This window comes from Littorina saxatilis, linkage group LG14, assembly GCF_037325665.1.
Source record: "Littorina saxatilis isolate snail1 linkage group LG14, US_GU_Lsax_2.0, whole genome shotgun sequence".
In the NCBI taxonomy this organism is placed as follows: Eukaryota; Metazoa; Mollusca; class Gastropoda; order Littorinimorpha; family Littorinidae; genus Littorina; species Littorina saxatilis.
This window is the reverse complement of record NC_090258.1, coordinates 37683832-37818346: the sequence shown is the minus strand read 5'-3', so window position 1 is coordinate 37818346 and position 134515 is coordinate 37683832. Positions and strand designations below refer to the sequence as shown.

General features: G+C 42.2%; 3 protein-coding genes and 1 long non-coding RNA gene across 4 annotated transcripts; 2 read left to right on the top strand and 2 right to left on the bottom strand.

Annotated features, from left to right (window-relative positions):
* Nucleotides 1-2782: 2782 nt before the first annotated feature.
* LOC138947712 (toll-like receptor 2 type-2) lies at nucleotides 2783-4252 on the bottom strand. Its single transcript, XM_070319252.1, has 2 exons — nucleotides 3959-4252; nucleotides 2783-3548 (listed from the first exon to the last, which is right to left on the bottom strand). Exons 1-2 carry the CDS (start codon nucleotides 4010-4012, stop codon nucleotides 2952-2954), a joined length of 651 nt encoding a protein of 216 aa, XP_070175353.1. The 5' UTR covers nucleotides 4013-4252; the 3' UTR covers nucleotides 2783-2951.
* An 8645-nt stretch (nucleotides 4253-12897) lies between these two features.
* LOC138947711 (uncharacterized) lies at nucleotides 12898-15746 on the top strand. The gene is made up of 3 exons (XR_011449766.1): nucleotides 12898-13031; nucleotides 13652-13698; nucleotides 14569-15746. It is a non-coding gene; the product is annotated as an uncharacterized lncRNA (long non-coding RNA).
* Nucleotides 15747-23728: 7982 nt separating this feature from the next.
* Nucleotides 23729-27214, top strand: LOC138946692 (toll-like receptor 13). The gene is made up of 3 exons (XM_070318104.1): nucleotides 23729-25425; nucleotides 26015-26180; nucleotides 26530-27214. The coding sequence occupies exons 1-3, from the start codon at nucleotides 23969-23971 to the stop codon at nucleotides 27136-27138; spliced, it is 2232 nt and encodes a 743-aa protein (XP_070174205.1). The 5' UTR covers nucleotides 23729-23968; the 3' UTR covers nucleotides 27139-27214.
* Nucleotides 27215-29896: 2682 nt separating this feature from the next.
* Nucleotides 29897-88702, bottom strand: LOC138947710 (uncharacterized). Its single transcript, XM_070319251.1, has 31 exons — nucleotides 88526-88702; nucleotides 77493-77672; nucleotides 75460-75678; nucleotides 74387-74641; nucleotides 71717-71938; nucleotides 70084-70200; nucleotides 64556-64735; nucleotides 62686-62922; nucleotides 59461-59757; nucleotides 55536-55655; nucleotides 53873-54042; nucleotides 51619-51823; nucleotides 50191-50454; nucleotides 46905-47012; nucleotides 44937-45137; nucleotides 43378-43635; nucleotides 42709-42972; nucleotides 42014-42136; nucleotides 41308-41541; nucleotides 40107-40271; nucleotides 39461-39724; nucleotides 38835-38969; nucleotides 38300-38390; nucleotides 37303-37418; nucleotides 36190-36278; nucleotides 35749-35899; nucleotides 34848-34985; nucleotides 34372-34509; nucleotides 33898-34107; nucleotides 32924-33106; nucleotides 29897-32507 (listed from the first exon to the last, which is right to left on the bottom strand). Exons 1-31 carry the CDS (start codon nucleotides 88671-88673, stop codon nucleotides 32236-32238), a joined length of 5754 nt encoding a protein of 1917 aa, XP_070175352.1. The 5' UTR covers nucleotides 88674-88702; the 3' UTR covers nucleotides 29897-32235.
* Nucleotides 88703-134515: the final 45813 nt, after the last annotated feature.

The window sequence follows — 134515 nt, the reverse complement described above, 5'->3', positions numbered from 1 at the left end:
TCCATACATGGAGGGGGAGGGGGTGAACGAATCTTGCTTTTTCTACTTCTCTAACCCATGCATTACATGTGAGGGGGGGGGGGGGGGTGAACAAATCTTTCTTTTTCTACTTCTCTAACCCATGGCATAGGCCATACATGTGGGGGGGTTCTATTACCTGAAAACAGCATCCACACACACGCGCACACGTTCCATTGGACGTACATTTATTGTGTGTTTGTCTGTGTGTGTGTGTGTACATGAGTGTATATGCATGGATGCGTGCACTCGATTGTATGTGTGTGTGTGTGTGTGTGTTTGAACCATGTATATATTTTCTGTTGTCATTTACTTATGTTATACTATGCGTTTGAATCATTATATATTTTAGACGTCATACTTTTTGTTCGTATCTTCACGATGGCTTTTACCTTTAATGCTTCCAACTTTCAAAGCGCTGCAAGGCTGGGGAGAGATGCGCACTTTCATCACTGTGTGTGTGATCATTTGGGGGTGGGGGGGGGCTGGATTTTTACACCAATGAGCAAACGTATAAAGAGAAAATTTTGTTCATGTAGACGTAATCATGCAAACGTCATTCCTGCCAAAACAAATCATTTTTCAGTGTTGCATACTCCTGTGTATAAGGTATATATTTTTTTTTCATTTTCTTCAGATATGGCGTCCCAACGACCAACTCACTGCGACCTCACTTCAAGACGGTGACCACAACTTGGCCTGTGAAGCGGTACCCCGACTTCGACAAAAACAAAAGCAATCTTTCCAGACCATCATCAACCAATTGTCAGATGCAAAAACCAAAGCAAGCAAAGACTTCACACAACTAACCAATCTTAGGCGTGAAAATCAACGCCTCCAGTCGGCCACCTCATCTTCATCTGCACTACGTTCATCTACACCCACCGCTGCACCAAACAACCCTGCGGCAATAGCCAGCTCATCTTCATCTGCACTACGTTCATCTACACCCACTGCTGCACCAAACAACCCTGCAGCAATAGCCAGCTCATCTTCATCTGCACTACGTTCATCTACACCCACTGCTGCACCAAACAACCCTGCAGCAATAGCCAGCTAATCTTCATCTGCACTACGTTCATCTACACCCACTGCTGCACCAAACAACCCTGCAGCAATAGCCAGCTCATCTTCACCTGCACTACGTTCATCTACACCCACCGCTGCACCAAACAACCCTGCAGCAATAGCCAGCTCATCTTCATCTGCACTACGTTCATCTACACCCACTGCTGCACCAAACAACCCTGCAGCAATAGCCAGCTAATCTTCATCTGCACTACGTTCATCTACACCCACTGCTGCACCAAACAACCCTGCAGCAATAGCCAGCTAATCTTCATCTGCACTACGTTCACCTACACCCACCGCTGCACCAAACAACCCTGCAGCAACAAGCACTCCTACAAACACATCAAACCACCTCGACAATGTCGACGTCCTAACGCTCAGTCAAATCATGGATGACGACATGATTGACGCAACACAAAATTCAACACAATCCACAGACATGTTTGACGCAACACAAAACGCAACCCAGTCCACTTCAGATGACGCAGTCACATCGGGAGAAGCTCTCCAAGCATTGTCTCAGGAATAAACATTCACATTCAACCCATTTTTTCACAACCTTTTCAGAGTCAGTAGTTGCGGGTAAAATCTGATCCCTGTTTTGAATTTTGTGGAATCATTTTGCGACATATCGATAAAGTCACGAGACAAAGAACATCAACAAAGACCATATGGGCAATCATGTAAATTTTTGCGGGGGTGTAACGGAGATCGACTTTGTCTTTATAAGAATAGGAATCACATCATCTTAAACTCTACACACGGTGACAACTGCAACGCGTGTGGCACACAGCATGACAAACAAACAAGTCGCGTAAGGCGAAAATACAATATTTAGTCAAGTAGCTGCCATTTTTCAGCAAGACCGTATACTCGTAGCATCGTCAGTCCACCGCTCATGGCAAAGGCAGTGAAATTGACAAGAAGAGCGGGGTAGTAGTTGCGCTAAGAAGGATAGCACGCTTTTCTGTACCTCTCTTTGTTTTAACTTTCTGAGCGTGTTTTTAATCCAAACATATCATATCTATATGTTTTTGGAATCAGGAACCGACAAGGAATACGATGAAAGTGTTTTTAAATTGATTTCGACAATTTAATTTTGATAATAATTTTTATATATTTAATTTTCAGAGCTTGTTTTTAATCCGAATATAACATATTTATATGTTTTTGGAATCAGCAAATGATGGAAAATAAGATAAACGTAAATTTGGATCGTTTTATAAATTTTTAATTTTTTTTACAATTTTCAGATTTTTAATGACCAAAGTCATTAACTAATTTTTAAGCCACCAAACTGAAATGCAATACCGAAGTCCGGGCTTCGTCGAAGATTACTTGACCAAAATTTCAACCAATTTGGTTGAAAAATGAGGGCGTGACAGTGCCGCCTCAACTTTCACGAAAAGCCGGATATGACGTCATCAAAGACATTTATCAAAAAAATGAAAAAAACGTTCGGGGATTTCATACCCAGGAACTCTCATGTCAAATTTCATAAAGATCGGTCCAGTAGTTTAGTCTGAATCGCTCTACACACACACACACACAGACAGACACACACACACACACACACACACACACACGCACATACACCACGACCCTCGTTTCGATTCCCCCTCGATGTTAAAATATTTAGTCAAAACTTGACTAAATATAAAAAGAGCATAGACAGCAAGAGTGAAATGGGGATCAGAAACTGAGGCGTAGAACCAGAATCGGTACACAGAGACAGACATGAACACAGAGACTGAGGCTGAGAAACAGAGTCAGGAAACAGAGAGAGGAAAGAGTCAAGAGGACAAGATGCAGAGACAGAGATCGAGGGAGAATGTCATACTGTTGGTAAGAAAAAGAAACCCTCAGTCATCCAGTGCCAAACGCAGGCGTGCCCAGAAAGACTGCCTGGCGTCCTGCCCGTCCTCCCACTCAATGTAGGTGGTAGTCTGCAGCACTGCCAACATGGCGCCCGTCATGTCACGTGACGGCGTCTCCCGCAGCTCCACCAGCACCATGACGTCATCACGCTCCATGACGTTGACCTGACAGTACTTGAGCTCAAACTGACACCACTCGCTGCGAGCAAAGTGCGGCGAGAAGACCAGCAGAACTCGCTCGCTGTCCCTGACGCAGTCGGAGATGTTGTCCACGATGTGTTTTCCCAGCACAAAGTCCCGTTGATGGATACAGAGTCTCAGCCCCCACTCCCTTTCCAACACAGGCAGTAACTCTCGCTGCACCCAGGCCACATCTTCAGCGGCATATGCGACGAACACGTCATAACGGTATCGGCGCCCTGCATGACGTCTGTCTCGGCGACTCCCTCGGCAAGCCTCGTAGAGCCAGAGACGCATGCGCCAGCGGAAGCGGAAAGCGATGACAAAGAGGAGCAGGAAGGACAAAAGGACACACGTGACGGCGATGGTGAAGGAGGCAGCGTCAGATCCCAACAGGCACGCCTGCAATCATCGACATTTGCTGTAGTCCGTTTTGCAGGGAGACCAAACAGCAAACATGGACGCACTCAAAACACAAGAGTGACCAAGACTTTCTAGCATTTTTGGGACACACCTATTGCACTACAAAAGAATGTTTCTGCAAACGAACACGGCATCTTCTACACTTCAAATACAAGTATCGCTTATGTCTTTGGTATTTTCTGTAACTTACTTCTGTATCTCTGGGATAATCCCTGTCCCTTTTCTGTCTGACTGTTATCTTATCTTATCTTATCTTATCTTATCTTATCTCAGTACGTGCAACACACTTTGCTATGTCACGCTATATCTCTGGTTAGCGCTCTAAAAGCGTGGAGGATATCACTGTCAAACTTTGCCTGTTACAGTGTTAATCGTGATTTCCTTCCCACCTGCTTGTTCAGCACGAAGTCCAGCAGCCCGACGTTTGGGACATTGGCACACATGTATTGGTCACGGTCACGAAACGTGTGTGGGGATGATTCTATCCAGTGTTTAAACCACAAAATGTCACAAGTACATTGGTATGGGTTGCTGTGGAGTCCTAACACTCTCAGTCTGCAAAACACAAATAGTAGGTCTCTAAATATGAGCAAACCATCTAGTCTCAGCAAACAAACTGAGACTTTTACTCAATCTTATTCTAACGATTATACTTACCATGCCTTATAAACTCCGGGGACACAATAATGTATTGATTGAACATTGGATTTCCCTTCTTTGAGTCATGTGACGTCAGAGGCCTACAATATACGTTATTTGTATTTTTGATCAAAATATTATATTTTACACAGATCGAGACAGACAGTGTTCCCTCGAGACCGCGCTAGCGATCGAGGTGAACAATGACTGTCGAGATCTGTGTAAAATGTCATATTTTGGTCAAAAATACAAATAACATTTCATGTATCGATCGATTCTGGATAGAATTCCTTTTAGTTTTAACGATTGAACGCACACAAACATGCACTATTTTGTAGTCTCGGCTGGCCGCCTAAATATGAATTTTTGTCGACCTCTGACGTCACATGGTCCAAAGAAGGGAAATCCAATGTAACATTATGTTCAATCGATACATTATGAGTTATTTCTGATATGCTGACTGTTAGCAAATGATAACAGACATGTCGAGAAAAAAGATATCAAGCATGAGCCTTTTAGGCGAATGCTGATATCGTTCGTGAGACATGTTTGTTATCATTTGCTAACAGTCAGCATATTAGAAATAACGGTTTTATTACCGTTTAATTCGACCAAAAGAAATTTCGAAGCCACCCCGCGAATTAGACAGAACAGCCGCAATGGGAACTTGAGCGCTCCTACCTGAATATGCCTGTCAGTCAAAGAATTCTCGTGACCTAGGTCAGCCAATCAGAGTAACACACCTGACGTGATGAATATTCACAGGTCAAATGCGTTTGACACACAACAATCTCACAAGATGAACATGCGTTTCGGTTGCTTCGCTTTTTTCTTGTTGAACAGAGAGCGACAGATTTAGAACCGACTCCAGGCGGATGAGAAATGACGTAAAGATACATTTGACGTAACGCGAGTGACGCAATTTCACTTGATTTTTCCGAACTTAGATAATTTAGATTTCAAGTGAGCCGGTCGGCATTGCACACTCGATGGGCGGTGTCTTGCTGTTCCGTAAAGCACCCACCGACAAAACTCGCTTTTCGGTATTTTTTAGATAAAGAGAGTATTATCTGACAGCGTTTGAAGTGTCATTTTTTAGAATAAATCACGCTGATATTGTTGATTTAAATTTTTACTTTGTCTTGTTAATTTTTAGCTTGATAAACAAAAAGGGTCCCTGCCTGAACGTTATAACATTTAGAGGGTCAGCTAGAATCCGTCCTGATTGGTCAAAAAGCCATATGGGGCACTGAATTGGTAATAAAACGTCATAATTATTTGGGCGTTTCAGGTTTCCGAGACTTCAAAGGAACTACTTACTTCATATTATTTTGGGACACGCGGATTAACCCACAGATAAAAACAAACGTCTGCCAAACTGCCAAGCGCTGTATTTCAGCAATAACCGATTGGATTGCCTGGACACTTTTTGGATCAAGAGAATAAAACGCCTTTATTGCAGCACACACACACACACACACACACACACACACACACATGCACACACACACACATGCACACACATACACACACACACATGCACACACACACACACACTCACACACACACACTCACACACACACACACACACACACACTCACACACACACACTCACACACACACACACTCACACACACACACACACACACACACACACACACACACACACACACTTATAGTTTTGACACTTACCGTTTAACAGCCTTCTCGCCGAAAGTAAATGGAGAAATGGTTTGTATTCGGTTGTTGTCAATGTGTAGATTGGTCAGATTAAGCATCGGATCAAAGGCACCATCCGGGATGTACGTCAAAGCATTTCCGTAAAGGTAAAGCCATTTCAAATCTGTGAAGTTAGCAAATGTTTCTGAGTAAATTACGCCAACTTTACTCTTTGCTATATCCAGATGTCTAAGTTTGGTGAGGCAACCAAAGAGACGTGAAAATTTTGCTTCAGAAACGGACTCGAAATTGTTCATTTCCAACTGTAAATGTAAGAGCCCTGCGCAGCCTGCAAACGCATCATCATCAACTGTGCTGTTGAAATCTAATTCGTTCTGCCCCAGATCAAGTCTTACTAGCGCTGAATGGTTGAATGCGTATCGTGTTATGTTATGCATCTTGATTTTCATTTGATTAAGATAAAGATTTTTCAACGAGGGGAAATTTTGTATAGTGAAAGTCATACTCCCAAAATACTGGAAAAAGTTGTAACTGAGATCTAAACTTTGAACCTTAGGAAGGCAAACTTGATCAATACAAGAAATCAAATTGAAATCAAGCGTCAGATTGACGAGCTCGGGAAAGAAGGACCCATTCGTGCTGTTACAAGTTTCTGGAAAGTCGAACAGTCTGTTTTTCCCAAGGTTAAGATGGCGTAGATTTGGCATTGGGGCAGTAGTCAGGTCATACAGTTTATTGTCCCGCAAGAACAGATCAGACACATTAGGCGTGACATTAAAAGTCGCCAAATCCAAGTTTTTAATGTTGTTCCAGCCCATGTACAGGATCCTAACACCGAAATGTGCTTCACTTGATGGGCCTATCACCTGCAAGCCATTGCAGTCGGTGTCAAGGACGATTACGTTGCCTAAGAAGTTCACGCTGAATACATCCTTGAACATAAGTCTGTTTCCTCCAAGCTGTAGCCATTCCAGTTTTGGGTAGCCGTCAAAAGCTCCATCGACGATATGGACCAAGCCATTGTTGTACAAGTCCACAACTTGCACAGCTTTCGACATGTTAACAAAGAAGTCTGTGCGTGAAATTTGGACAAGGTCATTGTTGGAGAAGTTGAGGATGGAAAAGCTGCCTTCAACGTAGGGAACGTAGGTGAGGTTCCCGTGGTTGGAGGAACAGTCCAGAGTGGTGTTGCTGCATCGACAGAGGTCGTTGTCACGACAGACAGTTTTATTTGGATGACCCCATGGCACTCGTACGCTCAAACATTTTGGGGACCGGACACAACGAGACGCTGACTTGCACATTGCAGTACTGTAAATCAGCCAGAAAAGTCCTATCACAAGTAAACTTGACAAGGCGTGTTGGAACAGCAACATGTTTTCAGCGGTTCTGCACAAGACAGTTAGATGCTTTGCATCACTACACAATGACTTTCTTCTTTATATCTCACTGATCCGACACTAGCCCTATATGAACAATTAACAGGTTTAGCCTGTGAACTTTCGGCATCCAGAAACGTGAGTGTAACTTATGATGAACATGTCGTTTGGCTCCTCCGTTTCTCACAATTAAAACAGAAATGTAATGAGATTCCTTATTACCAAACTCGATCAAAGCTGCCGTTCAATAATTTCCATCTACTTCTCAAAGAAGCAGTAGAACAGTGTGTTCCGTCATGTACATCGAAAACGTGCCTACTTTTGAGAGTCAGAGAATCCTTTATGCAAACAAAATTAAAGTCAGTTTCAACAAAAAGCGTGTTTAGAATCAAGTCCACTGAAGCCGCGCAGTTCAACAAAACAAGCTCCAGCAAGAAATGTTGAATGCACTGAAAGAGTGTGGCAAACTAAAAACCCGGAACTTCAACAGCAGGAAACAATTGTAAAGACGGCTGAAGTGTTTTGTTTTTTTCCTTCTCTCTTCAATCTGCATTTAATCATCGTTTAAAAAGAAAACGCGCTCACTTGCTAAATTAGGGCAAGTTAGATCACAATTAGGAGACAGTCTTCAACATGAGGACATTCTAACCATGAAGACATGCTCGTGCAAAAAGTGAATAACAGAGAATACATGGAATAGTGTTTGCCAGCACACACAAAAAACAATGACTCTTTGATTTATGGATTAATGAATGGCCGGTTGCTTACCTTATTTATTCATCAATAGGTTTGTTTCTAACAAAACTCATATTTCGATACAATTGCTTGTCGTTCATTGAGTGGATGTATTGGCAACTTGATCAATAAGACCGGGGACTGAAGATCCATTCTGTTATTTGTCGATCTTGCTTGACCAGCTGTTTGGCGGGGCAATTTTCGTTTGCTTTTGTTTTGTGCATGAAAAATATGGATTGGTTAAATGGTTATTTACCCAAAACAAAACTATTTTCGACTTTTATAAAGTTATAATTTTGGGGGTTTACTCTTGGATCGGACTGTAAATTGCCAGTCAGACTATTAATTACTCTGTCTGCATGCTCTTTTATTAGCTCGTTTACATGTGAGAGTTATCGTTTCAACTCGCGGAATGTATGCGGGGACAGAACGAACTTAGGTTTAAATTAAGTTACATTTTCCAGCAACATCAGAAACCAGGTCGTGACGAGGAGAGTGCATTTTATATTATCAACTGTGACTCTGGCGCTCAGGCTACATGAGAGATGGGAGCAAGAGAAAAGGAAAGAGTGACAAGGGAGTTTAACACTACTAACAGAAACAGCTAGATCGTTTATCTGCAGGAATAAGAAAATGAGATTGTCATGCATTTGGGCCATGTCTTAGCATGACTCTCCATTTCAGATTCTTCACAATTCGGAACTAAACAATGGTGGAAATTGGTCAAGTCTTTTAGAAGTAAGAAAGGTATGAAGGCTGCGGAATTTCTACCAATCCACTCAGAAGGTCACATATATTATTTCAACCACGATAAAGCGAAACTTTTCACCAATCCCTTTATTCAGAATTCATCCCTTGAGAATCCAGATGATGAACCTCCCAAAGTACAAAGCCTTGACTGTTTTATGAAAATTTAGTTTTGTCAGTTAATGAAGTAAAGGATGTTATAAAAAAAGTTTGAAGAAAACAAAAGCTGCAGGCAAGAAGTTCACGCTGAATACATCCTTGAAAATAATTCTGTTCCCTCCAAGCTGTAGCCACTCCAGTTTTGGGTAGCCATCCAAAGCCTCATCGACGATATGGACCAAGCAATGATTGTACAAGTCCACAACTTGCACAGCTTTCGACATGTTGAAGTCTTTGCGGGAAATTTGGACAAGATTATCCCAGCGAAGCTGGAGGTATCCCACGAACGCTATTCACGACTTTTTTCCGTGACCTTTCGGATTTCATGGGGGCTGCCATTTTGATTTTGATGCGCTTCCTTTTCCGGTTTACGTATTTTCCGGTTTAACATAGCATTTGCGTGTTTTTGTCAGAAGAGTGATATTTGGTTATGAAGGAAGTCAAGTCCGCCATTACCTGCAACCTCAGTTGAGTGTTTACTTTGAACTTAAACTTGAACCGTAACAGTGTGTAGCCAGTTCGCAAGACCTGTTCATCTTCCTACCAGTTCCAACTGTTGTTATCAATGGGTCGCGCAGCTGGAGGAAGTGTTTATTTCCATTCGGAGCCCAACTTCAGTTCAAACCCAGTCAAAAACTGGCCTTGACATTCGTTTGGAACTTAGTTCAACGAGTATTTTCTCGAACGTAACTTTTGACCCAGCTGTCAGGTTGGCATCATGAATTAGACGTACACCGGCAGTTATAAATCATGTTGTGCAAAAGACTGTAAAGAAGTAGAAAATTGTGGAAAATCGGGAATGCTTTCTCAGTTTGTGCACCCTGGCAACATTCATCAGGAAAAAAACTGCATATGCCTTCCTCTGCAAAACAAAGGTCGCGCGAAGAATGCTGAACGGGCAGCGACGACTAGCTGTTCTTCTTCAAAGTAATAAACTAACCCCCAAACCCTGCAGGTTTGTGCGATTTACTTTGTGGACATGAAGCCAGCAGAGGACTCAGGAATGCCCACTTAATTCCTTGATTTTACTTCCGTCACAAGAACTAAAAGAACATTCAATGTTCGTTAAATCTGTGGATCAAGTGACTCACGAAGCGGAGGAAAAGAAAATCACCGGTAGATCTGTACAAGATGTTGAATTCTGCCAGGGAAACGAAGCCGCTGTCACGGCAGAGAAGTCTCCGCCTACGAAAGTCGGTAGATCTAGAGCAAGGTAAACATACGTTTTTCAACGCTTGTTCACAAACACACACACACACACACACACACACACACACACACACACACACACACACACACACGTACACAAACACGCTCAGACCATCACACACACACTTATGAAAGAGATGGAATAGCTGATCGAGTGATGACAATGTTGATTGATAAGTATTTTTTGGTGCGGTGAACTTGAGGCAATATTGTTCTATCAATCCATCGATATATTTTACACTTTCAGTTTCACCCCAGAAATGAAGCACGTGTACACATATTGAACAAAAGAACCATTTTAAGCTTCCATTGGTATTGTTTCCTCTTTTTTTTTTGCAGACATGTTGGCAGGAAGTGAGTGTTTCACCCCACTCTTGCAAGGTAGGTTGATCACTGATGACAAGTTCTGATTGTTTTTCCTTTTTAATATTAAACGGATGACAATCCGTACTCTGCAGATGGATCTAACCGAGATGGATCTAACCGATACACGGAAGCAACATTGGGAACACACTGTTATTCAGTCTGTGAATAGTTCATGTGTGAGGGGTATTACTGCAAGTACGTTCACTAATGTAGAGAAATAATTTTGGACTCAAACTTCAAGTTAAATTGTTTCTGCTGTCAGAGCCATCTTTCTGAAGGAACAATATTTTACATGCCACTGGATTGTTGTATATTCCTTATTTTGCAATGACAGGCTCAGCTTTCATTTGATTGTGTTCTGCGCGAACTTAGAATCCGGTTTCATTCTAGAATGGACCGGGTCCAGGTTGGAATTCTAACCCTGCGCAAGTACAGGGGTGCCATTCTAGAATGAAACCCTTGAATAAAGGGGGCCGTAATGTTTGTAGGTAAGACAGAGTTGTCTTCCCTTGAATTATCTCCACCTGCACCTTCCCTTTGATAAAATGGGGCTGATTTGTCTACCCCTGAAAAAAATCCTTTGGCGATCTTGCGATGTCATGTCATGTCAAGAAAGTTGACACTCCCGAGTACGCAATAAACAAAGGCAGACCATAGCAAGGGGGACTACCAGGGCGGTATTGTTTGCAGGGCAGTTGTTTTTGTGATGAGAGCCGGTTGCGGCCGCTTGCAATGTCAGCGCTGTCTCCCTCTCGGAAATGTCCGGTTTTTTGAAAAATTTTTTGACAGACAGACAGACAGACGGTCAGACCGACTAACCGACAGACAGACCAACAGAAGGACAGAGTGAGTTATAGAGCTGTTGTCACAGGTTTAAAAAAAAGTTGACATTATATCTTCACAAATCAGAAGACCAACTTCATGTATATGAATAAGATTAAAAGTTACAAGCGAGATCGGCAAAACACTGTCAGTCCGGAAATTTCCGTTCGTAGCGATCAGTGCTGAGTGTCTCTCAAAATCGTAATCACTTTCAGAACATCACAATCCCAATTCACGATGTCTTTGAGTAAAGTGTAAAAAACCCGAAAAAAACACCCAACCAAACACACAAAAAACAAAAACAAACAGAAAATCCACATTTGTGGCTTTGGCTGTGTGATAGTCTAACTGAAATGACTATTCCAACTTGGACCCAAATTCCAACCTTGCGCACGGCCGATTCTAGAATGGACCAGCAACAAGGGTTTCATTCTAGAATGGCACCCCTGTACTTGCGCAGGGTTAGAATTCCAACCTGGACCCGGTCCATTCTAGAATGAAACCGGATTCTAAGTTCGCGCAGAATGAAACCGGATTCTAAGTGTTTCTTATTTGAAGCTTTGTATCATAAAAGCTCTGTAGAAGTGTTGCACTTGTTATGCAGACTGCATTAGGCATGGTAGCTATTGCACCTCCCCCCCCCCCCCCCCGCCTATTTATCTAACACACCCACCCACACACATACACATGGTGCTGACAAAGGATTTTTTTCCATTCTCCTTCAGGCCATCGCTTAATTTCTTGCAGACTGAGGAGCAGAGGACGTTTGAGCCGCTCCTAAACATGGGGCACACAATGCAAGCCACAAGGTAAATAAGGTATCAGTTTATAAACAAATGTTTTCACTTTGATTTTTATCGCATCATTTTTTCATTAAACTCTGTAAATTGTGGCAATTACACATTATGCCAATAACATTATTATGAAGAATGAAGATGTTCAACTTACCATTGAAGAAATGAAATCAAGCATTTTTGTTCATTCTGTATTTGATTATTATTTTCCAGTCTTTGGGTTGGCATAGTGGGTGAAATAAGGGTGAGGAGTGTCGGTTGGTGTTATTTTTTCGGTCTTGGTGATGTAATATTTTTCCCACGGTATTCATGGTTATTTTTGACTTTAGTGCAGATTCCAGAACAGAAAAGCTACAAGGTCAACACTATAAACAGGTTACTGGTGTCTCAGGCATTGATGTTTTTAAAAAGATTTGCACAGCAATTTATGTGTTTGTAAACAGATAATGAAAATAAAGCATAACAACTTTTATATTTTGTAAGTGGAATTAAATGTTTTCATTTTTTATTTTGAAGTGTTTTTGTATTCAGGTTTTATTGGATGGGTGGGGGGTGGTTTTGGTGGTTCTGACTTTTTATGATGTAAGGATTTTTTTCCTTAATTAGTTATTTAATTAGTTTATGAAGGGGGGGCCGAGGGGGGGGGGATTTAAAGTGTATTTCTGGCTTTCGGAGAGGTGCTAAATCTGTTAAAATGGAAATGAAATAAAACAATTGGTGGTGAGGGTTATTACAAAAAAGTAAGGATTATTTCTCATACCTTTTGATTTTTTACCCAAAAATTATGTTATTTACAATATCATTTGACAGTCCGACCCTGAAGACTGCAGACTTCATGGCAGCCACTGACCTGACGATATGACAGCCATGAATTGAATATCGAACGCAGAAGAAGAAAAAGAAGAAGACAGTCTAACAGGAAAATAATTCTGGTATGCTCATAATTTCTATGCCAGTTTGAAAAAAGTCATGAATTGAAGTTTACCCAGGTTAGACATTAGCATGTCGTAATTGTGACAATGAATGTATCCGTAAACGCACCAAGAGACTTACTTTGAAAAATTGAAGTCATGCATCGTCAATATGACTACAATCACAAACTGAATAAGGGGAAATCATGTCAATTTGGTGGTTTGGATCATCAGCTGTTGCTCATTCGCTATAATGGTCTACTTGACAAAGCCCGTCTTCATGTGCTTCTTTGTTTCTTTATACCTAGTGTAGACAACATGTAGGCGTTTGCAGACTGTTTATTGTATTGCTGTTGTTTGTTTGTGAGTAAAACTATGGTGTGACCTCAATTGTTTGAAATTTGTTGTGTATGTTCTACTTTGTGTAAGGTGTTTCTCCATGCCCCCAGAAGAACCGACATTATATTAAAACCTTCATACCCTGAAAATACTTGCATACTAGATGTTGTTTCTTATTGTAATGATTGGGGACAGGCAAGCTCTTAAATTGTGCAAGCCTTCAGAAAACTGTCAAGTCTGATTTGCTAGAACAAGCGATATTAACACGTTATTAAGATACATATTTGATTAAATATGTGCAGGAACTACTTCAGCAGATTCATATGGCCAGTCTCACAATGCAAAGAAGGTGAGTAAATTGAATTATGTCTCTCCCACCTGTTCTGTGTTGTGTCAGCCGTGATTGCCTGATGAGAATTTGAAAACATGTTGCTATGGTTGGGTTCATGTTAGTTAGCAACATGTTTTCACATAGAAAATCGTGGGCACCTGAACAAATATCTGCACATTACAATGAAGTCTTACTTTGTAATCTGATGGTTTAATAACAACCCCCCACCCTCCCCCACCCCCACCCCCCCCCCCCCACCACCCCCCCCCACCACCCCACCCCACCACCCCACCCCACCCCCAAGAAGAAGCTCACATAACTACCAACTACACAATTTCATTACATAATCAAACAATGGGAAGAATCAGGATTCAGCAGTGCTAGGTCGTTGGGGGGGATAGCTATCACTAGGCACTCAGCAATGAATAGTTGAGGTTTTCACGGACATTAACAAAATCCGGTAACCTACGGACAGTAAATTTCACAGGGAAGGGAACAAGAACGTCAAAAATGGAAAAGTATGTTTTTTCTTTCAAATCATTGATAGAGCTCTGAAGCTTCACACAAGTTTTGCAGAGAGAGCAATCGGCCTCTTCATTTTTGGCACTAAAACATGCGCACACACAAAAAGAAAGTTTTTAAAAAGTGGCGCCGATGTATTCTCACACTCAGAGCCTTAGAATATTGCAGTTTGTATGTTACCAAATTGAGGCATGATTTTACTCCATGCAATTACCTGACCAAATCTGCGACAGTCGGGCAAACTTCTTACAAGTCGGATTGGGCCTTCAATCAAATACTCAGAAACCAGCAGCTACTTTAAGTAATACTAGTTTTGTTGTTATTTTTTACAGCTTGTACTGAATGTGTTTTCTTTTATCTCCTCAGAATCGAGTCAGCCAGAGAAAGACCATTGAGAGGGAGAGCGCACAGTAAAGCATATATGGCATGCACTTCGGTGGACCAGTGCCATCATCTTCATAACAAGAGATGCAGATCATATTTTCTTATGTTTAAAGTATAGCTGTTAGCAAAAGTATTTGACGATTCTTGGGTACGACTTTCGTGTTTAATCCTATTAGCTTGTGTACAGCCCCAAAATCTGTTTTATTTTGATTTATCATTTATAGTTTGAATTTTTTTTTTATGGAATTAGTCCAAATGTTAATACATCTAAGGTTGCAATATTGTTTTCTTGTATATACCCTTAAAACTACCTCTTCGTGTAAACAAAATTTAATTGTAAAAAGAAGTGTTTGTTCAAGGGAGATAATTTGAAGCGAATTTTTTTTTAAATCAGTAAAACTGCGTAGTGACATCCTCAATTAAATAAAAAGAATAAGGAATAAAGGTATACACACAGGTTGTACCCATTTTCTTGATTGCACTGCTTTTAAATAGAAAGCTTTTTTTCTCAGAATTATTTTACAAAAAAAATTAAAGGGAGGCAATTGATATGATAAAAAGGAAGAATTTTTTTTTCTTAGAATACTGTACACATTTAGTAAAGTATAATTTACAAGACAAAACACAGGGTTTTTTGGTTTTTTTTTACTTGACAAGAGAACCACGAGATTTGTGCAGATTATTTAAAATTTTCTGTACAGTATATTTTACAAAGACAGATCCATACAATATATATAATTTTGTAATAGATGTTTTCAATTTGTAGGTATGTTTTTTTTTAAATCAACAGTTCGGATAGCCACAACAAGTGTGTATGTCTTGTGATTTGAGAGCTTTAGCACTGGATGCTTAGAATCCTCTTGATCATTTACTTCAGTAGGTAAAGCCACCTTCTCCAAAATCTTCTCTCCTATTCTGTGCTTACTACAGTGGGTTTGACAAGAGAACCACGAGATTTGTTTTTGTACATATGTTGCTTTTATTCTGTACACTTTAATGATTTAATTCTATGTGCACATTTTTTTTTTAACTGTGTTTTTGTTTTTGTTTTCCTGTATTCAAAGTGTGTATGGAAACCACAACCTGTCACAGCAGTATTATTAATCTGGATCTCCCTGCTAAGAACGTAATTAACAGAACGTGTGCATGTAGCTAAAGAACTTAAAAAGAATTTCTGCTACTTCACTCAAAATACGTCCATCCTCAGTGGCTCACACTCATATTTTCTTAAAATAATATTTCTTCATACAAACATGTTTGCGAATTATTCAATTTTGCGTAAAATATTCAATTACGATTTCTTTGTGTGTTGCAAAATTATGTAATAAAATTATGCAAGATCAAATTCAAAACAGCAATAAAGCTGCTGACGGCAGAATACCTCTGTTGACTTCTCTATCTGTTGGGTCAAACTATGCCACAGGCATGTTTCTTCTAGTAGCTCAATATTACGTGATACAGTCTCAAAGACAGAACAACGCAATAACATTTTTTTGTGTAGATTCGATTGACTTTTTCCTGAAATAAAATATTCATTAAGCGGGTTCTGACTGAGTTAATATATTTCTGGAAAGCTGAACAACGCAATGCGTCTGTGACTGGTGAAGAAGCAGAGCTGGAGCTTTTTGTATTGTTTGTCGTTGGTTTTATTACACACGCACTCACATACGGTCAACAAAATGTTGCATGTTCCTGCTTGACAAACAAATGCCTGCACATACATGTGTGCACGTTCAAACGTACGAACATTCATACCTGTGCAAACAATCTGCCACTTCAAGTTCAACACCCAAACCCCACACATTCCTCCAAAAGGAGTCTGACATATAATACTGGCATTTGTGGTATTGAACGAGGACCTCAACTTCCATTGTCTAGTGCATGTGGGTCTCATGTTGTACGTGTGAAACCACTTACTTAAAAAAGAAAAAATCGTGTAAGCTTATCAACAAAAAAACGAACAATTATATTCTTAAACAAACTGGTTAGAATAACAGATTTAGGAGAATGCAATGCAAGGAACATCTTTATCTAATTCGGTCGATGCTTAGATCTAGAAAAGCACCCACTTATTCCAGTATAATAGAGAAAAAAATCCAATTGAAAAAGTTCCAGATCTAGACAAGGCAGCACTAGCAGCAATTTTAGCTAGCAAAATCGAACTTGCCCTGCAGTCATGCAAGGTCGAATCACTTTCCCTGCCTAGTGGGGGTTTGGCGGGTAGAGGGCCGGTGCTGGCACACTCGGAGTGAAACGACATGTCACCTACTTCGATAGCTTCTCCGGATTTACGTGTACAAACAGCGTCCGGTTTTACCGCTTCGATTCTAAACCCTAGTTTCTCATGTTGGTAACAAACTGGCTATTTGTTTATCAGATGTGTCGTTGTTCCACATTAAATGATGCTAGAATGCAAGGTCGCAATCATTTGGTTATCAAACCAGGTTGTGTTCTTTTTTTCATCACCTTTTTCGCGCAAACAGTTTTGCGCCATTTCTTTTGCGCAGACTGGGCGGGACAGGAAGCGGAAGCGCATCAAAATTTCTGATTGGACAATGATGCCGACGCCCACTTGACCCCCACTACAATGTCAAGGTCGGAAAGTCGTGAATACTGTAATCGATTTGAGAAATGTGCACACCGAATAATACATGATAAAGAAGGATTCGTTGTGCCCGGCTACGTGCTACAGTTGGAGATGGAAGTTCACCAAAAATGGGGACCATACTAACAAAAATACGGTGGGTAAAATAGGCGCCCCCATTTTTTCAGCAAACGCCACCCCAGGCCGCTTTGGACGGGTAGAAATTCCGTAGTTTCCAAGTCTATGGATAAAGCTCGCGTAAGAAGAATACGTCACGGTCGAAAGTCTTTGACGTCAATTAATGCATCATGACGTCATGCCTCCCTGTAGTCTTTCTCTCTCGCGCAGTGTGTGTGTTTGTGTTCATTTTGTGCACATGTGTTAGTGTTAATGTGTGTGTGTGTGTGTGTGTGTGTGTGTATTTGTGTGTGTGTGTGTGTGTACGCACGCGTGCATGAGTCTGTACTCGTATGTGTGTGGTGTGTGTGTAGGCCTATTTGTGTGTGTGTGTGTGTGTGTGTGTGTGCGTGCGCACGCGTGCATGAGTCTGTACTCGTGTGTGTGTAAGTGTGTGTGTGGGCATAAGTGTATGTGTGTGCGTGTATGTGTGTTTGTTTGTAAAGGTGTGCATGTCCGTCTGTCCATATGTGCGTATGGGTGTGTGTTTTGTGTGTATGAAGTTTTTTGTTAGAGAGTGAGTGAGTGCGTGTGAGTGAGTGTGTGTGTGTGTGTGACTATGTGTGTGTGTGTGTGTGTTTGAGAGAGAGAGAGAGAGTGTGTGTGTGGGTGTGTATGTGTGAATGTGTGTGTGAATGAGTTTGTGTGTATGTTTGTGTGTGTATGAGTGTGTATATGTGTTTGTTTGTAAAGGTGTGTGTGTCCGACTGTCTATGTGCGTATTTGTTTGTTTGTTTGCTCAACGCCCAGCCGACCACGAAGGGCCATATCAGGGCGGTGCTGCTTTGACATATAACGTGCGCCACACACAAGACAGAAGTCGCAGCACAGGCTTCATGTCTCACCCAGTCACATTATTCTGACACCGAACGAACCAGTCCTAGCACTAACCCCATAATGCCAGACGCCAGGCGGAGCACCCACTAGATTGCCAATTTTAAAGTCTTAGGTATGACCCGGCCGGGGTTCGAACCCACGACCTCCCGATCACGGGGCGGACGCCTTACCACTAGGCCAACCGTGCCGGTCTATGTGCGTGTAAGTGTGTGTTATGTGTGTATGAGATTTGTGTCAGTCAATGTGTGTGTGTGTGTGTGTGTGTGTGTGCGTGCGTATGTACAGTGTGTGTGTGTGTGTGGCCGGGTGTTTGTTTGTTTGTTTGCTTAACGCCCAGACGACCACGAAGGGCCATATCAGGGCGGTGCTGCTTTGACATATAACGTGCGCCACACACAAGACAGAAGTCGCAGCACAGGCTTCATGTCTCACCCAGTCACATTATTCTGACACCGGACCAACCGGTGTGTAACTTGGGTGTGTGTGTGTGTGTGTGTGTGAATGTGTGTGTGCATGAGTTTGTGTGTATGTTTGTGTGTGTATGAGTGTGTATATGTGTTTGTTTGTAAAGGTGTGTGTGTCCGTCTGTCTATGTGCGTATTTGTTTGTTTGTTTCCATAATTATCAGGGCGGTGCTGCTTTGAGATATAACGTGCGCCACACAAAAGGCAGAAGTCGCAGCACAGGCTTCATGTCTCACCCAGTCACATTATTCTGACACCGGACCAACCAGTCCTAGCATGCACTAACCCCATAATGCCAGCCGCCAGGCGGAGCACCCACTAGATTGCCAATTTTAAAGTCTTAGGTATGACCCGGCCTGGGTTCTAACCCACGACCTCGCGATCACGGGGCGGACGCCTTACCATTAGGCCAACCGTGTATGTGCGTATGAGTATGTGTATTGTGTGTATGAGATTTGTGTGAGTCAATGTGTGTGTGTGTGTGTGTGTGTGTATCTGTGGGTGTGTGCGTGCGTACATGCGTGCGTATGTACATGTGTGTGTGTGTTTGTGTGTGTTTGTGTGGGTGTGTGTCTGTATAAGAGATAAAGAGAGAGAGAAAGAGAGAGAGAGAGAGAGAGAGAGAGAGAGAGAGAGAGTGGGTGGGTGGGTTTGTGCGTGTGCGTAAGTGTATGTGTGTGTGTATGTGTGTTTGTTTGTAAAGGTGTGTATGTCCGTCTGTCTATATGTGCGTATGGGGGTGTGTTTTGTGTGTACAGTGAAGTGTGTGTGAGAGAGTGAGTGAGTGCGTGTGAGTGAGTGTGTATGTGTGTACGTGTGTACGTGTGTAACTTGGGTGTGTGTGTGTGTGTGTGTGTGTGTGTGTGTGTGTGTGTGTGTGTGTTTGAGAGAGAGAGAGAGAGAGAGAGAGAGAGAGAGAGAGAGAGAGAGAGAGAGAGAGGTTTGTTTGTCTTTCGCTGGGGTATGCAGTGCCTTGGCATTGCACATCTACTTAATTGTTATTAGAAATTGAGGATTGAAAAGCTGCCTTCAATGGTGCATCGGCAGAGGTTGTTGTCACGACAGACATGATCGTGTTTAGGTGGATGATTCCATGGCACTCGTGCTCTCTGGCATTTCGGTGACCGGACACACGTTGAAGCTGACTTGCACCCCGCAGTACCGTAAGTCAGCCAGATCATTCCTGTCAGATGTATCCCTAACAGGATGTGTGAAAGCAGCCACATGGTGTTAACGGTTTCGTGCAAGATAGTTGCTTTGCTTCACGCCAAGATGACTCTGTAAACAAATTCAAACACAGTTTTGGAAAAAACACGTGGTTAGAAAAGAGTCTACTAAAACCGCGCACTCCAACACAGAACACTCCAACGAGATTGTTCAACGCACGGAAAGACTTTTCGAACTTGAACTCAAGGGAAACCTTGACAAAGACGGCTGAAGTGTTTTTGTTTTTGATTCTTTCCTCGTTGTGTTTTAGGGCAACGTCTAAAGAGAAAACGCGTTAACTGCAGAATTAGGATGAAATCTGCTCATAGACGGTCTTCAATATGCAGATATTCAAAGCGATAAGGGATGGTGACAAAACTAAAACTAGCAAAGAAGGCGGTAACATGAATGAATATACACACAAATATGAAAATAAACAGTCAACTCGTTGCTACCGAAATAATACCTCGAATAGATACTGTCCACTTAGACAGCGATTTTTAAATAATTTCTTTTGGTTTGTAACTGACGCACATTTTTAAAAAAGAAAGTCCACCTTACTGCGAGAACATGTCTTTTTCTTTTGTAACTTGCTTTAAACATCGTTTTATTCAATCATCCATGTGTAGAAAACACGAATTTATACAACTTCCTTAAGATCTCGGTTTGACCTTGAAATGTACATCTGGCGTACCATAGGTATACCATAATTAAGTGAGAGTCATTAGAGTCCATAAAGTTAGCCAGTTTCAATGCTACATCTACGAGAACATCTAAGAACACTTTTTTTGTGTGAGGAGAATCCACATTGGCCACGGTTTTGTGTCCAAACAGCCGGCTTGCAGCCCGGTCGTATATTTAAACACAACTCAGAAATCTGCCTATCCGGTTACTAAGGTGAGTCAAAACATGTATTTTTCACTTTTGAACTTTAAAGGGCTACCGTAACGTTAAACCAGAAATAATGATTCAAGGCTATACTTAAATTCGAGTTGAGCCATTTTGCACTTGTTCACAAGCATGACTAGTTAACTAAAAACAAGTTTGCACGAAGGTGTGTGCTTTTCAAAAAGTGTCCTGTGTATTCAGAAAATAATAACATGGATTTCTTTACATCACTTCAACGTGAAGCAGCAAATTTCAGCTCCTCGACAAACCTCTTTTCCATCGTTGATTTGCATACAGAGTACACTATGCTTGAACTGGTTTTCCTTGAACTTCAAGTACCTGAAGCTCAACAAATATTCAGAAAATCAAATTGCTTAAAAAAATAGTGCAGGGTTCAAAGTTCTCTGAGCTGCAATGCGATCCTATAGTCCGGACTACGTCAAAGGTTGCTTGACCAAAATATGAACCAATTTGGTTAACATATATGAGAGCGTGACAGTGCCGCCTCAACTGTCACAAAAAGGCGGATATGACGTCATCAAAGACATTTATAAAATATAAAAAAAAGATTGAAAACAGAGGTCTGGGGATATCATACTCACGAACTCTCATGTACAGTTTCATGAAGATAGGTTCAGTAGTTTCCTCTGAATCGCTCTACACACACACACACACACACACACACACACACACACACACACACACACACACACACACATAAACACAACCACAAACAAACACACAGACACACACACACACTCTCACACATATGTACATACATACAAACATACAAATCAGAGGATTTTATTCACTGATTGAACAATGTGTCAGGCAACATAATCAGCGAATATAGCTTAGAAAGAGTGACATGCACACACCACTTTCATAAACACGACTAATGGACCAATCGACCACATACATACACCACACCCTCGTCTCGATTCCCCGTCTATGTTAAAACATTTAGTCAAAACTTGACCAAATGTAACAAGTGGTGTGACGCGAAATTAATACATCTAGTCAATCTGTCGAACTCACCGAATGAAGCTGAACGCACCACATTGTTTCACTTGGACAACAACCAAGAGCGTTGTCAGTTAGTAAGTTACATAGCCCACGGCCTGGGGTGCTTGAACTCCCCTCCTCTTCCCCTCTCCCACACACCAATTTGACCGAAAACATACTTTGATTATCTTTTTTTTTCTCTCTTTTCTTTTTTTTCTTTTTTTCTCTTTTTGAGGAGTTGTTTTTTTTTTTTTTTTTTTTGTGGTTTTTTTTTTACATGTATATGCTGTACATTACAGGACATCACCTAAACAAGGGGACAAAAAACATAAAACAGAACACACTTGGACAATTTCAACACACATGGGGTGGGTGGGTTTTCGGGATCAGCTCGTTACTCCCCCGTATCGCTACTCCCCCGGCTCGCTACTCCCCCGGCTCGTTACTCCCCCGTATCGATCGCTACTCCCCCGGCTCGTTACTCCCCCGTACACAGAAAATGACTGGATAACCCTGTGATAGTAAGTTGGCATGACATATTGTTCCCCCACCCCCACCCACCCCCCGCCCCCTGTCCAGCTGTTTTATTTGTTTCTTTGTTTGTTTATCTAGAAAATTTCTCCGGAAAAACAATATTTCATGCCAACTTACTATTACAGGGTTATCCAGTCATTTTCTGTGTACGGGGGAGTAACGAGCCGGGGGAGTAGCGATACGGGGGAGTAACCGTATCGTTATTCCCCCGGCTCGTTACTCCCCCGGCTCGTTACTCCCCCGTATCGCTACTCCCCCGGCTCGTTACTCCCCCGGCTCGTTACTCCCCCGGCTCGTTACTCCCCCGTATCGCTATTCCCCCGTCATGCATTCTGAAATAGTATCTCTTCTGCTTAAAATATATACTTTTTTTTCAAAGATGTACTGTACACGAATGTACAGGCAGATCTGGCAGTTGTAAGTTCTTTAAACATGCTCTCTCTCTCTCTCTCTTGAAAATTCAATTAAGTAATAACTGCATTACTTAAGTGTAATAAAAAGGCACGGGGGAGTAACGAGCCGGGGGAGTAGCGATACGGGGGAGTAACGAGCCGGGGGAGTAACGAGCCGGGGGAGTAGCGATACGGGGGAGTAACGAGCCGGGGGAGTAACGAGACGGGGGCGTAACGATACGGGGGAGTAACGAGATGCTCCCTTTTTACCCCTGAGAGAAAGTAAATAAATGTGGCATGAAACATTTAACATGTGTTTATGCTGGTTCAAGGATCACTAAGTGGGCATTATAAAGATAAGGGCGTTGGGCGCCTATTCATAAATAGTGTTTGAAACTTGAATTTGGGGTGTCAAACTTTTGCACAAGAATCAGGACTGAATAATTAGTCAAACTGAAAAGAAAAAATACGATTTTCGAGCTTAAATGTACGATTTTGTATTTCCATCATTTTCTTACCAATTCTGTTATCTTTCTTCTTTCAGTAAATTTTAATTGGGCGAGTATATACCTTTGTCAATTTTAATTGGGCGAGTATATACCTTTGTCAATTTTAATTGGGCGAGTATATACCTTTGTCAATTTTAATTGGGCGAGTATATACCTTTGTCAATTTTAATTGGGCGAGTATATACCTTTGTCAATTTTACTTTATGGCTAGACTTCAGCCTTTCGTGCAACAGGGATTAAAGACAGTAATGTTAGGTTCTCTGTATTTTTGTAATGCTTGTTTAAACTACTTTAATAAATAGTATCGCATTATGCCCAAAGCTTTCCACCTGCCGCGTGCTGTTGTTGAACTTAAGTGTCTTTTTTTTTTAAGACGTGTTTGATTCTTTTCAACACTTGCTGATTATTCAAGTGTTTTGGTCCTGTTCGGCAAGAGCGAGGTTTCTACATGCTCTAGCCTGTCACAATGGTTCAGACGCGGTGTTAGCTTGCTGTCTGACTGTGCTCTTTAGGAGTGTGGATCTTATTCGTTGTCGTTAAGTGCGGGACTGAGTGTTGAAAAATCGTTTTTCCTTACATCAAGTATGTTATAAAAAGTTTGAAGAAAAGAAAAGCTGCATGCAGTTATGTTTGTACTGATCCGAGGAGGAAAAAACAGACACAAACGACTCGACACGCTGCAGCTACTTTGAAATAGCTCTATAGTTACAAGTCTTATTCGGAATATGAACTGGTAAAGCATAAAACGCCATATATATCTGCAATGATTTCAGCTGGTATTGTTGAATGCAAGAAAAATCGACCTTAGTCACAAAGACCTTGTTTTGTTGTAAACCAAACGCCATGTACAAAGCCTATCAATACCTGCCTGTATCCCTCCTCCTCATGTTGAGTTCACATATGGTTCTAGTCCTGTTGTGGCTGATTCCTGGCGCATCGGGATGTGAAGTTTCAAGTTGTGTTCGGCCTATACGATGCTGGAGCACACGGGTACCAGGAAGTCATCCACCCAGACATCAGTGTCCTGACAACGACCTTTGTCGCTGCAGCAACACCACCCTGGACTGCTCTTCACACCACGGTGATCTCCCCTACGTCCCCCACGTTGAAGGCAGCTTTCAGATCCTCAACTTTTCCAACAACGACCTTCGTCGGATTTCAAGCACAGACTTCTTCGCTAATGTGTCCAACACCGTGCGAGTCGTAGATTTGTACAAAAACAACTTGGTCCATATCGTCCCAGGAGTGTTTGATCGTCTGTCCAAGCTCAAATGGGTACAGCTTGGAGGGAACAGACTTTCGTTCAAAGATGTCTTCGCCGTGAACTTACCAGCAACGGTCTATAGCCTTGATTTCCAATGCATGGGATACCAAGAAGTAGCTCCTCCTCATAAAGGTGTCAACTTTAGTAGGTCCTGTGTTGGATACATCAACATGGACTTGAATAGCCTTGAATCTTTAGATCTGTCAGCTTTCAATGTCACACCCAAACTGTCTTACCTGTTTCTGCGGGCCAACAAACTGTATAACCTGACTACAGCCCTTATGCCAAATCTATGGAAAATTAACCTTGGAAAAAACAGACTGTTCGACTTTCCAAGAACTTGCACAAACACCAATGATTCCTTGTTTCCTGAACTCGTCAACTTGACTCTTGATTTCAATATGATTTCTTGTATTGGTCACGTTTGCCTACCAAAGGTTCGACGCCTAGAGCTCACTTACAACTTTTTCCAATATATTATGAGTGACACTTTCTCTGCCAAAAAATTTCCCTCCCTCAAAGAGCTACATCTTGCTCAAATGAGAATCCAGGTGCGAAAAATTGCGAAATACGCATTTAATCACTCAGTGCTAGAAAGACTCGTTCTGGCAAAAAACGCATTGGATTTCGCCAGTCCAGTTGTTGACCGTGATGCGTTTGCAGGATGCACGGGGTTGTTAAATCTCCAATTAGGTTCCAGCAATTTTGAATCAGTGTCAAAGGCAATATTTTCGCGTCTTTTTGGTTCGCTTACAAAACTGAAAAATCTGGATATTACAGACAGTAGAGTTGGAGTCATTTACTCAGAAACATTTGCCAGCTTCACAGGCCTGACCTCGCTTTACCTTTACCGAAATGCTTTGACGTACATCCCGGATGGTGCCTTTGATCGGATGCAGAATCTGACACACCTCGACGTGGGCTTCAATCGAATACAAACCATTTCTCAATTTACATTCGGCAAGATGGCTGCTAAACGGTAAGAGTGGAAGCTACAAGAGAGAGAATCCGAAAGAGAGAGTGTGTGTGTGTGTGTGTGTGTGTGTGTGTGTGTGTGTGTGTGTGTGTGTGTGTGTGTGTGTGTGTGTGTGTGTGTGTGTGTGCGTGCGTGAGTGTGTGTTTGCGTGTGTGTGTGTGCGTGAGTGTGTGTGCGTGTGTGTGTGTGTGTGTGTGTATGTGTGTGTGTGTGTGTGCGTGTGTGTGTGTGTTTGCGGGTGTGTGTGCGTGTGTGTGTGTGTGTGTGTGTGTGTGTGTGTGTGTGTGTGTATGTGTGAAAGGGAGAGGGGCTTCACTGGGCATGTTACACATTTTCCAAGAACCACATACACAGTAAAGGTAGGTTTTGTATCAAATTTCCCCTTACTGTAATAAGGTCAGACAAAAGAAATTGATCGATGGCTCGTATGTTAACCGGTGCCATAAGCTATCAACCAACTAACTGATTGCCGCAACTCTTCTGCATTTCTGCTCACGTCAGAGTGTTGGAGCGTTGGAACAAATTAAAATCTGTTTGGCCGCTAAGAGAGGTAGCTCGCCCCTCAAAAGATGACAGTATTTTCATTTTGCAGGTTTAAAATTTTAAACCTTGGCGGCAACCCATTCCAGTGTAACTGTGACATCTTGTGGTTCAAGAAGTGGTTGGAGTCAAGTCTACATATTTTTGACAGGCGTTATCATTATGTCTGTGCCAATCTCCCAAACGTCACCCTCCAAGACTACGTTCTGAACGAACAGGTGAGTCTGACAAATGCAGTCTTTTTGTTGTACAGAGCAACGACGTGTCCTTCATCTCTGTATGTATATTTTGTGTTACAAGATACAGTCAGAAAAGTGACAGGGATAATCACAAAGAGACAGAAGTAGGCTACAGAAAATACCAAAGATATAGGCGATACATCTATGGGAAGTAGGTGATGCAGTGTTTTTGTAAAAAAAAACTTTCTTTGATAGTGTAATAGGTGTGCCCCGTAAAGGTCCGCGATCCCACGCACACAAGAAGCCCTTTTCTCGCGTAAATCTCGTTCGCTCTTGTGTTTTGAGAGCTTCTATGTTCAGTTTGGGCTACAGCAAATGTTGATTGCAGGCGTGCCTGTTGGGATCTGACGCTGCCTCATTCACCATCGCCGTCACGTGTGTCCTTCTGTCCTTCCTGCTCCTATTCGTTATCATCTTCCGCTTCCGTTGGCGCATGCGCCTCTGGTTGTACGAGGCTTGCCGAGCCAGTCGTCAAGACAGACGGCGTCAGATGGTGGCTGAAGGGCGCCGTTACCGTTTTGACGTGTTCGTCGCTTATGCCGCCGAAGATCTGGCTTGGGTGCAGCGAGAGTTACTGCCCGTGTTGGAGGGGGAGTGGGGGCTGAGACTGTGCGTCCATCAGCGGGACTTTGAGGCAGGCAAGCACATCGTGGACAACATCTCCGACTGCGTCAGCGACAGCGAGCGAGTTCTGCTGGTCTTCTCGCCGCACTTTGCTCACAGCGAGTGGTGTCAGTTCGAGCTCAAGTACTGCCAGGTCAACGTCATGGAGCGTGATGACGTCATGGTGCTGGTGGAGCTGCGGGAGACCCCGTCACGTGACATGACGGGCGCCATGTTGGCAGTGCTGCAGACTACCACCTACATTGAGTGGGAGGACGGGCAAGACGCCAGGCAGTCTTTCTGGGCACGCCTTCGTTTGGCACTGGATGAATAACCGTCTCTGTCTATATCTGTCTGTCTCTACATGTCTCTCTCTGACTCTACATGTCTCTCTCTCTCTCTCTCTCTCTGACTCTACATGTCTCTCTCTGACTCTACATGTCTCTCTCTGACTCTACATGTCTCTCTCTGACTCTACATGTCTCTCTCTGACTCTACATGTCTCTCTCTGACTCTACATGTCTCTCTCTGACTCTACATGTCTCTCTCTGACTCTACATGTCTCTCTCTCTCTCTCTCTCTCTCTCTCTCTCTCTCTCTCTCTCTCTATATATATATATATATATATATATATATATATATATATTTCTGTCTTCATGTACACTTCCGAGTCCAAAAAAACATTTCTGTTGATAATGAGAAAGCGTTTGATTTTGCAATCGGAGCAAAGACAGACAATTTTAAATGTTAAAGTGAACTAATGCTCTTTGGTAGTTACATTTAAGCAACAGCCAAATGCAAAACCATCCTTTAAAGTTTCTGATCAATGTTTGGTTTATATTATGAATGTTATATTGGCGTTTGACAAGGTCAAAATCTGTCACCTTTGCTGTTTGCAGTCCATTTTGATTTATTTAGTTTGGAAGATTATTTGCCTCAAAGGACAAACTGTTAAGGGGAGACTCAGCTCGGCATTGTGAAATGTTTGGTTGAAATCGAGCGGATGCTCCAGGAAATGTGATCATGCGATTTGACGAAATTGATTTTAGCCTACAATAACGTCACGTAATTACGCTATTTTCAGCTATATCGGAAAGGCACGTTACAATAACTGAAATAAAAACACATCATTACAACACTTGTGAACTAGGGATTATACCACCTCCAAAATAGGTCATGTGGTGTGGTTGTAACTGGTTGTGCAGAAACCCTCGTTTATCTGAATCTTGGCATGTCATCATTTTCAAGATTCTGTAACAGAAAGTCTGTCCGATTGATTTCTCTCATTTTTGTCACACTTGTTTCAGCACATTCTGAAATTATTGCGGACAAAATATTAGCGAAGTCGATTTTCGGGGTCAATCGCTGTCGTATGCTTTTAATACCCTGTCCACATATACATGGTTTAGTTTTGATCACTGTCATGGAACATTTTGAATGAAGCATGCCTTTTGAAGTCTTAACTCTCGCGGCGCAAACTGGGTTTTAATTGCGCAGTAAACGTGTGTCATTGTGTACTTTCTTGTTCTTTTGCCAGCGAGAATGTATATGCTTTTGCTTTTGTTATTGTCAAGTTACATGAACACTTTAAAAATTCCGCGTGTCTCTCAATTTGTCATCACCTGTGTCCTGTGTCTTTTGTGTGTGTGTGTGTGTATGTGTGTGTGTGTGTGTGTGTGTGTGTGTGTGTGTGTGTGTGTGTGTGTGTGTGTGTGTGTGTGTGTGTCTGTCCCCCGCGGGTTAGGGGGAAGAATTTACCCGATGCTCCCCAGCATGTCGTAAGGCCTAAAAAAAAAATAGGTGTGGTTACGGTAACCCGACCTACCCTATTTTTAGGGGCCGACCCTATAATTTTTTTTTACATTTGTCACAACAACAACAACAAACAAAAAAAATAATTTAAAAAAAACCAAGAAAACGAGTGCAGAAAACGCAATGAAAGCGAAAGCGTTCGAGTCGCACACTTATTTCCCTGTCAAGTAGGTTTAATTTGTACACATTAGAAAAAAAAAGTTTAAAAAAAAAAGTGATTGCCAACTTTCCTACCCTATTTTTTTTGGCTATGTTAACTTTAACCACACCTATTTTGTTTTTTTTTTCCTGAAGAGGCGACTAACGGATTCTGTTTCTCCTTTTACCCTTGTTAAGTGTTTCTTGTATAGAATATAGTCAATTTTTGTAAAGATTTTAGTCAAGCAGTATGTAAGAAATGTTAAGTCCTTTGTACTGGAAACTTGCATTCTCCCAGTAAGGTAATACATTGTACTACGTTGCAAGCCCCTGGAGCAATTTTTTTATTAGTGCTTTTGTGAACAAGAAACAATTGACAAGTGGCTCTATCCCATCTCCCCCCTTTCCCCGTCGCGATATAACCTTCGTGGTTGAAAACGACGTTAAACACCAAATAAAGAAAGAGTCTGTCTGTCTGTCTGTCTGTCTGTCTGTCTGCCTGCCTGTCAATATATCTCTTAATAAACACTCTGTTGCAAATTAAAGAACCGCTGATAGTATATCTTTCACCATGTAGATGCGTTGTACGGTAAGTGAGACTAGAAAAACAAACTACGTTTTCAGAGATCAGGTGACAGAAGTCTGTTTCTGTTTTTTTCAAATTGCACTCTCCACCCTGACATGTACTATATACAATCAGACAGGGCGTAATCCCAACTAAACAGATTTAAAACGTGCACACACTTATTAAGTTTCTACACCTCGTGCTTTATGTACTGTGCACTATTTAAACGCTCCTAACAGTCTAATTATACATTTAATACACCGTTCTTAGTAACATGCAAAGACAACCCAACACCCCAAAACAATTACCTTTCACAAGAGAAATGTTGAACGGATAGATGAACCGACATCTTGAAAATTTTCTTATCCACAGAAGTCTCCAGTATCGAGATTTCCGCTCCGTTAATCTGCAAAGCTCATCAGCTAAATCAACAAAGCCGACAAAAATCGTACACAAATCATTCATATAAGTGTCTTTTCAGTTCATTGTCTTTGGGACAATATTAATGCAAGTTCATACACGTACATAATTGTAGTGGAGGAGTGGAAGGTGGTAGAATCGAAACCAAGTCCAAGCGTCTTGTTTCAACTTTTTATTCAAGAAAACATTGCAAGTAAGCGAAGAGGCCGAAGGCGAAACCCGTAGCCAGCGAAGCAAGTGTAGTGTCGTGTTCAGCTGCTAGGAGCGAATGCATCCTTATGCCGGTGTTCGGTCTATACTTATAGCCCCGGCGCGGAACGCATCGAAAGCGCCGTCCGGCGAGAATAAAAATCGCCTGAATACGGCCAGAAACACGGAATCTGTGTTTCTTACACATGCTTTACCCTACGTTATTTAAACAAATACATAACCAATCATAACAAACAATACATCAAATTACAGCTACGACCTTTAGCTTTCCGTTACAATAAATAACATTTCGTAAAAACTTATATTTATTTAGTAGGATACAAAAACAATGGTCCTAGTGAAGGCACTGAACCAACTTCAGTGCGTAAAATTACAAAATTCTCTAAACTGGAATAATGGACAAACTCATAAATCATACAGATAAAAAGAAGAACCCTAGACAAACATCATGATATGCGTTACTTGGGGGAAAATTATGCAGTGACTTAGTACGAAGCGGCAAAGTCCGAAAGTAAATGGAATCGGCTAAATTCCGGCGCGAGTACCTGTCTGCATAAATTAGGAATCTTTGCAGAGAAACCAAGCATCACTCATTACAACCAAATCCTTATAAACAAACTAAAATCATATATGCAACATAGGTACGGGATAGTGTAATAGTGATACAAAAATGACAAAACAATGATTGAAAAGACAAAGATGAGTTTGTGAGAATCAATTTCTCTCGACGATACATGAAAACCGGTCAAGGTCAAAGTGACGCTTTGGTCAGTTCGAAGCATTATCGTAAATAACACAATAATATGCAGCCATCCAGCCTAATCAGTGACTTCTATGCAAACCTAAATATAATTAGGACAATATCAAAGATAAAAGGGACTTTGAAAGATAGAAGTTAAGGAGATATATAAAGAAAGGTAAGTTTTATTAGAATTTGCGCCGGCAAGGTGCGCGCGCATCATCGTATCGTCTGCTATGGGGTGGGTTGTCCCGTTTGTACTGTACACAAGGCTGTTTCGCTATGCGATGATTAGAGTGTTTAGGGTAGCGAAGTGCACTTGGCTACATAATTATTGCACATCAACTTATAGTAGTACGCATGCAGCTCTTACTGTATACTAGTACTACTAGTGATACAAAGTGCAAAGGTACACTCTTTCCTGTGTAAAACGTTCGGCCTACCGTCTCACGTATGGCCAGGCTTTAACATGGGATAAGACCATCCCTCCATGATCAAATAATGTTCCACGAGATAGAGTATTACTTTTAATATTTTTTTTTTTACGTGTATGGTACCATTGTTAAACTACAGTTTTTTTAGTAAGGCTCATGTAGCCTTAACAGAACCTCCCTATCTGACTGAAAATGTGTTAACGGTGTTTGGGAATAACGTCACGGATCGTTAATTTATTTTGGCCAGTTTATCACGGCGTCACGCTAGCAAAGAGCTGATCAGAACCTCTTAGTATGATGAATGAACTATGCATGAAAACTAGTAAAATTGACACACGTGTGCTCACAAAGAATTGGTGAGATGGAAAATAATAAAATCATTTAATCGTAGGTGTTGTAAACTATACAAGTAAAATGCCTGACAGTATGTTAGTGAGCATTGGCTCTGACAATGTCTACAATGCCTTATTTCTCAGATGTCTGAATGTTGAAGCACTTTACCATATTATGCCATGATGGAGATAATCTAGCATCATAAACTGAATCAGACTCTTATAGTCACGCTAATTTTACACTTGAGTTGTGATGACAGGACAGCCGAATACCGACAATGAAACACACATCTGATACATATTCCTGACACTGACTGCCAGGGTCCATGCAGACTTACAAGTAGTAGGTCACTTGAGTTCTCTCTAATAAAGCCTTAATAATGTAAACGTGTGCACAACAAACTCAAATTACGTTTGGCGGCGAAGCCGTTGAAACAAGAGTGATTTTGGGCTAAATAAATATCCCTCTAAAAGTCTGCTTTGCTAAACACAAATGTTCACAAGAGCATACCAGGAGACAACAGCAGTCAGACCTAATCACACACAGCTCCCCAAATCAACATGTGTCTCACAGTCATTAAACTTTACAGCTGTGAATAGTTCAGTGCTCAAAGGCAGACGACTCTGCAGAACAGCTGATATCACAAGTGGGACTACTCCGCCACCCACCCTGTCACACCAATTCTCGACATCATTTTAGTTTGGTGAACATCTCCCTGAAATCTACTGCAACTAAACTCTTGACGAGACTGATTTAAACGAACTTGATCCACAACTAGTCTTAACAGTCGCCAAGCTCGAACACATCCCAACCCGAGGCGGAAACAAGCGTCGCTCCTCTACGGTGGCTGAGGTGAAGCATGCAGTTGTCTGCCCCTGCCGGAAGTGCCGCCATGTTGGTGGCGAAGCTGTAGAGGGCGCAGAAGTCGTGGTTCATGCAGTGCAGGGCGCAGTCCATCCCGCTTCTGGTCTGCATGGCCGTCGCGGAGCTACCCGAGATCTGCTGACCCGGGGTGGACTTGCACACGGTTCTTTGGCGTGTCGGCTTGGCGCCTGCAAAGAAAGATCCAACAGCTGTAGAGCACAGTTAAGGAAGTGAATGTGAGAGAGAGGAGATCGCCCCAGGTGCATTTGATCTATAGTACGCTGATAGAAGTGATGGTACGTTTTATACAAAGAAAGAAGTACAACTTCAAGAATCTGTGATTTCAATCCGCTCAGGGTGTGGTTCAGTTTCCTTTCTCGTTATGTGTCATCTGACACTGTTGTCACATTGTACTGCTTTTGGAATGGCTCTGGCGTGCTAATACTGCTATATTTTTCTTTAAATCCCACATTTAAGCCAAACAGAAGATGGGCATTCTGTTTTTTACCCTGTTACTATCCTTTAGACCCATTCGATGCCCGCAAAGTACCACTTCTTCTCGAGGAGAGTTCAGACACTTTGAGTGCTGTTAAATGACACTTACTTGAACATACAGGAGTTGGTGGATCCCAAGCTTTGGTCTCCGAGCAATACGTCATCACCACGCTGCGACCGTCTGACATCTCGTATCGTCCGTTGCATGTGTAAGTCGCCAGTGCTCCGTACGTGACGTCACTGTGAACCACGTACCCGTTACTGATGATGTCAGGGTTTCCGCAAGATACGACTGTCAAGAAGAACACAAAGGCTATTTTAAAGACACTTTCAAATATTACTATTCTTGCTTCGGACTTATATCTGTAAGCTGGTGTTCCTTTCCCTTCTCTTCAAGCAAGATTAAAAAAAGCGCAGCTGACTACTTTCATCCCGCCAAAAATCAAAAGCATCGTACACTAAGACAGAGGAAGAAGTTTCACGAATGCGGTTCAAGGATATGTCTCTCTCTGTACCTTTTTCTCTATCTCCCTCTCTGTCTTTGTCTTTGTCTCTCTTCCTTTGTCTCCCTCTTTCTTGTGTCTCTCTGTCCAACTCTGTCTCTCTGTCTGTCTCTGTCTCTGTCTCTATCTCTCTCTCTATGCTGCAGTTATCCTAAAATCCTGATTATTGATTGTGCCTTGCTTATATGTGTATTTTTTTCTCCATTATTATGTACTTTTCGGTGTATCATCATCATCATCATCATCATCATCATCATCATCATCATCATCATCTCCAACATGTGTATATTTGTGTTTGAAATTTAACTTCTATAGTGTTCTGTTTTAGTGTACATCTTGTTTTGTTCTGGTGTGTTTGTCGTCCCATGGATCTCTCTCTCTCTCTCTCTCTCTTCCCCCCTCCCCCCTCTCTCTCGCTCGCTCTCTCTCTCTCTCACTCTCTCTCTCTCTCTCTCTTCCCCCCCTCCCCCCTCTCTCTCGCTCGCTCTCTCTCTCTCTCTCTCTCTCTCTCTCTCACTCTCTCTCTCTCTCTCTCTCTCTCTCTCTCTCTCTCTCCTCTCTCTGGGCCCTCAAGACGTACTTTGACACGAGGAGGCCGGGGTGTCTGACCACGTGTTGTCCTGTTGGCACGTGATATTGACGCTGTTGCTGATGTTGGAAAACTCGTAGCCTGTGACGCACGAATACGTCACGTTGTCACCAGTGCCGAACACGTCATAAGGGCTGGGCACCAATGGCGTCACGCTACGTGTTGTATTCGTCAGTTCCGGCGGTTCTCCGCACTTTTTTTCTGATAAAAAAATGGCAATACTTCACTGGATATTCCTTTCTGCTCAGAAAAGGTCACTAGAACACTAGCTCAAGAGTTCTTTTATTTGAAAAGGTTTAATAAAAGGCACATTACATTTTTGCACTCTCCATTATATATTGTGAATGCGAGCTAAATCAAGCGACTCTATTTTTTCTGACATGCAGACGGACAGACAGACAGACGGACAAAGGCCGTTTGATAATATAAACTACGGAATTTACATTGTGTAAAAGTAGTCAATACCATAGGTTCTGTAGAAAGACACAGACATGGTGACGTCACTTCCGCAAGTTGAGCCGGCACAGGTTGCGTTGCAGGACGTGGCGTCAAGTTCTCCGTACTCGCCTGTTGAGTTGCTGCACCCACAGGTCTCTGTACCCTCTGTGCAACACAGTTTCGGTATTTAATGCACAGATAATGTTATAGTGGGGCTTTTGTCACGCTGTTCTCCCTCTTTATTCAAACCCTTAAATGCCGAAACTTTTAGAACATAAGCTTAACCAAATTAATCATCTCTGAAGAATGCATCGAAGTATTATCGAACTGAAAGCATCTTGTGACCGATTAAAAAAAAAGGCAAAGACTGTCCACGTACTTTTTACTACCACTTTCAGCAAGGCAGCAAAGTAAGACGAATTATAGCAACATCTCTGAACAATACATCGAACTATTGATGAGATAAAAGCAACATACGACAAATGAAGAAGGAAAAAACTGACCTTGTACTTGGAGACCGAAGAGCGGGTAGCCGAGCAAACTGCAGTGGTCTTTACATTTGTCCAATGACGTGGAAGATATGACGTCATCTATGGCTGAGACCAATGGATCCGCGAAGCATCCTATGTAAAAGTCTAGGTCTATGCGGAGGAAGAAAAAACAGTGGGAACAAAAGTTATTACACTGCATGTAGTCTCTAATTCATTTCAATACATACTCATTCGTGTATTCGTTTATCTGACACATGCGCCAGCCTCTATACTAGAAAGGCATACATTCAAAACAACCTGCATAGGTAAACTGACAGGTCTTTCTTCTTTTAATATTTTATTTTTTAGGACTGGACCTAGTGTACGCAAGAGGGGTCCTTTTGAAATGAGGCTGGGATACAAGGGCCGCCTAGGATTTAGCATTTGAAAGTGGTATTTTGAATCTCTTAAAGGGGATGGGGGGACCGGATTCAAGGAACCCCACCACCGCCCAAATCCCCAACACCCCACCCGTTACCCCCTTACTAGTCCAGCCTTGGCTTTGAACCGGAAGTTTTTGCCGGGTTGATTTGGGAGTACAATCATTCAAGAAATTGTCACGTGACTTCTCTGACAGAGAAGCTGAAACGTAGGCTAAATTAACCCCCCAAAAAACTGTCTTTTCAAGCAGAGCAAAATAATAAACACGCATATTTTCTTTTCTTTTTTGTTTTCTTAAACAAAATGTGGAGCATCTTTATTTTGCCGAGTATATTCCAATGAAATTCTCCAATTAATTAAAACAATTTGTGTATTTTATAATATTGTATTGTATTGTATTGTATTGCATTGCATTGCATTGCATTGCATTGCATTGTATGGTATAATTATAACTACTCAAAGTCCATCTGAAGACAAGCCCGACCCGACTCACGATTGAAGAAGGCATAAGGTTCGCCGATTAGAGTGAAGGAGAGTGCAGGGGCGATGTTCCATTTATCAGGGCGAAGTTTCACAACCTTTGCAACCACCGGGGCTGCAAGGTACTGCACTGATAGCTCCGTTCTGTGGCTGGGGCCGTATAACTGATGAAACAAAACAAAAAAATATTTTAAGAGCTAAACAGAGTACTCCAGTAAAGTATCTTCGAAAACAGAAAATCGTTCCAAATAGTTAAGGTTAGTAGAAAGCACACACACACACACACACACACACACACACACACACACACGCACACGCACACACACACACACACACACACAAGCTTGGAGAGATATGTGAGGGTAAGCATGATCATGGACGGGGTTGGGACAATATCTTTAAGCTATCTTACAGCTGAAAGTTAGAGGCAATGCGCAACAGTAGTGCAACTTACGGGCGTGAAGTAGTCACTCAAACTAGACGCTGAAAACCCATAATCCATAAATAGCTCTGTCACGTGACCCCCATTCGTGCTTGCGCTGCCTGAAAACAAACAACAGTAGTGTATAATTATCGAGCAAATAATGTTATTTTGTACCGAGACTTTATTCTACCTAGACTCCAAACTGCTGAATGAAAGACTGACTGGGTAGCGCGTGTCAGTTGCTGCACGATATCCCCAGGGATAGCAGCCTTCATGTTCTTCGGGGTCGATGAAACATGGCAAGAAGGGCGCAATGGCTAGGTGGTACGACGCCGGCCTCCAAAGCGGAAGGTCGTGGGTTCGAATCCCGGCCGCGCCTGGTGGGGTAAGGTGGAGATGTTTCCGATCTCCCAGGTCAACTTATGTGCAGACCTGCTAGTGCCTTATCCCCCTTCGTGTGTACACGCAAGCACAAGACCAAGTGCGCACAGAAAATATCCTGTAATCCATGTCAGAGTTCGGTAGGTTATAGAAACACGAAAATACCTAGCATGCTTCCTCCGAAAGCGGCGTATGGCTGCCTAAATGGCGGGGTTAAAACGGTCATACACGTAAAAATCCACTCGTGCAAAAACACGAGTGTACGTGGGAGTTTCAGCCCACGAACGCAGAAGAAGAAGAAGATGAAACATGGGTCATGTCTTGAGGTCATCAAACCCTGTCAATGTGAGAATGTTCAAACACAAGCTTAAAAAATCGTTCAAGAAAATGTTCCATTTGTTTTATCTAATCATGATCCAGCTTTGACCTTGACATGTTTAAGGTTTCAATTGGAAAGTTTAAAAGCCTCACCTTCAAACACGTTCAAGAAATGGATCTTATTTCCATTTCATAACCAGCCATGAGCTTGAAATTTGATGACCGGGGAAAATGACTAGGGTAAAGAAGACCTGTGTGTTGTCTGGAGCTCGAGGTCATGAGGCTTTCGCTTCAGTAACATCCGAGAAAACCTCAAGGTCGATGGTGTGTTGGGTTGGGTTTTTTCGACTACATGACTAAAACTACTTATGACAAAGATTAACTTAATCGTTCAGGTAGGTAATACAAAACACAAAAGGCCGGTCGCATCGTTGACCAGGTTACCTGTTATGACAACAGCCTTGATGATGTAATCTTCTGACAACGTCACTTGTAACCAGGGTTCTACGTCATCATTGCGGGGCTGCCAACTGCTCCATGACGTGCTCTGCATGCCCAGTCTGAAACACAGACAGACAGACACTGAGACAGACAGCCACACACACACAGCCACACACACACACACACACACACACACACACACACACACACACACACACACACACACACACACACACACACACACACATGCACACACATGCACACACACACACATATATATATACACGCACGCACGCATGTACGCACGCACGCCCGCACGCACGCACACAAACACACACACACTCACACACCCACACACTTAAGAATTGTTTTGGAAATCTTCAAACAAAAAGATTCATTCCACGTGTTGATCATAGATTTAGGCCAGAATCATACATGGTACTAACAGATCCGAAAGAACATTCAAGTTAGCCACGATTTGCATAGCTCGAGTACACAGCACTATTCGAACACTAATCTTTTCAAAACATCAATTCACGACTCAAGACTCGAGAATGCAATGTGTGTCATCTTTGTCCTAACTTTTATGGAAAACGACAATAAATGAGGCGATGCTTCATGAGCCAAAAAAGCCATGTTGTTGCTAAAAACCCAGTCACACATAGACGCCGCTTCTTCTACCATAGAAAAGTGTCCGAGGGCGTGGCCAATCGTGGGCCAAACGTGGGAGGATCTCGAAGAGCGTGGTTTGGTTGGGGTGGGATCTGCTAGGTCGGGAAGCTGCACGCTCTCCCTACGCTAATTTTGAACTGCACAAAACAAGCGTAGCCGGGTCGAGGCGCATTACAATCGTGATGTAGGATTGTTTTTAATTTGCCATGTGCTGGATTTTGACGGCGATATGCCCCGATTTGATAACTTTTTCAGATCGGAGTGATCGGCATGGTGACCGTAAGGACGTAAAGCTGTGTGACGGGGGCCTAAAGTGACCCAAACGTACCGCGCCTCTGCTGCAGTTCCAGCAAACTCCGTGGAGGCTTCGTACTGCGCTTGTGACCCCTCTTGGCTCAAAATATCATCGTGACCCTCACCTGCAACACAAACACGAATTCATACAATATTCATAAAATGTATCACCATGAGAACGAGATAAACTTCTTTGACTATAAGAAAAGGTCATCCGTAAGTTATATGAACAGGATCATTTTTAGAACACTTCCACATAGTATTAAACCTAGTTGTAGAAAGTTGCTCATTGTTCATTGTTTCATGAACACTCAAAGGATTTGAATGATCATCAGCCGCAATATGTTGCACACCATATGATTACAGGTCTTTGCCATGGGATTTAATTTTAAGAGCATGTTATGCTGGTGTACACATTTCTTTTCTCTCAAGGTGGCCGATTCAAACTGTTGCATGTTTTGTCGCATGAAAAACAAGTGGACCATCGCGCATTAACTGGCATTAATCTAATTTTGTATGAGCTTAGAGGCAAAAAATAAAAGAATAAGACATTTGAAAAAAAGACAAACCGTAGGATCCACATGAGACACGCATTGTGGTGGCGCCATCTGCCAGATAGTTGTAGTAGTCTCCCTTGGCTGTGATCTGCAGTTGCCGGTAGTGGGAACATGACATTGCTGCCTTCTCCTTCAGCGTATAGGCGTCTGGAGAACAAATAAACAATGGCATTAACCCTCTCTCAGCAAACAGATTAAATAAAAGCTTAATTGGGAAAAGTAATGTTATTGTCAAGTTATATGGTGGCCAAACATCTGTCTTATCTTAACAAAAAACACCACAATATTAATAATAATAATAAAAAGAAAATTTCCCAGACAGAAGTACTAGACAGGTTTCGTTGCATAGCTGGAAACACAGTTGAACATTGTCATATGTTTTTGTTATCAAAAACTGTATGTTAAGGGTGCCCTTCATAAAGAGGTTCTGTGCACTGCTCTTGTGAATCGCAATCACAAGTAAGTTATGACTTTTGAGTGTACGGCATGCTTGTGAGATTGTGTGTGCGTGTGTGTAGAGACGGGGAAGGGGGTTCATGTGTGCATGTGGAACTGGAGGCTATGAAAATGTGATAGATATGTGTGTGTTTTTGCATTATTGCGTTAATGCATAAAACAGTTTGTGTTATAAAACGTACCCACGTCGTAAGCAGCATAAATACTGGCAGATTCAGTACCACACGCCTGAGTGTAATAGTCTCGACAGCCTTCTGTGCAGGTCGCTGCGTCACTACCGTCGATGACGTCATAGCTGACGCAAGAGCACGTGGTTGTGGTGACAAGTGCGTAGCGTTGATCCTGACCAAAGCACAGAGCGACGCATTGTTGTACCGTCACAGAAGTGGTGGATACGTCAAACGTGGTTTCGAGGCCAAAAGGAATGCTTTTGCAGCCCAGATATACTAAAGAAAAGACAAGTCGCGTGAAGCGATGTCAAAATATTTAGTCCATCTGTTGGCCTGAAACTAAAACAACACTATTGTACGCACGAACACAGAAACACAGACAAACACGCACGCCTTCACGCACAAACGCAACGCACAGACAAAGACACACACAGACACCCAAACACACACACACACACACACACACACACACACACATGCACTCACGACGCGGAACGCACACACACACACACACACACACACACACACACACACACACACAGACACTCACACACATACACACACACACACACACACTCACACACATACACATACACACACACACACACACACACTCACACACATACACACACACACAAACACACACACAAACACAGACCTGGTCCAGTCTGGCAGACAAAGGGCAGTGTGGTCAGACAATTGTCCCTGGCAACGGTCCCGCTCGCCACGTCCAGTGCTGTGCACGTCGTAGTGCCCGCCATCGTCGTCATGTTCCACATCTCAGACACCAACACTGACCCGTCCGACGACACCACTGTCTGACCTGTAAATGACAAACGTCATTGACTCAACCAACGAAATCCACCCGAAAATCGGTTCCTGTGACGCATGCCCCACGACCAACATCCTTTCAGCATCCAAATCTAGATCCAGAAGACGTCTCTTCTTAACCCTTTCTTCCGAAAGGACATTTTTGACGTCACATGCCAAGCAAAGTTCGAGAAGATGCCATAATGCAAATAATGGCGTATCACGTAAAAAATTTTTTAAAAAAGTGACGAAGAATTTCGAGAACAATGTTTGCCTCGGTTGCCTCTTCATATCATCAGCAGAAAATTAATTTTAGTGTCACCGCCGTAATACTGCGCATGTTTTTGTTCCGTATATCACTAACAGGTGCAACTTTTTTTGTGTCAGGTAATTCACCTGTAAACTTACAGAATTTCAGAAATGCCACCCACGTGTACAATGAGTAAGTACTCCAACATAAAGATTTGGACTCGAATTATTTCTCTCCTGTGCTATTTTTCTTTTTAAGACAAGCTTCATCTCGAAAATTAACAACCCAAAACAAAAAATAGTCATGCCGCTTCGTTTAGGCTTACCTTGAGATGTGTACCTCAATGATTAGGTTTGATAGAAAAATGAAACATGATACGTCAAAAGCGAAACAAAGTGCGAATAATGACGTCACGTAAAATTATGTCATTTCTGCATGTCTCTGCAGGAATTGACAAAGAAATTTCGAGAACAAACTTTGTCTCTGTGGCTTTACCATATTATATCAGCAGTAGAACTGAATTACTTGTAAGCAGCCCGAATTTCCATGAGGGTAACCTCACAGGACTATAAAATCTTATCTTATCTTATCTTATCTTATCTATTGGTATCGTATGTAATGAAAATAGACAAAATGAAGACACAAGAATAAAGCACAAAATCTGCATTGCATCATATCCATGACACAAAGTCGCAACTGAGAAATATTTGCTAGGTCACCGCTGGGCTGTGCATATATCGGTATCGGATGTCATTAAAAGGGACAAAATAAAGACACACGCATTAAGCACAAAAACTACCTTGCATCATGTCCATGACACCAAGTCGCCAGTGAGAAAATGTCGACAGACTTGGGACGCTCTTGGTTGTCGTGATCAGGAAGGTCAGCTCCTCAAGGTCACGAGGCGTTGCTAGGTAACCGCCGACAGAAAAACACTGCTTTGCGGCTTGCTCCGTGTCGAGGTAGGTCCAGGGAAAGAAACGATAGCACTTGCCTTTGTTGCCAAAGTAACCCGCCGTGCACGATGTAGTATCTGTCAAAATCACATTGCATTGGAGTAGGAAAAAACTAAAAGAGTCGGATGAAAAGTTAACCACAAAACCAACTTGTTATGAGTGACAACAGTCTTTCCCATCTGATCGGAATTGTTCTGTTGAGTTTTTTCATTGACAGAAATCATTTTTCTTTTTTTTTTTTACTAAACTTTGAGGAAGTAGTGAACTAAGCACTGAAAACAACAAGCTAGTTCTCTCTGTTTCTGTATCCGTCACTCTCGCTGTCCGCACTAGTTTCCGTCGACTGTAAACATTTACAGTGGAACCCTCATTTAAGACTCCCCAATTGGAGACCTCCCCCTTTTAAGACCTTGTTTTTTTAAACTTTCAGTTCATAACGCGTGTAAATTTACCCCTAACTTTTACAGTTTCTCCTCTTACAGACTACATGTTTTTGAAGTTTTTGGAGAGGTCTGAAATGAAGATTAAGAGTTTCACTGAAGTAGTTACCAGCAAATCCACACGTGGCAGCCACGGGAGAGCCAGTGACGTTGTCTTTGATGACGTAGGTGTTGTTGAGCACGATGAAATTGGCGTGCAGTACGTCACAGCTTTCTGCTATGTCTCTGTCATCTGCACATCACCAGTCACCACGGCGTGTCAACTGATTCCCGCTATATCGTTCGTACGCAGAATGTTTCCGTTCATACAGCGTCATTTTTATCACTTGGTCGGAATCAGTTGACACCACGTGGTCATATCTGTCCATGACAAATGCAAACCGGGAGAAGTGTCCTACAGAATGAGAGAATTGAATTGGATTGAACTTTATTTTTCGAAGGTGACAGAATAAGCAATGCAAACATGCTTTTTTTTTCATCCAGCTCTCGCCCATTGAGGGTAACTCAATGACAAGAAGAAATAAAAGTTAAGTTAACTACAGTAAAATTAACATAATTAACATGTCCAACAATCAAAAAGACGTTTAATATGCATTTTGAATATCAAGCAATAATGGAGAGAGAGAGAGAGAGAGAGAGAGAGAGAGAGAGAGAGAGAGAGAGAGAGAGAGGGGGAGAGAGAAAGAGAGAGAAAGAGAGAGAGAGAGAGAGAGAGAGATATATATATATACAGAACACACACACACACACACACACACACACACACACACACACACACACACACAAGCACACGCACACGCTAACCTATAGTATAAGCTCGCAGGAATCCCGTATCAGCGCATCTCTGAAGACTGTTGCCAGGACACGACACGTCACACCCGACTACGCTGTCATTGGCAATAAGCAGATCGCCAGGGTCAAGGCTACAAAAGCATGACCCCGTGTCCAGCAAAGCAACATTAGCCCTCTGTGCACGGCAAGTCTGTTTGCAGAGCGCTATACTCATAGAACTGTAGTTGCTGATCACAGCAGTCAGGTTGAGGGGATTGATGACGCAGCCAAGGTCATCTGAAGGTCAAAGAAGCCATTTCAGTAAGTCACTTGAGAAACCATAGCCGATGTTAATCGACCAGAATGAGATCATTTCATAGTCATATGCAGTACTCATGAAAATAGAAAAATACTTTAAAAAATAATGATACGAGTAGGTAAGTGTGTGTGGTTGTGTGTGTAACTATGTTTTGTCTTGTAAGCCCAGTTTGCTTATAGTGCTTTGGTTGTTGTTGTTTATCTCAGTTATTTGTATGCTTTGTATGCTCGTTTAATTTGTGCTGGTTTGTTTTGAATGAATGTGTAAAGCGCCTGGAGCCAATTGATGGGACTCGCGCAATAGAAAAGTTAGTAGCAGTAGTAGTAGTAGTAGTAGTAGTAGTAGTAGTACACGTACACGTACACGCGTAAAAGATCACCTACCTGGCGCCTCTCTACACAGAAGTTTCCTGTTTTTGGCCTCCAAGTTTCGATTGGTCAGACTGCCCAGCTGGTTGATGAATATGAACTGACCGGGCGCACTCTCACCGTCGTCCCCGTAGTTAAGGTTAGGGTATTGGTTCATCCAGGAACTGGATGGTGACGTCATCAACCAACCGTCCGCCCAGGTGAAGGTCCCCATCAGGAACTGGTCCTCGCCCCCGATGTGGATGTTGTCCAAGAGGTAGGCGTCCTTCAGCACTGTTACATACGTCACGGAGTAAAGCATGTCATTATTTTGACGTCACAGGCACAGTTGCTGTGTCCTTCAGTGCTGTGCGCACGTCACTCATGAACGTGCGTCATTATTTTGTTGCCACAGGCACAACAATTGTTGCATAGTCCGTCAGCGCTGTGCACATGTCACAGAAGTAAAGCCCGTCCTTACTTTTTCGTCACATGCACAGCCATTGTCATAGTCCTTCAGCGCTGTGTATACGTCTCAGAGTCTCTGGGGCGGGGACATAGCTCAGTTGGTAGCGCGCTGGATTTGTATTCAGTTGGCCGCTGTCAGCGTGAGTTCAAACCCACGTTCGGCGGAAATTTATTTCTCAGGGTCAACTTTGTGTGCAGACTCTCTTCGGTGTCCGAACACACCCCCCCCCCCCCCCCCCCCCCCGTGTACACTACATTGGGGTGTGCACGTTAAAGATCCCACGATTGACAAAAGGGTCTTTCCTGGCAAAATTGCTTAGGCACAGTTAATAATTGTCTACCTATACCCGTGTGACTTGGAATAATAGGCCGTGAAAGGTAAATATGCGCCGAAATGGCTGCAATCTACTGGCCGTATAAAATTTCATCTCACACGGCATCATTGCAGAGCGCCTAGAACTGTACCCACGGAATATGCGCGATATAAGCGTCCTATTGATTGATTGATAAAGCACGTCATTACTTTGTCGTCACAGGGACAACTACTGGATAAAAGTCCATCAGCGTTTTGCACGCGTCACTGAGTAAAGCAAGTAAATTTGAGTCGTCACAGCAATAGCTATTGTTTAATAGTCCCTCACTTGTCAAAGGCACAACTACTGTATCATAGACTTCGCTCACTGTTATACTCGTACGTCTTCGCTGAAGCAGTACACAAACGCAAAACAAACAGAAGTCGCTCACTGTTACAATCCGACGACTTCCCTGACACAATGCACAAAGGCAAAACACAAAGATGTTGCTCACTTTTAATCCTACGGCTTGCCCGAAGCAATGCACAGAAGCAATACAGAAAATCGTTGCTCTCTTGAAATCCCACAACTTCCCTGAAGCAGTACATAAAAGCAATACATAAGGAAGTTGCTCACTATTATAATACTACAACTTCCCTACACACAAAGAAGTTTCTCACTGTGTTAAATCTCCCTGACACAATGCACAAATGCAAAACACAAAGAAGATGATGACTTTTAATCCTACGACTTTTCTCTAAGGCAATGCAACACACCCCCCCCCCCCCCCCACCTCACACACACACACAAAATATATATACACAAAACGCTCACTGTAATACATGCTGTCGAGAAAGGCCAGTTCCTGGTCTGTGTGGACTGACGCCGGCAGGTGGCGCACCTGACTGCTCGCATCCTGGCACTTTGCAACTGACTGATGTACGGAGTGTGCGATCAGCGACCACTTGAAGCAGGCGCCTCCCTCCCCCACCCCCTCCCACCGGGTGATGTTGGGCTCAGAGCAGGTGGAGTTGTCTGGTGAAAAAGTGTACGTTTAATGTTTAACCCAGGTACAGTTTCATTTCACATCTACTGACTACTTTTTTTATGGGACTAATGCTCCTTTGTCCTTTGTCTGAAGAAAACAGACATAGTTTCATAAACTGGCAAGTACCATTTCACAGTACAAAGTCGTTATTGTCAGCGTTTAAACACACACACAGACACACACACACACACACACACACACACACACACACACACACACACACACACACACACACAACGACACACACACATAACGACACACACACACAACGACACACACACACACACACACACACACTGACACACACACACACACACACACATACACACACACACACACTCACACACACACACCCATACACACACACACACAATTAGTGTGTTATAAAATCGATGTTTATTGTGCAGTAAAAGACTAGATTCTGGATTCGGCAAACACCCAACAGGACAGAAAACATAAAGCACCAGAAAACCTCTTACGCTGTTTTTCCTGCCTGTTGTGTGATGAAGAGTCTTAAAAAGCACAGATTAATTCAACTGTTTGTGATTACAAGTTAAAGGCTTTGATCATGCAATTGATCATACTTCCTGATGTTATCACGTGCCGTCATTCCCTTCTTTCCATACCATCCCGAAGAAGGCAGTTACAGGCCGAAATATTGATTTAAACTTACCTAACCTGGTTACTGGTGTGTTTTCTTTTTATTTAAAAGTTTTCAGTTTCTATCAAAGATCCCACCAACGCTATTTACGTTATAAACGGTTTTATTTTTTTTATTCCTCTTTGTAATTAGTAGTAGGCCTACACTGACCAAGGCCTAGTACAAGGTGATTCCCACTCCCCCAAGTGCTAACAACTTCTACATGTTTTGGCGGAATTATTTCATGTTTATTGTACATTAATTTCAGTTTATGCGTGACCATTCCACAAAATGGCAATGGTTTGACTTTTGTGCAATTTCCAAAAAAGTTTCCGAAATCGGGGATCGACTCAAAAGTGCCAGTGACCTACAGTGACCTTGAAACTTGTCATGCATAAACTGAAATTAATGTACAGCAACTATGACGTAATTCGGCCAACAGATGGGGAAGTTATTACCATCGTTGTGGGTTGCACCTTTTGGTGGATCCCCCTGCAGAATATACCAAGACTGGCGTAAGTACAGGGTGACCCAAAAAAAGAGTACCCAAACAAAACGTCATACATTGAACAAAAATAAAGCAATCTTCATACAATTTATTTACACACACAAGGAGCCTCTGCATGATTTGCACAGAAAATGTTAGCGTTCTAGCTTGTCTTTCAGGAAAGTTATGCTCATTCTACAGAACATGCTCCAAATGGCCTCTGCACCGCTGCAGGCAAACTTGAACTCGCCGCGCAAAGTTATCAATCACCCGCACACACTCCTGTTGCGAGATTCCGCGAATGGTTATTGTGATGGCTCTCTTGAGTTCTGTGATTGTCTATGGGTTGTTCCTGTAGTCGTTGTCTTTCAGGAACCCCCAAAGATAGAAATCTGGGGGATTTAAATCCGAGGGAGGCCATTTGGAGCATGTTCTGTAGAATGAGCATAACTTTCCTGAAAGACAAGCTAGAACGCTAAACTTTTCTGTGCAAATCATGCAGAGGCTATTTGTGTGTGTAAATAAATTTTATGAAGATTGCTTTATTTTTGTTCAATTTATGACGTTTTGTTTGGGTACTCTTTTTTTTGGGTCACCCTGTAGATCAGGGTTTTAATCTAGTCCTACCTTTCATGTAGCAATATTCTGCGGTTCCATTGATAATGTAGATGCCAGGCACCTGCACATCCGTCTCAAAAAGGTCTGCACAGCTGTTCGCAAACACTGGAAAATAATCTGCAATGGATATGAACAAGTAGTTATTGTACCATGCATAGAGACGAAGCAGCAACAGGGGAGGGCGAGGGAACGAAGAATAGATCAATTCCGAAATGTCTTAATTAAAACAGATCTACACAGCTGTTTGCGAATACAGCAGAATAATCTGCAATAAAGATGCAAATTGATGAATAGAACAGAGCCTTAATATGACAAACAAAGCAGCAGTATCAGGCGAGGCCGGGGGAACGAAGAACAGATGAATTCTGGAGGGGAAAACAATTCGAGGCGGGGGGCGATGGAGAGGGAAAGAAGACCAGGGGTGGGGTTGACGGGGGGGGGGGGGGGGTGTCGCAAGGATAAGGACTAGGGGGGGGGGGGGTAAATTGGCTATGGAAGAGTTGCGCATACTTCGTCCCTGTGGGGCAAAGAAACGCCATTGGCAGGTGCACTCAAGTAATAATTATTGCCGGAATAGTGAGCTCAGCTGGGCTTCTTTTTTTTTTGTTTGAAGGCAAATGGCGTCGTATCGTGCGGATAGTGCATGAAACCCTCCAAATATAATCATGTTTGGAACATCTTTGGTGTAAGAAATGAACAAACCTGTTTCCTGCCTTACGTGATGTAGGGGAAAGTCCCCAAATACCGAACGGTGCCTAATACCGAACAGCTGATTTCTCGAAAACAAGAGGTGACTACTCAAATTGGACTGCACGAGGTGATAGAGTACCGTCCCTGATTATCCTGCACCAAAAATCATGGCGGATAAAGGCGGCAAAAAAAAACGGTGAGTGATTTTATGATTTTATGACTCTCAATGCTATTTCGACCCACAGCAGACTAGGATCATAGTATGAATTTCAGTTGCTTTTTGTGAAAAGTTATGGTTGAAATTAACAGTGTGATCTATCTGCTTGCCAAATATGTCTGTTTGAAAGCATTCGTCTTAGATCTTGCCTGAGCGCCCCGTGGTTTTAAAATAGTTAGGTAGATTTCAATTACCGAACACTCCATGTTTCAAATACCGAACAGTGTTCGGTATTTGAACTTGTGTGTTCGGATTTTGACTCTCTCTCTCTCTCTCTCTCTCTCTCTCTCTCTCTCTCTCTCTCTCTCTCTCTCTCTCTCTCTCTCTCTCTCTCTCTCTCTCTCTCTCTCTCTCTCTTCTCTTCTCTTTTTATTTTCTGTGCATGTGTATGCCAGAAGTAGATCTAGTTAGTACAGAGTGATGAGCGTTGTTAATACTTGGTGTACCGGTATATTGTGCAGGGCTACATGGTCAACGCAGTCACTGGCAACAGCCATGGCAGCTGTCATAGACAAGAGGCTTGGGCTTCGAGCAGCTGCAAGATCGTATGGAATCCCACCCACAACACTTAAAGATCATCTTGATGGAAAATACGAACATGCCATGGGTGATACAAAACATTTGGGGAGGCCGTCCATTCTTCCCCCAGCAATAGAAAAAGAATTGGTTGACCATATCATTAAATGTGAGAGGATGTTTTTTGGCCTGACCAGAAAAGACGTTATGTCACTTGCACACGAAATAGCGAGCAGAAATGTAATTCAACATATTTTCAATGAAGACAAAAAATCCTCCGAGCCGGCCAGCAGGTTCCTCATCTGAAGAAGCAGGACCCCCCTCTGAACCACCAAGACCCTCCGCTGAGCCTGTAGAACCCCCCCCCTCTGAACCAATAGGACCCCCCTCTGAACCAATAGGACCCCCCTCTGAACAAGCAGGACCCCCCTCTGAACCAGCAAGACCCCTCTCTGGGCGAACTGGACATCCAGTAGACCCACTTTCTGAGCCACCTAGCCCATGCTCTGAGTAAGACATAGGCCTATTTTTGGCACTTCCAAACAAAACAGTTATCCAAACCAATCCCGATGGACGCTGCTTTTTTAGATCCATTGTCATCGGCAACACTCCTGCGTTCCAAACTGCAGAAAGGGACGGTAATGGGTTACCTTCAGAGTGTCACACGAAAATACAAGAACAGATCCAAGCTGATGACCAGTCACATGCTCAGCAACATTGAAGGCTTCCGCGAAGTGTCAGCTACAATAAACTTTGACATGCCATCATCTTTCGCTTTTTTCTCCCTAGAAGAAAAGATTCTTCACATGGCTCATTCAACTGCTTCAGTGGGAGACATGGACATTTCTGCTACAAGTGAGGTGTTGCAGCAGCCCATCCACATCATCAATGCAGAGTCTGGGAACGTTCTCAAATACAACGATGACTCTTTGGCTCAACCAGTGACTCTCCTTTACTCACCTCATTTGTTTGTATATTTCGCTGCGAGTCCAGTATATTAGGTATTACTCTTAGTTTATCATCTCGCATGCAGTCACTCCCTGTTTACTCCACCTCATGGGGACAATGCAGGACACTATGACTGCGTCCTTGAGTCAGCTGTTTCAGTGGCGCTGATTTCTCACAATCCCAGTGTTTCACAACAGAAATTAGCGGCGAAACGAAAATCCAGAAAAACAGAAGCTGAACTTATCACGTCAAGTCCATACAAACGTAAACTTGAAGAGTGGCAGGCAAAACAAAAACCAACAAAGAAAACAAGCAAATCAAAGCCAAACACAGAGAACACAGAGAAACAGAAAGCTTGAAACAAGAAAACAAGCGTCAGTCATCAGCAGGAAGCTAGCTGGTTCTGTTTTTTTGTGCCGAGAATGCACCTGTGAGGACATGATCCAGTGTTTGATGTGCTCAGAATGGGTACATGTGGATTGCGCTGGAACAACAAAAAGCCAAAGAGAGTACTTTTGCGATGTTTGTCAGTCAAAGTGACATTGGTTTTTGCTGTTCGGATTTTGAACCTCTGTGTTCGGAGTTAGGGAACAGGTGTTGTAATTCCGAACATATTCTAAAAAAAATGAATTTAAGATAACTTTCTTTTATGTTGATTTCTGTCCACAAAAAGTGGTATGAATGTTGCTGATCAATTACTTTATTAAAATTCACATTCAAAAACGGTCTGTCTTCTGTTGTTTTTGAGATGATGGCAGATTTGCTTAAGTGTTCGGTATTTGGGGACTTTCCCCTACCCAGCTATTATTTTATCTAAGTGAAATAACATATTATTTCTTTCTCCTACAAAGACCACTGAGTCGACGCACCATAGTGAATGTAAGCTTTCTTGGTTTTGTTGTGCTTATTTCATAAGATGCTCACCCACTTGATAGACGGATGTGATATTAGACTGAAAACCACCGCATGGCTGGCCGTGGGCATTAAAACAGAACTGCGAGCAGGCTGCCCCCGGCAAGCTATCTGGCTCCTGAACGGTACAGTAGCAGCGGTAGGGGTTGTTGCCAAGCAACGCGTACGTGTCGCCCCGGCCTCTGCATAACTCAACGCACTGGGTGACGCTCATCTCGGGATAGTCATTGAGAACGAGCGTGTCGTTCTCTGATTGGATGCCGCATCCAACATAATCTGCATAAAGAGAATAACAAGTCGCGTAAGGCGAAAATACAACATTTAGTCAAGTAGCTGTCGAACTCACAGAATGAAACTGAACGCAACGCAACGCAGCAAGACCGTATACTCGCAGCATCGTCACTCCACCGCCCGTGGCAAAGGCAGTGCCAGTGGAATTGACAAGAAGAGCGGGGTATTCGTTGCGCTGAGAAGGATAGCACGCTTTTCTGTACCTCTCTTCGTTTTAACTTTCTGAGCGTGTTTTTAATCCAAACATATCATATCTATATGTTTTTGGAATCAGGAACCGACAAGGAATAAGATAAAAGTGTTTTTAAATTGATTTGGAAAATTTAATTTTGATAATAATTTTTATATATTTAATTTTCAGAGCTTGTTTTTAATCCGAATATAACATATTTATATGTTTTTGGAATCAGCAAATAATGGAGAATAAGATAAACGTAAATTTGGATCGTTTTATAAATTTTTTTTTTTTTTTACAATTTTCAGATTTTTAATGACCAAATTCATTAATTAATTTTTAAGCCACCAAGCTGAAATGCAATACCAAAGTCCGGGCTTCGTCGAAGATTACTTGACCAAAATTTCAACCAATTTGGTTGAAAAATGAGGGCGTGACAGTGCCGCCTCAACTTTCACGAAAAGCCGGATATGACGTCATCAAAGACATTTATCAAAAAAATGAAAAAAACGTTCGGGGATTTCATACCCAGGAACTCTCATGTCAAATGTCATAAAGATCGGTCCAGTAGTTTAGTCTGAATCGCTCTACACACACACACACACAGACAGACACACGCACATACACCACGACCCTCGTCTCGATTCCCCCCTCTACGTTAAAACATTTAATCAAAACTTGACTAAATGTAAAAAGATGTTTTTAAGAAATAATGTAACGTGAAAACAATACACACACAAACACATACGAGAATACTCATATAGGCAACCACACACACACACACACACACACACAAACACACACACACACCCCACACTCACACACACACACACACACACACAAACACACACAAACACACACACACAAACACACACAAACACACACACACACGCACACACACACCCCACCCCTCCCCCTCAAACAAACACACACAAACCATTTTAAATAAAAACACGTCACCAAGAAGCACCCACCGTCCCCCTTTTCGCAGACGAAAGGCAGCTCTCCGCAAACGACCTGCTCCATCTCACGCGTGTCAACCTGGTAGCGAACACAGGTGCCTACGGAGGTAAAAGATCTTGGCACGCTCAAGCCCTGCATCGCTCGGCCGTTGCTGCTGCGGTAGAAGCCACCTTTGGCTCCGTGTGTGAAAAGGCCGATCAGCCAGCTGGTCTGACCCTGAACAGATAGCAGAACTATCGGTGACTGCGCGTGAGAGTGAGAAATAAAAAGACCAAAACATAAATTACTCACGTGTTAACGGAAACGATACAAATCACAGAGTTCGACGTTTGGACCTTAGGGTCTTCCTCAGGAACACAAAACACGAAATAACAGATGGGAAAATTATTTAGAACAAAAAAACAATAAACCTAATTCTTTCTGCAGAACGGATAAGCCTTTAAAAGACGGTGTTGGTCTCGTGCAGATCACCAAACACGAAGAGGAAGTATTCATCCTTTCTGCTGGACCACCACCGCAACCTCCTCCTCCTCCTCCTCCTCCTCCTCCTCCTCCTCCTCATCATCATCATCATCAGCAGCAGCAGCAGCAGCAGCAGCAGCAGTAGCAGCAGTACTTGAAGGACCAACGATGTTTGTCATCTTAAAAGACCGAGAAGTCATCGTGATAATCAATACTACCACCACCGGAACAGACGATGGACGAAAGACACTATTGATTTCCTGCTTGTCTTCAAGCGTCACGAGGTATGCGTCATCATTTTCATAACCACGACCATCACCATATTTTGGCTATTGCTCATCTTCATCATCGTCGTCATCGTCGTCATCGTCGAAGTAATCATCGTCGTCGTTGTCGTCGTCGTCTTCATCATCGTCGCCGCTGCTGCCGTCATCATCATCATCAGCAGCAGCAGCAGCAGCAGCAGCAGCAGCAGCAGCAGCAGCAGCAGCAGCAGCAGCAGCAGCAGCATCGTCGTCGTCGTCGTCGTCATCTTCATCATCATCATCATCATCATCATCATCGTCATCATCATCATCATCATCTTCATCATCATCATGAACACCATCAGCATCAGCATCACAACATCATCATCACAACACCATCATCACAACACCATCATCACAGCACCATCATCACAACACCATCATCACAACACCATCATCACAACACCACCATCATCACAACACCATCATCACAACACCACCATCATCACAACACCACCATCATCACAACACCATCATCACAACACCATCATCACAACACCACCATCATCACAACATCACCATCATCACAACACCATCATCACAACACCACCATCATCACAACACCACCATCATCACAACAACACCATCGTCACAACACCACCATCATCACAACACCACCATCACACCACCATCATCACACCACCATCATCACAACACCACCATCATCACAACACCACCACCATCACAACACCACCATCATCACAACACCACCATCATCACAACACCACCATCATCACAACACCACCATCATCACAACACCACCATCATCACAACACCACCATCATCAAAACACCACCATCACACCACCATCATCACAACACCATCATCACAACACCATCATCACAACACCATCATCACAACACCATCACAACACCACCATCATCACAACACCATCACACCACCATCATCACAACACCACCATCATCACAACACCATCATCACAACACCATCATCCCAACACCACCATCATCACAACACCACCATCATCACAACAACACCATCATCACAACAACACCATCATCACAACAACAACATCATCACAACAACACCATCATCACAACACCACCATCATCACAACAACATCATCATAACAACAACACCATCATCACAACAACACCATCATCACAACACCACCATCATCACAACAACACCATCATCACAACACCACCATCACAGCAACACCTTCATCACAACAACACCATCATCACAACACCACCATCATCACAACACCACCATCATCACAACACCACCATCATCACAACACCACTATCATCACAACACCACTATCATCACAACACCACCATCATCACAACACCACCATCATCACAACACCACCATCATCACAACACCGCCATCATCACAACAACGCCATCATCACAACAACGCCATCATCACAACAACACCATCATCACAACAACACCATCATCACAACAACACCATCATCACAACACCATCATCACCGCCATAACCCCACCATCATTATGATAATCAGTGTTACCTTCAGGACGGACGAGTCGTTGAAGACGGTGTTGATCTCCTGCGGGTCGTCGAGGACCACGAGGTAGGCGTTCATGTCGCGGCACACGGCGGCGGGCTGGGGGCTGGTCCTCGTGAAGAACTTGTAGCAGCGACCCCCCAGAAAGGCGTAGGAATAGGGGCACGTCACGCCTGACAATGGGACGTGAAAGACCTCGGTCATTCTGCCATAAGTGCAGATGGCTAATACCACCTAAATACGCATACACTTGTATATCTCATCAAAAGCCGTGAGGGCGTAAGACTCGAATCATATAAACCATATATGGTCCTTACAAGGCGAAATATTTAGCCTGTATACGTAGGATATGAAGCATTCTCTCTTTCTGTCAATGGACACGTGTAAACACATACATCTGTCACAGGAATCAACCTCGTCTCGATTCCCACTCTGCCGGACAACATTAAGTCATAACTTGCTAAATGGAAAAAGTAAAAAAGCCTAACAGTGTTGTGGTTTGTGCGTCCCCCGGCAGTTTTGGCATGTGCAAGTTATCACCTGAGGGCTCTTGTATCGCTATTCTCTCAGAACAGGAGGGAGATCCTATTTTGAGCCGGTCCATATTAGGGGGCCCTTCCCCTATGCACCTGTACTAACATTGTAACTTTGTTACTTTATGATAATAAAAACCCAGCTTAAACTGATGTTTCAGGGGAGGAGTCAGTCCACGCCTTCTATATATATATACGACTAGTGTCTGTCTGTCTGTCTGTCTGTCTGTCTGTCTGTCTGTCTGTCTGTCTGTTCGCGATGCACGGCCAAAGTTCTCGGTGGATCTTTTTCAAATTTGGACACCATATTCAGCTACACCCCGGACACAACCTCATCGATGAGATATTTCAACACGTGCTCTCAGCGCGCAGCGCTGTGCGCGCTGAACCGATTTTTTTGTTGTTGTTGTCGGGATCCACTACCAGTAACTCTTCCTTATCTTCTCCAGTGTTTTCAGCCGCGATTATCTCCCTTCCTCCGTGTGGCGTCAATCCATATTCCCGTTACTACGTTACTATTTTTAGAAGGTCACCGCACGTTACTATTTTTAGAAGGTCTCCAGTGTTTTGCGCGTTTATCTCCTTTCCTTCGTGCGCCGGCGAAGCCGGCGTTTGCCGGGTCCCAGGCGCAGCCTGGTATTCGGCTCTACTTCTTCCCGGCGAAGCCGGTACCCGGCGAAGCGGGTAATCATCTAGTCTTTGCATATTCGGTGGAGCGGCGAACAATCAAGGCACAGTACAAGTGTGTGTGGAGGCTTGGGTCGGAGTCTTTGTAGGATTGAAAAGAGATACGCTGGATGTCACGAAGGATGTGTGTTTGTGTGTGTTTACGTGTCTGTGTCTGCGTGTATGTGTGTATGTGTGTGTGTGTGTGTGTGTGTGTGTGTGAGTGTGTGTGTGTGTGTGTGAGTGTGTGTGTGTGGGTGTGTCTACGTGCGTGCGTTCGTTCGTGCCTGAATGCGTGTGTGGCGGGAGGGGGGTATGAGTGTGCGTGCGTGTGTGTGTGGGCGGGTGGGCCGACGGGCGCGTGTGTTTGAAACTCAACAACACAGTAAGCCACATATCTCGCACACTTTTACTTGTCCAGCTCAATGTTTTCCCCCGCACGCCAATCCATGCGTGTCCGTCATTACCTCCAGAGTTGGTGCAGTCGACGGTGGTGATGATGCCGTTATCGTTGATGACCAGCTGGTCACCTGTGATGCCCTGCAGTTCCAGACCCGTACAGCTGTCCGCGTAGAGCTGACCGTCCTCTGCAATAGAACGAGTTATTTTCTGAATTCGTATATTATCGCCAATGTTTCATTCTCTGGTCGCCAATTTTGTGACGGAGCAGCCAGCAACAATCTTTAAATCAAGATCAATTGATCTTTGGAACATTTGACATTTTTAACAAAACAAGACATTTGCTTATTTTGCATTGTTTTCTCAAAAATTAAATGTTCCTAATCGTAACCTTTCTTGTTTTTACATTTTGTCAGGTTTTGACTACATTGTTTAAGGGGAGGTGGGCCAGTGCACTACCTTTTTTTCAATTTTGAATGTTTTATTGTGTCTGAATGTTATTTTATGAAAGAAATGAACAAATGATGACAAAGAATAGTCACTTTTTGTATTTTCGGTTGCTGGTTTTTGTTTTACGCGACAAAAACAGTCAAAATACAGACAAAAGTGGAGTACAGGAGATACACGGATTTTCATCAGATGTGATTGTCACACTTCTAATTATTGTTTTATTTTATCCTTCTGGGTATGCTCTAGGGGATTACGAAGCAGATTTTGTTTATTATATTTATATTTGGAGTTAGGAACACTTCTTTGTTACAACTGTCAAACTTTAGGGTAACGCTTGCAAAATTATTTTTTGAAATAATCTGGATATGACTATAATAAAATTTCAGCAAAATCCCTTCGTAATCCCCCAGAATGTTATATTCTGCACAAACTACAAAAGAAAATATTGCTCTAGCTAAATTACAGCCAGAGAAATCGCGTAACCCGAGACGTAACCGTAGGCAAAATGGCTGAACTGAGAAAAACGACATTGAAGATTGAACACCACAGAAACACTATTGAAACAGACACACAAGGACAAAACTGTGTTATGAATGAACAGCTTAGTTTATTTGAATTGCAAACTACTTAGCCTTTAGCACGTCAGCAGAGAATTTATGCGTCCATCCCTTCTTTCCCTCTGTCAACCAGCATGGGGATACTGCCCCAGCGCTAAACGTGTATCAATGACCCGATTCTCGTTTGTATTTGCATGCGAGAATAACGGTATTTTTAACGGTAACTTACTTGAGCCAGAACGAGACTTATTTCCTTCCGTTATCTCGTCGATTTGTTGGTTTCCTCGAAGTTTTCTGCTTTTGTTTTTACATCGATACAGTACTTTGGTGCTTCGACAAGCAAGATGGAGGATGATGAGTTTGAAACTTTCGTTTGAGTTGTTTTTTGACAACAAATCGTACGTGGAATCTGAACGATTTACTGAGGAAGCTCTTCGCAATGAACTGTGTATCGCGGTGAAGAAAATGACACAGTTCGTCAAGACAGTGACGGAATTTACGAAAGTGCAGATTGATACAAACAGTTGCTGATCCAGTTTCGTTCGGGAAATGGCAGGCCCAGCAAACATTACCGATAATCTGACTGATGTTGGATACTTTCTCCTGTTTTTTTTTGTTTTTTTGCGTAGCAAATGCTCAACTTGCTTGTCGAGGAGATACTGCACAGAAACTGACTCAAATTCAGCGCAAAGCAAGCCAGTGCCGAGACGTAAAAAGTGTGCTGCATGGCGTGTTCGGAAATGGCGACCTGTGGATCTGCGTGGAGATCAAAGCTTTCCTCTGTATCGGAAACACCGACAGAATCCAAACTTTGGCCTAGTACCAGCGGAACTACTTGTTGTTGCTAACCGAACTAATAAAGACATTGTCCTCTTTCTTATTTCGAGCCATTGTTATCGTATCAAAGGTTGTTTCTCAAGGAAAAATTCGCTTTCGGTTGTCACCGATCGTTTGATGTGTAACCAGGATGTTGTAAAACCGAGTGAACTTCGGGTGTTCCCGTCATGGCCGAGAGTCTCTTCGGTAGTTTCCGTATGCAAAATTCGTAAGCTGAGCATGCGCACTCACAAAGTAAACTGGTTCCCGATTTCGGTTTATGAAACGAACCAATGGATGTCGAGTACCTTCCAAATAAGGACATTTCCGTTCGATTACGATTGCTGCCTTTGCAACGGACAAGTGGCTGAGTGAATGGAACATTCATCAAAACACTGATGTCATGTTATAGGTCAAGAGCTGCTGCGCAGTTTCGTATGTCGTGAATGCACTGTTTTGCTGAGGACAAAGCCGTAACTAGCCTTTGAAATGAGACATTTTTTGGCGGGGGAATATCGACTACAGAAGACAATCAATGCCACACATGTTCACATTTTGTCTTTATTGACAGATAAATAGGACACTTTTGACAAAAACACCGACACACATGGATGATAGGTATGTTATGGAAACATAATCTGCTAAAATACCCAAAACAGTGTTTTGAACGATTTGGTCAATTTTGCACTGGCCCACCTGCCCTTAACATAGACGGGGAATCGAGGGAGGGTCGTGGTGTATGTGTGTGTGTGTGTGTGTGTGTGTGTGTGTGTGTGTGTGTGTGTGTGAGTGTGTGTGTGTGTGTGTGTGTGTGTGTGTGTGTGTGTGTGTGTGTGTGTGTGTGTGTGTGTGTAGAGCGATTCCGAGAAAACTACTGGACATATATTCATGACACTTTACATGAGTATGATATTCCCAGAACTATTTTTCATTTCTTCGATACATGTCTTTGATGACGTCATATCCGGCTGTTTGTGAAAGTTGAGGCGGCACTGTCACACCTTCATTTTTCGATCAAATTCCTTGTAATTTTGGTAAAACAATCGGGGCGGGGATGTAGCTCAGTCGGTAGCGCGCTGGATTTGTATCCAGTTGGCCGCTGTCAGCGTGAGTTCGTCCCAACGTTCGGCGAGCTAGAGATTTATTTCTCAGAGTCAACTTTGTGTGCAGACTCTCCTCGGTGTCCGAACACCCCCGTGTGTACACGCAAGCACAAGACCAAGTGCGCACAAAAAAGATCCTGTAATCCATGTCAGAGTTCGGTGGGTTATAGAAACACAAAAATACCCAGCATGCTTCCTCCGAAAACGGCGTATGGCTGCCTAAATAGCGGGGTAAAAAAACGGTCATACACGTAAAATTCCACTCGTGCAAAAAAACACGAGTGTACGTGGGAGTTTCAGCCCACGAACGCAGAAGAAGAAGAAGAAGGTAAAACAATCTTCCCCGAAGCTCGGACTTTGGGATTGCATTTCAACTTGGAAGCTTGAAAACTAAAATAATAGAGTTTGGTTATTACAAATCTGAAAATTCTAATTGAAATTAAGATTTCAGTAATCGATCCAAAGTGTCATCTTATTCTCTATCATTTCTTAATTCCAAAAGCATAAAGATATGTTATGTTTGGATTAAAAACAAGCTCAGGAATGTGAAAAGAATAGAGTAAAGCGCTCTCCTGTGCAGCGCTTTACGCTACTGTGCTATACTAGCTTGTCGCTTTCTGTGCGTAAACCGAGGTACTTTACATGCCGCTGTGGTGACACGGGGGTGGGACATACAGATATCGTCTCTGAGTATGCACTTAAAGTTCACCCGTGTCCGTTCCGGCATGAATTCAAACCCGTTACCCTATGATCCAGTCCAGTGCTCTGCCAGTTGAGCTACCCGCCCCCCCCCCCCCCCCCCCCCCCAGAACGTCACACATTCAGGTTAGTACGCATAGACACACACAGACAGGCACAGACAGACAGACCAGACGGACACACACACACACACACACACACACACACACACACACACACACACACACCACAACTAACACTACCAGCAACCCTCAACATACCCCCCTCTCGCATACACACAAACACACACACACACACACACACACACACACACACACACACACACACGCACGCACACGTACACACATATATGTACACACATCACTCACCTTGAATAACAAAAGCGTGCACAGTCTCCTCGCCAGCCAAACCCACAGTAACATTGGGATCTCCACACAGCTGGTATCGGTTGCCAGGACAAGTCATGTTACATTCCACCCATGGAACGATATCGTGGGTCGGAAGTGACGTCATGCACTGACACGTGCTTCCGATGACGGCTGCAAAGGCTACACCTCTGGCGCGACACGTCTCGAAACACAGGGTCAAGGTCATCAGGCCATCGTCTTCAAACGTGTGGACAGTGGTGTTGCTGATAGCTGGCACGGTGACGCACCCGTACACACCTGCAAAATGCCGAATAAAAATGATAAAATGACATATTTCTTGTACAGCTTGTCCAATTCGGTAAGAAGTCTTTTATTATAAAAAAATATTTTTAAAAATGTAGGATATAGGCCTATGTTTATTTTTGTTCTAATCTGTATTACCATAAGGATGTTCTACTAATCATTTTTCATAGTTCACCAGTTGTGAATGATAAAACAAGAATGGACACTTCTATGTATTGATGGTTGCATGTTAACTTCAGAAATTAGTTTTTCTCCTAAAATTGTAATACAGCGTTGCAAGTTGTAGCAGTAATAATGATTTATGTTAAAATTCATTTCATTATATTTAGTCAAGTTTTGACTAAATATTTTAACATCGAGGGGGAATCGAAACGAGGGTCGTGGTGTATGTGTGTGTGTATGTGTGTGTGTATGTGTGTGTGTGTGGGTGTGTGTGCGTGCGTGCGTGTAGAGCGATTCAGACCAAACTACTGGACCGATCTTTATGAAATTTGACATGAGAGTTCCTGGGATTGATATCCCCATACGTTTTTTTCATTTTTTTGATAAATGTCTTTGATGACGTCATATCCGGCTTTTCGTGAAAGTTGAGGCGGCACTGTCACGCCCTCATTTTTCAACCAAATTGGTTGAAATTTTGGTCAAGTAATCTTCGACGAAGCCCGGGGTTCGGTATTGCATTTCAGCTTGGTGGCTTAAAAATTAATTAATGACTTTGGTCATTAAAAATCTGAAAATTGTAAAAAAAAATAAACATTTATAAAACGATCCAAATTTACGTTTATCTTATTCTCCATCATTTGCTGATTCCAAAAACATATAAATATGTTATATTCGGATTAAAAACAAGCTCTGAAAATTAAATATATAAAAATTATTATCAAAATTAAATTGTCCAAATCAATTTAAAAACACTTTCATCTTATTCCTGGTCGGTTCCTGATTCCAAAAACATATAGATATGATATGTTTGGATTAAAAACACGCTCAGAAAGTTAAAACAAAGAGAGGTACAGAAAAGCGTGCTATCCTTCTTAGCGCAACTACTACCCCGCTCTTCTTGTCAATTTCACTGCCTTTGCCATGAGCGGTGGACTGACGATGCTACGAGTATACGGTCTTGCTGAAAAATGGCAGCTACTTGACTAAATATTGTATTTTCGCCTTACGCGACTTGTTTTGATTACTTTATTATCTCACTGCTGGGAAATTCGGGTAGCTTCCTCCCGGTGGAAAGCTAGCAGCAACAAGAGTAGCGCTACCCAGGTGTGTGCGTGTTCAGGGGTTATCAGCCGCCTGCACTTCCGGAAGAATGACCGAGGTCTTTTACTTGCCACAGTTGTGACATGAGGCACCGTCTCTCTGAGTCTGCACATAAAGTTTACCCGTGGGCCGTCGCGGCCTGGATTCGAATCCGCGACCCGAGGTTCGCCAGTTTAGTGCTCAACCAACTACCACCACCCCTAGCACCACCCCACCGCCTAATATATAAATGAACAAACTATAAATCACATTGTTTTGAGAATGAGACGCTCAGAAGACAGACGACAATTACAACAAACGAACAGCAAAGTATTGGCCTCTGATACCCAGAGTGAAACAAGCAAGGAAACAGTTTTTGTTCAATATTTTTCTTCTAAAAGTGGTTCGGCAAATCTCTGGAAGGTTAAGTTTTGTGTTGACATACATACCTACATGGGACAGACAACCAACCTGTTTTTCCGTTTTGGGAGTCGCTTTGAATGGTTTTTTGCGAACATTAATAGCAAACCATTTAAAGGATTGAACAGTATTAAATCGGAATTTTGGTCCGCTGTGTTGAAGGCATGGCTTGATAATAATCAAGTCGATAATGGTAATTCTGTATCGGGTTTGTTGTGGAACAACAAAGATATAATTTGTCAAGGTAACCCACTCTTTTTTGCGGATTGGATTAAAAGTGGTATAATGTATGTGAGCGATGTGTGTGAGAATGGACGTTTTGCTACCTATAAAGAAGTGTGTGAAAGAACTGGCTACACTGCAAATAGATTGCTTGAGTAAAATGTTGTTCGTACAGCTGTACATCTCCTTTTAAGAAATGTAGCTATAGACGATGTAAATTGTTCAGTCTGTGACATTCCGACTTTTTGTGGAAAAAAAGTGAGATCAGCAAAAGAAATTCGAAAGATTCTCGTAGGAAAAAAATACAGAAGGATTTTGGAGAAGAAAGTTAGGATTTGAAATCGACGAAAAGAATTGGAACTTAGCAGCCACTGTCACTAGTGAAGTTCGATTACGTGTACTGCATTGGAAAATATTGCAAAACATTTATCCAACTAATATTTTATTGTGTAAAATGAAAGTGAAGGCTGATAAAAACTGTACATATTGTGAGGATGAACTTGATGTATTGGAGCATTTTTTCTTTGAATGCCCAACCGTGCTCAGGTTTTGGAAATATATTGAAATGTACATTTTAGTAAACATTGGCGAAAGAATTAGGTTGAATGTTACAGATGTGCTTTTTGGTATTAAAAGTAACAGCAAAAATATGAAGAAGATTAATCATATTATTTTAATCGCAAAGATGTGCGTAAGCATTATTAAAAAAAACGATTCACGATTAACACTGGAAATTATTTTTGGAAATCATGTTGTTTTGAGATTTCGTTAGTCTGACGTTTTATTAATTAGAAACAAATTGTTTATTGTCTCTGATTTAAGGTAAAGCATGTAAATGAGAAATTATGTGTACAAACAGAAAACACACAGTTACCATGTTTGTTATCACGTGTTTATTGATTGATTAAAATTTTGGAGAAAAAAAAGAGAAAAAAAAGACAACCAACCTTTGCCATTACATGGACCAGCGTGTATACAAACGTCAGTCACAAACCTGCAGTGAAATGTATCATACCAAAATAGATGTACCCCACTCACCAGGAGAGCGTTCACAGACGAAGCTGCGAGTAGAGTCGCACTGGGAGTCATACCACTGTAACGCCCCACCATTGAGACGTTTGAACATTACACAATTGTCTTCCGCCACGTTGGGCTCTCTGCTTTCAAAACCGGTGTAGTTAAGCAGTGAGCCATCATGCCACTGGTGAGCGAATGAATGGAAGTGGTCAAACAGACCCAGGTGCCACGACTCCCATCTTCCGAAGTCAAAAACACCTGCACACCCAGAGATTGAATGGTGAGCAAATGACTAGAAGTGATAGAACAGACCAAGGTGCCACGACTTCCACCTTCTGAAGTCAAATATGCCTGCACATATAAAGACTGAATGGTGAGCAAATGCATGGATGTGTGGGCGGATGAGCGAATGCCTGGAAGTCATCCAAGAGACTCAGGTGCCACGAGCCCCACTTACTGAAGTCAAATACACCTGCACGCGCAGAGATTGAATGGTGAGCAAATGACTAGAAGTGATAGAACAGACCAAGGTGCCAGAACTCACACCTTCTGGTGTCTTGATACCCGCATACATGGAGAGAGAATTGTGAAAAAAAAAGCCCGGAAGTGCTCGTACAGACCTAGAGATTGAATGGTGAGCAAATGGCTGGGTAAGAAGGCTGGTGAGCCAATGCCTGGACGGGATGGTAGAGGCCCACGTGCCACAACTGACATTATTTTCAGTCAAACATACATGCATGCACACACATAGACTGGCTGGTAAGCAAATCACTGTTGAGTCAATGCCTGAACGCGAAGGCTGGTGGGCAAACGTGTTGCAGTCATGGCACCCTTAAAGTATGTGACGTTTCAAACCCCTTAGCGTTAAAGACACAATCCGCCTAGAGAAACCCGTTTGACTTGCCGTCTCAGATCTAGCCAGGCTTTTATATGGGATAAGACCATCCCTCCACTTGGCCACATACCAAAAATGAAAATCCAAGGTGCTGCCTGTGCACAGTAGTGGGGGGGGGGGGGGGTTAAGAATTACTTTCGTAAAAGACACTGTTGCCTTTTTTGGAAATCATTTCATAAGAAAATGTCAACTCAATCAGAGTATTGATTGTTGGTATGTGACCAAGTGGAAGGTATGTGACCAAGTGGAAGGTATGTGACCAAGTGGAAGGTATGTGACCAAGTGGAAGGTATGTGACCAAGTGGAAGGTATGTGACCAAGTGGAAGGTATGTGACCAAGTGGAAGGTATGTGACCAAGTGGAAGGTATGTGACCAAGTGGAAGGATGGTCTTATCCCATGTAATAGCCTGGCAAGATCTGAGACAGTGCGGTGAACTTTTCTCGTGAGATATCAACAAAAATGTACTCACCAGAAACATGGAAAATAAAACATACGAACATTGTCCATGTGTCCGGTGAGTACATTCTTATTGTTATCTTGTTCTACGGTTCTTCTCACCTGCAGTCTCTTGTTTCTGATTCTGTTTTCATGAGGTTATGGTGGGACAGCCGGATCACTTTACACAGCTGTATTGGAATTAGAGTTAAATATTAGAAGTAAGTTTATGTGTTGTTTATAAGTTGCAAATTTCATATAAATAAATACGAATGCAGAAGGATTCTCCTCGCCTGAAAAGAAACAACAAGAAAAAGAGGAAAAAAAAAGAAGAAAAAAAGAAATGTATCAGACCAAAAAGATGGGTTGAAGTAACCTGCATGCAACAGGTCTAAAAAAAATCTGTTCTGTTTTTATATGAAATTTGCAACTTTACATACAACAACACATAAACGTACTTCTAATAATTAACTTTCATTCTGATAAAGTTGTAAATTTTTTTTTTTAACTTATACAGCTGAATCCTTTTGAATGCTCAGGAGAGTAAAATTGCACTTACTCCTGGCTGCTCTCTCCAAGAATGTTTCCTCCTGCTCAGTGTTGATGGTGAGGAGGTGCGAGTCCTGCAGCAGACACACGTCCCACGCCTCGCTGTACGTCACGTTGCCTGTGTACGTGCTGAAGTAGTAACAGTGTTGCTCGTAGGCCACCCAGTCCTGCCCGCACTCTGCGCTTCCGTCTGAGGACACACACGAAGAACAAAATAAATGTTACAAATATAAAATGAAAAGAATATGTTTTATGCTGCGTAAGAACTAGAAAATGTGCTGAAGTAGTAACAGTGCAGCTCGTACACCACCCAGTCCTGCTCGCACTCTGCACTCCCGTCTGAGGACACACACGAAGAATATAGAAATATTTATATACTGTAGACGGAACGATACATTTGTGTTGTGTTTTGTAAGAATTTGTGTTGAAGTACAGGGTGAACCCAAAAAATGTGCCACCCAATAAAATGCTAATAACTCCAAAATCTGGTCAGCGAATTAGTTCATATTTAGTGTACATTAGCTTGAGATGTGGGTTTAAAAGTATACAAAACGTGTGTATGTTAAAGTGGTTTAATTTTTACGCTTTTAAAAATCTATTTTTCAAATTCAGTTTCAGCTCATAGATTGTCTGGGGGTGGTTTTAGTATGCAAGGCCCTTCAGTAAAACCAACAGGTAAGAATCTGGAGGGCTGAAATCGGGTTAACTTGGCTACCGATCAGTGCCAAATCTCGTAATTTTGAGGCAATCCCCGATTTTGGATTTGTTCCCGAAAAAGCATTAAAGTCAGAAAATTCAACGCAAATATTTGAAACAGTGTGAACTCATCATCCAATATCTGAAGCCAATGTACACCAAATATAAAGTAAATTGCTAACGGAATTTAGGAGTTATTAGCATTTTAATGGTTGGATTTTTGTTGGGGGGTCACCCTGTAGTAACAGTGTTGCTCGAACGCTACCCAGTCCTCCCCGCGCACGACGCTCCCGTCTGAGGACACAGGCGAAGAACAAATTACATTTTTACAAATAAAATAAAAAGACTATGTTTTGAAGGATAAGGTGTTATGCACATGTTATGCTGTGTAAAGACGAGAAATTGTGCTGAAGTGTTGAAAGTGATGTTCGAATGCCACCTTTCCAGACGCTGCGCTGTCGGTTGAAAGCAACAAAAACTGCAGGGAATGTATAACATTTCAGGAGTATACTGCGGAAGCTGTTCCCTCTACAAGAACTGATGCCAAAGTCGTACGGTACGTTACATTTTTCGTCGTGCACTAACCAGTCCATCTGAGGACACTGAAAGCGTAGGGAATTTTATATTCTCAACATCTTATAGATGGGTAAGGGACTCAGGCCCTTCAATCAGGGGTGGGTTTATGATATGCTGGGTGATCTTAGAATAACCCTTTTTAGCGGATGAGCGTATGATACGAAGAGCGGGGCACGAGGTGAGTGTCTGCAGAAAAAATGTAATAACTCCTAAAATACTAATTATCCTGCAACCATATTACAGTTGTCAAAACCCGAAATGTAGCGCTACTTATTCACGTTGCTCTTTTTACAAAAAAATGCGTATCTATTGAATAACTATCCAAAACACAAGGCAGGTCGCTGATTTGTGGTCGGGTGCTCTTATGAAATACCCCCCTGTGCGCTTATGATAGCTTGATTTTTCGGATCGGATGCGCTTATGACTGGTTTTTCGCTGCGCTGCTTAGTTCCCACTTTCTTGCTACCTTGTTGCTACTAAAACGTATACATAGAGAATACTACATGGCTTGCTGTGTCGTACCAGATTTACACGAGTTGTTTTTTAAATATTGAACTGCGAGCGAAAGCGAGCTGTTCACTATTTGAAAAAGCAACGCCGGAGTGTAAATCTGGTTTGACACAGCACGCCATGTAGTATTCTGTTTATCCTACATACTGTACTTACGTGCATTTTACTGAAAATGTCCTGCATTCGAGGCAGCTAAATTGAAGACGCTTGTTTTGGAACCTCGATCTCTTCCAAAGCCTCGTGCAATCTATTACGTCAAAGCAAAGAAACGTCACTCTGAAAGTGTGGCGTGACGTGTTAGTTCTAAAGATTCATCGAGGGTAATTAGCGAGCGCAATTTGTGTTTCTATAATGACGTTTGTCTCGGTGACTTTGGCATCATAAGCAGTTGAAAAACAGGTCCCTGCCAGACTTGCTTGACATGATCTCATTTACATGATATACACACGTGTGATTTGAACGATTATTATCTCACGGGTGTCTCTATCACGTATGTAGGATAAACATTATTATCCTACATACGTGAGAGAGACACCCGTGAGATAATAATCGTTTAAATCACACGTGTGTATATCATGTAAATGAGGTCATGTCAAGCAAGTCTGGCAGGGACCTGTTTTTCAACTGCTTATGATGCCAAAGTCACCGAGACAAACGTCATTATAGAAACACAAATTGCGCTCGCTAATTACCCTCGATGAATCTTTAGAACAAACACGTCACGCCACACTTTCAGAGTGACGTTTCTTTGCTTTGACGTAATAGATTGCACGAGGCTTTAGAAGAGATCGAGGTTCCAAAACAAGCGTCTTCAATTTAGCTCCCTCGAATGCAGGACATTTTCAGTAAAATACACGTAAGTACAGTATGTAGGATAAACAGAATACTACATGGCTTGCTGTGTCGTACCAGATTTACACTCGCTGCTTTTTCAAATAGTGAACAGCTCGCTTTCGCTCGCAGTTCAATATTTTAAAAAACAACTCGTGTAAATCTGGTACGACACAGCAAGCCATGTAGTATTCTCTATTTTTATTTAGCCCTTTGCCGCGACAAGGTTTGCCGATACCAGCACTTGTCTAGACAGTGACGTCATTCATAGATGATGCCAATCATAAATGACGTTTGTCAAGGGAACTTATGCTTTCAAGTGTTGCTGCTTCCAGTGACAGGAAGGTATAGAGATATAGTTCTCTGCTTCACCAAATGTACGACCAATAGTGAGATGTTTTGTGTCTTTTTATACTTCCTACTAATACTGCCGACAAACTAGCCAGAATTGCACTATTGCGCCTAGACAGAAAAAGGGTTAGACAAAAATGCAGCCTCAATGACATCTCTCAATTATTTCACGCTCTTTATCCTAGCTAAAAAACACACCACTGTTGATTTGAAAACAAAAACACTAATAGGGTTTGAGATGCGTTCTGTTTGTAGATGGAGTATTCTGGGATCATGGACGGCAGTGGTATTGACCTGGGCATATCTCAGGAGATTCAAGTGGAAACTACCCAGGCTGACCCAGGACCACCCCCAGCCAGCAGCACGCCTGCGAAGAAGGACAGGGGGAAGACTCACCTGTGTACCGCTTGTGGAAACACCTACAAGCACTTGCCAAATCTCAGGCGACATATCAGGGCTACTCACGAAGAGGGTTTCCAGTGTTTCATCTGTAAAAAGGCGCTGGTTAGTCAAGTCGCGCTGGAGTCTCACTTGAACGGCCATGAAAAGAAGAAGCCATTCAGCTGTGCTGCCTGTAAGAAGACTTACCAGAGCAGGACCAGTCTTGCACAGCACTCCTGCAGCAGCAAACCACAGAGCTTTCCGTGCGATGAATGCCCCAAAGTGTGCCCATCGAAGAAGGCTTTAACTCAGCACAGGCTGAAGCATGCACCAATGCCAGAGTTTCGGTGCCAGTTTTGTGGCGTGGAGTTCAAGTTCAGACAGGGAAGAGGTTATTCACAAAATAGTTAACCGCACTAGGAGTGTGCTCTTGGGGATGTTTATCGTCATTCTGAGACACTGGCGTAGGCTCTTGAGCCTCTTGATTGCCATTCTGAGATGCTGGAGTAAGCCCAATGTAATTTGGAATTTTATCCACTATCATTTTGTTTTGATCGGTTACAACTATTTTGCAGCCTTTCTCAGCGCACTCTTTTGGTGAAAAATCGAATGTTTTTGTGCATAGCCTCCGCTTGCCTGTCTCCGTGTTAAGCTGAACAAAACAATACCGAAGCTTATGTGCTTCATGTTTATCAACTGTGTGGGTTATGATTTCTTTGAAGATGGAGAACCCTTCTCCACAATGGTAAGGCAAAAAAAAAAATAGTCTGTTTACGGTAACCCGACCGACCCTATTTTTTTCGCGCGACCCTAGACTTTTTTTTGGCATTTGGGGAAGAAGAAAAAAAGTAAAAAGTAAAAATATGGTTTTTTGGAGGTAACCCGACCGACCCTATTTTTTTCCCGCGACCCTAGACTTTTTTTGGGGCATTTGGGTAAAAAAAAAAAGAAGTAAAAATATGGTTTTTTGGAGAAAAAAAATAAAAAAAATCCCGACCTACCGACCCTATTATTCTGGCCTATGTTACCGTAAACAGACCTCTTTTTTTTGGCCTAACATCTATAATCCATGATCTGTAAAATGAGAACATTTAATTAAGATCATTCAGGTCATCAAGCAAAACACTAGGCAGCGCAGCGAAAAACCAGTCATAAGCGCATCCGATCCGAAAAATTCAAGCTATCATAAGCGCACAGGGGGTATTTCATAAGAGCACCCGACCACAAATCAGCGACCTGCCTTGTGTTTTGGATAGTTATTCAATAGATACGCATTTTTTTGTAAAAAGAGCAACGTGAATAAGTAGCGCTACATTTCGGGTTTTGACAACTGTAATATGGTTGCAGGATAATTAGTATTTTAGGAGTTATTACATTTTTTCTGCAGACACTTACCTCGTGCCCCGCTCTACGTATCATACGCTCATCCGCTAAAAAGGGTTATTCTAAGATCACCCAGCATATCATAAGCCCACTCCTGATTGAAGGGCCTGGGACTAACGGCCAACAATGGCAAGCGGCAGATGAAGCTCTTCTTTCTCGTGCTGGCAACGCTAGATTTAGCTCTGTGGCTTTCTACTAAAACTAGACTTGGTCTCCTGGAGACGGATGTTCGGCTTGAAGCACGTGCTGCGTGTCTTTGTAAGAGTCTGTGCAGAAGGAGTTACAGTGTTAGACGCACTCCGCCAGGTTAATGACTGCCCACTGCGCTACCGTCTGAAGCCACCACAAATAGGATGTGTGTATATCCATTGTGTATTTAGCTGCCTCAAACAACTACAGTTACTCCATACTCACTTTATTATGCATTCAGCGAGTTGATTTTTTACGAATAAAAAATAAACAGAAGGCAGGCAAAAAGACGTAAAGAGTAGACATAGATAGTCCAAACAGGAACGGGACAAAGAGAAGACAGGAACAGAAAAAGTAGCACAGGCAACGACAAACTTGACCCGATTGACTGACCGTAACAATGTCACGTGGTGGTGATGTTGATGCCGGGCAAAGAAAAGAGACACAAAGAGAAAGAGAGAGAAAAAAACAATAGCACAGATAATAATAAAATAATAATGGAACATTTATATAGCGCTTCCCCCCAGCTCGAAGCGCTTTACAAGTTCAATCAAACAACAACACGATATAAACAATTAATACAATTTGTAGAAAATGATAACATTGACACGAATGGCTGACCATAGAAGTTGCAAGTGGTGACGACGTTGCTTCCACCAAGGTAGTAGTCGCCATGCACGTGAACACCTTCCTCAAACAGATCCTCGCACGTGCTCACCGCAGGGGGTGTCACCTTCACTGTGCAACGGACACCAACACGGGTATTAGATGACCGACAGAAAAACAGTCAAATGTGTTATTGGGCCCCCTCTCCCCCCACACCACTGACATTATAAGATGTTTGGTGGCTTGTTGACAGACCAGCTTTGTTGTTGGTCCAAGGGGACCATATCGTCTTTTCTTTCATCTTTATCGACCAAGGCCGAAGGCCGCGGTTGATAAATATGAGACAAAAGGCGATATGCTCCCCGAGGACCAACAACAAAATGCTGGTCTGACGACAAGCCACCAAACATCGTTTTTGTCATCATTTTGGTTGTACAACAAAATGCACAATAACCCACAGGGAGACGAATGTTTAGAATCCAACTTCGGGCCACAAAGCATCGTCACAGTAGCTCGAGATAACACGTCAACCTCGTATGTGACGTCAAACGTAGCTTGTTGACGCTTTTCTTCCAGTCTGAAAATTTACAGAGCTGCGATCATACGTGTGAGTTCAGTAAGTGTTGAGCATATTTCTATTCTTTTTAAGTGTTTATGACTTTTCGTTGTGGATTTTGCGATTACAGAGATAAGTTGCAAATTGACCATGAGTCGCTGCGGTAATTATCAACACTGATTGGGTCTTTGAGAGTGAATGCTTACAATCGTTGTCCTCGGAAACACAAATCCAAAGCCGCGATGGTTCCACACATCAAACAATCAACCTGATTGGCTTTTACTTTGACAGTCCACGTTTCACCTGAAAGCTCAAACCCATTCACCACCTCGATTTATTGCACGGGGAACATGAGATTTATTTCCCAGGTGTTTGTGAATGAAAACTCGTGAAAATGATGACAATACCTAATGAAGTAAAGGAGAATGGGAATGAGGCGGAACACAACGTTCTTCGTGAATTTCAAGAAACACAGACTAACCTCTACTGTCGATTGGATTCGTTGTGCATTGCATGACTGATGTTATAGGCTCAGTCCTCCCCGCGTAAGTAAACGATTCGCCTAAACCGTCTGAGATTTGACCAGGCTTTACATGTGAGGAAGCCATTACGCCAATACGCCATATACCAAATATTAACAGCCTGTGTATCATGGAGGAGGAATTATTTTTAAATGAAGTTCCAAAAAGACACTGGCGTCAATCTGCAAAAGGTGTTTATAACGAAAAATTCAACTCTGAACGAAAAGAAGTGACGATGTTGATTTAGAGTATGTGTTCAAGTGGAGGGGTGTTTTATCCCATGATAAGCCCGTGCAGATCTGGGATTGTCAGCTGAACTATTTTTAAAAAGAATACAGGAAAGCGCGCTTTAATTCCCATTAAGCGTTGTACGCTACTGCGCTATACTGTCTTGTCACTTCAAGCGTTGTACGCTACTGCGCTATACTGTCTTGTCACTTCAAACCACTACGTTTTACACGTAAATGTCAGCGCGTTCAATCTCGGGCGTGGATTATCTTCTTTTTTCAGTATTTGCCTTAAAAGTTGTACATAGTCACAAAAAGTGCACTGACGATGTCAAAACACTTACCCAAGAAGAGAACTGTGGCAAGGCCGGAGGACTGGGGACCGTCACAATCAGATGATGACAGTCGTAAAGCGCTGGGCTGAGTGGTGTTGTAGCACACACAGCGTTGCCCCACTGTGAAATACGCGGCGTACGTGCTGTCCTGACCTCGACACCGCTCTGTGCAGGTCAGCTCGTTTAACGACTTGAACTGGCCTTCTGTGTCCAGTTGGGAGAAACATCCCTCTGCAAATAGGGCAAAATATTTCTGTCAAACCACGGTCGATTAAGGCTTTTGTACAAACCAACAACCGAAGATAGTGAATGTCCATCTTTGTATCGTTATCATTTGTCTGTTTTGTTCGTCCACTTTAAGGAGAAAAATATAAGAAACGACCGTAATGCGGTTTGTCAGTTTGCATCTCCGGCCAAAATGTAGTTAACATATCTCGTGATCACGTTCTAGTGCTTAAAGCCACCCTCCGTCTCACGTAAACCTACTGTTTCGGATCACTGAGCTCCCCGAGCCTTTTTTATACAGTGCAAACATACTTCCATTTGAACTCTCACCGAACAAAAACATCCTGGCTGCTTACCGTTTAGAGTGAGACATTTTCAAAGAATTTGTTCGTGCAGTTAGAAAGAAAGTACATTAAAACAAATCGTAAGCCTCGTTTTGGCGCTAGATCTATCTTTTAAAATCTAAATAATAAGTTGACACGGTTTGATACACAAACATTGTTAAAACACCAAAGAATTATTATATCATCAAAACGATTAAGTCAGTACAGTTCGAAGTTTTAAAAGTTAGAAAAGATGTATATCAAGCAAACCGGGTGTATGAGTCGAGTGGTGTGTGCAACTTGCAGCTCTTTTGAATTGATGACGGGGAAGAGGGCTACCGAAAACGATACAACTTTGGGTGTTTTTAAATGCTGGTCGACTGAGATTTCAACCATTTGATACTGTTTGTTGCTGTGCCTATGTAGATTGAGTATTGCTCGCATACAAACGTACTTCCGCGACAGGGCGACTATCACATCAAATAAGCTTACCATTGCAAAAGCAGACGAATTTTCGAACCGCTACAGTTTCTTTGAAGATGCCGCCACTCTGTTTTGTGTCACTATCAGTAATTTGTTATAGGGCGCCCTTGTTATAACGTTGTGCTTGAATTGTATTTCAGATTCAGAGGTGCACAATAACAGGCTTTTGCAGATATAGAGTAGGATTAAAAGCGCAAACGACAAAATTGATCATGTATGAAAAAGTGGGTCACACGGGGCCCCGATGGCTCGGGGGTTTAATAAACCACGAAAACTGGTCTGTGGTTTACGCGTGCTAAATACCAATTCAAGGGATCTGTAAGTGTCATTTAATGTTGTTGAATGTTATTGTGAGTGTGTCCCATAATGTTAGTACTGCTGTCCTAGTGAAAGATGTCATCGTTCTGTAAACCACTTGTGAGGCGGAGTGGGGCTTTGAGGCTGTCTGTGTGCGGTAATGCCAAAATGGACCCAAATAAGATGTTTTACAATTTGCTTACGTAATTAAACACTAGTGGTAAGGCGTCCGCCCCGTGATCGGGAGGTCGTGGGTTCGAACCCCGGCCGGGTCATACCTAAGACTTTAAAATTGGCAATCTAGTGGCTGCTCCGCCTGGCGTCTGGCATTATGGGGTTAGTGCTAGGACTGGTTGGTCCGGTGTCAGAATAATGTGACTGGGTGAGACATGAAGCCTGTGCTGCTACTTCTGTCTTGTATGTGGCGCACGTTATATGTCAAAGCAGCACCGCCCTGATATGGCCCTTCATGGTCGGCTGGGCGTTAAGCAAACAAACAAACAAACAAACAAATTAAACACAATGTCTTGACTAAACTACCCCAGATTGTAAGTACTCTTTTTTTTTCTCGGGAATACTCGACTTCTAGGCTTTTGACGTAATTAGTTCACGTGCGGGGCCTGATCCTCGCGCTGTCATGCCCGGATAATGATGATAATTAATCCGTTGAAAAAATTGCAATGAAGGACAATGAAAAGTGGAATAATGTCAAATGAATAGATGCCTGAGGCATGTCTGAAAGCCCTATGGCCTCCACGCACCTGGAAAAGACAAGCACAGAAGCTTTAAAGCTAACTTACGAACTAAGTTACGAACTAACTATCTACCTAACGCTAAAGGGGTCTATGTCGACGAAAAGTAGGTGTATTCCCTGTGGGTGCTTTTCCAGCAGGCGTTTTTCCTGTATAAATACACCCGGGTGGATTCCCAATAGGAAATTACAATACCGCTCAATCTCGCGCCAAGCGCGTGACTGCCGTAAACCGATTTCAATTACCTTAGCGTTACTTCCCCTTCCAAAATGGTGGTTCGACGGGAGAATCTGATAGAATTCCTGAATGCGTGTTCGGCATTCAGCCAACCGAATGGAATTTCTAAGAAATACCAAAAAAAGATTGAAAAACATCAAATTCTCCAGATGTCGCTAAGCATCACATGACTTTCAGTTAGATCGGCGAAACGCTACAGGAAATACACCCGGGTTGATTCCCTGTAGGTGCATTTCCTGCAAGGCGTTTTCCCTGTTTTAATGCATCCACAGGAAATACACTCACTTTTGGTCGACATAGACCCTTTCTGCCTAACTAACTATCAAACTAAAAGAATAATAAATATGTAAAGGAGCACTCACGGAAGGTGGAGAAGACGGACCAAAGGTCAGGGTCACCACCACACAGTTTGTTCTCGTTCTGACAACGCGTGATGCACTGAGCGTTGTCGGCAGAAACGGAAGGCGTAGCATCAGCGCATGCGCACTGGCTGCCTTTCAGCATGGCATAGGCATTGTTGAGCTGGAGACAAGTATCTCTGCATCCGGCCTCTCCGTAGTTACCAGCCAGGACGACGCTGTCGTTGCTTTGGAAACAGCCTTCGTAGCTGTCCGCGGCTGTGAGTGATACAAAATTTAACTTTTTGTGTCGATTTAATTGATGCAAAGATCAAATCACTTGAGAAACATTAAAACACCACACAAGCTTCACAAAGTCTGTGAAGGAATAGTATTTGGGTGAACTGAACGGGATCTTACGACAGAAAAACTAAAAATAAAACACACAAACAAACAAACAAACAAACAAAACAACAACAAAACTAACAAACAAGAACAAAAACAAACAAACAAACAAACAATCAAGCAAACAAATAAACAAAAGACTGAGCTCTGACAAGAGACCGAGTACGCAAAGATTGTACTGCCACGTACACAAAGATTTCGAGGAACGAACAGTGGACAGCCCTCAAATTCAAAGGCCTTCATTCGAAAGAGGTCGAGAAAAGTGCTGTCACTGAACAAGTGAGACACTGTATTGTTGGTGCATTACACAACGCAAACAGCAAGATCTATGGAAGTAAGGTCCATGGCACAATCAGCACAAAAGGGAAATAAGAACGAATATGACACTAACACAATAAAACATCCAGAGCCACTGACTATTACCACTCAACGGGCAAGACTTTTAACTTTTTTACAGGTCATTGGCACAACCAGTAAAAACAAATTCAGCACAATAAATGTGCGAATGAAAAAAAAAGACACAAGAAGAATAAAACATCCCCCGTGTGTTTTGTATTTGTCCAGCGTGTGTGCTCTTATGCGATGTTTCCCTAGTCTGCGTCCTGTCCTGTCAAGTTTATACATGTGAAAAAATAACACCCAAAAGAGAATTAACTTTTTTTTTAAAGAATAAAACATCAAGGGACGCTTACGAGAGCACGACATGCCAGACACACTAGGATAAGATCCAGTCCAAACGGCCTGGTTCCAAGCGGCCTGACAGGTGAGGGAGAAAGTACTCTCCCATCCGTTCTCCACGTGGAAGGTATGCCCACTCTGACACTGGTACTTGGCCTGTGCAAGGTAGCCGGTGGGGCCACTGAAGTTGGAGAAACTCAGTGCGATGGTGGGTGGGGCTCCACACTCTATGACTGCACATACACAAATGTCATTAATATAAACGTTTGAAAACTATACTGTACATGAATTCCTAGCATCTCGTCAGTCTACCTGGCTATCGATGAAGCACGTGAAAGCTGAAGTATTTATCTGGAAAAGTCAATAAAAAATGTGAAAGTCTAACCTGCCATGGGGACCATCTGTTGATAAAGACCATCTGCTTAAGAGATCACCCCAGATAATCCCCGACGAGTATCTGGTTTAATATAATTCACCCTTCCACAGTGACCACCTTTCCATAACAACCACGTTTGATTCCTTGTGTGTTCGTAATAGACAGGTGAGGTTGGACAATCGTATCATTTGTGTTTTACGTTTGTGTGTGTGCATGCGAAGGTGAAAGGAATTGATAATCGTTAACTGCTGTACATATTTATTCCGAACCTTTGTCAAGAATCTTCAAAACTGTATCTTCTGCGTACATCTAATCGGTATTCATACTGTAAGTATGTGATTTAGTCGTGTGTTTTTATCGACGATGTCATTGTATGTCAATAAGCATCCGAAACAACAGTTCTCCATGATACTTGATTCAATAAACTTTCTTAAATTGTAAGCCTTACCTGGGATCGCAATGACAGGAAATGTCATGTACTTTGTCAGAACAACTTCTCAAAATACCCGAGATAAAATCGGAAACTGATCGTTAATATCAGTTAATATTTCGAATTCATTTGCCAGGTGTCTTTTTATTGTTACGGAACAAAGAAGACGGACAACGTGCTGTTTGTGTCCATCTTTTGTTCCAGTCAGTCGGAATTGCTCTCTTTGATTGGAGAGTCAATAAAGGAAGACAACCCATTATTACACTTCCTGACAAATATAATTCGATAGACCTGTCGCGTGTTTCTTTCAGGCGAGATATTCTTTCGGCTAGCCGCTCGCGAAGCTAGGAGGCGAGATTGTCTATGAAACGGTTTAATGGCTAGCTACGCAAGAATTAAACACCATTGGTTGATTCCGAAAAGGTCGTCTGCACTGGTCGGTAAAAAAACATGGACAGCCAATCGGATGGGCAGCTGCGTGGCCGCCATGTTTTGTCGCCAAGCGAGCAAGCCCAAAGCTACCTAGCGTCGGCTAGCGTCACTCCCGGCGAGATGTTCCCAAGAAACGGTACTTCCTCGCCCCACTCGCCAATCTCGCCTATTCTCGCCTGTAAGAAACAGGGGACTGGTTGAACTGCTTAGCGTAACAGAGTAACGAGTTTCTGTGAGAGCCAGGATTTGTACTTGTAGAGCAAATACAGTGTAACCCAACCCCCCCCCCCCCCCTTGAAATAACTCCCCATCCCTTACCCTCACACAACCCCGCCAGGGCTTAATCTGAAGTGTGTGTGTGTGGGGTGGGGGGTTCTGGGTTCCGGAAGCCCTCCTCCCCTTACCTTGCAAACGTATCTTACTTTTCATGGAGAGACCAGAATTACTCCTTTTGAATGCTAAATGTCAACAGAATCTAGGGGAAAGGCCCCCAAGACCATCCGCCTGGCCAGCCCCTGTACCCTTGCCTCTTTTGGAAGCCCCTCCATCTCATACACTAAGTCAAGTCCTGACCGCTCACCCCCGAGTTAAGACTTTCCCCCTTTTTGAGACCTTGCTTTGTTAGATTTTTTCCTCTCATAATTTTACCTCCATTTTATCGGACTCCCTCTATCCTAATACCCAAATTGATCAGTTGTTTTATGTTTGTTTGTTTGTTTGTTTATTTGGGTTTTTTGGGGTTGGAGGTCTTCAAAAGGGCATCATATTTACGGGCTTTGATGATGGCTATAACGAGAACTCTGTCTTACCCTGACAGTCGATGAGAGGTAGTGTCCAGTTGCCGTCCGCACTGCACGTGGAGTTGACGTCACCCTGGGCACTGACGTAGCCTGCGTCACAGCTGTAGGTAGCGATGCCCAGGTAGGATGTTCTGAAAACTGTGGTCACGGTGGCGTTGGGCATTGGGGGTGGCGAGCCACAGTCTACGTCTGAAATCCAGCAGGGAAGACAGTTAAATACTGATTCAGTTTTCTGGGGGAAAATGACTCGAATTGACAATCCCATGATAGAATAACGAGAAAGCGCAAAACAAATGTCTGTATGCTAGTCATGATATTACTGAGCAGGAACCGATGTAGCAGCCTATTATGAAGCAGCCCAGTTTGACCGGGATGTCATTCTAGGCTAGCCTATTTTGACCGGGAGGTCATTCTGGGCTAGTCAGTTTTGACCCCCCTTCAAACTTTATGAATGAGTACATTTAAGACCTTTAGAAACAATATTTATGCATATATGTATACAACTACGTATATCTAAGGTTTGGGGGGATCCCGGTCAAAATCAGCTAGCCCAGAATGACCCCCCGGTCAAAACTGACTAGGCCAGTCAGTTTTGACCCCCCCTTCAAACTTCAAGAATAAGTACTTTAAGACCTTTTAAAACGAATTAAATGTAAATGTGGACAATATTTGTTGGAAAATGATACTGAAAAAAAATCGAGAAAAAAAACCTTTAACTTTATCTTAACAAAATTTTTTTTTAAAGTTTCGACGCTTCCCTGTGTGTCCCAGAGTCAACTTTGTGCAGACTCTCCTCGGTGTCCGAACACCCCCGTGTGCACGCATGCGCACGATAAAGATCCCAGGGTCACAGCGAAAGCCTCAGGCCTTGGAAACACGAATACATGCATGCAAAAATATGAAGCCCGGGTGTCCGTTCGGCCAACAGCCAATAAAGTAACCATTTCAGCACTGACCCAAGACGACCCAAGCCGGTCCCTAGCCCATTTCAGGTCTCCTCTAGCAGCCGGCAGCCAGCTGTCTACACCCCCCCCCCCCCCCCCCCCCGCATTTTTATTTTTTATTTTCATACAAAGCCGGGTTTTCCCGTGTAACATGCCCCTAATGGCCTTGCCGTGAGGGCGTAAAACTTACATTTTCTTCGAGGGTGGAGTGTGAAGGGCGGGGTGGGGGTGTCTGAAGACAACACCCCATGATATGGCGTCTGTTCAGGACGGCTCGTTTCACGTATTGCACGCTCACTGTATGTTTTTTCTTTAAACAACAAGACTTGCGTATATGCTGTTTCTGCTGTTTCAGAGAAAATCATGAATTTGTTCAAGAAATCACCATTATCATTTGTAATTATGTTTGACTATTTCATAACAAACATGGCAGGATGGAATCTATAGCTTAATGCGATGTGGGTTTTTTTACGGGATGAGAGGTGAACGTGAATGGAGAGAATATAATATTATTGATTTTAGGATTCGGATTTCAATGTCACTGGGTCCAACCAGTTTTGACGCCACACTTTGCTTAAAAAAATTCCATGTCAGTGTTCGGGGGTCAAAACATTTGGGACATCAACTTTAACCTTTCCCAGTTTAAAATACTAAGTTTTGCCCCATAAATGTAATATCCCAAACGAGTTTGCTCAAAAACATCACAACAACATTGTTCTCCTTTAACTTTGCCACGAGTCGCAGGACCCTACAGCACAAAGAGCGGTCAAGCCAAACAAGGAAGGGACAGCCATACTGACCACAACCCCAAGCCCTGAGGGTCTATGGGCGGATTATGAATAGCCACAGGTCAGGGTAGACAAATCTTGGGGTTACGCCACGAGTGATCTGCCCCTGAGAACCCCGGCCCCGCAAGGTGGCAGCAGCTGACCGGAAGGATCAGGCCATTACCGGTAGCGCACTCACCCCCTAAGTCGCAGTAGGAAGCTGGAAGAGCTGTGATGGCGGTTATCGCGTTTGCCTCTTCCAGATGATGTGAGGGAGAATGTCGTTATGTCCCGCGACTGTCCCTGTGGTTGGAAGCAGACACTAGGAGTCCGGAATCGGCGTGGATCCTGACAGCAGCCTTGTCGTGCTGAAAACGCGTCATGAATGCGCCGGGGGAGATCGCGTGTCAGCTAGGGCCTTCTGGCCGCGTCCTGGACGAAGACCTTTAGGACCCTAACGATCCCAGGTTCAAGTCCTTGCTCTGTAAACGGCTGTTTAACCCTTGGGCACAGCCATCGTGATCCGCAGCACTTCCAGTGCCCAACCTTTGGCTGAGGTCCAGGCGTGTCGTTTAGCAGTCGGCGTAACGTTGAAACTTCTTTTAAATTGTGTTGTCATTTTGGCGGAATTGTAAACTTTTATTTATGAGGGGGGTGGGGGGGGAGAAGGGGGCGGGGGGGGGGAGTAACGTCAAGAAATGCCTACAACTTGCCAAAACGTGTATGGCCATTTCCGCGTGTGTGTTGATGAACATTAATGGGAGCCAAGCAACATCATCGAGCAAATGTCACTTTACAAAGTAAGTTTGACAAAATATGTTTGACAAAAGGCTGAGACCAAATCTGCTAACGGCAGACAGGACAAGTTTGGTTCTTGGAAATAGACGGCAAGGTTTATCCTTTCCATGGCATGGAACAAAGAACATATTCACGTCTTGCAGGGTTAAGTTAACCGCACTAATACCAAAGTTCGTTGTAAAAAAAGGTCAACAAAAAAAGACAGATCACAGTAAAATTCGACGTGTTTTTTCATTTTTTTTGCTTGTTTTAAGATTTCGCTTCTTGTTTCCTTTTTTTTTTCTTTTTTGACAAATGGAGATCCCGTTGTCCAATTCCAATTACATTTTTGGTCAACAAAAACAAGCAAATGGATCGCTTTTCACATTTTTCTTTTGTTTTAGAAAGAAGCCATATTATGTGATATCTTTTTCATCTTTGGCCAGGAAAACAAAAAAATGAAATGTGTTAGGTCTTAAACATTCATCACAATTCTGTTTTTGTTTCGCGGTTGTGTGCGTTTCTACAAGCAAATAATACGTCCAACAGCAGTTATCCTGAGGTGTTCCTGGGACGCCCTCTAGCGGTTTGTTTTCCCGAAGATCTCCGCAGAAGTATTCACATACATTGCTCGCCAAAAGCTGGGATCAAACATTCATAGCTATTGTAATCACTGAAGCTCGGCGCCAACCACATTTAATTTCCACGACTTCTTCGCTCTAGCGAATCGCTCGTGATGGTACCGCCTTTTCTTTAATCAATTATACACGCCGCGCAAAATGTCTTGCCGGTACCGAATCCGTCCGGAAGACATTAACACGCCCATGAAGGCATCAGTCCTTTTCTGACGCTATCCTGGGATGGTGAAGTTACAGAGTTACCGAATCCCTTGAAGAAAGGGTCGCCTTGTGAGGTTTTTCTGCGGTCCAAAAAGGCGTTTGCCGGCAAATCATCTAAAATTCATTCCCGTGTTTGGCGTGCTTATTAAGGCGTGTAATTTTAGAAGGTTTTCATGAATCCAGCAGCAAAGTGGTCCTTTGACAGGGCTTTTCTACGTGCTTTTGTCAATAAGAAAGTATTCATGATAATTATTTTCTGTCGACCCAAATATAATATGAGTGATCACCGCGGTTTTGTTATAACTTTTACTTTTTATTTCTGGGTAGAAGTCACGGTACTGGAAAGAAAAAAGCGTCTAAACGACTGACAAAAATACGTTGGAAACGCGACAACAAAACCCCCAAAAAGAAAATAAATGGACGAGAGTGTTGATTGAGAGAAAGAGAGAGAGAAAGAGAGAAAGAGAGAGAGACAGAGAGAGAGACAGAGAGAGAGACAGAGACAGAGACAGAGAGAGAGACGTAAGACGTAAGACATTTTATTGATTAAACACACAAGGTTCATTTCAACGGGGTGTGGGGAGGGGGGGAGGGTCAGCAATGCATGCCCTGTGTTTGTATTTATGGACAATCACCCGGTTTTATCTCTTTCTCTCTAACATACACTCACACGAACGCACGCACGCTCTCACTCTCTCTCACTCTCTCTCTCTCTTTCTCTCTTAAACCTAAAGACATATCCAGCGCATGAATTAACAATATGGATAGGTGCAACGACAAACAAGTTTACAGTGCTAACATACATTATCGGCTTTCAATCATGCTCTATCGTTCCACGGCATTCCTCCGAAAGCGGCGTATGGCTGCCTAAATGGCGGGGTAAAAACGGTCATACACGTAAAATTCCACTCGTGCAAAACCACGAGTGTACGTGGGAGTTTCAGCCCACGAACGCAGAAGAAGAAGAAGAAGAAGTTCCACGGCACAAACTCTCTCTCTCTCTCTCTCTCTCTCTCTCTCTCTCTCTCTCTCTCTCTCTCTCTCTCTCTGTCTCTCTCTCTCTCTCTTTCTTTCTCTCACGCATTGATTTGTATAAATCTAGTTTATCCTACTGGGGATCGCTTGTGTGGAATATACTTCCAATGTACTGTAAAACATGTCAAACCCTTTCATCTTTTAAAAAAAATGTTCGAAAATATCTTTGTCAAAAATAATTCTCTCCCTACGCTTTAAAATCATAACAGTTACTGCATAACATCTTAATCATCATTTTAATAATCAATGAACCACGTTATTATAACTAGTGTTTTGTTACTTTTAACCTGATTACAAATTCTTAGTTAATTAGTTATTCGTTTGGCTGTTCAATACATGTTATATAAATATATAATTGTAATGTATAATGTCATGTATGTCTAAAAGGGACAGGTTGGAAGATTAGGCATTGCCTAAAACCTTTATCCCTTTGTATTAAAGTTTTGAATCTGAATCTGAATCTGAATCTCTTTCTTTCTCTCTCTCTCTCTTTCTCTCTCTCTCTCTCTCTCTCTCTCTCTATTTCTCTCTTTCTCTCTCCCTCTCTCTCTCTCTCTCTCTCTCTCTCTTTCTCTCTCCCTCTCTCTCTTTCTAACATACACACATTTCCAGCGCAAAAATCAACAATTTGAATAGGTACAACAACAACACAAGTGTACTACACCAGCATACATTATTTGCAATCAAACCTGCTCTAACATTCCACGGCACAAACTATGTATAACACATCGCAGTCTCGTTCACCTGTTCCACATTGGGTAACTAGTCCAAGAAACTTTTTCTTTATTGAAATATAAGAATCTGGCCACATGCACCACTGAATCCCCTTTATCTACAGACATAACACGTATAATACTGTTTGCATCTTCACTCTGGTTTTTTTTCTCTTAATATTTTGACATCAAGTCTATAATCACAATATCCTTTGCATACAAACAATACATGTTTCTCGTCTTCCACGTCCTCTCTGCATAGGCTACAGGGCAAATCAAAAGGCCCGGTACAACGTCAGTTCGATAGCGGCATTTGTGAGTGTTTATGGGTGAAATACCAAATCGAAATTGTATGTATGCATCTCGAAAACAGCGGAGCTGAATATGGTCTACTTCAGCGCGAATTTCTTGTTTAAAGAGCGAATAAAATTCAAATCGCTCCGAGTTCATGATGCTGTCGTGCCAGTCTTGCTGGAAGCAATCAAACAATTGTTGTCTGAATACTGCTATAAATCGATTCAAATCGCCTACACCTTGTTGCAGCCAGACATCTCCAAAGCCGTACATGCATAACATTTTTTTCAAATAATGAGACCATGTTTTCTTGCCATAACCCTGTAAATGTTTCATCATGTCATATGCTTTCCTTGGGAGTCTTTCGCTTGGCAAATGTAACACTCTCAGCCAATACTTAAATACAGCGAACCGACGAAGTGACATAAAGTGAGTAGCGGCCTAAGTCACCATATACCATCTTGTTTGGTGTTTGTCGTCCTACACACAAAAACCTCTTGCATGCAAACAAATGGGCTTTCTCAAGAGCTTCAAACCTTTGGAATCCCCTCAGCTCAGATCCATACATTAAGATCGGGAGGACCTGTGCGTCATATATTTTAAAAAAATACGCTTCTAGGTATGTTGCCTAGCCTCCACAAACATCTTAGGATTTGGCCAGTCCTTATCTTTGCCTTTGAGGCCAGATCGCTGACCATTTGCGTCAATGACAATGTTGTGGTGAAATTTAGCCCCAAGTACTTGTAACTGTTCACAACCTCTATGACCTCGTTTCCGTACTTCCAGGCTTCATTTGCTGCCACAAATCCTCCTTTTCTAAAAACGATTACCTTTGTCTTATCCAGGTTGACTGTCATGGAAAACTTATCCGTAAACTGTTTTAACACATCAATCTGTTTCTGTAAGCCGGCTGCGCCATAGGATATCAAGAGTACATCGTCGGCAAACAGCAATATGAGAATCTGCATCACGTCAGGTGTTAACTGTATTCCATGTTTACCGTTTTGAAACATTTCAAGTGCCAGTTCATTAATCAGGAATGAAAACAATGTTGGTGAAAGCACAGAACCTTGAGGGACTCCACATGGACAACGGAAAAACTCCGATGGGCCATCGTCGGTGCGAACACAAGACTTCACTCCTTTGTACATACTTTGCAGGATGTTCAACATCTTTCCGCCAACCCCGTGCTTGCGTAATACATTCCATAACATAGCCCCATTGACTGAGTCAAAAGCCTTGCGGAAGTCTACGAAACATATGTAGACCTTACCAGATCTTTTAAGAAGGTAAATGTACCTCTGGACAATAGCATACAGCACAAACATATTGTCCACAGTAGAGTGGTCTTTTCTGAAGCCACCCTGTTCCTCCTCTATTCTACTGTTGTCTTCCGCCCAGTCAGATAAGCGCCTGTTTAGTATGCTGCCAAACAACTTACCTACTATGCTCAGTAACGTAATGCCTCTGTAGTTATCAGGGTTGTTAATGTTTCCACTTTTGTGAATTGGGACAATTATCCCACAAGACCACGCGCAGAAGGGTAAACGCCTGTGTCAAAAATTTGGTTAAACAGCTTTACAAGAAACGGAAACTGTTTCGGGCAAGAGTTCTTTAACATTCCAGCACAAACGCCATCGTACCCGGGTGACTTGTTTAATTTCAATTTCTTGATACCAATCTCTATCTCATCAGCCGAGATGGGCTCGTCTAGGTAGTCAATGCCGGGTGTGTCCTCGGTCACTTCAGAGTGGTCGCTAGCCGGTGTAGCGGCCCATTTTGACACAGCCCAGTTTGACCGGGAGGTCATTCGTCTCCCGGTCATTCTAGGCTAGCCTATTTTGACCGGGAGGTCATTCTGGGCTAGTCAGTTTTGACCCCCCCCCCTAGTCAATTTTGACCCCTCTTCAAACTTTAAGAATGAGTACATTAAGACCTTTAGAAACAATATTTATACATATATATGTATACAACTACGTATATCTAAGGTTTGGGGGGATGTGTCATTCTCTCCCGGTCAAAATCAGCTAGCCCAGCATGACCCCCCGGTCAAAACTGACTAGGCCAGTCAGTTTTGAACCCCCCCTTCAAACTTCAAGAATGGGTACTTTAAGACCTTTTAAAACGAATTAAATGTAAATGTGGACAATATTTGGTGGAAAATGATATTGAAAAAAAAAATTCGAAAACAAACTAACTTTATTTTCTAAAAATAAATAAAAAGTTTTGACGTTTTCCTTTAAACTTCAAGAATAAGTACATTAGGACTTCAGATGACGAAATGTATCCATATATGTATGCATCTATGTAACTCAACAGGTTTGGGGGGATGTGTCATTCTGGGCTAGCCCAGAATGACCTCCAGGTCAAAATCAGCTAGCCGAGTCAGTAAAACTGACTTGTCCAGTCAGTTTTGACCCCCCTTTCAAACTTCAAGAATGAGTACTTTAAGACTTTTTAAAACGAATTAAATGTAAATGTGGACAATATTTGTTAGAAAATGATATTGAACAAAAAAAAATTAAAAAAATTAAAAATAAACCTTTAACTTTTTTTCTAAAAATAAAAGTGGCGACGCTTCCCTTCAAACTTCAAGAATAAGTACATTAGGACTTCAGATGACAAAATGTATGCATATATGTATGCATATATGTATCTCAACAGGTCAAAATCAGCTAGCCCAGAATGATCCCCCGGTCAAAACTGACTAGGCCAGTCAGTTTTGACCCCCCCCCCCCCTTCAAACTTCAAGAATAAGTACTTTAAGACCTTTTAAAACGAATTAAATGTAAATGTGGACAGTATTTCGTGGAAAATGATATTGAAAAAATAAATTCGAAAAAAAACCTTTAACTTTATTTTCTAAAAAAACAAAACAAGTTTTGACAAGTACATTAGGACTTCAGATGACGAAAAGTTAAAGTTTTGTTTCGATTTTTTATTTTTTCAATATCATTTTCTAACAAATATTGTCCACATTTACATTTAATTCGTTTTAAAAAGTCTTAAAGTACTCATTCTTGAAGTTTGAAGGGGGGGTCAAAACTGACTGGCCTAGTCAGTTATGACCGGGGGGGGTCATTCTGGGCTAGCTGATTTTGACCTGGAGGACATTCTGGCTAGCCCAGAATGACACATCCCCCAAACCTGTTGAGATACATAGATGCATGCATATATGCATACATTTCGTCATCTGAAGTCCTAATGTACTTATTCTTGAAGTTTGAAGGAAAGCGTCGAAACTTTTTTTTTTGTTAGAAGAAAAGTTAAAGGTTTTTTTCGATTTTTTTTTTCAATATCATTTTGCAACAAATATTGTCAACATTTAAACATTTAAAATGTTAACTTTGAAGGGGGGGTCAAAACTGACTGGCCTAGCTGATTTTGACCGGGAGGTCATTCATCCCCACAAACCTGTTGTGATACATAGATGCATACATATATGCATACATTTCGTCATCTGAAGTCCTAATGTACTTATTCTTGAAGTTTGAAGGGAAGCGTCGAAACTTTTTTTTTTGTTAGAAGAAAAGTTAAAGTTTTTTTTCGATTATTTTTTTTTTCAATATCATTTTGCAACAAATATTGTCAACATTTACATTGAATTCGTTTTAAAAGGTCTTAAAGTACTTATTCTTGAACTTTGAAGGGGGGGTCAAAACTGACTGGCCTAGTCAGTTTTGACCGGGGGGTCATTCTGGGCTAGCTGATTTTGACCGGGAGGTCATTCATCCCCAAAAACCTGTTGAGATACAAAGATGCATACATATATGCATACATTTCGTCATCTGAAGTCCTAATGTACTCATTCTTGAAGTTTGAAGGGGGGAGGGGTAAAAACTGACTGGCCTAATCAGTTTTGACCGGGGGGTCATTCTAGGCTAGCTGATTTTGACCGGGAGGTCATTCTGGGCTAGCCAGAATGACACATCCCCCCAAACCTGTTGAGATACATAGATGCATACATATATGCATACATTTCGTCATGTGAAGTCCTAATGTACTTATTCTTGAAGTTGGAAGGGAAACGTCGAAACTTTTTATTTTTGATTTTTTTTAGAAAAAAAAGTGTTTTTTTCGATTTTTTATATTATTTTCCACGAAATATTGTCCACATTTACATTTAGTTCGTTTTAAAAGGTCTTAAAGTACTTATTCTTGAAGTTTGAAGGGGGGGTTAAAACTGACTGGCCTAGTCAGTTTTGACCGGGGGGTCATTCTAGGCTAGCTGATTCCAAAACCTGTTGAGATACATAGATGCATACATATATGCATACATTTCGTCATCTGAAGTCCTAATGTACTTATTCTTGAAGTTTGAAGGGAAGCGTCGAAACTGTGGTTTTTTTGTTTAAATTAAGTTAAAGGTTTTTTTCTTGATTTTTTATTCAGTATCATTTTCCAACAAATATTGTCCACATTTACATTTAATTCGTTGTAAAAGGTCTTAAAGTACTTATTCTTGAAGTTTGAATGGGGGGGTCAAAACTGACTGGCCTAGTCAGTTTTGAACGGGGGGTCATTCTGGGCTAGCTGATTTTGACCGGGAGGTCATTCTGGGCTAGCCCAGAATGAGCCCCCCCCCCCCCCAAACTTGTGGAGATGCATAGATGCATTCATTTATGCATACATTTCGTTTTAAAAGGTCCTAGTGTATTTATTTTTGAAGTTTCAAAGGAAGCGTCAAAACCTTCTTTTTTTTTTAGAAATTTTTTTTTTTTAATTTTTATTTTTTAGATCATTTTTCCAACAGATTTTGTGCACACATACATATACATATGTATTTCGTTTTAAAAGGTCCTAACACACTTATTCTTAAAGTTTGAAGGGGGGGTCAAAACTGACTGGGGGGGGGTCAATATTGGCTAGCCCAGAATGACCTCCCGGTCAAAATCAGCTAGCCCAGAATGACCTCCCGGTCAAAACTGACTATGTGTTAAAATGACCTGTTACACCGGATCTAAGTAGGGAGGGGTTCTTGTATACCAGAAGCCCCCCCCCATTACTCGGTAAAAGTATCTTTTTTGCAAGAAGAGACCCAAAACACCTCCTTCAAATGCTAAATGTCAACAGCATCTGCGGGACAAGGCCACCTCCTAGCCAGCAACTGTTCCCCTGCCTCATTTTGAAGCCACTCCCTCTCATACACCATGTGCCGCCTTACTGAATGTGGTTGACATGCGAGACTTTCAGCCACCAACAATCAAAAAAGGCATATCTTAAAACATCAAGACAAAATTGTCGGGACGGATCGTGGAATCTTAAGACGTGTTTGAGCTGATCTGAGGTAATGGAGAATAGAGAAGCTGCAGCCAAACCTTAGCCGTGCTGTAAGACAATGACAAAAACTGTGAGTTATTTATTTTACTTGAAAACTTCAACCAGCAACACAAAAACAACATTCACAGAAATTATTTTAGCTGTTTAAGCTGAGGGTAAATCAGACAAAAACTGGCATTGAGTTACCCGGATGTATCTTAATCTGCTTATGTGCTGGCTTTTCCGTGACATTATTGTGCTGACTTTTCCGTGACATTATTGTGCTGGCTGGCTCACGCTATTATTATGAGGGTCAGGAAAACATCCGAGTTTTTGTTCATGAAAGTAAGAAAAGAAAATTAAAAATAAAATAAAATAAAATAAACCGGTTGAAAAGAAATCGAAAGGTCTTACAATAGCACGTGACATTGGGACCTTCCCAGTCGCCATTTTGGTTGCAGGTGAGAGTGACGTCACTGGAATTTGGGTGCGCCGTGCCTTCAATACATGTGTAGACAGCCGTGCTGTTGACAGTGATATTGCTGTACAATGGTGGATCCATGTTGACTGGAGTTGGGGGTAGAGGGCAGGTTACGGCTGAAACAGTTAGAATAAACAATTGTATTCAAATGTTTTTGAGCAAAGAACTTCTTTTTCCTCCTCTGCGTTCACGGGCTGGAACTACCACCTACGCTCGTGATTTTCACGAGTGTGTTTTTACGTGTATGACAGTTTTTTCCCCACCATATAGGTAGTCATATTCTGTTTGTGGGGTGTTTTTTTTTATTGGGGGGGTGCGTGCTGGGTGTTTTCGTGTTTCTATAACCAACCGAACACTGACATGGATTACAGGATCTTGTCCGTGCGCAATTGGTCTTGTGCCTGGGTGTGATGATAGTTGACCTGAAAGAACGGACAAATCTCCACCCTTAACTCACCTCCTCTCTCTCCCTTTCTCTCTCTCTCGCTCTCTCTCTCTCCCTCTCTCTCACTCACTCACTCACTCACTCTCTTTCCCTCTCTCTCATTCTCTCTCACCCTCTCTCTCTCTCCGTCTATCTCTCTCTCACTCACTCTCTCTCTTTCTCTCTCACCCTCTCTCTCTCTCTCTCTCTCACACTCACTCACTCTATCTATATCTCTCTCTTTCCCCCTCTATCTCTATCTCTCTCTCTCACTCTCTCTCTATCTCTCTCTCTCTCTCTCTCTCATGCATGCCACAGGCATGCCAGGCAACTTTTCTTTAACGCTCACATTCAATCAATCATTGATTATGCGTCAACACTTTGGGATTGTGCGAGTGCAAAAACTCTGAAACCTTTATTTAGTATACATAAAAGAGCAATCAAAGTTATTTTATTACAAGTCTCGGTTTCCAACGAAGACTATAAACTTCTAAACATCCTTCCTCCTAAATCAAGACTCATGTACAATAAAGGCGTTTTGATGCATAAACTCATAATTGGAAGAGCGCCTGCACCTCTTTCTTCTCAATTCACTTCGCACAATTTAAGAGACCCTTCAAAAATGTATGCTCCTCGGCCTCGTATAGATCTTTTTAAGTCCAGCCTACTCTTTTCGGGGACTCATCTTTGGAATTCACTTCCAAGCGGTATCAGACATTCCGTCAATGCCAAGACTTTTAAAGACAGATATTTCTCATTCCTTATACATGGCACATTTGTTCTCACTTAGCCTGAACATGTTTATATTGTTGATGCCTTATTTTTACCTTTTACACGTTTCAGTAGATACATGTACCTAATTAATTTCATAACATGACTTATGTAACGATGCTACATTGTTATTATTTGCAACGTAGTTGTTCCATTGATTCCTCAGTTCACAGAATTTTTCTTTCCTCGAAGTTGCACACGTTTTTGCTTGATTGATACAGTTTTCATTATGCCTTTGACAATAATATGTCATGTTCGCTTGTATGTATATTTTTGTTTGTTTTTTTTAGTCTGTTAAGTTAATCGTTTGCTTGTTCATTGTTTGTTTTTATTACTTCTTTAATTGATATTCCAACATTTTTTAAACGTATTATCATTAGATTAAACCCTCCCATGGGCGAGGGCTGGATGTAAAAAAGCACCTGTTTGCTTATGCCACTACCCTCGTAAATAAAGAATTTGTCATTTGTCTCTCTCTCTCACTCGCTATTCCCAACACTCAAATTCCAAATCAAATCAAATCAAATCAAATTTAGTTTTACGAGGGTTGTGGCATAAGCAATACAAACGAACTTTGTTTCAACCGTCTCTCTGAGAGAGAGAGAGAGAGAGAGAGAGAGAGAGAGAGAGAGAGAGAGAGAGAGAGAGAGAGAGAGACAATGACAATGACAATGACAATTCTTTATTTTACGAGGGTAACAGAATAAGCATTGGTATACTTTTTTGCATCTGGCCCTCGCCCTAAAGAGGGACTAAATCTAGAAAGAGAGAGAGTGAGTGAGAGAGAGATAGACGGAGAGAGAGAGGGTGAGAGAGAGAGAGAGGTTGGTTTTTTTTGGGGTTTTTTTTTGCTTAACGCCCAGCCGACCACTAAGGGCCATATCAGGGTGGTGCCGCTTTGACATATAACGTGCGCCACACACAAGACAGAAGTCGCAGCACAGGCTTCATGTCTCACCCAGTCACATTATTCTGACACCGGACCAACCAGTCCTAGCACTAACCCCATAATGCCAGACGCCAGGCGGAGCAGCCACTAGATTGCCAATTTTAAAGTCTTAGGTATGACCCGGCCGGGGTTCGAACCCACGACCTCTCGAGTCACGGGGCGGACGCCTTACCACTAAGAGAGAGAGAGAGTCAAGTCAATATTTATTTCAAAAAACCCCTAGGGTTACATGAATAAAATAAATAAAAATTGCAATAAACACGACAAAAAAGATATATGTAATAATGAGACACAACACTTCTAATTAACCGAAAATAAATCAAGCTTAATTCATAACAAAATAATTGTAATCATACATTTTTTTTTCTTTCAGGAAAGTATATGTTTCCTTGTTTGTTTTTGTTTTAATAAAAATTTAAAAAAACACGTGATCATATAATCAGAACTCTTTCAAAATACTCTTTATAAAATAATTATATTAAATGCAATAACTTTCGTTTCTTTGTTAATTCAAATAACTGTTTAAATTTGACTGCATTTGAATTTCTACAAAAATACAATGGTAACAACCTTTTCCTCACATTTTCAAAAAAATGACACTGAAATATATAATGAAATTCATCTCCGAGTTCTCCAGACTGGCATTTAACACATATTCTTTCGTTATGTGGTATATTTAACATTCGGCCTTTCTGTATTGGCAATTTATGATTTAATGTTCCAAAGCGTAAAAAAGAGAGTGCTAGGTTTTTGGGTAAAATGTTCAAATAATTTTCAAATATAAATGTATCTTTAAACAATCTATAATTCAAACAAGTTTCTTTTTCATTTAATTCTGAAAACCACGATTGTATATATTGATCTTTTAGGCATTGCAACGTTTTCAATTTAAACCATTTTTCGGAACATCGTAAATTAAACTGGTCATGCCAAAAACCACTAAGACCAAGAGCATTTAAAATTGTTTCAACATGTTTTAAATAGGGTGCTTCGTATATGTTATTTACATAGAGGCGATGCAGAAAACGGTACAATACATTTGAAAACTTATTACTATTATTACAATCCACCAATTTAAACCAAAAACTAAATATTCTATTTTTTTACGAGGACATCTAGTGGAAATTTGCCTAATTCGCCTAATACCATACACGTTGGGGTCGACTTTCTTAATTTCAAAATAATCTTATAAAAACGTAGCTGTAATTTTGTTGCTAAATTTACCAAATTTGGTCCCCATACTTCACAGCCATACAACATAATCGGTGCAACTATTCTATCAAACAATTCAATTTGAATATCTATGGACAACGACAATTTTCTACACTTCTTTAACAAGCTAAACATTGCTCGAGAGGCCTTATCATATAACAACTCTTGTGATTTATTAAACTTATTATTATAATTAAAAAATAGACCCAAATATTGAAAGCCAAACACGACCTCAACTAATTCATCTTTGTATTTAAATAATGGCAATTTTCGTATTTTACCTCTTGAAAAAACAACTATTTTCGTTTTTTTGGCGTTCACCCGCAAACTCCACAGATCGCAGTATTCGGACAACACATATAGCGAGTCTTGTAATGCTTCTGGGGATTCTGCTAAAATGGTTGTATCGTCTGCATATAATAAAATAAACATTTTAAACATCAGCTCAGCATCATCAGGCTGTAAGTCCAACATAGCAACCTCTCTTTCAATAGTAGGGAGGTGTTCAGTTTTATCAAACATATAAGCTTGTAAATCATTTAAATACACAGCAAACAATACAGGTGACAAGTTTTCCCCTTGATGTACACCGGTAAAACATTGAAAGAAATCTGACTTTAGGTTACCTACCAAAACACATGACTTGGCCTTACTATACAAATTTTGAATAATATTTAGCATTCGCCCATTTATTCCAGCGTCAAACATCTTCTTCCATAGAAAAGCTCTTTTCATATAATCAAATGCTTTCTCATAATCAATAAAAAGACAATATAACCTTTTTCTCTTTGATAGAAAGTAATCAATAACACTATGTAAAGTAAAAATGTGGTCGAGGGTTGAATGACCTGCTCAAAAACCGGAGAGAAAGAGGGAGAGAGAGAAAGAGAGAGAGAGAAAAGGGGGATCTAATGAGAGCATAATGGTCACGTCAAAGCAGCCCTCAGGGAGTTCGTGACCGCACAACGCCGGACAATACAATCCCCGCTGTTCGCAATTGCTCCTTCAAACAAAATATGAATTAACAGTTCCGCGTTGAACTAAAATCCTTCAACGGCGGAAGTATTCGGTTTCGTTGGCGGGTATTGATCGTTTAATTGTTGTTCGTGGTTCTTTCTGATGGGGAGCGTGTTTTTTGTTGTTCTTTGGGTTCAAAATGTGTGTTATTTATGATTCATTATTATGGGGGCCAGGAGGCCCCCATTCTATACGGATAGTTTCGAGGTTGACCATGGGCAGCGCCATTTTGTTGTGAAATACGTCATCAGTTTGTGTACACAGGAAGTTGTGACATCCGTCACCCTATGGGAGGGGTGAAGGCAACATTGTTCATCAGTAGAAAGTTGTGAAATCCGTCACCCTATGGGCGAGGTGAAGGCAAAATTGGTCATCACTGAGTTTGTGTAACACAGGAAGTTGCAAAATACGTCACTCTATGGGAGGGGTGACGGCAAAATTGTTCAACAAAAACATCATAGGCCGAACTGTGCAGGGTTAACCGCAACAAACTCAAACCATTCATACTACTTGTGAAATGAAAGTTTTACGCCCTCACGGCAAAGCCATTAGGGGCATGTTACACGGGAAAACCCGGCTTTGTATGAAAATAAAAAATAAAAATGCGGGGAGAGGGGGGGATGTAGACAGCTGGCTGCCGGCTGCTAGAGGAGACCTGAAAATGGGCTTGGGACCTGGTTGGGTCGTCTTGGGTCAGTGCTGAAATGGTTACTTTTTTGGCTGTTGGCCGAACGGACACCCGGGCTTCATATTTTTGCATGCATGTAATCGTGTTTCCAAGGCCTGAGGCTTTCGCTGTGACCCTGGGATCTTTATCGTGCGCATGCGTGCACACGGGGGTGTTCGGACACCGAGGAGAGTCTGCACAAAGTTGACTCTGGGACACACATCCCGCGCCAAACTTGGGGGTTGAACCCACGCGGATAGTAACAACCGGTTTTAAAGCCAGCGCCTCTACCGACTGGGCAAACTCCCCCCCCCCCCCCAATTTGTTGGGGTCAAGAAGTTCCATGGAGGGCGGGGGGTATGGAGTAACACATAGTGTTTTGCTCAGAACATTCCCACCCATGCAGAGCCGCGCTATGGGTACGCATTACCGTGAAGCTGGCAGTCAGTGCTACCAAATGTCGTCTGTGTCTACCACTCGGTGGTGACTTAATGTGGGTCTATGTAAGCAGATGCCAGCGCAAGCAATCTGATGCAGAGTCAGGAGGCGGTTTGGTACAAGAGAACCTTAGAGGCCACAGCCTCGGCCGTCTAAGGGATCTGTGTGTCTGGAGGCACATTTGGTTTCTGAGGTTCAAGCGGAGCTGTTGCCTCTGCTCCCAAGTTCCCGTGTCTGGAGGCGTTTTTGGTATGGTAGCAAACCTGTAGGTTGGGGCCTCTACCTTTCAGGATGCCAGGACTACAAAATGTGTGTCTTGGGACACATTTAGCTTAAGATTCCAGAAGTGGATCTGTGCTGTGCTGGGTCTGCTGCAAGCACACTAGAACCAGCTCGCAACAGTTGAGGTGAACAAATTGGTGACCAAGACCATCATCGGTTTCTCTCCGAGTGATGGGTGTGGGCGGAGAAAGTCTCCCAGACTGAGAGCATTCTCCCTTCTGTAGCGGATGAGACTAGACATCTCTTCCTTGAGAGTGTCACAACCTTCAAACACGTGTGTGAGGTGTCCAGTCTTGCCACACTGACAGACTACCTTGTCCCAGTAGATGCGGCTGCTGACCGTGCGCAAGCGACGCAACAGGCTCATGGGTCTCGGGGGGAGTGGGAGGTGGTGCCCTTTCCTATTGTAGGGGAGGTGTATCCATCCTCTCTCTTCACATGTTTGTGACAGTGTCTGCTCTCTTTCCTCTCTTTTTAGCTTGGCTAGCAGCAGTTTGGCTTCCTGGCAGGAGAGCCGAATGTCTGTCACTGGCATGGTTGACATAGCCGCTGCTTTTGCTGCACTGTCCGCCATTTCATTTCCCCGGATTCCTGTGTGGGATGGCAGCCACATGAGGAAAAAGTCTGTTCCTTTTGTCATAATTTGGTGGGCTAAGAAATGAATTTCAGTTTGCATCTCTCCTCTGTTCTTGGTGCCATGTGCAAGTGCTTGCAACGAGGATTTTGAGTCCGTAAGGATGACCACCCCCAGGGGTGGGGTTGGCAGATCGTTTATCAGTGTGCAGGCCATGTAGATAGCAAATAACTCTGCAGAGAAGATGCTGATCCCCTTGTTTAGCTTGTATTTTCGTGTTATATCAAGTCCAGGAATCGACAAGGCACACCCAGCCTCCCCTGACTGCAGGATCGAACCATCTGTGAAGACCTGTAGGTGGCTTTTAAATCGTTGATCGATCTTTTCTTTTGCAACTGTGGCAGCAGCAATGGGTCTTCTGCCTTTTTGAGGCCGTCTCCATAGTCTATGATCAGATTTGGGGCTTCAAGCAGCCATGGAGGGTAAGGAAGAGTACCACCTGTGACCAGCTTTTCCTTGGACAGGCCACTCTGTTCCCATATGCCCTTCACATGGTTGTATATTGGGAGCACTGTTTGGTATGTATGAGTCTTGGACTCAAGAGCTTTGTATTGCATGTGGTCGGTATCTCCCATGTCTGGGGTAAATACTTCCACTGCCGTGTTTGGGACACAGTGTATTCTGACAGCCAGCTGTGCACATCTGAGGTGGCATTCCTCTTTCAGTGGCAGCCATCCCACTTCCTGGTAAAGTAGGGTGGAGACTGCCGATCTGGGGACCCCCAGCGCCACTTTGAGAGCGGCTCTTTCTACTCTTTCAAGCTTTACCCACTGACTGTCAGGAGCTGCAAAGAAAGCCTCTTGGCCATAGCTGAGGCGCGACCGAACAAGGGCACGGACAAGATGGATCAATGATTTTCCGGCTGCCCACGACTCTCTGCTCAGAACCTTTATCAGGTTTAGAGAGCGTTGAGCTTTTCTCACAAGTGAGTCTATGTGTGGGCCCCAACTGAGGGAGCTTGTGAATGTCACTCCCAAGAACTTGGCTTTATCTGCTGGCACCAGCTGCACCCCATTTATGGTGATGGAACATGTCCTTTTGACAAGCTGCACTCCTGTGAAAGCCATGAACACGGTTTTTTCGGTAGATAGCTCAAAGCCATTCGTCTGCATGTAGTCAGCGATTTGGTCGACTTTTTCTTGGTACCGCCCCATTTTTGTTTTGATTGTTCTTTCTGACTTGCAGTTGACTGCTTCCCAGAGGGCCATGTCATCGGCAAACAGAGACAATGAGGCCTCCTTGAGGTTCAGATTTGCTGCATCGTGGACCATGATGCTGAACAATATGGGGGCTATGATGCTTCCTTGAGGCACCCCCATATCTAGGACATGTGTTTGAGAGATGGACTGCCCCACTCTAACAGCCATGGACCTGTCTGTGAGGAATTCCTGGACAAATTCCAGCAGGCGCCCTGAGATCCCCATGTTGGACATTTTCTGAATTAGCTTTCCATGCCAGACCGTGTCAAATGCTCTTCTAATGTCGAAGAAGGTTGCCAGCACTGTTCTGCCTCGTGCTTTAGCCTTCTTGATGTGGGCTGTAAGTTTTACCACATGCTCCATGCAGGCTCGACCCTTTCTGAAGCCTGCCTGGCAGAGGGGAAGAATGTTGTTCTTTTCAAGAAAGTGTTCTAGTCTGTTTTTTACAATTCTTTCGTATACCTTGCCAAGGTGAGGTGTGAGTGAAATTGGGCGGTAGCTTGTCGGCAGGTGCCGGGGTTTACCGTCTTTGGGAAGAGCAATCACCAGAGCGTTTTTCCAGGCTGAGGGAAGTTTTGAGCTCGCCCAACAGTGCTGGTAAAACTGTAGCAGCACTTCCAGCATGGGCTCAGGAAACCGGCGTATCATGTTGTATGAAATGGGGTCTAAGCCGGTTGCGACATTTCCGGATTTGATTCCTTGGATTGCCTTCCTCAACTCATTGATACCCAGATCCTGGTTTATCGGCAGTGAGTTGTCTGCTGCTGCTCGCCCGAATTTATCTTCTTCCTTTCGACGGTAATCAGCGAGCGACTGTGGCATATGAGCTGCCTGACTGACTTTTGCAAATGTCTCAGCCAGCACCTCGGCCTTCTCAAGATTACTTTGTGTGTACTCCTTCCCGTTCAGCAAAGGTTTTTCAGGCAAGAACACTTTCCTTTTGAATTTTCGCAGCTTGGTCCATACAAGGGACGCGTCTCCTTGGTTATGCACCTTTTTACAACAGAAATCTGTCCAGTAGGCTGCTTTTGCCTGTTCATTGACCGCAGCACACTCCTTTTCAACTTCTTCGAGGGCTGTTTTATTGGAGGCTGACTGATTCTTCTGATATGCTTTTGTAAAACGCCGTTTGCGCTGCACCGCAGCTCTGCATTCTTCATTCCACCAGGGGGAAGGTGCCTGTTCTCTCTTTTGAGGCCCAGAAGCGCGTTTTGGAATAGCTTGATCAGCTGCACTGAGGATTGCCTACTTTGCATTTGAGTGACTTATATACCAACATTTTTATGTCTTATTTTCAGCACAGGTGTAGGAAAAATCATGAACCAAAATGTTATTTATTTTCTAATTTAACATTTGTTTTACAAATTTGACCATGGTCTTTTAAACATACAGTGACATTAAACATTGTTATGTTAAAAAAAAAAAATAAAAAAAAAAGCTTTTGTGCACAAATCAGAAAATACATTGTACATTTTACCTACAGACCAAACAAGAGATCCAAGCAAGTTGCACTGTTGTCAAAAACTGGCGCTTGCATTTGGATGTGTCCAATGATAGTAGGTTTGGTTGTGATCAATCAGAATAATGTAGGAATAAAAATGTATGACAGTTTGGTATGATGACATGTAATTCACATATGCTGAAATATATTAAAATCATACATCATATAATATTAATATGGCTGTTGCCATGACCATGAACCCCAAGAAAGGTTTAATGTTATGTAAATCAAAATACCAAAATCAAGCACCTATTAATCTGGTCTACGGCGCGGGAAGATTGAGGCCTTCGTAAACGTTCAACGTTGGCCAATAATGATTTTAACAATGTCGTGTCGTTTTGTATTATGTTGTATTTTGTTGATCAATTGATAAATATGTCTTCCCAACATATTACAAATCAAACAGAAATAAAGTCTTAGAGAACTACAATAATTATTGTTGCCGTCAAAACCTTGCAAGGCCTCAACCGTTCTCACGAGATCAGTTACATTTTTTCTCTCTCTGTATGTATGTCTTTGTCTGTGTCTCCCTCTGAGTCTCTCCGCTTCTGTCTTTCTATGTCTGTCTCTGTCTATGTGTGTGTGTGTGTGTGTCTCTCTCTCTCTCTCTCTCTCTCTCTCTCTCTCGCTCTCGCTTTCTCTCTCTCTCATCTGACTCTTGGCACACAGGTCAAAGCAGAGGTTAACTTGAGTGCACGTGTACCTAGGAGGGGGGTGATTTCTTGAATTAGCTGAGGGCGGAAGGAAATCGCTCACCTTCCACGTCCAAAACGTAGTGCAGACCTGGGAACCCATACGATTTCGCCGTATTTTGTACGCATGATTGTCGACAATACGCTCAGTACGGTCAGTGGGAAAAAAATACGCCGAGAAAAATTCCTTGACTACTTTTCTTCACAAGCCCATCCTGAAGCCGATCCAGTATTTTGGCACATGATTACGTCACTATTAGCCGCCGTCGAAAAAAATATAATCGTATCGTGTCAATCAATCAAAACAACCAGGCAAACGAAAGTACGGTATTTGGCGAAATCGGCTCCGAGAATAAACAAGTGAAACAAAGAAGAAAAGTGAAAAAGTTTGAAGAAAAATATCACACACACACACAATTTGTAACCAACACACACATGTAGTCCCGCCCGGAATAAGCTTTTTTGGGATGATTTACGACTTTTGCGCACATTTCGAGCAGACGAAAACACAACATGGCGGCTCTCGCTCCTCCAACTATCGCGGGACACAAAAAAACGAAATCTCGCGCGCGCAAGATCCTGATACATCCGGTGTTTCTCTGTACGCTTGTCACGACGACTTGTTGACAAACGAAGATTCGCGAATGAAAGAGAAAAGCGCCGAGTCTTGAGTAGAGAGCTAATAAAGTACCGGTAATCGCTAATCGAGCGAAAAGAAAATCCCCGGCGACTTCCATTAGGTGAATGCTATTCAAGTTTAGGTAACGTTTTAGCCGCATCTTTTTATAAGCCGCAATGTGATTTTTTTTAAAGTCGCGGCTTGTAGGCCGTCAAATATGGTACAGTTTTTGTCAGTAAAAATTGAAAAAAGCATTTGTTTTAAATGTATAGGTAAACTTATTTAACGGTGTGACGGACGCGCATGAGGCATGTTTTAGTCATGGATGTGCAAACGCTGTGTGGAGTACGCTCATTTTGTTGAAAATACACCAAGTTTGCTTGAGAATACTCAAAGTGCAAAACAGGGGTTCCCAGGTCTGGTAGTGATATTGACACGCCAGATTAGTACGGTAGCGTATTGTGCTAAGCAGGAAAGCGCGCTTTTCTGCTGGTATTCTTGTTAACTTCGCAATTTCCGGAAAACATCCACTTTCACTTTGAGACTGTTCTGTTAACATTCGACACTATCAAAACCACTTTGCAATACTGAAATAATTTTTTCTGTGTTCGAAAGCTACAGCCAATCGTTATTATGTCCCCTTAGGTACACTGTTATAACATATTTGGCACATGTAAACACTAGGAATTAATTAATGAACTCTACGAAAAGGGTAGCCTTTAACCTCCCTGTTGTCACTCAGCATTTTTTTTTTATTCTCATCCACACTTTCAGCACTTCCCCCACCCGCCCTCCCTATCTCAGATGTAATTTGTAAATGACGTTTTCAGCCTTCAATCCACTATTTAACATAGTAAGTCAAGCTTTTCAAACCTTATTAATAATTGCTTTGATGTTTTGCTGATGTTCAGTTTATTATTTAATAAAGATCTCATGGTTCTAAATTTCTTTTTTTTTTTTTTTCAAAAACGTGCGTGTGTTCCATTTCAAACTAACCTCACTGATGTGAACTCCATTATTACTGTCACATCTGTTTGACATTACACCCATAATCCAAACCAACGCGCAAACACACACACACACACACCACAACTACACACATATGTACTCGTTACCATTAGCCAACGCTCGTCACAACACTGTCAGTCTCAAGTCTAAATAATAATAGTATAAATCATAACTAATTTTCTTCACATCATCATAGACATAATGTTGCTTCACATGTTCTTTGTACAATCGTTGGTTTTCACAATAAATATTGCATTACTGTAATTGTCTTCTTTTTCTTTAACAATATCTTTCCAAAAACAAAACTCAAAGACCACACAAGCTATTGCAACCTACTCCTATCTCTGGTCTCTCTTCCTGGGTACAATGGTACCTAAGACTTACATTCAAATGCTTACATTTCCATGCTACCCACATTGTCAAAATACCAATAATTATTCAAAACAAATGTTAACTACTACCTAACTTCATTTCAGACCCACACCCATTATTATACACACATTTCACATTTAAACCATTAGTCGGCCCCCTGTCGATATTTATCGACTAAGTTCCTTGTGTGTAATGTTGTTGACAGCACAACAATGTTAGGGCAGCACAACAAGTGAAATTATGAGTATGCTCTTATCGACACAAATATTAGTTGTTCTCTTCGGATTTGTTTGAGCGCCCGAGCAAATAATGGGGGTCACAATTTGTTCGTTTTTTCTTTTCGTAGATTATTTTTAGCGCCCGACCAAATAGCGGTGAGCCCTACTTTCCTCCTTCCTTCCTTCCTTCTTCCTTCCTTCCTTCCTTCTTCCTTACTAACTTACTTACTTACTTACTTACTTACTTACTTACTTACTTACTTACTTACTTACTTCTTACTTACTTACTTACTTACTTACTTACTTACTTACTTACTTACTTACTTACTTACTTACTTACTCGCTCGCTCACTCGCTCACTCACACGCTTACCAACCAACATCCAGAACAGGGCAGATAAAGAAATAATTGTGAAAGGTTGTCAAAATACCCGAAATCTGAAAGAGAACAGAAATGGGTTTTTTAATGCCTACAACCAATCTTCTATGAAACTTGTTTTAAAACACCATCTCGAGTTTGACGGCAAATCCATTTCAGACTGACTGTGCCAATACAACTTTAATTCAAAGGAAAGGGGCTGGTCTGCAGTATCGCAACAGTTATCAGGTTCAAACGCATGCACGCACGCACGCACGCACGCACGCACACACACACACACACACACACACACGCACAAACACACACACACACACATACACACACACACACACACACACACACAAACACATCCGAGCGCGCAAACGTACCCACACGAACCAACGAACATATGAACACACTTACACATTTTGCAATATAAACGCATGCAGTTTTTGCACACCAAGAGGAGATTTTGCATGAAACGCTGGTCTATGCGAATAGAACAATTGGATTCTTAGGATATTTTAGGCAAACGAACATTCATTCCGTTTGTGTACAATAGCATCTTGCGCAAAAGGACATCCATATAATTATAATGACAAACTGTTTGCACGAGAAGGAGTGTACCGAAGATAGACCAACGGCCAGAAGGCGTTCGTTTTCTGGAATTAAAAAAACCCACGTTTTTTTTTAACTCATCTTACATTTAAACGTACAATCCGGTGTGATTGTTAAGGAAGAAAAGGATCGCGACGAGCAATCAGACAGACAGACGGACAAACAGACAGGTGGATTTTTGTTGTTGTTGTTGTTTTGTTTGCTTAACGCCCAGCCGACCACGAAGGGCCATATCAGGGCGGTGCTGCTTTGACATTGAACGTGCGCCACACGCAAGACAGAAGTCGCAGCACAGGCTTCATGTCTCACCCAGTCACATTATTCTGACACCGGACCAACCAGTCCTAGCACTAACCCCATAATGCCAGACGCCAGGCGGAGCTGCCAATTTTAAAGTCTTAGGTATGACCCGGCCGGGGTTCGAACCCACGACCTCCCGATCACGGGGCGGACGCCTTACCACTAGGCCAACCGTGCCGGTGACAGGTGGATGGACAGACACACAAACACACAGATGAATAGAAGAACTGACAGCTAAACAAACAGACGGGTGGATGGACAGACACACAAACACACAGATGAATAGAAGAACTGATGGATGGACAGACGAACACAAAGACAACCAGAAAGACAGACAGACGGACAGAGGGACGGATAGACAGACAGACAGACAAACCGATAGACATACAGGCAGAAAACCAGACAGACAAACGGATGGAAATACAGACACACAGACAGACAAGCAAAAGTACTTAATCCGTAATTGCAGTAAGCTGAAGTACCCGGCGATGAAATAATGGATCAGGAGTTAGAGAGTCGTTATGAAATGGAGCGTGACAACATGGCGGTGATTTACTGGAAATCGTTGATGGATTAATGAGGTGTACGGAGTCCTGTTAATGCTCGCATCCGGTCGACCTCCCCCCTTGTTTTCACAACCAGATAGGTTCACATCCAAACATCGGATATAACCTGATATCGACTCTAGCCCCTGTTACCTCAAGTGACTATACAATAGATAAAATAACATAAAACACGTGGCTTAAAAGGGGGGAGGGGGGGGGAGTCTGTACCGATTTTACTGATATACCCGATTATCTCTCCCTCTCTCTTTGTCTGTCTGTCTGTCCGTCCGTCCGTCCGTCCGTCCGTCCGTCCGTCCGTCCGTCCGTCTCTCTCTCTCTCTCTCTCTCTCTCTCTCTCTCTCTCTCTCTCTCTCTCTCTCTCTCTCTCTCTCTCTCTCTCTCTCTCTCTTTTCAAGAGGTCACTCTTGCAATTAGAAAGCTGAAGAACGGAAAGTCTGCTGGTCCAGATGGGCTGATTGGTGAGTTGTTCAAGCATTCGGGTGAGGCTGTGGTGATGTTTTTGGTAAGGTTGTTTAATGTCTTGTTTGATACTGGTTTTTACCCGGACAACTGGAAGGAATCAATAATCTTGCCTCTGTTTAAGAAAGGTCAGATAAATGACACCAATAACTACAGGGGAATATCACTGTGTGATGTCAGCAGTAAATTTTAAAAAAAGCTCCATAATTAATAACAGATTGCAGGAATAGATTAGCATAAATGATATTACTGGTGAACATCAAGCTGGATTTAACAGTTGACCATATCTTTACACTCCTGGCGGCCATTCAGAAACAGTTTACAAATAACAGAAAATTGTATGTAGCATTTGTTGATTTTGAGAAGGCATTCGATTCGATTTCTAGGAAACTTCTGTGGCCTGTACTTATGAAAAACGGTATCAGAGGAAAATTGCATCGTTGTGTGAAAAGCATGTATTTGGATGTGAAAGCTAAAATAAGATGTGGCGCTAAATTTACTAATGTAATCAATTGTACATATTGGGTAAAACAATGTGATGTATGTAGCCCTGTGTTGTTTTCGTTATTCATTAATGAATTAGCTTTGGAAGTAATGGAAAATGGAAAACATGGTGTGACATTTGATTTTGTTGAATGTTTCATATTGCTTTTTGCTGATGACCTTGTATTGCTCTCCACAACTGTTGTTGGCCTGCAAAGACAGCTGAATAATTTGTACAATGCAGCTTCTCGATTGGAGTTGAAACTTAATGTGAACAAAACTAATATCATTGTTTTCCGTAAAGGAGGATATTTAGCTAGTTGTGAAAAATGGAATTATGGTGCAGATAGAGTTGTTGTTGTTAACGCTTATAAGTATTTAGGATTTTTTTCCCACGAGACTCAGTTTTAATGTTTCTTGTCAAGATTTGGTGAGTAGGGGTAAACGGGCAGTGTTTGGTATACTTCGTGTGTTGCACAAGTTAGAGAGTAGTTCTTACAAATTGTTTACGAAATTGTTTGATTCTCAAGTTCAACCGATTGTGCAATATGGTGCTGAGATTTGGGCTTTGCAAAAAGGTACGGAAATAGAAAAACTGCACTTATTCGCCATGAAACTATTCCTACATGTAGACATGAGAACACCAAACGACCTTGTGTATGGTGAATTGGGAAGATTCCCAATATATCTAAACTCATATGTAAAGTGCATTACATGTTGGCTAAAATTAACAAGAATGGAAAATTCTAAGATTCCATGTAAAGCATACAAAGTTCTCTATAATTTAGACTGTAATGGCAAGATTACATGGGCGACGGATGTTCGAAAGTGTTTGTTCTCTCATGGGTTTGCAGATGTATGGTACAACCAAGGGGTGGACAGTATTGGTGGATTTTTGAAATGTTTCAGACAACGATTGATAGATTGCAGATGGCAAGACTAGAACGACCATATGCAAAGCAGTGATCGATTTTCTACATACAGATTGTTTAAGACCGGAAGCAGTACTGAAGCGTATATAGATATGGACATGAATAGCTATGTGAAAAGTGCATTAACTAAATTTAGGTTCGGTGTATCGGATCTTGCTGTACACAGATGTAGGTATAGTGTACAGAGTGAGGAAGATTTGTTGTGCCGTCTGTGTAAATAGGCTGAAGAAAATGAAATACACTTTATGTTTTGCTGTCCTGCACTACGTGACCTGAGAGTATTATTCATAAAGACAAAATATTATAATCATCCATGTATGTACCGATATACTTTGCTTATGTCTACTGGAAATGTCAGTCAAATATCCAAATTAGCACAATATATTTATCAGGGAATGAAAAGATAATCACTGTGACATGATTTATGTACACATGTATTACTGTTTGATGTGTACAAATTTGGGTCATTTATGAAACAACACAATATTCTACAATGATTATGTTGTATATGGGCGCATACCCTTCAGAAGGGGCTCTGGCCTAAAACTGAATAAACTTTCGTATTTGTATTCTCTCTCTTTTCGGATGAAGGGACTTACATACAATTTTACTAAAATCTTAATACTACCTGATAAGATTGTTGAGATTTCTTGACCAAAATGTCAATGAATTTGAGTGAAAATGACGTCACCACAGTGCGGCCTCAACTTTTGCAAAAAAGCCAGATATGACGTCATCAAAAATAATTATTAAAAAAATGGATAGAAAAGATATTACCCATTGTCATCATGTTCCCGGGTGTTAGTTTACACCGACTTCAGATGAAATATCCAGTTGCATGCGTGTTTAGGTGTAAACCAGCCACCTGCACTTATGACAGAGTGACCGAGGTCTTTTACGTGCCACTGTGGTGACACGGGGTTGGGACATGGATACAGTCTCTGAGTCTGCACACAAAGTCGACCCGTGTGCGTCCCGTGCTGGATTCGAACCCGAGACCCTAAGATCACAAGTCCAGTGCCCCCCCCCCCCCCCCCCCCCCCCCCCCGCCCCCCCCCCCCCCCCGAGACGGGTGACTGGAGCATCGAGCATACATTGATCCTGGCGGGCATTCTGATTCATCATCGCTCCACGCTATCGCTTTTAAGTCCCTCTGACCGGACGCTACAGTCCTACGCGAATCGATCAAAAGAAGAATACAGAGTTATCTCCCATATGTTGTTCGCTAGCAGTGTTCGCGAGACGAAAATGATTGCAGATTGGCCGACTTCGACAGTTGTCTCCGTTATGTTCTTCACAGTTATGATAAAGACATCGTTCTAAGGTCAAAACAAGTCGAAATTTTGGGACTGCTGCCGGAAGGAGACCGTAATGTGGTTGCATCACTGTCAAAAAAATCGTCTGCTCCAGCGACCGCCGAAACCAAACGGTGGATTATCACGTGACACTGTTGCCATATTTATCAATCAATCAATCAATAGGAAGCTTATATAGCGCGTATTCCGTGGGTACAGTTCTAAGCGCTTGTCGAAGAGTTGTCAACACAGGACTAACAAAGAAACTAACATCTACAGACGGACACGAACCCTATCACACACTAGCAAACCCTGATAAACATACAACAAACAACTGTTTAACAACAATGTACACATCAATAGCTAGGTCCAAACAAAATAATATTAAGCACAAAGAAAACACCTCTCACAGAGCACAGCACAAGAATGTCTTTTGGGGCACAACACATCACGTCGAACATGAAAGTCGCAGCCAGCTACGGGAAGAACTGAGTCTTCAACCTACTCTTGAACGCGTCAAGAGAGGGGCTCTGGCGAAGCTCAAGCGGCAGGGATTTCCAGACGGAGGGGCCCGCGGAGGGAAATGCACGCTGACCAGCAGATGCGAGTTTTGAGCGAGGGGTGTGAAGGCGGAGTGGGTCAGCAGCAGAACGAAGGGGACGGTCGGAGGGCTGGGTGTACAGGTCCAGGGAGGATTGAAGGTACTCAGGAGCAGAGTCGTTGAGACATTTGTAGACCAGAGTAGACAGTTTGTAGGAGATTCGGGTGTTGACAGGGAGCCAGTGCAAGGAGCGAAGTAGGGGGGTGATGTGGTCTCGCTTCGTCTTCCTCAACGTCAGCCTGGCAGCAGCGTTCTGGACTCGTTGTAGGCCATGAATGGATGAGGCGGGGAGGCCAGCCAGAAGGGAGTTGCAGTAGTCCAGACTGGCAGGGGGTCTAGCTCGCAGGTCTTGATGGCCGTCTTGGTGATGAGTCGCTTGACGTGGTTTTGAGTGACAGGCTGAAAGCACGTGAGGGGGGAGCCGGAGAAGGAGGGGGAGAGTGGGGACGGGACGAAGGGCTGCTGATCGAGTGTTCTCCGAAGCTTGTCAATCTTGTCCTTGATATTTAGAGTTGTTTGCACAGTAAATACATCCGCGAAAAATAGCTCGCTTGAGACTGTCTAAAATGAAAATTCCTCTGTAATTCAAAAATTACAAAACACCATGAAAAATCATTATCGACGATTGCGAATCTGCTTATATCAATAACACATTATAAAAAGCTTTAAATATGTTTTTTAAAAAATCGGTTTCCTTGCCAGACAAAACTGAATAAACTTTCGTATTTGTATTCTCTCTCTTTTCGGATGAAGGGACTTACATACAATTTTACTACAATTTTAATATTTTCTGATAAGATTGTTGAGATTTCTTGACCAAAATGTCAATGAATTTGAGTGAAAATGACGTCACCACAGTGCGGTCTCACAGTTGCCAGACAAGGAAACTCAAGGCATCCTGTCAGGGAGAGAATGAGCCGAACTCATTTTGACCTGAGTTCAGGATGCCTGGCGGGTGGAACACACCCGGCTTTTCACGGGTGGTAATTAGCAGGAAATGGACGGATCCGGGCGTAACTTGCCGCGGGGTGAGGGCTCGCTGATGTCACGTAAAGGAGGCGGAGATGTTTGTTTGGGGAGAATGAAAATAAAAATTAAAAAACACTGGCGCTTTGTCGTTTAGAGGTGGTGCGGATAAAGTCGCGTGATCGCATTGCTCCAGCAAAGAAGCCGTTTTTATCGTCTCTCTTTTTCATTTCCTGACTATGCGAAAGTTAGCCTGAGGACAGACAATAGGCCCCCATACTATTGCTGATGGGGTCTATGTAGCTCAGTAGGGGGCCGGGTAGCTCAGTTGGTAGAGCACTGGACTTGTGATCGAAAGGTCGCAGGTTCGAATTCGGGCCGGGACTGACACGGGTCAACTTTATGTGCAGACCCAGAGACAGAAGCCATGTCCCACCCCCGTGTCATCCCAATGTCACGTAAAAGACCTTGGTCGTTCTGCCATAAGTGCAGGTGGCTAAATACACCTAAACACGCAGACACCTGGGTAGCGCGACTCCGTTGCTGCTAGCTTTCCACTGGGAGGAAGCGACCCGAATTTCCCAGCGATGGGACAATAAAGTAATGAAAATGAAAAATAAAAATGAAATGTCGACCAAAAGAGTGGGATTCCCTGTAGGTGGAGTTCCTGGAGGGGGATTCCCTGTATACAGGGAATCCCACAGGGTGGAGTTTTTCAATAAAACTTGCAAACCATACTCGAATTTCTAAGAAATATCAAAAAAGATTGAAAAACATCAAATTCTACCGATCAATCAAGCATCACGTGACTTTCAGCGATATCAGCGACACGCTACAGACACTAAATCCTGTGGTGTTCCCTGTATACAGGGAATCCACCTACAGGGAATCCCACTCTTTTGGTCGACATAGACCCCATCAGCCATACTATTAGCAAAGGGCGGGATGATACAATAACACTGCCTGCTGTTTCACAGGTACAGTTAAAACTGTATGCAAGACACGGTGAATGTACTGTTACAGTAAATACTCCCTTATATTATTTTAACCTGCTTGTTACTGAAGTCTTTAATCAACAATCTTACCAACCCCAACCAAATGGCGGTTTCCATTTACCAAAAGTGCAACTAAAATTACCAACGCTGTTCTTGGTTTGGCTTAACAATTCCCATGCAAAACTACTTGCAACATCACACACTCTCAATGACGCATGGATAAACATTAGGGACGAATTAAGGGACGAATTAGGTTTGAAAAGCTGACAAATCGAAGACCAGCCATTAGAAGTTTAAATAACATGAGCACAGCCCCAGGGGCACAGGGAGAGGAGTCAAAACAAAAGTATGGTCGGGATAAAGCAAACGGTCAATAGTTTCCCCAAGGAAATGGCGGCGGGGTTTTGTAATCCCGGATTTGTTCGACACCTCAGTGTAAAGGTTACGACTAAGAACATCAGGACCTTACAAGACTGACAAAATTAGGACATAAGGACTGAACAGGACTGACAACTTTGGGACAGGTTAAAACACAATAGACGATAATTATTCGGAAATAGCTCTGTCAGGATTTGCAAGCGCTATGGCTGAGTTATGCCCTAGACAGTTGGTAAACAATGAGGACGGTCCTGAATTGACCCCGAGCTTCGCCAAGTCTTTTTACCCAAAACTCAGTGCTAAAGCTTCGTGCGGCCAGCTTCGCGAAGTATACTTTGCGTAGTTGACTTGGCCCAGTGAAGGACAGGCTTGACGCGTAGTCGATCTGTTAAAACCAGCGATCGCAGCGAATAACTAACTCCGCTGAGTGCTTTATGCCAAGTCCGCTCGATATGATGCCCTTTTCGTTCGGAAATTCTGGCTTGATTGGTTGACGTAATAATGTGCTTTCCAGTAGAAGATAGTAGACACTGTGTTTCTTTGCTGCCGATTTTTATTTCATATTAATGGAAGAATTAAAAAAGGAAGATAATCACCAGAAATCTTGTTTATTTTGACTTCAATGACGTGAGTTCTAAGAACAAAGTAGGGGTCGAAATTAGAAATCAGAAAATAGCGACAACGCGCTGTTTTCTGATTTTCTGTCTCTGAATTAATAATAAAACATATCAAAACTCTACATCATCAACAACAATAACAACAACAACCCCCCCAAAAAATCAACGAGGCTGTGGATGTTATCACAACTATTAAGTAAGAATGTGTGTGCTGACTCAATATAAGTAATCTCAATATCGTATCAAAGAACAATACATGTAGGTTTTTTTCAGCAAGAAATTCTTAAGGCACAATAGATGTACGAGATGAGATCGGAATCGCCCCTTTAAAAGAATGGACATACTTACATCACTCTTAGTTTTATTAATCAAATTACTTTAATTAAAAAGAGTATGGAAAAAAAACATGCAACATAGTTTCAACATATCAGTGAGCATACATATAATAGCGGTTCTGGAAAATAAAACATATAAAAAAAATCTTACGTAAGGTCTAAGAAGGTTCACGTTGATTTCATTTTTCATCCATACACAACAGTGTTTACGCTCTTTGTCAAACTTGAAACAATGATCGTTAGATGGGTATTTATATACTCTGTGCACGAACATTAAAGTTATAAGTCAAAATGAGGAAACTTCTGCACAAAGTTTAAATTCAAAATTAGGTTTGAAATCGAAATTGCAACTTCAAATTGAAAAACGATGGTATTTTATTCTTCGTTATTTCCTGGATCTAAAAATATTTATTTGTCAAGCCCAATTCACGGAATTGCCTTATTCGCGGAATCAGCAACATTTGTGCCCATTTCGCGTAATCGGAAAAAAGCTGCCCATTTTTGCGAAATCGACAGCGTTTTGCCGAAAATGCGTAAAAGCTTCTAAATTTTGTTTGCCCATTTCGTAAATCGGCAGCCAGTCCATAACTTTTTGTGTCACCACAACATTGCATTTGCATTCATTTAGTTCCCTGTTATTGTCTGTATGATCTTTGTTAGTCTGTGTCAAGCATAACTCCGAAATTGCACGAAATCTACACTTTTTGACATAACTTGCCATAACTCATCAACTATTGTGATATTTATTCATTCTAGCATCTAGCTGTCTACGTGTGGCGATATCCAAGGCATTTGAGAACATTAAGACCCAAAATTGGTTGCCGATTTCGAATAAGGGACAAGTTTTGACTGTCTTTACGCATTTTCGGCAAAGTGCTGCCGATTTCGCAAAATGGGCAGCGTTTTTCCGATTACACAAAATGGGCAAAATATTGCAGATTACACGATTTCGGCAAATTCCGTAAATATACATAATTATGTTGTGTTAGGATTAAAAACTTGCTCACATGTCAAGAAAATCTGTTTTATGTAAATAAGGTTCAGTTGCTGAGTCAGCTCTGTCTCAGCCGAAGGGTTCCGGCCAGCCCATAACTTACTAGTGTTGTTAAAGAAATAAAGTATGTTCAATATGACACTCTGTCAGACCGACAGATTGACTAAATGTATTGATTTCGTTTTTACGCGACCTGATTATTTATTTTTGTTTTTAGAATCTCTGAGCACGATTTTTTCAGTTGCTTGTAGACCGGCACGGTTGGCCTAGTGGTAAGGCGTCCGCCCCGTGATCGGGAGGTCGTGGGTTCGATCCACGGCCGGGTCATACCTAAGACTTTAAAATTGGCAATCTAGTGGCTGCTCCGCCTGGCGTCTGGCATTATGGGGTTAGTGCTAGGACTGGTTGGTCCGGTGTCAGAATAATGTGACTGGGTGAGACATGAAGCCTGTGCTGCGACTTCTGTCTTGTGTGTGGCGCACGTAATATGTCAAAGCAGCACCGCCCTGATATGGCCCTTCGTGATCGGCTGGGCGTTAAGCAAAACAAAACAAACAAGTTGCTTGTAGTAAGAACGTTTTATTTCTGAAAACCAAAGAACCACGCAAAACAATTGCCAAATAATCAAAAAACAGACAGACTTGTCAACGTTCCAAAATTCAGAATAAAAAAACCCAAAATGGTGGCGAATTGGAACGTTGACAAAACAAAACGTTACATTTATTAATACGTCGACCCAAAGGTCTTTGAAGCGGACAGACAGACGAACACTTATGAAACAGATAACGAACTTATCTCAACATCATGGGGCTTGCTTGCAAAATGCCAGCGAAGTAATGACCAATGACGAAAATCAGCCAGAGACGAGAAGTCATTGTACTTACTGCTGTTGTCTTGTGCGAGCGAAGACATGGCGAAAAGGAGCAGGAGCAAACAGGGAAGATGTACCCAGCATGCCTTGCACCCCGCCATTTTAACCGGAAGTGACTGCACTTTGAAGAAATCGAAGATCGTCAGTCTGTTGACAGAAAGAAGAAGAACAACAAACAGTTTTGGAATTGTAGTAAAATGGGGAAAATGTCAGCATATATATTTTTGTTAATACATAACACAAACAAGAAAATACAAATCAGAAAACGCAAATCTGCTTGACAGAACACATTGTATTATTTAGTTGTTTTTCACAGGTGCAAAGTTTTAAAGTTAAAATAATTAATCACATTATTTTTATTACGAAAATGTTTGTACGTAAGGCATACCGTTCAGATACAATAAGCCCATTGATTTGAATTAGTAATGAGTAATATCAATATTTTGTAATTAAAAATGATCATATCATTAGAGAGAGAGAAAGAGAGACACCGAAACTGAGACAGCGAGAGAGAGAGAGAGATTGTGTGTATGTGTGTGCGTGCGTGCGTGTGCGTGTGCGTGTGTGTGTGTGTGTACAAATAAAGGAAAGACGCACACAAAACGAACGAAGAAAAACAAAAGTTACAGTAAAACTGCTTTCCTAATGCGAATAAGGAAAATGTGCTTAATTTCTTAAATGGCTTTTTAATAACATTATTTAAAAGTGATTTCTTCTGAAAGTTCAAGGAGTGCTGAGGTCAGAAATAACAATTAAAATAGAGCTTCACGAGCTAATTTCCAAGAAAACAACTGAAACGTGGGAATGGGGTATGCGAATTTTCCACAAAGCTAATGCCGATGACATTTCGAAGATTCTATTGTGAATATATTCAAATAATCAACAATTAAATGATCAGACTTGAAGAAGAGAAATAGAGGCCGTTGAACAATATAAAGCACAGAAAATGTGTTCTCCTGGTAAATTGAAAAAAAAACGGCAACTTTGTACTACTTTTAAAACTCAATTTCAAGCATGGAACACAAACAAACATAACATTGAAAGTGTGTGTGTTTTATGTTTGCTTGTGTTCCATGCTTGAAATTGAGTTTTAAAAGTAGTACAAAGTTGCCGAGTCTTTTCAATTTACCAGCAAAACCACTGTTTTCTGTGCTTTATAATTATTGTGATCGGAATTTTCAGAAAATTAACTACAGTTAAATGAACACCCATCCACGTGCAGAATTGTCAACTGTGGTGCTTCTGGTACCCCTACCCCCTACCTATTTTGACAGAAAATATGCTTCTAGTTTACTCTTGAGACAAAGGGACATGGCATTTCTAAAGGATTGTTTTTTAGTAAGTTCAAGGATTGTGAAAGAGAGATATAAAAGAAAAGGGGGCTTTGGGGCCTTATTTTTAAGATGATGTAGGAAACTTGAGTATGGAGTGTCAGACTTGTGCACGAGAATCACCACTGAAAATAATTAGTAAATCTGAAAAGAATAAACTATTTGATTTTTGAGCTTAAATACCTGGTTTCAGTTAGTACTTTTTAAATGCTGTCTATTTTTTTTAGACAGCATAATTTAGACATAATTTAAACATAATTGAGACACGTCAATTGGGGAAAGACCTATTTTAATCCAGCCTTAACTACAAATCATCTTCCCGAGAGGAAGAAACATACCAAAAACGAAAATGAAAACGGAAATTAGCAATAGCACGCACACAAAAAATACATACCGTGTACACATGTCATTCTTGGGCCATGTCTTCTGAATATTTAAACAAATATCTTCGGATGGGACAACAGGAGGCTGTTCTCTATAATGCGAACGGTATAGCCTTGAAACACTCAGTTACGCCAAGCGCCGTCGCTGATTTTGTCACCTCTCTGAACAATTCGCTGGTAATGTTATCTACTCCAGAAAGTATTGCGAAACGAACAGTCTTGAACGCAGAATATCACTCTGCTTTCATCTGATTGGCTCAATCTCTTTACGTCATCGGAACAAGTGGGTTTTTTTTGGATCACTCGCATCCAATCAGATTTGGGCAGCTGCCATGCCAGCACGACATCCCACGGCACAGCTTGATACTAAGGTAGAGGAAAAACCTGCAACTGCAGTCATTATAACTGTCCGAATGGTCTTGGTTTTGAGCCGATTAGAATGCCTAAAGTTGCAGGATTCGCGGAGGGAGTTGTACGGCTGTTGTGTCGGCTAAGTGCCGTAGGCCCTACTCTTTGGGCGTTCCAAGTGGTGTAGGCCCTACTCTTTGGGCGTTCCAAGTGGTGTAGGCCCTACTCTTTGGGCGTTCCAAGTGGTGTAGGCCCTACTCTTTGGGCGTTCCAAGTGGTGTAGGCCCTACTCTTTGGGCGTTCCAAGTGGTGTAGGCCCTACTCTTTGGGCGTTCCAAGTGGTGTAGGCCCTACTCTTTGGGCGTTCCAAGTGGTGTAGAACAATCGACAGAAGGGCGGTCGATAAACAGAAAGAGACCATGTGGAATCAACGGGCCAGTCATGCTTACTAATCGTCAATGACTGCTTCATCGCTTGATCGTTATCATTCTTTGAACCCCGACCCTAGATTGATTATCTTTGCCGGCAGACTCACGTATATATACCCAGGCAAGTGCGCTCGCAAGCACGCATAATTTTAATTTGCGCACGCACGCACGCAGGGTCCATTTTAGTCGGTGCCAGTAAGATAACCAAGGATTATTTTCATGTTCTGTTTTGCATCAAAACGAAGTTTCATTTGGGACACAGCAAAAAGGCTCTCAATTAAAAAAACCCATACAAACAGACAAAAATCTATAAAAATAAAAAATAAATTATATAAAAAAAACAGCTTCTTGACCAGTATTATAGAACTTCTCAACCTGTTTGTCTCTACTGGCCAGTCATACTGGGGTCAAAGAATTCGGCAGGTAAATGAGGGCGCCTAACTTTGGATACCCCCTTGTTCCTATGTTGGTCATTTATTATCACGGTGGATATTTACGCTCCCTTTCCCGAATTTCGTTGAACATGGTACGTCTCGTGTTACCTATTGTGCCGGTGTAACACGAAATTTTTACTCCACGAAAAATTTACTCCGGAGTAAATATTTCGTACGAAATTCTTACTCCGAGTACACTTTTCGTACGAGAAAAGAACTCCCCAAGGCACGAAAAAATTACTCCCTCCACGAAAGTTTTACTCCCCATTTTTACATTTAGTCAAGTTTTGACTAAATGTTTTAACGTAGAGGGGGGAATCGAGACGAGGGTCGTGGTGTATGTGTGTCTGTCTGTCTGTCTGTCTGTCTGTCTGTCTGTCTGTCTGTCTGTCTGTCTGTCTGTCTGTCTGTCTGTCTGTCTGTCTGTCTGTCTGTCTGTCTGTGTGTAGAGCGATTCAGACTAAACTACTGGACCGATATTTATGAAATTTGACATGAGAGTTCCTGGGATTGATATCCTCAGACATTTTTTCATTTTTTTGATAAATGTCTTTGATGACGTCATATCCGGCTTTTCGTGAAAGTTGAGGCGGCACTGTCACGCTTTCATTTTTCAACCAAATTGGTTGAAATTTTGGTCAAGAAATCTCCGACGAAGCCCGGACTTCGGTATTGCATTTCAGCTTGGTGGCTTAAAAATTAATTAGTGACTTTGGTCATTAAAAATCTGAAAATTGTAAAAATATTATTTATTTTATAAAACGATCCAAATTTACGTTCATCTTATTCTCCATCATTTTCTGATTCCAAAAACATATAAATATGTTATATTTGGATTAAAAACAAGCTCTGAAAATTAAAAATATACAAATTATGATCAAAATTAAATTTTCGAAATCAATTTAAAAACACTTTCATCTTATTTCTTGTCGGTTCCTGATTCCAAAAACATATAGATATGATATGTTTGGATTGAAAACACGCTCAGAAAGTTAAAACGAAGAGAGGTACAGAAAAGCGTGCTATCCTTCTCAGCGCAACTACTACCCCGCTCTTCTTGTCAATTTCACTGCCTTTGCCATGAGCGGTGGACTGACGATGCTACGAGTATACGGTCTTGCTGCGTTGCATTGCGTTCAGTTTCATTCTGTGAGTTCGACAGCTACTTGACTAAATGTTGTATTTTCGCCTTACGCGACTTGTTTTTACTTCCAGTAAAAATCTCGTACGCAAAAATGGGATGCGGGCGAAGGGATAATGCCAATAAGTGATCTCGCGCACACGAATGTCGCGCTACCCTCCCTCCACCCCTTCCACCACCAAGACTAACAGGGGACAAGGGAGTAAAAATTTCGTACACCTGGCATGGGAAGTTAAATTGCTCGTGTTGGGGTGAAGTAATTTATTCGTTATTTATTCGTCAGGGGAGTAACATTTTTGTACGAAATGTTTACTCGGAACTCACCTGTCTTGGGGAGTAATTTTCTCGTGCAATGGGGGAGTGCTTTTTTCGTAAAGGGAGTAACTTTTTCGTACGAAATGTTTACTCCGGAGTAAAAATCTCGTGGGAGTAATTTTCTCGTGTTACACCGGGAATGCCATACGTTCCTTATGCATATAAACTTGGTAATCATCTAACTTCTGGCACCCACAGCGCGTGATTTCTCTACTTTTCTTTTTTTGGCTGCATAAAGTTCTATCAAATTATTTAAGGTTTCTCTGTTCTGTTATTAGCTTTGTTATGATTTTATCACAGGATTTCAGTAACAATTACTCCTGTTGTTGTGTTCTTGTGCTGAAATATTGTATTGTTTTTGTTACGAGCGTATTAGCAGAGGTTTCTCAACTTAGGAACACCCTACCGTGACTGACGAGGCCATGTTGTGAAAGTCCTGTTACATGTTACATATGACGTCATCAAAAACATCATTTTATCGAAAAAAGAACAGTATTATCTGGGGATATCATCTGGATGAATTTGTTTGTAAAGTTTCATGTAGATCGGTCTAGTCGTTTCCTCGGAATCGCTCTACACACACACGCACACACACACGCACACAAACACACACACACACACACACACACAAACACACACACACACACACACACACACACACACACGCGCGCGCGCGCGCACACACACACGCACACACACACACACACACACACACACACACACACACACATACATCACCACCACCACCACATTCTTCTATTCCCATTCTCTATCAGTCTGTCTCAGTTTCTGTCTGTCTGTCTCTATAATTTCTCCCTCATTTTCTGTGACTTTCTTTACATTTCTTCATGATTTTTTTCCTTTATTCATTTTAATCATTGACACACTCACTGCCCATATCAACTGTTTGCGATTTGTCCTGTTTTATGTCATTCGTTCACTCACTTCACTGTCAGTCCGACGGACAGAATATTCAATTTCTATCATTGAAACCGACAGATTGACTGAAAGTTTCAATAACGCTTTAGGCGATTTCTTGTTTGCTTTATTCTCTCTCTCTCTCTCTCTCTCTCTCTCTCTCTCTCTCTCTCTCTCTCTCTCTCTCTCTCTCTCTCTCTCTCTCTCTCTCTCTCTCTCTTGTCTTCGTTTGACTTTATCAGCACAAACAGTATTTTTTGGTGAAATAAAACAAAAAAGCACTAAGGAGAAAATAATCCTTAGTGCTTTTTTGTTTTATTTCACCAAAAAATACTGTTTGTGCTGATAAAGTCAAACGAAGACAAGAAAGAGAGAGAGAGGAGAAAATAATCCTTTGAGAGTGTTCGCTGTGATCGAACATCAGCGCTGCACAAAAAACTAAATTATCCAAACATGTTTCCGTTCAGGAACTAAACCGAAATCCCTTTGAGTGTTTTGATGGAGAGCATATCCCGTATCCCCGGGTAGTGACAGTCCTTTTTTAAAAGCCCGTATTTTGTTTTATCAAAGCAAACTTCCCGTAGAACTCTGACGAATTTAGCAACGCGGATCAAAATGGAGAAATGGATTTTGACAGTTACGCTGGTTTCTGAAATTGTGTGCAACAGAAAAGCACGTTTTTCCGGGCTCACAACAAAAGCAATGCAATAGGAGAGTCGTTAAATGTTAATTTTCTAATGTTTTAATGAAGCCCCTTCCATTAGCCTACAAAAGGTGCTTTTTTCTCGCGATCACTTATCTAAGCCATGAAAAGAAAAATCATTGTTTTCTTCTAATTCTTCAGTTTTGGAACTTCAAAGGTCTATCTAATTCTAATAAGCCCACATGTGCATGCAATTCCCTGACCCCATGAGAACCCGTCCTAAAAGATACCCTAACCCCCCCCCCCCCCCCCTACTCTCTCCCTCCCGAGAAATTGAAAAAATTGTGTTGTACGAATATTTGGAGAAATATTTTCTCGCTCAATAGCGAAAGCCAGGGCCGGACTACCGGGGGGGTTATGGGGGTTGCGCAACCCCCCCCCCCCCTAGCCTAAACATGTACCTTACTTATTTAATTTTTTTTTTATTATTGCTTATTTTATGCCGTTTCATGCAAGGAGCGACCATTTTCCTATCTCAGAATATGACCTACCCGTCAGCTTCAGGGGGCTTCGCCCCCTGACCCCCACAACGAGAGGGGGGGGGTGGGTTCTAGGGTTTCCGGACCCCCCCCCCAGCCAAAAATTAAAATATTGAATGAGGTATGCATTTCTTTATTTTACATTGAGTTTCCATTTTTGGGGTATTAATCAGTGACAAAATCTGCTGCCTGAAACTGGTAATGATCATCCTCAGAATGCACCAGATTGCACCATTTTGCATCCTTTTTTTCAAAATTTTCCGGGGGGGACATGCCCCCGGACCCCCCTAGCAAGCTAGGCGCTTCGCGCCGTCGGCTCGGCGCTTTGCGCCGTCGGCTCGGCGCTTTGCGCCGTCGGCTCGGCGCTTTGCGCTGGCGGCTCGGCGCTTCGCGCCTTCACACCCATATCTTCACAATATACTTTAAAAAAAAAACCAGTCATAAAATGAACTGATCCGCCCCTGCCGCCAGGGGGGAAAATCCCCCTGGGCCACCACTGGCAACCCCCCCCCTCCTCTTCGCCTAGTCCGGCCCTGAAAGCTGCGTTAAAGCTGTGGTCTATTTATGACTTTCCGGGGCTACGAGGTTGAAAAATAGGAATACAATCATGTACAGAATTCTGTAGAGCAAACGCTACCCGAAACCCCACCTATACAGCTATTTATGCGACGATAACAAGTTCAAGACATGCGCGAGGTTTACATAATACAACTGAAGGATGCTGTTTTGACTAACTTAAATAAACAATAATAATACGAGAATTTATAACGCGCACATATCTCACCACAAGGCGACTCAAGGCGCACTCATACACATTCTTTCGCATTAACAACTCATGCACACTCATATAATAATAATGATAATACAATATTTGTAACGCGCACATGTCTCACCAACAGGCGACCCAAGGCGCACATACACTCATTCACACACACGGAGACTTAAAGTCATTAACACACACACACACCATCAACCATTAAATATGTACAGTTATTCAGGGTGGGATGGGGGTGGGCAGTGTAGAATGCATGGATTATTTGGAAAAAAGGAATGTCTTGAGTGCAGATTTGAATGATTCGAGGGACTGTTGTTCCAGCGTCGCGGACGACGTTGGTATCTGTGGTTGGGAAGAACGTGCCTGTGGAGAATTAGTCTCCAAGCCAAAGCGCGCTGACTCTCCAAGCCAAAACAATTTCAAAGCTGAAAAAAAATGTACAATTTACGCGAAACGATTAAACACAGCTTTCGGGTGTTTTTTTTAATCTAAGATGTACATAAATATACCACTCCGACCATAAGGAAAAGAAAAAAAGACACAAAAAAAAAAAAGACCGAGAGGAGCCGAGTCAATCCGAGACCAACCGAGAGGACGTGTTTCGCGCCGTTTCGACGTCGTTTGTTCAGATGCGGCCGGTTGGATCAGTTGCGGTCATACAGGGGCGCCTTGCACAAGAAAAGATCTTCAACAATCCCGATCATCATCATGGTACAATAATGTTTTGTGCGCCCCCATGTATGTGTTCTGTGCTAATAATGCACGGTTGTGAAATGTCCGTACACATTTTGTGGCACTATGTAATTGTTAGTGCATCCTCCTGCGGATGCTTCGTGCTAAAAATGCACTTCCATTAAAATATTGTACGCTCATGTCAGTAATATATTTTCAATTGTTTCTCTGTCAATTTCAAGTGTTTGTTTCCAATTACTTCAGTATCTCCCTGTTGCAATTCCAGGTGATTCATTATGCATGTGCCAATTTGAGGTGTTTAATTCTGATTCCTGTATTTACAGTGTAAAATTAAAACTATTGTTTTCAAACATTCCTATGACACCTGGTAATGGTTCTGTGGTTTTGTTTTTAATTTGTATTTTGTTTTTCTGCAATAAATATTTGAAATGGATCTGAGGCCGACTTACTACTTTTAGCACTCTTTTTCACCACATTCCCACGTACAGATATTGCAATATCAACTCTTCCTTTCTACCTGTTTCAAACAAGCTCTATTTTTTAATTAAAAAGTTTTTACTAAATGTCTTAACATAGAGGGGGGAATCTAGACGAGGGTCTTGGTGTATGTGCGTGTGTGTGTGTGTGTGTGTGTGTGTGTGTGTGTGTGTGTGTGTGTGTGTGTGTGTGTGTGTGTGTGTGTGTGTGTGTCTGTGTGTGTGTGTAGAACGATTCAGACTAAACTACTGGACCGATCTTTATGAAATTTGACATGAGACTTCCTGGGAATGATATTCCAGGACGTTTTTTTTTGGTTTTTTTTATAAACGTCTTTTATGACGTCATATCCGGCTTTTTTGTACAAGTTGAGGCTGCACTGTCACACCCTCATTTTTCAATCAAATTGATTGAAATTTTGGCCAAGCAATCTTCGACGAAGGCCGGACTTCCGTATTGCATTTCAGTTTGGTGGCTTAAAAATTAATGAGTAAGTTTGGTCATTAAAAATCTGAAAATTGTAAAAAAATAAATGAATTATAAAACGATCCAAATTTACGTTCATCTTATTCTTCATCCTTTTCTGATTCCAAAAACATATAAATATGTTATATTTGGATTAAAAACAAGCTCTGAAAATTAAAAATATAAAAATTATGATCAAAATTAAATTTCCGAAATCGTTTTAAAAACTATTTCATCTTATTCCTTGTCGGTTCCTGATTCCAAAAACATATAGATATGATATGTTTGGATTAAAAACACGCTCAGAAAGTTAAAACGAAGAGAGGTACAGTAAAGCGTGCTATGAAGCACAGCGCAACCGTTACCGCGCCAAACAGGCTCGTCACTTTCACTGCCTTTTGCACTAGCGGCGGACTACGTTCAGTTTCATTCTGTGAGTTCCACAGCTTGACTAAATGTAGTAATTTCGCCTTACGCGACTTGTTTTTTCTTGTGGCTGTTTGATCAATTCATAGCAAGCATTGACTGAAATAAACAATTTATATATCCAGCACAACATGCAATTCATTGACTTTTGACCCTAACCTTTCAACACTTCCCAAAATAAATCTTTGGTGGACATTGCATCGACGCTGTTCATTTTGAATGAACATTTTTCTTGTTGAGGATGGGGAGAGGTAGTGTGTTCCATTGGCTAGGTGCTTGGAAAGAAAATGAGCGTTGACCTGCTGTTTTGAGTTTGGTGTGGGGAATGTTGAGCTTAAGGGAGTCGGCAGATGATCTGAGTGCTCGTGAGGGGACATATAGAGAGAGAGAGTCAGAGAGATAGGCAGGGGCGAGACCATGGAGGCATTTGTAGGTGAGAGTGTTGATTTTGTATGTGATACGGGCAGGAACGGGCAGCCAGTGGAGCTGATTTAGGAGGGGGTGATATGGTCTCTTTTTCTTTCGTAAGACAAGACGGGCAGAGCTATTTTGAATGCGTTGGAGACGAGAGATAGAAGAAGAGGGAAGACCAACCAAGAGAGAGTTACAATAGTCAAGACATGAGAGAATGGTGGAAGTGACCAGTTTGGCGGTAGCATCTGTGATGAGGTACTTGCGGATAGTGGCGATGCGGCGGAGTTGAAAGTAGCAGGTGCGAGAGACAGAAGAGATGTGTTGTTTCATGGAAAGGGTGTTGTCTAGAGCGACTCCGAGATTTTTGACAGCAGAAGACAGAGGGACAGAAGAGTCAGAGAGTTGAAGAGAGTCGGAGGTGGCTTTGGAGAGTTTGGATGTAGTGCCTATTAGAATGGCTTCAGTTTTGTTGCTATTGAGCTGAAGTTTGTTTTCTGTCATCCAATTCTGCACGTCAGTGATAGTGTCAGAGATAGAGGAAAGAAGAGATTCAGACTGGTCAGGGGAAGAGCTGTTGTGAAGTTGAGAGTCGTCGGCAAAAGAGTGGTGGAGAACGTTGTGTCGGTCAAGGATGTGGTCAAGAGGTTGAGTGTATCAATCAATCAATCAATATGAGGCTTATATCGCGCATATTCCGTGGGTACAGTTCTAGGCGCTCTGCAATGATGCCGTGTGAGATGGAATGTTATATAAGGCCAGTAGATTGCAGCCATCTCGGCGCATATTTACCTTTCACGGCCTATTATTCCAAGCCACACGGGTATAGGTAGACAATTATTAACTGTGCCTAAGCAATTTTGCCAATTAAGACCCTTTTGTCAATCGTGGGATCTTTAACGTGCACACCCAATGTAGTGTACACGGGGGGGAGTTCGGACACCGAAGAGAGTCTGCACACAAAGTTGACTCTGTGAAATAAATATCCGCCGAACCTGGGATCGAACTCACGCTGACAGCGGCCAACTGAATACAAATCCAGCGCACTACCAACTGAGCTATATCCCCGCCCGTGTAGAGAGTAAATAGTACAGGCCCAAGGACTGAGCCCTGAGGGACTCCGCACTCAAGCCTGATGGGGTCAGATTTCAGTTTGTCAATCGTCTGGTAGCGGTAGCGGTCGGTGAGATAAGAAGAGAACCAAGAAAGAGCTGTGCTATGGATACCAAAGGTGTGCTGAAGGCGTTGAAGGAGGATGTTGTGGTCGACTGTGTCAAAGGCCGCTGATAGATCAAGTAGGGCGACGGCAGAGATTTCAGCTTGGTCAATGGCAAGGAGGAGATCATTAGTGATTTTGAGAAGGGCAGTTTCGGTGGAGTGGTGAGGACGATAGGCAGATTGAAGCGGAGAGAGAAGATTGTTGCAAAGAAGGTTAGAGTTGAGTTGTTTCAGGACAACTCTTTCAAGGAGTTTGGAGATGAAGGAAAGGTTTGAGACAGGGCGGCAGTTGCTGAGGGTGTTTAGGTCAAGCGATGGTTTCTTCAGTAGAGGTTTGACAATAGCAGTCTTAAAGGAGTTGGGGACAGTGCCTGTTTGCAGAGAAGTGTTGATGATTTTGAGAATAGAAGGGAGGAGTTCAGGAAGACTGTCAGAGTAGAGTTGTGTGGGAAGAGGGTCAAGGTCACAGGTTTTCAAGGTCATTTCTTTGAGGACTTTCTCCAGGTCAGTGAGAATGAGAGGCTGAAAGTGTGTGAAGGGAGTGCCTGTAAATGCAGGAGGAGTTTCAGAGTTTTGGTGTGGGATTTTGTGTAGTTTGTCACGGATGATTTGGATCTTGTTATGGAAGTAATCAGAGAAAGCTTGCGACAGTTTGGAGGGGTCGATGTTGTTGGGCAAGGGAGAAGCAGAAGAGCAGCCAAGAAGGTCGTTCATTGTGGAGAAAAGTGTTTTGGCAGAGGTTGTTTCACAGATTTTGGTGCTGTAGTGTGATTGTTTGGCGTCTGCGATGAGTGTCTGAACATGTTCCTTTTGCTTGTTGTAAATCTGTCTGTCAACTACCAGCTTTGAGGTTCGCGACTTCCTCTCTGCTCGGCGACGCAACTGTTTTGCATACTTAACTTCAGCTGTGATCCAGGGTGCAGAAGACTGGAAGGCTACGATGAGTTTGGTTTTTGCGGGCGCATGTTCATCAAGAAGTGTGCTGAGAGTGGAGTCGTAATGACGTACAGGGTCTGAGGATACCGGAGGATCAAGCAGTCGGCGGGCTGCTTCTGCGCAAAATGTGTCAGTGTTAACTTCTTTGAGGTTACGGCGGACTACGCGCTTTTTCTGTTTGGATGGTTTGGCCATTTTAAGAGAGAACAAAACTGCAGAGTGATCGGATCTGAGGTAGTCATTCAGAAGGATGTCGTACACCAGGTCAGTGGACTCATGGGTGATAATCCAGTCAATGATGTGTGTTTTGCGTGTGGGAGTGTCTACATGCTGTTTGAGGTCGTGACAGTCAAGAAGGTCCATCGTCTGTCTTGTATCGGTGTTCTGTGGCTGGTCGAACTGTATGTTGAAGTCGCCGATGAGGACGATGTTTGAGGTGTGAGTGTTGTGATGTTCAAGCATTTCTTCAGCTTCTGTGAGAAACATGGGGAATGTGAACTTGTTCTTTGCATTGGGGGGAGGGCGGTATATACAGATCACACAAGTGCTAGTGCCAGAGCAGGTAATCACCATCTCTACAACTTTAAAGGTAGTGTGTTCATAAGGAACGGATGTTCTGAACGTAACAAAAGGTTCTAACGACTTCCTGAAAACAACAGCAATCCCACCACCTCTAGAGGATCGGGGGCATGACTTTAAACAATAGCCAGGTGGAGTCAAGAGTTGGCATGTGGCTTCATGGCCAGTATCACTTAGCCAAGTTTCTGTCAGAAACATCACATCTAGGTTTTGTTCCAGAATAAAGTCACAGATTGAATTCCTCTTCCTTTACCGCAGCCACTGATCACTGATAATCATGCGACCACGCTAAGTTCAGTAGATTAAGACATAGGTGTAACATGGTGGCATATTACAACCGTGAGAGTTTTGCAATATATCATAAGACCATTCCAGGTCAGTAAATGGCAATGGGGCTTCTGACAAGTCACTAGGGTCTTTTCTGTCGCCAATGTCTCACATACACACTGCGATCGCAAGTAGACCATCTCATGGATGGCACGTTGAAATTAAATATTAAAACAAACAAAAGGTAGAAAAAGGACTTTTTTTCTCCAAATATACCCATGAAGATGGCTTCAATTGGCACCAAACTGGCGTCACCAGTTTTACCGTATCACCGCCAATCTCACTCTGGGGCCACTATTCTCACTCAAGCATCGATCTGGCATCATCATTCTAGCTCTAGCATTGATCTGGCACCACTATTCTAGTTCTAGCATTGATCTGGCACCACTTTTCCAGCTCAAATTAAGCATCGCCTCTGGCACCATCATTCACTTTAGCTCAAGCATCGATCTGGGAACACCATTCTAGCTATAGCGTCGATCTGGCAATACCATTCTCACTTCCACCATTCTCCAGTCTACCACCACCAGCTGGCACCACGCTCTGGCACTGGTTTGGCCACAAGTCTGAATCCACCATTCTCAATCTGACATCCACGCATACAACACGGGGGATAACCTGTCAAAGGCCGAGCGGAAGCCGAAGGCGGCGCCTGACACGTGTGAAGGCAAGTTTTGTCTGTTTTCTAGGTATTGTTTGATTTATGTCGGGATTTAAGATAAGCTACTGATTCAGCGATGACTAAATTTGTTTCTCGATGCATAAAAAGTCAGTGAGCGATTGATATTTGCCCGTAAATAGCCTTCAAAGCTGAAAATGTCGGCGATCGAGCACCGGAAATGGCTGTTCGATGGGTTTTGCAAGTAGAAATGTGCTTTATTTCAACAAATCAGCTCGTATTTGGTATGGGTACGGGATTCTAGAGGACGAAGGAGTCATAAGAGGTGCAAAGAAGTGCTATTTGGCAGTAGAATAAATCTTCCGAGCCAGTAGACAAGAGAAGGTCATATTTGAGAGATGCGCGTAGGCGGAGCTTTCCGACAAGCGAATGATACAGCAGATTAATCATTCGTTTTGATCAGAAACATAGTCTCTAGTTTTTATGAATGAGTTTTTTAATTAAAACAATCACAAGAACTCTCTCGCTTACCCTTAAAGGACCCCAACAAGCTTTTTTTGGTGTCAAAAACGCGTCAGTTTATTTGCGTTTTGGCGTGACTTAGGTTAACCAGACAAATGCATGCCGTAGGAAATTGTTTTCTCACCTTCCCTCACAGGGTTTAGTTTATTTCGGAATCGTTTTGGGCCATAATCCGACGAATTTCGTGGCTGAAGCGAAGCGTTTTCGCGTTCCGATCTGGCGGCCATTGTATCGCGAACGTCCGCGAGAGTACGGAAGTGGTGAATTCTGGGTAAAAATTCCGATGACGTCACAAGCAGTATTCATGGCAGAAGCAACTTTACCTGCTGAAGAGTGCTGCCCTGTCACGTAGTCTCAAAAACCAAATTGGAAATCCAAAGCATCATCATTATCATCCTCATCTCATTAATCATCCAAAATATAAATTGTCCTTGCTCTTGTGGCCCTTCATGCCCGGAGCTCTCATGGTGACCTTGGTCTCAGTGTTCCTGTTCGATCCTTCCCTGAATAGTAGTTCTGCTGTCAGTCTTCAACGTGTGACGTTCTGGGGGGTCGACGGAGGGACGTGGTGGCGGTCTGCTCTCTGGAGGGGACGCTCACTCAGTCTGGCTCCGCGACTTAAAAATTCAATGTCGTTAGTAGGGGGCATAGTATATAGTGGGCTGCGTCCGTTAGCTCGGGACAGACCCACTACTGAGCACCGTCGAAGTGACTCAGCGAAGTGCAGTGTCATCTTCCGAGGGTAGCCTACCGCAGCGACCCGACACCCCCCCCCCTCCCCCCCGGAGCGTCAGTAAAATCGACAAGTCTGGCAGTGGAACGAAATTCAGAGGTGGTTGGAGCAGTGAGTGCAGGGACGGGGCGGTGTGCGAGCACAACGGGACAAGGAACAGGTGTAAAGACGGAAAAAAAACAACACTTTAGCTGCTGAACCTTACAGTTTTGAGCCTGGTGGTTAAAATCAAGGGTCTGCGCGCCCCGTGATTTGTTTTTTTTTTTTTTTACAAATCACGTTAATGCTCCCGATATTTTCTTGTCATCTCCAAAGTCAAGGCACAAAAACAAAATCCCTTGACTTTTGGGGTAGCGCGACTGTTGATGTTTAGATTTTTTTTATTTTTTTATTACTAGATTGTCCCGTCGCTGGGAAATTCGGGTCACTTCCTCCCAGTGGAAAGTATCGCTGAATCAGTAGCTTATCTTAAATCCCGACATAAATCACCTAGAAAACAGACAAAACTTGCCTTCACACGTGTCAGGCGCCGCCTTCGGCTTCCGCTCGGTCTTTGACCGGTTATCCCCCGTGTACAAGCACAAACGCATACATCAGTTCACACAACTCTGGGTCTGGAATCAATTATGACACTGACAAACACACACCGTCACATACACGCCGTCACACACACACACACACACACACACACACACACACACACACACACACACACACACACACACCATGTAAAAGCGTAAACGGATCTGTAAGGATTTACAAGATGATTTACATGTGGAAGGAAAGTATTTTAACACAATTAATACCCTTGTGTTTGGATCTTCTGCTTTTCTTTTCCTTTTGTGTTTCTTTCTCTCTCTCCTGGCCGAATTAGGGACAGCCGAGTCTAAAGGAGGGAGTGTGACGTCATGATGAGCGAGAGGAACGTCATCGTCCATACTCACAGGATCGTCATGCGTGTTTCTTTCACCGTACACTTGCTGTCGATGCAGATAATTAATTATGTAAAGATTAGGGTTCAGCTTAGCTGCTAGTCACAGAAGGGGGCAGGGAGGGGGGGGGGTTTGAGGTCGCTTTAAAACAGCGATTGACCCCGAAAATATACTTCGCTAATAGGTATGTTGCTTATATTTTGTCTGTGAACATTTCTAACTTTTTCACACTTGTTTCAACACACTCTGAAAATATTACAGGCAAAATATTGGCAAAATCTTTTTTTTTGTCAATCGGTGTCCGATCACTTTAATTTCTAACCATGTTTTCTTCAAATTTATCTGCTTAAGCTGGGAGTGCATATTTATGGCACGATTTGTGAGGGGAAAACAGGCAACAACAAAACTAAGATTCATACAAACATTCATTGCTTACAACAGCAAGGCATTCTTTCTGATTATGCATATGAACAAGGTTGAATAATCACACGATTCAGCCGGTAAAACAGTCAATGTTATCAAGGCTGGGGAGTATACAGGGTGATATGTGATATATATATATATAAGACGGGCAACAACAATCCGTTACACTCATAGACATTTTCCGACAGAAACATGCAGAGAACTCGAGCGAGAGATATGGAAAACGATGACATAATTCATGAGGTTTACAAACAACAAAACTGACAATATGCATGCAAGCAATTCTGAAATATGGACATAATGTTGACACGGTTCAGCGGGTAAAGACAGTCAAAAAGACCACAGCAGGTAATTGCATAAATGATAAGCCTATATAAGCACTACCCACATAATTATCTTCATTGACATTATCACAGAATTATTATTATTGACAAAAGAAACTCTATCTCGTCATGCAATAGCCAATTTTCGGAAGATTATGGCCAGGATTCGTGAGGATAAAGACTGTGAGTCCGAAGTCTTACTACCGAATATTCAGTGCCAAAGTTTCGTGCAGCCACCTTCGCCAAGTCGACTTCGCCCAATCAATTTCAGGCTTTACATTGATAAACATCAAGAGTAAACATTTGCTGACATTTCATGCCAAACACATGCAAGGCAGGGCCGGACCAAATGAGTTGTAAGGGGGGGGGGTTCCTCCTTTTTTGGGGGGGCAAATCAGCGAAGTGGCGAAGCCACTAGGGGGGTCCGGGGGCATGCTCCCCCGGAAAATTTTTGAAAAACGGTTAAAATCTGTGCAATCTGGTGCATTCTGGGCCTTGTTTTGAGGGTTAAGAGCAGCATTGTTTTGGTGGGGGGGGGGGGGGTACCTTTTTCTCATCGGATTTCACATTGAATAAAATTTGTTAGAGACACACACAAAATTTATTTAAAAAAAATAAAAAAAACACTCAAAGCAAGGTACATGCTTTTTCCAGGGGTGGGGTTCCGGAACCCCTGGAACCCCCCCCTGGGTCCGGCCCTGCAAGGCATTCGGTCTGCTCAAAGCCAGGGAATGGGGCATATGACACAATGGGTGGAAGATAGAAGCTGAAACTACAGTAGATCTACAGGGTCATGGTAATTTCTTCCAGGCTGCAAGCGCGGAATTGCATCAGAGGCATTACATATAATAAACATATACAATCGCAACATGCACGACAACGTTGAAACTGATTGGCATATTGATGGGCATACTGATGGGCATACTTACTGTCTCTTGTGGGGAAGTTCGTGCTGCAAACTTTATCTGTGCGTGAAGTGAATGGTAAATGGTAAGTTTAACCACGGGTAATAGTTTATGATGTATAATGCTTACAATAAGTAATAAGATTAGTGGCTGGCACTATTTGCAGTGAAAATATGATAGTGATGATATGAATCCCTGAGTGCACACAGTATTGTACACACAGACAGACAACTAAATGGCCAGACAGACTAGCGGACAGAGAGAGAAAGAAAGACACAGAGAGAGACTGACAGACAGACAGCTCGACAGACAGACAGACAGAGACAGACAGACAGACAGACAGCTCGACAGACAGACAGACAGACAGACAGAGACAAACAGACAGACAGAGACAAACAGACGGACAGACAGACAGACAGACAGACCAATCGTGGAGAGAGTTATGGGCATACTGCAGATAACTGAAATGGCCGTACGTTGCATATTCCTGTACATAAATATAGGCCTACTTTTATGAAGAAAAAAAATATGTACAGCATGCATTTTTACTTCTCCATTTATTCACTAATTTATAGATGTTTTAAAATTATTTATTTGTATGCATTGCTTTAAATTTATTTTAGTTATTAAAGTCCTTATCTATTCATTGATATATTGATTGATTGATTGATTGATTTCTTCATTTCTGTGCGTATTTCTTTCTTTCTTAATGTCTTTATTTATTTAGTTATTTCTTTAGTTATTTCTGTATCAATTCATTAATTAATTCATTTTTTTCATTTTTTCATTGTTTATGTCTCGTTCAGCTTCATACCGCTGAACACTATTCTTTGAGAAAGGTCTTGATTAGCAGCAAAAGTTACTGATTCTGAGAAGTTATTATGCATACATCTATGTATTTACTCCGAGAGTAGAATACGATCTCAAGGTCGTGTACAACTGTGATGAGGAGGATTTACAGTGGACCCCCCTTTTAAGACCCCCAAATTAGGACTTCCTCCTTTATTAGACCTTGATTTTTCACATTCTCTATTCATATGCATAACGTCTGTTGATTTATCCCCATTTTAAGACTCCCTCCTTTTTAAGACCTGATTTTCTCAGATTTGCTCAGATTTGTGTACGTCTTCACAGGGGGGTTCCACTGTATTGTTGTCAATATGTGCCAAAATATTTAATGTTACTGATATAAATGGCCGTGTGCTTACAGAGTAAACAGTGATCAACAGAATATGCACATTATTTTAAGTGACTGAAATTAATTTCTTGTTAGCCATGTTAATCACGGAGCCTTGCTCCCGCTCAGACAGCCACACGGACAGACTGTCACACGGACAGACACGAATAGAAACGGACAAAGAAACATCATAGCGAATGGGGTGTATACAAAGCAAAACACTTCCAGTATATTTCCACACATTATTTCAGTCACAGCACGCCTGCGTCACATCATTTTATGACGTAAGAACCTAATGACACTATTGCTACATTCCCTGATGACGTAACCACCAATTGACACCTACACCAAAGCCCCAAAATGACGCAACACTCAAATTACCCCCGCGTTACAGCCCTTGATGACGTAACACCAAAATGACGTCACATGACAATTGTATACTGACTTCTCTCCTGGTTTTGAGGGCGAGGAAGTCTCCATCCTCCGCCCCCGCTCCCTTCCCTCCCTCCCCCATCGTCACCTTCTTCTTGCTCTTCCAGCTCATCTCCTGTAACAACAACGATAACAACAAATGAATGACATTAACCATACAAGTCTTATTTAACAACAACAACAACAACAACAATAACGATGGTATAAAAAAAGAAGTTTTTTTGTCTACTACAGCAACACCGATATTGTCAATAATGTTAGTACTTTCTTACATCAACAACAACAACAACGACGACGACGACGACAACGTCATCCATAACAATAACGACGACGTCATCATCATCATCATCATCATCATCATCATCGTCGTCGTCGTCGTCAACAACAACAACAACAACAACAACAACAACAACAACAACAACGAAAATAATTGGTTTCTCGGTCTTCAAATCCCTGTTCTTTTACAACCATGAAACAAGAATAGCAAATCTCAAAGAAACACACATAATATTCACCAAGCAAAACAATGCAAGCATAGTATACACAACAGCATTCGGCTCTTTCTGTGAAAGATTCTGCCAGAAATACGCTCCTTGTAATAAAAAAACCCAGACAGACTGCTGACATTTGTTCCAAAATACAGAATTAAAAAACAGGAAAGGTTAGATAATGAAACGTTTTATTTTATTTTGGTATTACACAAACCATAAGTGATTTTTCTATGCAAATAACATGGAGCATATTAATCAAAAAACAAGAACACAAGACATTCACGAGTACATTGACCCAATGGTCTTTATCGTGGACAGACGAACAAATAATTATAAGACAAATGAAATTAAAAAAAGAAATGTATCTGGGTATGTTTTTGGTCCGATCCATGGCAATACAAGGAGATGCCGTCAGAGTCAAAGTTCATTTGTCTCATAATTATTTGTTTGTCTGTCCACTAGAAAGATAATGAAGTCGATGTGATTGTGAATGTCTTGTTTTCTTGGTGTTTGATTATGCTCCTTGTAATTTCGTTTTAGGTATTCTTGCACAGAAAAAAACACTGATACGTACTAGTATGCAGTAATTAGAGTTTACTCACCCTTTTATATGTATCATCATTAGTTTTATCTTTATCTGTCACAGGAAAGAGTTCAGTGAATTTGTTCGTCATACTTAATACTTGTATACTGTACACACTATACGCTAAAGTATTCAACTCGACATTATGGCAAGTTATGTAGTGTATCTACTGAGCAGCTGATTTAATCACAAGAGCCGAGCATAGCTGCTGTGCGTGCGTCACTATAGCACGTCAATTGTTACGCGTCAGCGAGTTGGACGGTTTGACATTCAATCCGTGTAATCATGGATGTATCTGGTTCACTTAATACTGTAGAACCCCCTAATCAGCAAAGGTAAAGGTGACGGTCATACACGTAAAAGCCGTGGGAGTTTTAGCCCATGAACGAGCAAACAAACCTAATTTTTGTTTGTTTGTTGTTGTTGATTTGATTGTCTTTAAAGGGGGTTTAAATTTCCACTGTATTGTTTTTTCCCTTGTACAAACTGTATTCACATCTCTCCTATCTCGTACAGTTTCATGGACGCCATCGGCGAGGGGATTTACGTCTGCCCGCAGTGCGAAGCTAGCGGTCTCGCCTCCGGGGCTTTCAACGAGCACGTGTCCGAACACCTCGGCCGCATTTCAATTTTTTTGTCCCGTCTGCAAAAACCTGGCCGACGATTCCATGAGCCAGCAAGACTACGAGCAACATGTCAACCGATGTTGCGAGGCGACGGTTGAAAGGGAAGAGGAAGATGGGAGCGAGTAAGTCGGTAGAGGTAGCGGCGAGAGTTGAGGATGATCGATCCAGAGACTCTGATGGCTATCAACTGGTGTTGCTTGAGGAAATTGATGTTAATTAGTGGACGAATTTAGTTGCAAAAATCAATAAAAATCGTAACATACAAAATATGATAATTCTACTCTCAGTGAGAAAATGTTCTCCAGGGGAGGAAATCAGTATGCTTCAAATTCAAAGGGAAATATACAGCAGTTGTTTCCCTTGTTAGAGTATTGATTTTTTTTTTATTGCAAAGTATGTATTCCTGATTGGTATCATGGCTGTCAAGAGATTAAGGCTTTCTGCTGGTTTCGCTCTTCAAATCTTGAGAGATGATATTTTTCTACTGTGGTCAGAATTTTACTCTGAGGAGATTGGGTAACATGCACAAAATGTTATGACGTATTTATTTATCTTGTGTGTGTGGCAATGTGTGCTTGTTTGTGTGTGAATGAGAGTGTGTGGGTGTATATGTGTGTGTGTGAGACACAGACAGAGCTAGACAGAGAGTCAGGGTGTGTTTGAATGTGTTCCGAGTTTGACAACACAGTGTTCCACTTTTACACACCCATGCGTCCAACCTGGAACAAATGCAGATATTTTTATTATGATCAGTCTGATGAGTTGCGTGACTTTTATTTTATTTTATGTGGTTCGTTTATTTACTGATAGAGTCTAGTATGTGACAATATAAAGAACGCTTTGCAATATCAATTTTTATTGTCTTTTACAGCTGTTTCTCCTTAACTGTTCCAGGTTTAGCGACTGTCCCCTACTTTATCTAAATCACATTGATGCTAGCTATGTAGGGTACTGTTGTTTTGAAGCACACCCACCCCCACCCCCTCCCCCCATCCCCCAAACCCGTATTCATATTTTAGTCAGACATAGAGATTCACTTATCTTTGTGATTGCCACTGGTGATTGTCTATAGATATGTTTATTTGTTTTTTGGTTTGTTTGTAAATTAAATGAGATATATGCATTCAATAGCAAACATGAACTGTGAGCATAGATAAAATACAATTCAGCCGTTGTGTTGTAATTCATAGTGTGTGGATTTCACTACAGTGGAACCTCTCTTTCAGACCTTCAAAAATCTGATAAAAAAATCAGGTCTGAAAACGTAGGGAGTCTTTAAAGGTCCTTGTCTACAATTTTTATACCGAAATCGCCATTTGACCATTAAAGGGCCTTGTCTACATTTTTATACCGAAATCGCCATTTGACCATTAAAATGCAGAGTCTATTATCTACAAATATCAACAATACACCCCCTTTCTATCAGGAAAGACGAAGCCAGTGCAGCCGTTTGAAAATTCATTGTAGTATTCCAGCGTAGTACTCATAGTAGGATATCCTTATTTGAAAAATGCCAAGCGCAAAACTCCTCTCAAATCCCGTGCATTTCGTGCGTTTAAAAAAAAAAGCGTGGACAGCGCTCCAGTGTCAAACTGTTGCTGCACTTGTTTGGGCGTGGCTAATAAGCATAGTGACATGAATTTGATTGATCAGTATGTTTAGGCAAAGCACATGTTCTCAGCAAACAGAAAACAAAATATTGGAAGCGTGAGTCACGCTACCCAAAAATAAAAAAAAATTTACATATATTTTTTTTTCTATAACTTTTTTCCCCATGGTTGATTCATCATCTCACATAACTTTTTAGCAAAATCTAACCATAAGATTATTGAAAAAAAGCACAAATGTAGACGACCACCTTTAAATGGGGTTAGATTTAAAGAGATTATGAATAGAAAATCTGAGAAACGACCTTAAAAGGGAGGGAGTCTTACATTTGAGGGTCTTAAAAGGGAGGTTCCACTGCATGAAGATGCTGAAGGAAGTTTGACGAGAATGGTACCGGTGGAAATTGTTTACATATGTTTGTAATTTTACATGATTAACATGGGCATCATGTGGAAAAGAGTTATCGGCAGATGTGGGTCGGTGATGTTGTGTATGAAAACAAGACATGGACACGCTCTTTTTGATTTTCAATAAAAAAAAAAATGTATTTTGTTGGTGTCTTTCATGACTTAGACTGAAAACTTGTGTGATGACTTGCAAAATATTTGTTTTTACACATTTTATCTCAATCATATCTATCTTGATTGATTCAGCTGAATTGTAGCAGTGCCACTGCACAGAGAACGAGAATGAGAGAGAGAGAGAAAAGGGAGGAGAGAGATTGGAAGCGGCGGTGGAATTGGGAGAAAGCGAGAGAGACAGATCATTTCTTGTTTCTTTTTGTACTTGTGGTGTTTTTTTATCATGGAACTTCCAGCAACCTGTAAGATGAATTGTACATTGAGTGTTTTTGATTTATGCTTACACTGAGTGACATATGGTGAAGGTGTTACAAGGAACGAATATTGGGTGTACCCAAATTCCCACTGGGATGAGCAAACCAGAAGAGAAGATACAAATTGTAACATGCATTAGCCATCTGTACACCTATG

Bases quoted from the DNA above. Each gene is read 5' to 3' on its own strand.
- LOC138947712 (XM_070319252.1), bottom strand. From the start codon at position 4,012: ATGTGTGCCAATGTCCCAAACGTCGGGCTGCTGGACTTCGTGCTGAAC. The intron at 3,549-3,958 runs GTGGGAAGGAAA...CGATGATTGCAG, and splicing joins ACTTCGTGCTGAACAAGCAG to GCGTGCCTGTTGGGATCTGA.
- LOC138946692 (XM_070318104.1), top strand. From the start codon at position 23,969: ATGCAAGAAAAATCGACCTTAGTCACAAAGACCTTGTTTTGTTGTAAA. The intron at 25,426-26,014 runs GTAAGAGTGGAA...TTCATTTTGCAG, and splicing joins GGCAAGATGGCTGCTAAACG to GTTTAAAATTTTAAACCTTG. The intron at 26,181-26,529 runs GTGAGTCTGACA...TGTTGATTGCAG, and splicing joins ACTACGTTCTGAACGAACAG to GCGTGCCTGTTGGGATCTGA.
- LOC138947710 (XM_070319251.1), bottom strand. From the start codon at position 88,673: ATGGATCCACCATTGTACAGCAATATCACTGTCAACAGCACGGCTGTC. The intron at 77,673-88,525 runs GTAAGACCTTTC...GCTGGATTTCAG, and splicing joins TCCCAATGTCACGTGCTATT to ACGTAGACTGTGGCTCGCCA. The intron at 37,419-38,299 runs GTACGTTTGGGT...TCTGTGTTTCAG, and splicing joins GGAACTGCAGCAGAGGCGCG to ACTGGGCATGCAGAGCACGT.